The sequence below is a fragment of the Artemia sp. Qi Xiang Cuo genome, chromosome 4, assembly GCF_049724085.1.
Source record: "Artemia sp. Qi Xiang Cuo chromosome 4, ASM4972408v1, whole genome shotgun sequence".
NCBI classification, from domain to species: Eukaryota; Metazoa; Arthropoda; class Branchiopoda; order Anostraca; family Artemiidae; genus Artemia; species Artemia sp. Qi Xiang Cuo.
The window spans coordinates 54,779,828-54,924,006 of NC_142797.1; the positions used below are offsets into that span (position 1 = coordinate 54,779,828).

Consider the following 144,179-nt stretch of genomic DNA (forward strand, 5'->3'; position numbering starts at 1 on the left):
TGGTACCCACAGATTCCCACATCTTTATCTGACAGTTCAGGGAAGGTATGGTGGAAATCAGAAGCTCAGCAGCTCTGACAAAGAGTACCTTGGTGCATTCCTTGACAGCCTGTCAAAACTGCCCAGTCCCTACTGCAGGGTAAATACTTCAAAACTATATAGTGAACCCTGCTTTAACTCAAAATCAGAAGTTTATGCATTCTACAAGAAAAGTTGCATCACTGAAAAGCAGAAACCACTAAGTGCAAGGCTATTTGATGACACATTTTATCAAAAAAATATCTTGATATTTTCACCCAAGAAGGATTGTTATGATACTTGTGTTGCACACAACAAAGGAAACATTACCAACTAAGCATGGAAGGAACATATTGCATTGAAAAACAAAGCACATGATGCAAAGAATGTAGAGAAGACTACAGCTGGTGATGTTATTGGTGTCTATATGCAAGACCAGCAGACTTTGCTATAGCTTCCAAAGAGCAGTACAGGAATGATGTACAACTGGAGTAAACACAACATGCACAACTTTACATTCTATGATCTAGGGATACAAAGCAGCTATTGCTATATCTGGAATTAAAATCAAGGTGAAACAACTAGCTCTGATTTTAGAGTTACTATTATGGGTTTCATAGAAGAAGAGATTCAGATAGGAAAGTAGGTTCTTATCTTGTGTTTTGATGGTTGGTTACCAAAATTGGAACTGCACCCTCTCTACTATATTTGACAGTATAAATGACCCTGGCAATGCTTACTGTCAAATATTAAGTTATTATTATCCAAAAGTGTTTGATTGTGGAACACATGCAGATGGAATGCAACTTTATGCACACCTGTATAGAAAGGAAAATCTGGAAGGAGTTGTACCTCCTATACAAGGCTGTGAACCAAATCAAGAGAGTCCAGCAAAGCAGACTATATGACTGCAAGGTCTTTAATCATAAATTTTGTTTTAGACACAGAAGAAAAGCCAGCAATTCTGAGGTTTAAGACCTAAGGCATTTGTTATCATAGTGGAAACATCAAATACATATTAACTTTGACCAGGAATGGCATGCTCTTCCCTGGAGAGTCAGTTGAGTGGAGCTCTATGTTGTGGAACTTCACAACAGATGAGTGGAACTCCATGGTTCTATGCCTATACAATGACAAAATGCAGCTGAATCTACTTGAGAAGAAGCACACCCTTGAATTATGCCACATTCTGCCTCTTGTGCCATGGTTTTACTATGAGCACATAGATGGCAAAGAAGCCAAGTAAATGTGACAATTGTTTTTTCTTCTTTTTTAAAATAGGCCTATTCTTAAGGAATTTATAAGCAAAACAAACAATTTTTTACAATAATTCAAACAGTTCAAAACAACCTGTCTCCTTGTTTTCTAGATTCACAAGTATCTCACTTTTCAGACTGAATTTTTGCTTTTGATTGGCTCAGTATTAACAGTTTCATTCTGGATGGGCCAATCACTATAATAGTAGTAAGAACATTAAAATGCACATTGAGAGACATGTTCACCATAAAGCTAGCAAATTAGGCAAATAGGTCTATAAATAGGCTAGGCTATACCAAATTTACAAAGGAAATCATTATATTTGCAAAGAGCATAAAATATCCCTGGAGAATCAAATGGTATAGTTTTTCATCTGATGGTAAAGTTCTACCAAATCATATTATTGACTTATGCATAAAGTGAATATACCACTTGATGCCTTTTTTTTATGCTGATTACAAATATAGTAATCATTTCTATCGGAAATGAATTTCAGCCCCCCCCCCCCTGTATATGCCAATTCAGGGTATATATTTCTACAACCTAACCTAACCATGAATTGCCATATATAGGAGGGGGCTGAAATTCATTTCTGATAGAAGTGATTATTATATTCATAATCAGCATAAAAAAAAGGCATCAAATGGTGTATTCACTTTATTCCTAACTCAATAATATGATTTGGTAGAACTTTACCATAATCATTTCTATTGGAAATGAATTTCAGCCCCCCCCCCTATATAGGGTAAAAAACCAGTATCCAATTGAGCAAAATTATGTAAAACTAAAACCCTCACATCTTGTTACCACAGAGGAATTGAGAAGGATTGGGTATATTAATGAATAGCTAAAAGTCTAAGCTATGCACCAATATGGTTATTATTCAGATTATTTAAGATCAACCACTTGAAACTACTGGTTTATTTACTTACCTACAGGGACCTCTTTTTGGAAATACCAATTATCTTATTTTGATGTATATATCCTTCTAGTGTTTCACTTTTATTCATATAGGCCTATGAACAAAAAGCTGATTTCCTTTTGATTCTAGAAATATAACTTTTATTGCTTTATATTTATTCTATAAATCACAAATATTTAAATATAATTTTCTTTTCAATTGGTTTTCAAAACAGAGACCACATTTTCAATTTATGCTGACAAATCATTGGTGAAAATTTGACCAAGAAGACAGGGTTCTTGTTACTGCCCTCATATTGCTTCATGTTGTAGTAAAAAGGGGAGGTCCAAAAACCCATTGCTATTTTTCCGGAATGCCAAAGAAAAGTGGTCTTTCCCAAAAAGAGGTCTTTTACCCTATGCCAATTCAGGGTTAGGTTGTAGAAATATATACCCTGAATTGGCATATATAGGGGGGGGGGGCTGAAATTCATTTCCAATAGAAATGATTAGCCTACTATATTCGTAATCAGCATAAAAAGGCATCAAGTGGTATATTCACTTTATGTGTAAGTCAATAATATGATTTGGTAGAAATTTACCCATCTGATTTCTGTCTTAGTCTAAGCCAACAACATAAATTTACCATGGGATATCCATTTTTTTACCAACAATGGTCTAGTTAGCATCTAGAAGTCTAGGCCTACATTACAAATAGGCTATTATAATCATAGCAACATTTTTACCAGTCAGATTTTCCAATTTGGTCTTCATACAACGAGGAGACAGGACTGAGAATAGATATACATATGAGAGTAGAAACTGCAAAATAAAGCATTTTCTAAAAGTCTGCTACTTCTTTATTAAAATTGATGCAAGATTGCCGAAACTAACCATCAATTTTTAAGGTAACTTTTCATAAAACAGCTCATTAAATACGCCAAAAACAAACAAAAAAACTGATGACAAAATCAAAAACGCAAAAAATCATTGTAAACATTTTTGGAAGAATTTTTTTTAAGTTTCTTAATTGAATTTTACTGATCTACAGCATACAAATTTTTTTCAGTTTTAGGTTAATTTTGTTGAAGAATATTGTTTCTGGACGAATACTTTGACAATTATAGGCTGGGTATAAAAGTTCAAAGCTGTTCGGGTGCTGTGAGTTGGTTTGGGTTTCCCGCTTCGTCATAATTTCCCATTTTCGCCCTTATCCCCGATAAGGAAATCTTGCTTAAGTAGCGCCACAGTGGACCTTTTACAAGTTGTCCAAACGATAACTATGACTGTTAAAAGCTCTTCAGGTTGACCTTCAGGAGTGATGCCACTCTAGGAAATTGTAGCCGAGAAATCGACACTGCATTTGCACTGAATTCTAATGAATGGATAATTCTTCTGGGTTTGGTCTGTTTTGGCAGGCTTTTCTGAACTGGAAAAAACTTTTCCTAAAAAATTTGTCTACTATGGGTTACAGCCAATGGTAGCATAATATTTGTAGGCATGAATATGTGATGACTCTGAAGTGATTGGCTTCAGATTGTCTGTGTGGGATCTTAACTCTCCTTAATAGAAGAGCATCGCCAAGCGTGAAAAATTATGTTGTAACCAAGAGGGGCTCAGGATTGCACAAAGTCTCCATTCAACTGGAGGTCCTAGGGATTTCTTGCTATGTGGTTCTAAGCCGGCTTAAGCATTTCGTCTAGACTTGACAAAATGAGTTATATCCCAGCCTGTACTGTTTCTGAGACTATTGTTTTTCCTGAGGCTATAACATTTTCGGGGATTTAAAGAACACGAAATTGATACCTTCGAATGTTACAACGCTAAAAAACAATCATATTATCGACATTCTGACTCACAAATGCGGACGCTTCGTACTTGGTTTATGAGGATTTTCAGAAACTCATATCTCAGGGGTGGGAAACGTGAAATTAGGTGATACAGAACTTATTCACTCAGGCAGGAAGGATGGGGTACGGAGGCAAGGAGAAGGGCCCATGATGAATAAGTAAACTCCTAAGTCTTGTTTAGGGTTGGGAAGGTAGTAACTAGTCGCTCATTTTACGACTAAAAAGTGCAACATATCAGTGATAGGAGTATAGGTCTTTGTAGAACCAACTGATTGAGATACTAGTGACTGAGGTGAATTTTACTTACGGTTATATAAATAAATTGACAGGGTCCCAGGTCGAAATATGGTATTTTTATAAGGAGATTTTAGTGCCCAGGTCGGTAGAAATAGGAATAGATGGCATCCTAGCCTAAGTAAATTTAGTGTAGCAAAAGAAAACATTAATGGCTTCAGACTGCCGCATTTTTGTAGGTATAACTAATACAGTATTTGGTTATAAAATGGCCCAAAAGCTAGCACGGTATTCAAATGATGGTAAGACAGCTAACCTTATTGATAATGTCATTGCAAACCGAAGACTGGCAGCATCGATGCCAGATATTAGGGTATATAGGAGTGCTGCTATTGATGTTAAAAGTAAAGATCACCATCTACCAGTGTCTAGGGTTAATTTAAAGCTGAAATTTAGGATGGGAAACTATCTTCCAGGAAGCTATAATGTTGGTAGACTCCAGGATGAGAATTTGAGAGAAAATTTCCAAGGACATTTGAATACTAAACTGGAGAGTTAAAAATTTGACAACGTAGAGGATGGATGAAGTAATTTGGAGAAATAGTCTGTGAGGTCCCTGGTGGTTTCTCAGAAAAGAAAGTTGGAAACACAGCTATGAATATCAGTGAAAATGCTTTATTTTTAAAAGATAGGAGGTGGGGCTTGTACAAGAACTACTTGACTGATAGATCATATGACAATAAGAGGAAAGGAGGAGTGAAATGGAAGACATGAATAAAATTGCCGAAGACCTGGAAGATGCAGCAAGACGGCATAATAGTAAAATATCGTAGTGGCTTGTTAATTAATTGAGAAGAAATGGTCAATGCGGACTTATCCCAGGTTAAAGATAAGAACTTGACAACATTTAGTGGTAAGGAAAGATTTAAAGAGCTAAAAGTTCGGTGTTAAAGGGATATGGGAGAGCACGGAATAAAATGGGAAAGTAAAAATCTCCTTGACTTCAATTATGCTGATGATTTGAGCGTCCTAGCTGGAAATGCTAGCAAAATAAATGAATATTTGGAAGTTTTTTTAGTTCAGGGTGTAAGAATAGGTTTTAAAACTAATGTTAAGAAGACTAACTTTGGGCTCCCACATATACAATTATTCGTATGAAAATAGGATTATTCCGGCAGATATGCAATAATCGCAGCTGTGGTTGAATTTTCGGTAAAATCTATTTGATTTTCCAAAATATCGTACAAGTTCATGAATCTCAACTTGTCAGATAATCTGGACCAATAAATCGCATCAAATCAAAAGGTTGGACAATATCAAAATAGGCATTGAGAAACTGATTTGTTTGTTAGAAATTATACAAAACTATTCTCCAAAGCTGATAAAGACCGCAAGAATTATGTGTTTGCAATGAAAGCATGGGATAAAATCTCAAAAGAAGCAGGAATTGAAGGTTACGATTAGTAGGCCAATTTAGATGGTCAGGCCTAATTCGGGAAAATACAGGCCAGTTTGTTTCTTATCCTTACTGACCAGTTGGTCAATAAAGACTGGCCACCATTGGGCTTTCAAGGTACTAGCCTAGCAGTAAAATATTTAGACTAGCATGGGGTAGTCTAAATATCACAATCACATTCGATTGTATATTAAAATTTCAAGTTCAATTTTGAAGAATCTAAGGTAATCAGAGGATAATAAGCCTCTCCCTCTTAACTGCCCTTCTTCCTCCCCCCCCCCCGTAATTTCATACGATCAAAATTATAAAAAAAATTGTTTGTTCAAAATAGTCAAAGGACAAATAACCATGGCTTTAACCAACAGCAGCAGCAGGCACCAACAGGCAAATAGCCAACAGCAGCTCCTGGAACAAGGGCAGTAAGTTAAGCTAGTTACTCAATGTTAACACATAAGGTTTCTATGGAAAATATTTTTGTGTGAACTTTTTTTTTGGGGGGGGGAGAGGATGGTCATTCGATTGGAAGTCAAAAGTTTTAGTACACTGTTTAAGAGTTAAAAGTGATCGAAGGCCTTCCACCTCCATTCTCTTTTTTCCCCAAATATATCCGATTGATAATTTTGAGATGACCAAAGCTATTAAAAACAGTTCAAGGGAAAAATAACTATGCCTCCATGTTAGCCGATGGTACAAGGGCTGTAAGTTTTACAAGTTGCCTATTGTTAACATACAAGGTGTTTTTTTTTATCAAGAAAAGAGGGCATATTTGGTCCTGTAAATAAAAAAAAAGCACAGACCATTAAGGTCAACCCTTAAGGAAATGTCAAGAAGAATGCCAAATACAATCAAAAACATTTTTTTCCCTCATTGATTGTGAAAAGGAAAACCAGCGACATTTACAATGGCTGATGGTATCAGCCGTCACATCGTTCGGAAAATTTTTAGGAGCATCTTCAATTAAATCAAGAGGTACTATGTGCATCAAGTTTTACAAAACGACGTATCTGCAATGTGTCGAGAACAGCTGAGGGTGTAAACCTGAGGATATGAAGTTTAAATTTTCAGGGCATGTTGAAGGATGGTTGCACGGTGGTTCAGTTGCATGGTGGTTTTGGTTGCACGGTGGCTCAGTTGCATGAGGGTTCAGTTACACGGGGATTCAGTTAAATTGGTTTGAATTGCACGGAGGGTTTAGTTGCACGAGGGTTTAATTAAACGGGGATCAGTTGCTCGGTGGTTCAATTACAGGAGGTTTTAGTTGCACGGGGGTTCGGTTATACAGGGTTTCAGTTACAGTGATTCTGTTGCTTGTGGTTCAGTTACACGGTGGTTCAGTTACCGTTCACAATAGTCAAAAAACATACGACAATACCTCCAGGGTGGATACAACCCCCAAGAGTCCAGGGGCAATGGTTGTAAGTTATGTGCCTTTGGCATATATGGTTGTTATGAAACTGGTGGTCGTATAAACTTTGGACGGGGCTCATTTGATCGGAAGCTGGAAGTTCTTGTGCCCTTTCTAAGATTCAAAAGTGAATAGAGGGCAGCCAGCCCCTTTCCTATGCCAATCATTGCTGAAAGGTCCATCAATTATGTCTTCGGGGATGTCAACCTCCCCACAGTCCTCGGGGAAAGGGCTGAAAGTTAGACATTTCGGTCATTGTTTACATATAGTATATGTTATTGAGAAAGGTATGCATGTTTGAACTTCACTTTCATAAAAGTCGACGGAAATTCAGATGAGCCTTTCAGAGAACGTTGAGAGGGGTACTGAACTAAATCAAAACATGTTATATGCATACGGGTTGTCAAAAGGGCGTAACTCAGGAATGACGATGTATATTAATCTGGAACTTTCAGGAAATGATATGGGAAATGATCAATTGACCAAAAAGACAATATTTACACGGTACTACTACTATTACAACAACTACCACCACTACTAATGCTACCACTATAACTACTACTACCACACTACTACATTTACAATACTAAGAGGAAATTTGAACTAAACCAAATGACCGTAGACAATGTGCATGACAATGTGCATGCAAATTGTCAAAAGACCGTATCTCAAGAACAGATTTGGGTATTAAATTGGTACTTTCAGAGAATAATTGAAGGGGGAAGATCATTTGGCAAAATGGCAATATGCGCACGCTACTGCTAATACTACTACCACTGCTACATTTACTACTATTAATACTTCTTCAACTACAAAATTAAAAGTTCAAATAGGGATAAAATCCTTTTAATAGATAGTGACTTTCACAAACAGTGATAAAATTTCACAAAAATACTAGATATTTCGGTCACATATGCCGTGACCGTCATCAGTAGTAAAACTACTGATGTTTTAAGTTTTACTACTGATGACGGTCACTGCATATGTGACCGAAATATCCAGTATTTTTGTGAAATTTATCACTGTCTATTAAAAGGATTTTATCCCTATTTAAACTTTTGATTATCATCATGGAAAGGCAATGTGGTCTCCGAAATTATCTTTTTCAACTACTATTTCTATTACAACTACTTGTAAGGCCAAGAGCATAAAGATGGAAATTTCAATAAGTATATAAATATTTAGGTTATCAAAAGGACATATCAGCAATGTCATAGCAACGGCTAATTTTATTAAAATGAAACTTCCAGGACTTGATGATACGGATGTTCAACTGATCAAAAAGCAATGCGTTAGTACTGCTGCTATTACTATTAATACTACTACATACTAATACTACTACTGTGACTACTATTATAACTATGCCTAAGCGTCTGAAACTGAAATTTTCAGGGAATTTCAAGGGGGGAAATGAACTGAATCACAACGCTCCATCTGTATGCTGGTTGTCAAAAGGCGTATCAGCAACATTTTAGGAACAGTTTGGTGTATGAAGTTAAGAACTAACAGAGCTTGTTGTGTGGGATATTAAACTAATCAAAAGACAATATTTGCATCCTAATACTACTGCTTTTACTCATACTACTACCATTGCTACTATTATTACTAGTTCTACAATTACTACTGCCAATTAAGCTAATGCAACTACTGTCATTCATTCCTGCTTCTACTTCTACTACTCCTACAGCTATTACTGCTGGTATTACTACTACTGCTACTAAATCTAAAGGAATTAAGGCGAAAATTTTCGGAAATATTGAAATTACATTAAAGTAAATCGAAAGACACTATGTCCACACAGGTTCTCAAGAGGACGTATCAGAAATACTTTAGGAACGATTTGTAAGGTTCCCCCTACTAACAGGGCTAATAAATTTGGTAGCGTGATACAAACTGAGGCGTTGGGTAAGAAATTGGTACTCAGAATTCAGTGACAACTGATTTTTATTACAAAAGAAGATAAAAAGGAAAATATTCTATTGATTATGTTGAATATTTCTGAACCTCTTCTAGGTCTAAGGTCTAATGATCTACTTGTTCAATGCGCCAATGTTTACCGAAAAGAAAAAGATTAAGCTAATTCTAGGCTATCAAATGTTTCTACTTAAGAAGGTTACACTTGAACAGCTAGTCAAGGCTTGAGTTCTGGGTTATTAAAATCCTTTAGTTCAAATTATTGTTGAGCTAAGCTAAGAATAACCGTACTTGATTTTAATTCAATTTTCATTAACCTAAACCAAGAGATTCTCTTATTATTTCTTGAAAAGGGCTGTGTATTCCTTGGACCTTTATTAAGCTTTAACTTTAGCAGGGAAACTTAATTCAAAATATCTGGACATAAAGGTTTGGAAATTCTTAAGCTGACAATATTGTTCCCTTTTCCCCCCACCTACCTGTATATACATTAAGGTCACCTTTGTATAAACATGCAGCACGGGTTTAACGAAATGCGTTTACTCTCATCTATTTTTCTTGGATGGTGCTACTACTATATTTTTACCAATGTGCATTTGTCACCATTCGCGCAAAGTTTCAATTTTCCTGTGGTATTACTTGACCGAATGAGAAAGAGGTCATAAGGGAAAATATTATCCCTAAAGAGTGGGGTAACTAACGCTAACTTTAACTCTTCTCAAACAGAGTTCATAATTCTTTACTGCCTTTCAACCTGGCAGTACATATATACAAACACACCATATTGTCTTAATTTATTTAAGGTTTTGACAGCTCCCATCTTGGCCCGCCGAAAAAAAGAACTTGAATGCAGGAAACGGATGACTCCATTAACTAGTTTTTTTTTATAAAATGATCTTAAATTGACGTCTTTTTTTTCTTGTCAGAATCATCCAGTGTATACAATAAGCCATTCACGGGAACCAGATGGAGATTTCCTAACCTTCTCTTACAAAATGGGACTTCCTTTCTTTCCTAAATTCGAAATTTCCGGTTTTGAGCTCTGCTCAAAATGTCAAATCTTGAAAACTTTCTGTTATTTTGCTTACTTTAGAAGCCATTTCAGTACTGGGCTAGCTTTTTTTGTTTCAATTTTTAGCCTGGGAGACTCCAATCCAGATTCATGATCATAAATACTCTGGGAGTATATGCATATGTAGCCTTTGTACGTTGGGATACAACCCTTTTTCATATCCCTATGGATGCAAACCTTTTTTGTTTCCTTAAGAGGTAGACGCAACCCTTTCTTGCATCCTTAAGAGGTGGCAGCAACCTATTTTTGTATCCTTGAGAGGTGTCCTCTAAAACCCCCTTTGAAGTACATTACTCCCTGTCATGACATGTACGTGACTTCTAGTCACTCTAGGTCTACTCCTAACGGTTAACCTATATCTACAAAACTACGGAATCTGCGCCTGTGCCTTCCGATGGTTCCCTAACCATCGCTTGAAGGCCGCAGTGTTTTCGGCAAAAATTGCCCTAAAAATTTTCTTGGGGTTGGCTTATAGGTGCTGGGGCTAAACAATATCTTGCTTTGTGTCCTGTTTCACCACAGCGGATACAGGTTGGAGGTTTTTCACATTCTGAATGTCTATGTGGACCCCCGCAAGTCCAGCATTTTATGCGAGCATTTTTTCTTTTACTAAATTTATACCTGGAATAATTATCCCTAGTTGGTCCTGACATATCTTTCTTTCTACAGTTCAAACATTTCTTTGGGTTATTTTCATAATTTCCTATGTTTTGAAATTCTACTCTGGAGTTGTCTCTTTGTTCTCCAGGGGTGGCCTTGTCTCCTGAGTCAACCGCTGTTGCTCCCAAAGACATGTCTGAGGAGTCCCAATACATTAAATCAATCGATTCAAATCTCTTTGCCAGCGCTAATAATTCATCTTTGTCGTCTGTTGTTTTAGTTTGTTCATGAACTTTCCTACCAATTGAAGGGAGCATACCACTTTTGAAAATACTAATAGTTATGTCATCTGCCCTTATACATGTCAGTTTTTGCATACTCTAGAGCCTTTCTACTAATTCGGGAGTAAAATTGATGTACCAACTCAGATGGTCTTTGTTTCTCGGAAAGCAGTTCTTGTAGTTTTTTTGCGGCTGGTTTTTCATGTAAAAAGGCTTCTTTTAAAAGCTTTTCTAAATGGTCTAAATCTTTTATTTTAGGAATATCTAAGCTCGTTGCGAATCTTTGTATTTCTCCTCGAATATAACAAAGAGCTTGATTTATCATAGCAATATCATCTTTTCCTAAACTTCTTTGTATTTGTTTAAGGGTGGAAATCCATGAATGGATTTCATTTGGATATGTCAGTAACGAAATGGGAGGCGCTTGCTCCACAAGTAGGTTTTGAAGCCTACTTGTGACTGTGGCATCTCTATATTGCCCTTCTACAGCGTTTATTCTAGATAGTGCTTGTTGTAAGTAGAAAGCTATCTTATACTCCGAACAGCACACCAAAGAGGGGCATAGAATACTGACAGCACACCACATCAGGGCATAGAATACTGACAGTACACCATATAAGGGCATGGAATCATTAGGGAGAATGATTGTGTAATGGGGTCAATGACCTAAATTTCCAATGTGTCAACAACAACAACATCGACCTTGACATTCGCTGAGAGCGTGCACCTACAACATAAACAACATCAACCTTGGAACACCTGTGCTGTCGACCTCAATTCACCTATCGTGAATCAATAATTCCCCTTAGAAACAACAAATTAATTTCCCTTTCTTGACAGATCAATCAATCAATGACATCATCTGTCAGACTTTAAAAATTTTCGCCTAGAAACATTTCTCCGGGAATATATCCAAGTCATTAATGTCTTTGCCTCGGGAACAGTTCTACTGGTCGAAAAGGAGAAGAAAGAAAGAATCTTAGGAAGATAAAAGGCTGTCTGAACTTCCTTTAAGGTTAAAATTTTCTTTAATGAACACTTTCAAACTTTTCTGTCTTGGATAGGTTTGGAAAACTGAACACACACCTTCTTGTGAGGAACAGGACTAAATTTTACAAATTTAATTAACCTCCCCCACCTAAACGAAAGTTGTACCGAACTTGGGTACCGCTGCTCCCAGTTGTCCCGAACCTGAGTACCGCTGCGACTGGTGTCAGAAGTGGGATCTGAACCCACGCCCTCTTACGAGGACAAGAATTCAGTGACAACTGATTTTATTTATAAAATGAGATAAAAGGAAAATAATTCTAATTCTATCTATGTTGACTATTTCCAAACCTCTTCTAAGGTCAAATGATCTACTTGTTCAAATACACCAATGTATACCGAGAAGAAAAAGATTAAGTTCATCCTAAGCTAACGAATGTTTCAACTTAAAGGGGTTACACTTGAACAGCTAGTCAAGGCTTGAGTTCTGGGTTATAAAAATCCTTTAGTTCAAGCTATTTTTGAGCTAAGCTAAGAATAACCGTACTTGCTTTTAATTCAAATTTTAATTAACCAAAACCAAGAAATTTTTTAATTATTTCTTGAAAAGGGTTGTTTATTCCTTTGACCTTATTAAGCTTTAACTTTAGCAGGAAAACCTAATTGAAAATATCTGGACATAAAGGTTTGTGTGGAAATTCTTAAGCTGATAATATAGTTCCGCTTTTTCCCCTAACCTGCTTGTATAAACGTTAGAGGTCACCTTTGTATAAAAAAGTAGTCTTCGTATAAACGTCTGAAAGGTTGCACAAAGGGGGGGTGTACAATTTATGTTATTGTCCGATAATTCCAATTTTTGGATATAAGGTCTTTAAAAGTCAAGCTAAGCCTCAAGGGACTTTAGGCTGACAAGGGGAAGCACAAATGGCTCTCCTAGCTTTTCTTCTTGGTTAAGGTTTCCTTTCCCTTTAAATCCTCAGTTATTCAAAGCTTAAATTTCTCTTATATACGTATTAAAGTTAAGTGACAGAAACTTTAGATGTTTTCTTCTTATTTTAACTCCTTATCTTCAAACTTTTATCCCCAAGGAGAATTTCAGACAGACAGTGGTAACTTATCGTAATTTACAAAGTAAAACACTTACTCTTTGTTTCCGAGGCAAAACTACCCCGATTTGTCTCTCATCCATAAGTTATATTCTTTTTGCTACTTGATCCGTTTAGTGACCTTCCCTCCCTCCTAGCCAATCAACCACCTTTTGTCAAAAATAGTTTCTTTTCCAGTCTTTCAAGGACTTGCAAAACTGGTCTAAATTAGGTCTTAACATATCACAGGTTCAAAGTTCGTTTGATTCTTGGACAAAGAGTGTCACTAAAATATTTATGGCTAGTTACGCAAAGAGAAGTTATTTCAAATTCAAGCCAATTTGAAATTGTCGCTATATTTCTGATCTATGAAGCTAAAGGGAATTCCAAGCTTTAATAAAATTGAGTTACGAAATTTACACAAAAGTAAGGCCTCCTTACATTTGGATTGGTGTCTGCAAGTCCAAGTATTTGTCTTTGTTGGGTTGAATGTCTAAAATGTCTGTCTTCTCTCTGTTTGTGTGTCTGATTCTATTTGTTTGCATGTCTGGGTTGGTGTTTGCAAGTCCAAGCATGTGTCTTTGTTGGTTTGAATGTCTAAATTGTCTGTATTTCTCTGTTTGTGTATCTGATTCTATTTGTTTGCATGTCTGGGCTGGCGTTTGTAAGTCCGAGAATTTGTCTTTGTTTGTTTGAATGTCTAAAGTGTCTGTTTTTCTAGGTTTATGTGGCTGATTCTATTTGTTTACATGTCTTGCTTGGTGTTTGCAAGTCCAAGTATTTGTCTTTGTTGGTTTGAATGTTTAAAGTGTCTGTTTTTCTCTGTTTGTGTGTCTGATTCTATTTGTTTGCATGTCTGGGTTGATTTTTGCAAGTCCAAGAATTTGTCATTGTTGCTTTGAATGTCTAAAGTGTCTGTCTTTTTCTGTTTGTCTGTCTGATTATCTTTGTTTGCATGTCTGGGTTGGTGTTTGCAAGTCCAAGTATCTGTCATTGTTGTTTTGAATGTCTAAATTGTCTGTCTTTCTCTGTTTGTGTGTCTGATTATATTTGTTTGCATGTCTGAGTCGGTGTTTACAGATCAAGAATTTGTCTTTGTTGGTTTGAATGTCTAAAGTGTCTGTGCTTTCTCCGTTTATGTGGCTGATTCTATTTGTTTACAAGTCTGGGTTGGTGTTTGCAAGTCCAAGTATTTGTCTTTGTTGGTTTGAATGTTTAAAGTTTCTGTCTTTCTCTGTTTGTGTGTCTGATTCTATTTGTTTGCATGTCTGGGTTGGTGTTTGAAAGTCCAAGTATTTTTCTTTGTTGGTTTGAATGTCTAAAGTGTCTGTCTTTCTCTGTTTATGTGTCTGATTCTTTTTGTATGCATGTCTGGGTTGGTGTTTGCATGTCCAAGTATTTGTCTTTGTTGGTATGAATGTCTAAATTGTCTTTCTCTGTTTACATGTCTGATTCTATTTGTTTGCATGTCAGGGTCGGTGTTTGCAAGTCCAAGAATTTGTCTTTGTTGGTTTGAATCTAATAAATTTGGTAGCGTGATACAAACTGAGGCGTTAGGTAAGAAATTGGTACTCAGAATTCAGTGACAACTGATTTTATTTACAAAAGAAGATAAAAGGAAAAATATTCTAATTCTATTTATGTTGAATACTTCCAAACCTCTTCTAGGTCTAAGGTCTAATGATCTACTTGTTCAATCCACCAATGTTTACCGAAAAGAAAAGACCAAGTTAATCTTAGGCTAAGATTTGTTTCTACTTAAAAAGGTTACACTTGTACAGCTTGTCAAGGCTTGAGTTCTGGGTTATTAAAATCCTTTAGTTCAAGCTATTTTTGAGCTAAGCTAAGAATAACCGTACTTGCTTTTAATTCAAATTTTATTAACCCAAACCAAGAGATTCTCTTATTATTTCTTGAAAGGGCTGTGTATTGCTTGGACCCTTATTAAGATTTATCTTTAGCAGGGAAAGATTAATTGAAAATATATGGACATCCAGTGTTGGAAATTCTTACGCTGATAATATTGTTCCCTTCTTCCCTAACCTACCTTTTTAAACATTAAGGTCACCTTTGTATAAACATGCAGTACGGTGTTAACAACATGAAAGAATGATGAAAAAGGGACCTTTGTTCCTCGTCGTATAAAATTCTGAAGATTGCACCCGGGGGGGGGGTTAATTAAGGTGAGGGTCCAATAATTCTTATTGTGGGATATAAGGTCTCTATAAAGTCAAGCTAAGCTTCAGGAGACTCGAGGCTGACAAGGGGAAGCACAAATGGCTCTCCTAGCTTTCTCTTCTTGGTTAAGGTTTCCTTTCCTCTTTAAACCCTCAGTTATTCAAAGCTTAAATTTCTGGGACGATATTTAATTTGGATTATTCTAACCTTAAAATTCTGTTTTATCCAAATGGTTCAAGCCTTGTCTAGGTGGATATACTCCCGAAGCTATAATACCAAAATCATCAACTTAGATTTACGCACTAGTTGTTATTAATTTATTTTATATACGTAATAAATTTATTTCTAAATGACAGTCATCTTTTGAGTTTGTATTTTGATGTTAAACGTATCTAAAATCTTACAGTAACACTGTTAAATTCAGACAGTCGGTGGTATCTTATATTAAATACAAATTAAAAAACTTAATGTTTGTTTGATCCAAAAAAAGACTAACGTGTTTCCGAGGCGCAAATAACCCGATTTGTCTCTCATCCGTAAGTGATACTTTTTTTGCTACTTGATACGTTTAGAGAACGTCCCTCACTCCGGGCCAATCAACCACTTTTTGTTAAAAGTCGGGTCTTTTCCTGTCTTTCAATGCCTTTCAAAACTGGTCTAAATTAGGTCTTAACATATCACGGGTTCATATCAAGTTCGTTTGATTCTTGGACAAAGAGTGTCACTACAAGATTTATGACTAGTTATGCAAAGAGAAGTTATTTTCAAATTCAAGCTAATTTGAAATTGTCGCTATATTTCTGATCTATGAAGGGAAAGGGAATTCCAAGCTTTAATAAAATTGAGTTACGAAATTTACACAAAATAAGGCCTCCTTACAATCTTCCCCCACTTAAAATCTTAGTATAATTTTTGTTTTAAAAGGAATAAACAAAAGGAAACACAAATTTACTAATATCTAGTGTAACTCAATTTCTCCTAATACTCCTTCTAAATTGAACCCCTGAGACTTTTGGTCTCTATAACCTGTATATAAATTTCTTAATTTTATGAATATCAGTCCCACTGAAAGAAATCCTATTATATATATAAAGAGTATAAACACGTTATACGTTGATGTCCAATATGTTGTTACATCTTTCCTTTTCTTCTTGTAAGGAAACTCGCATTTGCCTCACTTCATCTAGGCCAATGGTTGAACTAAACCTATTCTAAAAGTAAATAAAGTTAAATATTCAGTTTCGTCTTCATACTGTAGTATAACTTATGCAAAGTTCTGAGCCATAATCATTATGAGATCATGCATATATTCTTAATCTACGGGTTTTTTTTTTTGTTTTTTCGGGTAATCAAAAATAAAAACGATGATCTTTTTTTTATACGAAAATAAAAATCGACTCTTTGTTTTTTTACTTTAAGTAAAAAAACTTTAAGTTTAAAATTGAGCAGAGCTTTAATAAAAAGAAGATATATTAATTGACCTCTATGAACAGCTGAGTGCTATATTCTTATTTGGGCCTTTTCAAACTTTATTCACAATTTTTTTTTCAAATTATAATTGAATACTCGAAAGAGTATTTAAAGGTGCCAAAATGTACAGTAACAATGGAAGAATTGAAAAATAAAAGGCAAATACATTATACGATGAAACGAAAAAAAAAATCTTTACCCGTTCTCTACTTAAAAAAAATACGGGCTATGAAATTTTCGTACCTTTCGAATTTTCTGAACTCATCTCCTTTGTTGAAGACATAAAAATTTAAAATATTATTAATAGTTTAAGTTATTATGTGGCTACATTACAAGTAGTCTCTTATATAAGTCCTATAATTCTTATAATTTATTTTACGTATATTTTAAATCATAACGGCTGTGCTTTTTATTTTAAATAATAATTTAATTATTAATGGCAATTAGTTTACTCTCATATATTTTTATTTTATTGTGCTACTACTATATTGTCATCTTCTAAAAAATATCTCGTTTGATCCCCATTCACGCTAAGTCGCAACTATTTTCTGTGATATCACTTGACCGAATGTTGAAATAGGTCATAATGCGAAAATATTATCCCTGAACACTGGGTAACTGAATCGCTGAACATTTGAACTCTATCTCAGAACAAAATCACAAATAACCAACTAGTGCAATTGTTGTGTCGCCATATTGCAGCTAATCGATTGATAAAGTTCCAGTAAGCCGTAACGCATATAATTAACCGATATTCTATAGCCTATTGGTAGTGAATTTTCACTTTCGAAAATTGTCCTAAGAATGTCTGCCAGATCTGTGACAATGAATGGGAAACTTGTATTTTCTGCTTGAAGAATAGAAAGGATTACTGTTTCTATTTTATACTAGCTTTTTTATTTGAATTGATCCTTTTGTCATTTGTTTGTTTATTTGTAATTTTAGGAAATTTATTTAATTAATTTCTTTTGATATATATTCGATAATTCTCTTGGGGGGTCCTTCTCCCATTTTTTTTTGTTAAATAATCTACTTGATGAAGAATTTTCTCTATATTTTATTAATTTGATAGTCCTGCGACCAACCCAATTTGGTCCCCCAAGAGGTAATATACTCCGGGTGTTTCGTGTTTTGTTATCCGTCATTAATGATTCTAGTATCTACATATGTAGCCTTTGCGCGTTGGGATACAACCTTTTTTAGAATCCCTATGGATGATAACCTTTTTTTTGCTTCATTAATAGGTAGACACAACCCTTTCGTGCAACCTTAATAGGTAGACGCAACCCTTTCCTGCATCCTTAAGAGGTGAACGCACCCCATGATTGTATCCTTGAGAGGTGTCCTCTCAACCTCCCTCTGAAGTACATTACTCAATGTCATGACATATCCGTGACTTCTAGTCACACTAATTCTAGTCCGAACGGTAAACCTACGACAAAACTACGGACTTTGGGCCTGTGCCGTCCCGTGGTTCCCTCACCATTGCTCAGAGGCCGCAGTACCTTCGGAAAAAGTGCCTTAAAATTTTTCTTGGGGTTGGTGTATAGGTGTTTGAGCTAAACAATATTTTTCTTTGTGACCTGTTTCACCACAGTGGAGACAAGTTGGAGTTTTTTCAAATTTCGATTGTCTATGTGGACCCCCACAAGTCCAGCATTTTATGCGAGAGTTTTTTCTTTCACTAAATCTATACCGGGAATAATTATGCCTAGTTGATCTTGACATATCTTTCATTTTAGGAATGTCTAAGCTCGTTGCGAATCTTTGTATTTCTCCGCCTGTATAACAAATAGTTTGATTAATCCTAGCACTGTCATTTTTTTCTAAACTCCTCTGTATTTGTTTAAGGGTGGTAATCCATGAATGGATTTCATTTGGATATGTCTGCAACGAGATGGGAGGCGCTTGCTCCACAAATTGGCTTTGAAGCCTACTTGTGACTGTGGCATCTCTATATTGCCCTTCTAGAGCATTTATTCTAGACTGCGCTTGTTGTAGTGCAATTTCTAACTCTTTAATTTTGTTTTCATTTGAACTCATGATTGTTCTATCCTTATAAAGGCTTAATGCGGGAAATGTTTTGAACCTTTAAATTGTTTTAAACTACTAATATGAGCTAGTTTATAAATTGCGTAAGAATTAGCTAAATATCTTGATTTAAATTAACCCTCAAGGATAATATTGTAATTACACTTTTGAAGATGATTAAACTATAAAACTAGCGTTAAAAAGGATTTAAGCAAGCTACAGATGATACGGACACTAGAACTTGTAGCAAAGAGAAAGAAAAGGATAAGACAGAAAGAATCTTATGAAGATAAAAGATAACAGTCTGTCTGAGCTTCCCTTTTAGGTTAAAATTTCCTTTAATGAGCATTTTTCCAAACTTTTCTGTCTTGGATAGCTTTGGAAAACTGAACACACACTTTCTTGTGAGGAACAGGACTAAAGTGTACTAAATTTTATAAATTTAATTAATCCTCCCCCACTTAAACGAAAGTTGCACCGAACTTGAGTACCGCTGCGACCAGTTGTCCAGAACTTGAGTACCGCTGCGACCAGTTGTAAGGTTGCCCCTACTTGCAGGGCTAATAAATTTGGTAGCGCGATACAAACTAAGTTGTTGGGCAAGAAATCGGTACTCAGATTTCAGTGAAAGCTGATTTTATTTATAAAAGTAGATAAAAGGAAAAATATTCTAATTCTGTTTATATTGAATATTTCCACACCTCTTCTAGGTCTAAGGTCTAATGATCGACTTTTTCAATTCACCAATGTTTATCGAAAAAAAAAAGATTAAGTTAATCCTAGGCTAATGAATGTTTCTACATCAAAGGGTTACTTTTGAAAAGCTAGTCAAGGATTGAATTCTGGGTTATTAAAATCCTTTAGTTCAAGCTATTGCTGAGCTAAGCTAAGAATAACCGTACTTGCTTCTAATTCAATTTTCATTAACCCAAACCAAGAGATTCTCTTATTATTTCTTGAAAAGGGTTGTGTATTCCTTTGACCTTTATTAAGCTTTAACTTTAGCAGGGAAACTTAATTGAAAATATCTGGACATAAAGGTTTAGAAATTCTTAAGCTGATAATATTGTTCCCCTTTTTCCCCTAACCTACTTGTATAAACATTGAGGTCATCTTTGTATAAACATGCAGTACGGGGTTAACGAAATGAAAGAATGATTAAAAGGGAACGGTGTTCCTCTTCGTATAAACGTCTGAAAATTGCACAAAGGGGGGGGGTGTTAATTTATTTTATGGTCCGATAATTCCAATTTTTTGATATAAGGTCTTTATAAAGTCAAGCTAAGCCTCAAGGGACTTTAGGCTGACAAGGGGAAGCAAAAATGGCTTTCCTAGCTTTCTCTTTTTGGTTAAAGTTTCTTTTCCCCTTTAAATCCTCAGTTATTCAAAACTAAAATTTATGGGAAAAAATTTAATTTAGCTTATTCTAACCTTAAAAATGCGGTTTTGTCCAAATGGTCCAAGCCTTGTCTAGGTGGAAATACTCAAAGCTTAAACTTCTCTTAGATTCGTTTTGAAATTAAGTGACAGAAAGCTTTAGATGTTTTCTTCTTATTCTAACCTTTATTTTCAAACTCTTATCCCCAAGACGAATTTCAGAGAGATAATAGTAACTTATCGTAATTTACCAAGTAAAACACATATTCTTTGTTTCCAAGGCAAAACCACCCCGATTTGTCTCTCACCCATAAGTTATATTCTTTTTGCTACTTGATCCGTTTAGCGACCTTCCCTCCCTCCTAGCCAATCAACCACTTTTTGTTAAAAGTAGTTTCTTTCCAGTCTTTCAAGGTCTTGCAAAAATGGTCTAAATTAGGTCTTAACACATCACGGGTTCAAAGTTCGTTTGATTCTTGGACAAAGAGTGTCACTACAAGATTTATGACTAGTTATGCAAAGAGAAGTTATATTCAAATTCAAGCTAATTTGAAATTGTCGCTATATTTCTGATCTATGAAGTGAGGGAATTCCTAGCTTTAATAAAATTGTGTTACGAAATTTACTCAAAATAAGGCCTCCTTACAATCTCCCCCACTTAAAATCTTAGTATAATTTTTGTTTTAAAAGGAATAAACAAAAGGAAACACAAATTTACTAATATCTAGTGTAACTCAATTTCTCCTTATACTAACAACAAAAGTACGAAGAACAAAAGGGAAATCTTTTTGTAAGACAGTGGAGATAATTTGAATGAATATTTCGGCCCTATGTCCAAGGGCCGTCCTCAGCAAGACAAAAATATATAAAAGAAAAAAGACTCACAACAACATGCGACCAATAAAACCAAAAAAGTGGAAATTCTTTCAAAACAATCCTAGCATCATTACTTCAGCGAAGTTCAACCAGGACTGATAAAAAGTAAGGTAAAACAAGACGATTCAATGAAATGAAAGAAAATAAATTAAAAACATGTTCTTATTGCTAATCCAGCCTTTTTGGCAGCTAACCTCAAAGGCCTTTTTGTAACTGGTTCTGTGTTAATGTCTATCGGTTTTTTAAAATATTTTGTAAGATCGTTTTTAATTAAATTTGTGTATAGAGCATTTAGTGTATATTCCCCCAAGTCCCTATTTAAGGAAATATTATTATTAATCTTAAGTCTGATTTCAATTGATTCTCGTACTACCTGCTTTATGCCTAGGTAATTGCTAATAAGGGCAGATTCATCAAAAAGTATATTGTGGTTAGGATTTTCAAAAATATGGCTGCCTAATGCAGAATCAGATGAAGCAGTGGAAATATTAGAATTTAAAGCTTTGACAATATCATCTTTATGCTGTTGTATGCGCTTTTCTAAATTATGGTGTGTTCTACCTATATAATATTTGCCACAATCGCATGGTATTTGATAGACCCCTCTTTGGCGAGTAACTGGGGTTTTATCTTTACCAGAATTTAGAAAATTTATGATTCTAAAATTATTTGTGAATACTACATGCAGATTATTTTTTGTGCAAACTTTTTTAAGATTTGTAGTGATTTTTGGGATATAGGGAGGTAAATTATATTTAAGGGCTTGTCAGACATCTCACTTGGTAAGCTATCATTAATTTTACGGGAATGTCTTTTCAGTCTACCGTTAATTACATTATTAATAAATATCATAGGATACCCATTTCCAAAAAGTATGTCCTTGATAAAGTTTAATTCTGCTGTGATGTGGGAATCAGAACAAATATTTAGGGCGCGGTCGACGAGGGATATTACGACTGCTCTTTTAACTTGAGGGGGTGGTTTGATGTAAAATGCAAATATCTATTATTTTGTGTTGGTTTTCTATAAATAGTAAAATTGAGTTTATCAAAGCTACGAATAACTAACACATCTAGGAATGGGATTTTATTTGCGATTTCAATTTCTAAGGTAAACTGTAAATTTCTATCGTATGTATTAAGGTGATCTAAAAAACCCTTAAGCTCATTTTCCCTATAGTTCCAGAGTGAAATTACGTCATCCATGTACCGTCCCCAAAAGATATGTTTCAAAAACTACGAATCTAATGCCCAATTTTCAATATGTTCCAAATAAATATTTGCCAGTAACCCGGAGAGGGGAGCGCCCATCGCTAAGCCCTTAATTTGCTGGTAAAAAGACATGCGGAATTGGAAATACATTGAGTATTTGTTACAGAGTTTAACCAAGGTCATTAAGACATCACACTCTATTCCTGCTGCTGAAGCTTCTATTAAGTGATAATTTTCTTTGATTTTATTTTCTAATAACTGTTCAGATACTGCGACATCAATATTTGTATACATTGAAACAATGTCAAAGCTACTTATAATTGTATTTTCTGAGATATTTACGTTTTTTAGTTTTTCAACTAAACATACCGAATTACATATATATGATTTTTGAGAGTAAAGCAAAGGTTTAAAGGCTGTACATAACCATTTCCCAATATTGGAGGTGGGGGCTTTCGTACAAACTACTATGGGCCTTAAAGGAATGCCTTGCTTATGTAATTTTGGTAGACCATAAAACTTTGGGCAAAACCTACCACGGGGGAAAAATTTATTGTATAGCTGTGGAGTAATTTTACCATTTTGTTTTAAACTTTTTAATTCATTTATAATTTTGTTTGCAAATTGATCAGTATGATCTTGGGTTGTAGTTATATATGTTGTCTCGTCATTCAAATGAGAATAAATTTGTGTATCGTAATCTGTCGTATCTATGACAACCAGAGAATTGCTTTGATCTGCTTTAGTTATAATACTTTATGAATCTTTACTGAGATTAGATAGTATTTTTAGGACATACACAGTTTTTTGTTTTTTATTTTCGTGAAAATTTATCTTTATTTTATTGTTGTAAAGGGTATCTATAATACTATCCCTAACTTCATCTGGGTTGGGTCTAGATGCATAAAATTTGTGTACAGAGTATTCTAGAGAGGAAATTAAATCTGCCACAGGGACATGTCTTGGAAGAAAAGAGAATTTTGGACCTTTTTCGAGAACTTGAATTTCCTTTGGTTCAAGCGTTCTAGAGGATAGATCAAAAAGACCTTTGAGGTTAGCTGCCAAAAAGGCTGGATTAGCAATAAGAACATGTTTTTAATTTATTTTCTTTCATTTCATTGAATCGTCTTGTTTTACCTTACTTTTTATCAGTCCTGGTTGAACTTCGCTGAAGTAATGATGCTAGTATTGTTTTGAAAGAATTTCCACTTTTTTGTTTTTATTGTTAGCATGTTGTTGTGAGTCTTTTTTCTTTTATATATTTTTGTCTTGCTGAGGACGGCCCTTGGACATAGGGCCGAAATATTCATTCAAATTATCTCCACTGTCTTACAAAAAGATTTCCCTTTTGTTCTTCGTACTTTTGTTGTTTGTGATGGAAAGGCAGTGTGGTCTTCGTCGCTATTTTCTCCTTATACTACTTCTAAATTGAATCCCTGAGACTTTTGGTCTCTATAACCTGTATATAAATTTCTTAATTTTCTGAATATCAGTCCTACTGAAAGAAATCCTATTATATATATAAAGAGTGTAAAAATGTTATACGTTATGTCCAATATGTCGTTACATCTTTCATTTTCTTCTTGTAAGGAAACTCGCATTTGCCTCACTTCATCTAGGCCAATGGTTGAACTAAACCTATTCTAAAAATAAATAAAAGTTAAATATTCAGTTTCGTCTTCAGAATGTAGTAGAACTTATGCAAAGTTCTCAGCCAGAATCCTTCTGAGCTCATGCAGATATTTTTAATCTACGGGTTGTTTTTGTTCGTTGTTTCGCGGCATCTAAAATAAAGCCCCTGCTCTTGTGTTGCTAAGCACAGATAAATCGACTATTTGATTACTTAGGTTTAAATTTGAGCACAGCTTTAATAAAAAGAAGATATATTAATTGACCTCTACGAATATCTGAATGTTATTTTCTTATTTGGGCCTTTTCAAACTTTATTCACAATTTTTTTTTCAAATTATAATTGAATACTCGAAAGGGTATTTAAAGGTGCCAAAAGGACTAGTAACAATGGAAAGCTTGGGAAATCAAAGGCAAATACATTCTATACTGAAAGGAAAAAAAATCTGTACCCGTTCTCTATTTTTTTAAAAATTACGAGTTATGAAAATTTCGAACCTTTCGAATATTCTGAATTCATCTCCTTTGTTGGAGACAGAAATCACAAATTATTACTATTTTAAGTTATTGTATGGCTGTATTATAAGAAGTCTTATATAATTTCTATAACTCTTATCCTTTATTTGACGGATTTTTTAAATTCTATCGGCAGTGCCTATAATATTCAGCAATATTCCGAATCCTATGGGCAATGCGATTTAGTTTTATAATTGTTCCTTAGATGGTCCTACTACTATATTTTTACCAATGTGCATTGGTCACCATTCGCGCTAAGTCGCAATTTTCCTGTGGTATCACTTGGCCGAATGTGAAAGACGTCATAAGGGAAAATATTATCCCTAAAGAGTGGGTTAACTAACGCTAACTTTAACTCTTCTCAAACAGAGTTCATAATTCTTTACTGCCTCTTCAACCTGGCAGTACATATATACAAAGACACCATATTGTCTTAATTTATTTAAGGTTTTGACAGCTCACATTTTGGCCCCCCGAAAAAAGGACTTGAATGTAGGAAACGGATGACTCCATTAACTATTTTTTTTTTATAAAATGATCTTAAATTGACGTCTTTTTTTCTTGTCAGAATCATCCAGTGTATACAATAAGCCATTCACGGAAACCAAACTGAGATTTCCTAACCTTTTCCTAAAAAATGGGATTTCCTTTCTTTCCTAAATTCGAAATTTTTGGTTCTGAGCTCTACCCAAAATGTCAAATCTCGGAAATTTTCCGGTATCCTGCTTACGTTAGAAGCCATTTCAGCACTTTGCTAGCTTTCTTTGTCTCAATTTTTAGCCTGGGAGACTCTAATCCAGGTTCATGGTCATGAATACTCTGTGAGTATATGCATATGGAACCTTTATGCGTTGGGATACAACCCTTTTTCATATCCCTATGGATGCAAACCTTTTTGCTTCCTTAAGAGGTAGACGCAACACTTTCTTGCATCCTTAAGAGGTAGACGCAACCCTTTCTTGCATCCTTAAGAGGTGGACGCAACCCATTTTTGTATCCTTGAGAGGTGTCCTCACAACCTCCCTCTGAAGTACATGACTCCCTGTCATGACATATCCGTGACTCCTAGTCACGCTAAGTCTTTTCCTAACGGTTAACCTACTACAAAACTACGGAATTTGGGCCTGTGCCTTCCGGTGGTTCCCTGACCATTGCTTGGAGGCCGCCATGTTTTTGGCAAAAATTGCCCTAAAAATTTCCTTGGAATTGGTTTATAGGTGCTGGGGCTAAACAATATCTTGCTTTGTGTCCTGTTTAACCACAGCGGATACAGGTTGGAGGTTTTTTACATTCTGATTGTCTATGTGGACCCCCGCAAGTCCAGCATTTTATGCGAGCAATTTTTCTTTTAGTAAATTTATTCCTGAAATAATTATCCCTACTTGGTCTTGACATATCTTTCTTTCCACAGTTCAAACATTTCTTTGGGTTATTTTTATAATTTTCTATGTTTTGAAATTCTACTCTGGAGTTATCTCTTTGTTCTCCAGGGAAGGGTTTGTCTCCTAAGTCAACCACTGTTGCTCCCAAAGACATGTCTGAGAAGTCCCTATACATTAAATCAATCGATTCAAATCTCTTTGCCAGCGCTAATAATTCATCTTTGTCGTCTGTTGGTGCAATTTCTAAATCTTTGATTTTGTTTTCATTTGAACTCATGATTGTTCTATCCTTATAAACTCTTAATGTGGGATACGTTTTGAACTTTTAAATTGTTTCAAACTACTAAAATGAGTTAGTTTATAATTTGCATAAGAATTAGCTCAATGTCTCGATTTAAATTAACCCTCAAGGCTAATAGTATGCTTACTCTTTTGAAGATGATTTAACTATGACACTAGTGTTAAAAAGGATTTAAGCAAGCTACAGATGATACGGACACTAGAACTTGTAGCAAAGAAAAAGAAAAGGAGAAGAAAGAAAGAATCTTAGGAAGATAAAAGATAAAAGTCTGTCTGAGCTTCCCTTTAAGGTTAAAATTTTCTTTAATGAACACTTTTTCAAACTTTTCTGTCTTGGATAGGTTTAGAAAACTGAACACACACCTTCTTTTGAGGAACAGGACTAAATTTTACCAAATTTTATAAATTTAATTAATCCTCCCCCACTTAAACGAAAGTTGCACCGAACTTGAGTACCGCTGGCACCAGTTGTACCGAACCTGAGTACCGCTGCGACCAGTTGTAAGGTTGCCCCTACTAACAGGGCTAATAAATTTGGTAGCGTGATACAAACTGAGGCGTTGGGTAAGGAATCGGTGATCAGAATTCAGTGACACATGATTTTATTTACAAAAGAAGATAAAAGGAAAAATATTCTAATTCTGTTTATGTTGACTATTTCCAAACCTCTTCTAGATCTAGGTCTAATGATCTACTTGTTCAAATCCACCAATGTTTACCGAAAAGAAAAAATTAAGTTAATCCTAAGCTAACGAAGGTTTCTACTTAAAAAGGGTTACACTTGAACAGCTAGTCAAGGCTTGAGTTCTGGGTTATTAAAATCCTTTAGTTCAACCTATTGTTGAGCTAAGCTAAGAATAACCGTACTTGCTTTTAATTCAAATTTTCATTAACCAAAACCAAGAGATTCTTTTATTATTTCTTGAAAAGGGTTGTGTTTTCCTTTGACCTTTATTAAGCTTTAACTTTAGCAGGGAAACTTAATTGAAAATATCTGGACATAAAGGTTTAGAAATTCTTAAGCTGATAATATTGTTCCCCTTTTTCCCCTAACCAACTTGTATAAACATTGAGGTCACCTTTGTATAAACATGCAGTACGGGTTAACGAAATGAAGGAAGGATTAAAAGGGAACGGTGTTCCTCTTCGTATAAACGTCTGAAAATGGCACAAAGGGGGGGGGGGGTTAATTTATGTGATTGTCCGATAATTTCAATTTTTGGATATAAGGTCTTTATAAAGTCAAGCTAAGCCTCAAGGGACTTTAGGCTGACAAGGGGAAGCACAAATGGCTCTCCTAGCTTTCTCTTCTTGGTTAAGGTTTCCTTTCCCCTTTAAATCCTCAGTTATTCAAAGCTAAAATTTATGAGAAAATATTTAATTTAGCTTATTCTAACCTTAAAAATGCGGTTTTGTCCAAATGGTTAAAGCCTTGTCTAGGTGGAAATACTCAAAGCTTAAACTTCTCTTATATACGTATTAAAGTTAAGTGACAGAAAGCTTTAGATGTTTTCTTCTTATTTTAACTTTTATTTTCAAACTTTTATCCCCAAGAAGAATTTCAGACAGACAGTGGTAACTTATCGTAATTTACCAAATAAAACACTTACTCTTCGTTTCCGAAGCAAAACCCCCACGATTTGTCTCTCCTCTATAAATTATATTGTTTTTGCTACTTGATCCGTTTAGCGACTTTCCCTCCCTCCTAGCCAATCAACCACCTTTTGTTAAAAGTAGTTTCTTTCCAGTCTTTCAAGGCCTTGCAAAACTGGTCTAAATTAGGTCTTAACACATCACGGGTTCGAAGTTCGTTTGATTCTTGGACAAAGAGTGTCACTACAAGATTTATGACTAGTTATGCAAAGAGAAGTTATATTCAAATTCAAGCTAATTTGAAATTGTCGCTATATTTCTGATCTATGAAGTGAGGGAATTCCTAGCTTTAATAAAATTGTGTTACGAAATTTACACAAAATAAGGCCTCCTTACAATCTCCCCCACTTAAAATCTTAGTATAATTTTTGTTTTAAAAGGAATAAACAAAAGGAAACACAAATTTACTAAGATCTAGTGTAACTCAATTTCTCCTTATACTACTTCTAAATTGAATCCCTGAGACTTTTGGTCTCTATAACCTGTATATAAATTTCTTAATTTTCTGAATATCAGTCCTACTAAAAGAAATCCTATTATATATATAAAGAGTGTAAAAATTTTATACGTTATGTCCAATATGTCGTTACATCTTTCATTTTCTTCTTGTAAGGAAACTCGCATTTGCCTCACTTCATCTAGGCCAATGGTTGAACTAAACCTATTCTAAAAGTAAATAAAAGTTAAATATTCAGTTTCGTCTTCCTAATGTAGTAGAACTTATGCAAAGTTCTCAGCCAGAATCCTTATGAGCTCATGCAGATATTTTTAATCTATGGGTTGTTTTTGTTTGCTGTTTCGCGGCATCCGAAATAAAACCCCTGCTCTTGTGTTGCTAAGCACAGATAAATCGACTATTTGATTACTTAGGTTTAAAATTGAGCACAGCTTTAATAAAAAGAAGATATATTAATTGACCTCTACGAATATCTGAATGTTATTTTCTTATTTGGACTTTTTCAAACTTTTTTCACAATTTTTTTTCAAATTATAATTGAATACTCGAAAGAGTATTTAAAGGTGCCAAAAGGACTAGTAACAATGGAAAGCTTGGGAAATCAAAGGCAAATACATTCTATACTGAAAGGAAAAAAAATCTGTACCCGTTCTCTACTTTTTTAAAAATTACGAGTTATGAAAATTTCGAACCTTTCGAATATTCTGAATTCATCTCCTTTGTTGGAGACAGAAATCACAAATTATTACTATTTTAAGTTATTGTATGGCTGTATTATAAGAAGTCTTATATAATTTCTATAACTCTTATCCTTTATTTGACGGATTTTTTAAATCCTATCGGCAGTGCCTTTTATATTCAGCAATATTCTGAATCCTATGGGCAATGCGATTTAGTTTTATCATTGTTCCTTAGATGGTCCTATTACTATATTTTTACCAATGCGCATTGGTCACTATTCGCGCTAAGTCGCAATTTTCCTGTGGTATCACTTGACCGAATGTGAAAGAGGTCATAAGGGAAAATATTATCCCTAAAGAGTGGGGTAACTAACGCTAACTTTAACTCTTCTCAAACAGAGTTCATAATTCTTTACTGCCTTTTCGACCTGGCAGTACATATATACAAAGACACCATATTGTGATAATTTATTTAAGGTTTTGACAGCTCCCATTTTGGCCCCCCGAAAAAAGGACTTGAATTTAGGAAACGGATGACTCCATTAACTATTTTTTTTTTGATAAAATGATCTTAAATTGACGTCTTTTTTTTCTTGTCAGAATCATCCAGTGTATACAATAAGTCATTCACGGGAATCAAACGGAGATTTCCTAACCTTTTCCTAAAAAATGGGATTTCCTTTCTGTTCTAAATTTGAAATTTTTGGTTCTGAGCTCTACCCAAAATGTCAAATCTTGGAAATTTTCCGGTATCCTGCTTACGTTAGAAGCCATTTCAGTACTGTGCTAGCTTTCTTTGTTTCAATTTTTAGCATGGGTGACTCTAATCCAGGTTTATGATCATGAATACTCTGTGAGTATATGCATATGGAGCCTTTGTACGTTGGGATACAACCCTTTTTCATATCCCTATGGATGCAAACATTTTTGCTTCCTTAAGATCTAGACACAACCATTTCGTGCAACATTAAGAGGTATACGCAACCCTATTCTGTATACTTAACAGGTGAATGCACCCCATTTTAGTGTCCTTGAGAGGTGTCCTCTCAACCTCTCTCTGAAGTACATGACTCCATGTCGTGACATATCCGTGACTACTAGTCACACTAAGTCTATTTCTAACGGTTAACCTACTACAAAACTACGGAATTTGGGCCTGTGCCTTCCGGTGGTTCCCTGACCATTGCTTGGAGGCCGCCATGTTTTTGGCAAAAATTGCCCTAAAAATTTCCTTGGAATTGGTTTATAGGTGCTGGGGCTAAAAAATATCTTGCTTTGTGTCCTGTTTCACCACAGCGTATACATGCTGGAGGTTTTTCACATTCTGAATGTCTATGTGGACCCCCGCAAGTCCAGCATTTTATGCGAGCATTTTTTCTTTTACTAAATTTATACCTGGAATAATTATCCGTAGTTGGTCCTGACATATCTTTCTTTCCACAGTTCAAACATTTCTTTGGGTTATTTTTATAATTTCCTATGTTTTGAAATTCTACTCTGGAGTTATCTCTTTGTTCTCCAGGGGAGGTCTTGTCTCCTAAGTCAACCACTGTTGCTCCCAACGACATGTCTGAGAAGTCCCTATACATTAAATCAATCGATTCAAATCTCTTTGCCAGCGCTGATAATTCATCTTTGTCGTCTGTTGGTGCAATTTCTAAATCTTTGATTTTGTTTTCATTTGAACTCATGATTGTTCTATCCTTATAAACTCTTAATGTGGGATACGTTTTGAACTTTTAAATTGTTTCAAACTACTAAAATGAGTTAGTTTATAATTTGCATAAGAATTAGCTCAATGTCTCGATTTAAATTAACCCTCAAGGCTAATAGTATGCTTACTCTTTTGAAGATGATTTAACTATGACACTAGTGTTAAAAAGGATTTAAGCAAGCTACAGATGATACGGACACTAGAACTTGTAGCAAAGAGAAAGAAAAAGAGAAGAAAGAAAGAATCTTAGGAAGATAAAAGATAAGAGTATGTCTGAGCTCCCCTTTAAGGTTAAAATTTTCTTTAATGAACACTTTTTCAAACTTTTCTGTCTTAGATAGGTTTAGAAAACTGAACACACACCTTCTTTTGAGGAACAGGACTAAATTTTACCAAATTTTGTCAATTTAATTAATCCTCCCCCACTTAATCAAAAGTTACACCAAACTTGAGTACCGCTGGCACCAGTTGTACTGAACTTGAGTACCGCTGCGACCAGTTGTAAGGTTGCCCCTACTAACAGGGCTAATAAATTTGGTAGCGTGATACAAACTGAGGCGTTGGGTAAGAAATCAGTACTCAGAATTCAGTGACAACTGATTTTATTTACAAAAGAAGATAAAAGGAAAAATATTCTAATTCTGTTTATGTTGACTATTTCCAAACCTCTTCTAGGTCTAGGTCTAATGATCTACTTGTTCAAATCCACCAATGTTTACCGAAAAGAAAAAGATTAAGTTAATCCTAAGCTAACGAGTGTTTCTACTTAAAAAAGGTTACACTTGAACAGCTAGTCAAGGCTTGAGTTCTGGGTTATTAAAATCCTTTAGTTCAACCTATTGTTGAGCTAAGCTAAGAATAACCGTACTTGCTTTTAATTCAAATTTTCAATAACCAAAACCAAGAGATTCTTTTATTATTTCTTGGAAATGGTTGTGTATTCCTGTGACCTTTATTAAGCGTTAACTTAAGGAGAGAAACTTAGTTGAAAATATCTTGAGATAGAGGTTTAGATATTCTTAAGCTGATAATATTGTTCCCCTTTTTCCCCTAACCTGCTTGTGTAAACATTGAGGTCACCTTTGTATAAACATGCAGTACGGGTTAACGAAATGAAAGAATGATTAAAAGGGAACGGCGTTCCTCTTCGTATAAACGTCGGAAGATTGCACAAAGGGGGGGGGGAGGTGTTAATTTATGTTAGGGTCCGATAATTACAATTTTTTTATATAAGGTCTTTATAAAGTCAATCTAAGCCTCAAGGGACTATAGGCTGACAAGGGGAAGCACCAATGGCTCTCCTAGCTGTCTCTTCTTGGTTAAGGTTTTTTTTCCCCTTCAAATCCTCAGTTATTCAAAACTAAACTTTCTGAGAAAAAATCTAATTTGGCTTATTCTAACCTTAAAAATGCGGTTTTGTCCAAATGGCTAAAGCCTTGTCTAAGTGGAAATACTCAAAGCTTAAATTTTTATCAGATTCGTATTAAAGTTAAGTGACAGAAAGCTTTAGATGTTTTCTTCTTATTTTAACTTTTATCTTCAAACTCTTATCCCCAAGGAGAATTTCAGACAGACAGTGGTAGCTTATCGTAATTTACAAAGTAAAACACTTATTCTTTGTTTCCGAGGCAAAACTACCTCGATTTGTCACTCATCCATAAGTTATATTCTTTTTGCTACTTGATCCGTTTAGCAACCTTCCCTCCCTCCTAGCCAATCAACCACTTTTTGTTAAAAGTAGTTTCTTTCCAGTCTTTCAAGGCCTTGCAAAACTGGTCTAAATTAGGTCTTAACACATCACGGGTTCAAAGTTCGTTTGATTCTTGGACAAAGAGTGTCACTACAAGATTTATGACTAGTTATGCAAAAAGAAGTTATATTCAAATTCAAGCTAATTTGAAATTGTCCCTATATTTCTGATCTATGAAGCGAAAGGGAATTCCAAGCTTTAATAAAATTGAGTTTCGAAATTTACACAAAATAAGGCCTCCTTACAAGTGTATTCAGGTGTAGTGGGGTCACACTGCCAATCACACCAACGTTAACAGTGCATGAAAGATATGTTTTATTTAGTTTCCAAGATTGTATCCCTTATGCCTGATATTTTTCGGATTAGTATGGGAGATAGCATTAATGAAGAATCCAACTCTAGTGTTTTACCCTCCTCAAATTATGCAATTCCTCCAAAGGAAAAACAGAAGAAACGTGAACCTGCACAAAGTTCTACCACTCAGATTCAGTACTCCCAAAAGTTTGTTGACTCATTGATGAGTGAACTGAAAATGAAGGGATGGTTAAAAAAGAAGAACTCATATCTTGGATATTGTGGAGTATGCAATACTGATCTCAAGCTCGGAAAAAGCAGAAAATCAGAGCTTATAAAGCACTCCAACACAAAGAAGCATATGTCAAACATTGAAGCAGAAGGATCCACTTCAAATACTCTTGATCACTCTTTGCATGGGGGATTCACTGACCAGACAAAGCTTCTTTAGGCCAGAATCTGCACTTTTCTAGTTGAAAATTTTGGCTATTTCTAAGGTTGAGCCTTTCATAGCCTTTTTAAAAAAATTGCCTTCAAAGCAAGTAGTGGAGAATGTGCAACTCAAGAAACAAAAAGCTACCAATGTTATACAAACAGGACTAAGTGGTTCTTATGAAGATCGTTTGATTGCAATCTTATGGAATCGCTGCTTCTCTGTTATTATTGATGAGTCCACTGATGTATCTTCTGAAAAGCTTCTAGCAGTTGGAGTAATATTTTGCAATGATGACCTCTCAGTTGAAGTTGATGCACTCAATGTAGTCAAATGTCCAGACTCTTCATCCAAGACGATATTCGAGGAGCTGAAGAAGTGCATAATAGAAACACACAAGCTTCCTCCTGCAAATTTCATAGGGTTTTACTCTGACACTACAAACTCTATGATGGTAGCTAACCAAAGCATTTCGTCCATAGTAAAACAAGCGTTCCCATGGGTAGTCATAGTGAAATGCTCCTGCCATATGGCTCATCTTGTTGCTTCAAAATTGCCAAAATCTATGGAAGACATCTGTCACTTCACACATAGTCACAAGAGGCAACATGCTTTCCTTCAATTTCAAAAGTTCTACCAAGTCAACAAGCATAAGATTCTGAAGGCTGTGCAGACTCGATGGTTCTTAGTCAAAGCTGCTGTGGACAGAATTTGGGAACAATGGGGTGCTCTTAGTACCTACTACAGACTTCTACTAGTTGATGATCCAGCAAATCTCAATCAGCTTGTATACATAAATCTGAACCCAGTCATGAAGTGCATGTTTGGATTTGTTGCCTTTGCATTGTGATTGCTTACTGAATCCAATGTAGCTTTTCAAGCTGATAAACCAATGTTTTATCACCTGAATCTCTTTTCAAGGAACTGTCTTTGAGCTTCACGAAGAAGGACTATGTGAAGTCAACAAATGTATTCCAACTTAATGAGAATGACCAAAGTGTTAACCTTCCCCTCGAAAATATTTATTTGGGTCAAAATGGGCAGGACTCTCTCTTGACACTAAAATCAGATCCTGGTGTGCCCCATGATGCAGTTGAAAAGATCCTCAGAGCTGCAAAATCTTTTTACATAGAAACTGTGCAGCAGATCCAAACTCGATTTCGTTTCAGTGATGACATTTAAAAATATGCAGAAATGGTTGACCCTGTATCAGCTCAGTCACTATGACCTGGTTCTCTCCAACCCTTTGTTTGAAAGTATGGAAAAGTATCATGGGATGGAAACAAAATCGAACAAGAGTCGAGGAAGCAAAATCTCATGGATGTTGAAAATATTGAAAATATGGATGCGGTTACCTACTGGCGTTTGGTTTTTTCGAAGAAAAACACCGCCGGAATCGAGTTTTATGCAAATCTAAAATTTGCAGTAATATTTGTGTTTACTCTTCCTTTCTCCAACTTTATCGTCGAAAGGTTTTTTAGTGCAGTAAAAATGATAAAGAGAGACAGAGAGAACTCGCTTAAAACGGAAACGTTACGTGGAATTCTGAAAACAAAATATGGTATGAGGCAGGCCCGAGAAAGTGCCACACGCATTCGCGGAGACGAGCAGCTACTGCTGCCCATGAAAAGAGTCAAGGCTTCAGCTACCATCGGAAAAAAGGATGAAGGTGTTGAACCTGATTTTGACTAAAAATAGATTTTTCTTTATTTTTTTTAATCAATATAACTGGATTCTGAGGCAACTAATGGATTGTTCACATTGGTGTGACAACCAGTGTGATCTTATAGCCCAAATTACCAAAAATATCTATATAAAATAAATATTGATTTGTTTTGACCACCATGTCCACGTGCTGACTCAACCAATTAAGCACTTTGATTGGTCATCCGTAACAGAAAATAGAATTGAAATCTATCTCTCTTACTCGTCTTACTATACCCTATACGCCTTACGACGCTTTATTGCACCTCACTACACGAACGTGAACAATTCCTAAGCATTTTTTTTATTTTTTACCTTTTCTGTATTGCTCAAAGTACATCTCAAGCAACTTTCTATCCTTAAAGTTCATATTTTCGTCATATTTTGACAGATCTGTTGACAGATATCTTTTTATTTTTTTTTCAAACATTTTTATTAATATAAACACAACTCAATATGAAAACAAGTCAAAGCAAAAAGTAATAAAGAAGAAAAAAATAATGGCAAAGAAAAATAAATAAATAAAATATCTTCATATGGTCCAGAATATGGAATCTGACACCGGAATCTATCAATTAAAACCGAACTTAACTAGTCGATATTTAAGAAGCATTGTTTTAAACGTCAAAAGAACATATTTTGGTACAAGTAAATGGTCCTAAGTTGCAAAATAAGTCGTCTTGAACAAATGCTATTAAAAATCCGCATAATGAGGCTTTAATAGTAATTTGGAAAGAAGTCAGAAAATGGGGGAACCTTTAGGGATTTTGGTATTGAAAATGGGGGATTTCTAGGGATTTTCCACCAGCCTCTTAGGAATTTAAAAAAATATGAAGTGAAAACACTGGCTGGAGGGGAAATTTTAGCATTCTTACATTTAGAGATGAACAGTGCAAGTCGATTTTCTAAAATGGATATGGTCCAAAGATACTAACAGATAAGTCTCTATGTGCAATAAGGATAACTCCTCCCTCTACCAAAAAAGGGAGTGAGTTATACTCAAATAAGAGCTAGTGTGTTTCTCTAAATGAAATTAACAAGTAAAGCCCTCCTCTCCCTCATAAAACAACCCCATGAATGATAAATTAATCTCCTTTTATTACGTCAAAATATATGCTTTTCACCCGCCTGCTATTTCAAAGCACATCACGGATTCTGACAGAGATTTAGTTAACAACCGTCAGATATTTGCGTAACCCTTAATTACACCCCCCTTCAGTTAAAGGGTTAGTTTCTAGCAAGCATCCGTTTAAAAAATTATTTTAAATGTTTTCACTTTTATAACTTTAAAAAAACAAAAATTAATCAAGATCTTAGGGAGTAAATATCAGCATGTGTATGTTAAACTGACAATGAATATTCATTGGAATTTTTTCAGTGAAGAGCAAGTTATATTTATACTTTTAGAAAGCATAGGAGCTTTGAATCCTACTCACTATAATTTCTGCTGTATTTGAGTTTGACTTTGTTATTTGTTGTGATTTTGGTTCGTCTTGGGTTTCATTTACTTATCGATGTTGATTTGGGGAAGTTGTATGCTTGGTAGATTATGTGATTCTAATTTTGTTAATTTTTGGTTTAATGGAGTTCTTTACTTTTTTTTGAAAAAAATATTTTGTGGAAAAAGTTTTTTCATTAATTTTTGTTCGTTTTTGACAGTCTTTTTCAGGGAAAAAGAAATAATAGTTTGAATTTTTCTGGTTTTCCTTTAAGAGTTTGTAGTTTGGTCTGCTATTTATATGCTGGAGAAACTTTTTCAGCAATTTGGAACAACATGAACTATTTTGAAAATCATGACACAAATAGTAGTTTTTAATTTAGTCATATACATCCTCTAGTTGACCTGATAAATAAAAGTTAATACCATTCCCAAAAAATTATATCTATGCTCTTTTACAGCCTGGATACAATTACACTCTTTTGATTTAGTGAAACTTTAAGAACAAAAACAGTAATAGAAGTAGCCCCGAAAATTTGAGCTTAATACCCTCAGTCGTTCTTGGTATATTGTTTAGATATCTTATTGGCGACCAGCATTCAAACAGTGTGTTTTGATTTAATTTTAAAGCAACATTTAGTTTTTAAGCATAATGGGCAAATTACATAACTGTGGGGGGTTGATCTACACAATAAACCTAGAGATATAGTTACTAGAAAATTCAGCTATGCTGAACAAAATGCCTGTGTTAAAACTTTGATTGGAAGTGTCAGGAAAATCATGAGCTAAAGAGGAAGGCTGATTGCCCTCTAATCGCTTCTGACTCTTAAGAGGGCACTAGAACTTTTAATTTTCAATCAAATTAGCTCCTGTAAAATATCACTGATATTACTAGCTATGACAAGGCATCGCTGCCTATGTCCTTATGTGCCCTATAGTGCTTTTATGTCCTTTTAATACGTACATGTATATAGGTTTTTCGTTTTACTGAAACTCCACCTAAACGTTCCCTAAAAGTTTCAACTGAATGCTATTAGTGTCGTTAGTTAACGTAACCGTAGAAGCAGAGTTAAATGAATACACGCAGTGTCTTCTGGCTACCTCAAAATCCACAACCTGTGAAGGTATGAAGGTGAAATTGTCAGAGAATATTTTTGTTGTGAAGATGACAACCTGCCACCCGTATGCAGGTTGTCAAAAGAGCATATCAGCAATATTTTAGGTACTGTTTCGTGTGTGAAATTAAAACTTACAACGCTTGTTGTGGGGGATGTTGAACTAACCAAAAGAAAATATTTGCATCATAATATTAATGCTTCTACTCCTACAACTACTGCATCTTACACTGTTACTTCTTTTAACTGTACTCCTACTGCTACTACTATATTTACTAGTGATAGTACTACAACTAATAAATCTAAGGGTATTAAGGCGAAAATTTTGGGCAATATTGTAACTGTATTGAAATAAACTGAAAAACACTCAGCAAGGACGTATCAGCAATGCTTCATGACCGGTTGATGGTATTAAGTTAAAAATTTCATAGTTTTGAAGGGGATGTTGGAAAAGGTGCTATTTGCATACTGCTACTACTGCTACTACTGCTACTACAATTATTGCTACGCATAATTACTGGACGTTTTGATAATGCTGAAAAAATTGATTGAAAAACCTTATCTGCCCCAGGGCAAATTTAAAGTCCTTGTCCTAGGGCTCTGGGGGGGGGCAACCCTAGAAGCATTGTTATATGTTCTTTGAAATATTTTAAACAAAATTGCTATCGCACAATTGCAATCAGATGCATTTGGTGAAAAGAGGGGAAGTTGGGTGGGGGGGGGGCTGCTAATTAACTGCCATCACTATTGACTCTTAAAAGGGAACCAGAACTTCCAGTTTCAACCAAATGAGCCACCTCTAAAGATTATACAACCATCTCTTCCATAAGAAACTTAAATACCCCAGGGGCAAAACTTACAACCCTCGCCCTCAGGCTCTGGTGGTTCTTATCAACCTCAAAAGCCTTTTTATGTGATATTTGGGATATTTTGAATAAAAGGAGTGTCTTAAAATAACTATTGCATTCATCTCAGGAAAACACGACGTGTTTGTGTGTGTGTGTGTGGGGGGGGGGTAGCTGCACTTTGATTGCTTTGACTCTTAAAAAGGGCACTAGAACTAATAATTACCAACCCAATGAGTCCCCTCCAAAGCATATGCGGCCACCCTTTTTATAAGAATCTTGTATGCCCCAAAAGTATAAATTACAACGTTTTTACTGAGAGCTGTTGGAGATCTGATGAATGAAATTTTTATCTCCAAATTTTGATTGGAGGTGTTAAGGTAAATGCTGAGCGTGGAGGGGGGGGGGGGGGGGGTTGATCTCAAATCACTTTGACTCTTAAATAGGGCACTATAACTTCCAATTTCAAATCAAGTAAGCCCCATCTGATATTTATACGACCGCCCATTCAATGAAAACCTTATATGCTCTCATAAAACAACTTACAACCCTATCCTCAGGGCCCTGGGGGTTGTGTCATCCCTAGAGACATTATTTTATGTTCGTTGGACTATTTTGAAAAAAATAACTCATATTTCCAATCAGATACGTTTGGTGAAAGGAGGGGTTGTAGGAGAGGAGGGGGGGGGCTAAATGCTGTCCATCACTTTTGACGCTTAAAAATAAACTAGAAGTTTCAATTTTCAGACAAATGAGCCTCTTCTAAAGTTAAACAACCATCACTTCCATAAAAACCTTAAGTACCCCCTGGGCGTAACTTACAACCCTAACCCCCAATCTCTGTGGTTTGTTTCAACCCCAAAATCCTTGTTATATGATGTTTAGACTATTTTGAATAGAATTACTATCTCAAAATTTCTTTATGATGCATTTCGGGACAATACATTTTGGGACCGGCATCTTTTTAGCATAATTGAGAAACCTGATTACGTCACAAGTAAGGTAGCGGAGACTCCTGCTTTGGTGAAAGAGTATTGTGACGGAGTACAGAGCGAGGTTTTGAGCTGTATAAATAAAGAAAAACTTAATGATAAATCTTGGTCTCCGCTGAATAGCAAGTCAGAAACAGTGGGTCTTGTAGTAGATTCACCGCCGCAAGATTGTGACGATCCCTTAAAGCGTGAAGCTTTTCTGAAATCGTTGGAAGGAACTGATGGTATAGTGCAGATTTCAATTTCTAAGGAATGAGAATCCCAACAACCAAAATGGGTCATTCATACGGAGAGACAAAATGCCGAAAACTTGAAAGCCTGTTTGAATGAAAAGGTCGGTAAAACTGAGGTTAACAAATCGAGAATTGTCGGTTTATTATCAAGAGTGGACTTCCCGATCGATCCAGAGAGTGTGTGTGCTTCTAACCAAAGTATCGAAGAGATATAGCGCATCGGTGTTTCGAAATCATATCGTGTATACTTCCGTTCGGCGACGGCCAAGTCTCATTATTTGCGTCATGGGATTCACACTGGCTACGAACATTTCCGGCTTACTGATTATAAGTTTTTACCGCGAATGTGCTACAAATACGGGTCGCTAGAGCATATATCGTCGGGCTGCGCTAGCGTGCAACGTTGTCTCAAGTGTCTTGGTAGTGGACACTCTCATTCTAGGAACAACCCTTGCCAGAATGAACCTCGTTGCTTCCATTGTGAATCTCATGAGCATACTGGATTTAGCTTTCGCTGCAAACGGTTAACCGAAAAAGTTGCAAAGAATAAAAAATGATTAGTGCAAAGATTATATCTCTGAATCTGAATGGATTTGGTGATAAACAACATGTATTGCAGTCTGTGCTGCGCGATCTGGATATTTTGTGTCTGCAAGAGCATCACCTTCTGGACCACTCTACTTTTCTTCTTTCGAGCCTGTCGCAGCAGTTTAAGTGTTTTATATCTCCAGCTACACCTACAGGCGGACGCCCATCTGGAGGTGTTTGCATTTTTATTCGAGAGAATATTCCAGTTTCAATAATTGCCGTTAATCGTTATTTTGTTGCTGTTAGAATCCCAGGGATTATCGTTTTCTCGTGCTATTTAACAACAAATTATCATACTATTTATTCGGATTTTGATTTCAATTTTGCATGTTTAGAATTATCGCGATTTGTGGCGAAAGTTCCATCAGATCTCCAGTGGCTTATTTGCGGGGATTTTAACTGCAACATTGCTATCTCTGATGTCTGCTCCTCCCCTCTTTTATCTTTGTTTTCGGTTTTTAATATAGTTTCAAAAGATGTGGATTTTACGTATGTCCATAATTCTGGTTCTTGCTCTAATCTAGATCATGTGCTTGTTTCAAATGTAGCTTTATTGCCACAGCTTGTTCATGTTGGATTGGATATGCCTATTAGTGACCATTTTCACATTTCTTTTCATTTAAATATTCAAATTCCATCTTTTAAAATTATCCATCGTTCTAGTCAAATTGTAAATAAAATGATCTGGGATCGAGAAAAAATGTGCAAATATCATGAAGAATCAGATGCTCTTTTAGCTAAAATAATTGTAAATTATTCTAAGGATGTTGATCTATTTTACCTTGAAATTGTTCATAGTTTAAAAGTCGGGGCTAATAAAGCATTTACGACTGATTCTTTCCGTCGTGGATCTCGTGTTTTAGGTTGGAACCTTATCCTGATTTTAAAACAGAGTCAAAAAATGCATCTCAAGCTTGTTACCTTTGGAATTGCGCGGGAAAACCGCGATCTGGACCATTTTATGATGGTATGAAATTAACTAAACACGTTTTTCGGGCTGAGTTGCGTTTGCGTAATGAAATTATAAAAGATGAAATTGGTTCAAGGATTATTAGTGATAAGAATGAGCTTTGGAGTTTGGTTAATTCTAGACGTCGTAATAATAATTGTTCACCAGATTCTAATAGTTCTCTGAAACTAGATGATTGGATAACTCATTATAATCATGTTTTTTCATCCGGTGATGCGGCAGTTGAATCACGGCTTGACTCTTTATTATCGGAAGAAATTTCAAAGCCCAGCCCAAATAGTAAAATATCTGTTTCTGTTGAAGATTTAATGGTAGCAATTAAAGCTCTAAAAAGTAAGGATTCTTTTGATCGTGATGGTATACATTGATGGTACCCCCCAAAGCAATCCTTCTCCATGATAATCTTTTTACTACTATTTTTTCTTCTGGAGTGCTTCCAAATAGCTTTTCTCGTGCTACCACTTCACCCCTTTCAAAAAAAAGGAGGGAATACGAATCAATGTTCTGATTACAGGCCGATTACTCTTTCGTACCAGATTAGTAAAGTTTTTGAGTTAGTTTTATTAAAGTATCTGGAGTCTTGTAACCAAGGACTGAATCAAATTGGGTTCCACAAGGGTCTAAGCATGGATGTTCCTCATACCCTTCTTTCAAGAATAATATCCTTTTGTAAGTAATGGGATAGAGTTTATACACTTGCGTTAGATTTTGCGGCGGCGTATGATTCAATTATCCATTCTTGGGCTATGACTACGCTTCTGAAGAATAATATCCCACTACCAGTAGTTTTGGTTTTAAAAAAGTGGTGTGGCTCCTCTCGTATTCGTATTAAGTGGAAGAATCAGTTTAGTGATTATAATGTTAAGTTATGTAGGGGGCTGAGGCAAGGAAGCATTATTTCTCCTTCGATTTTCAATATTACTGTTTCGGGGCTATTTGATCAAATTCAGTTGACTTTTATTTATGGTAAAGGTTATATTCTGTCGTGGATTGCTTACGCAGATGATTTAATCCTTTTGAGTCGATCACTTCAGTCACTTTAACAAAATGTAGATTTTTTAGCAAAGGTGTTTAGTGAGCATGGACTTCGTTTTCGCCCTGAAAAATGTTAGTTTTTAATTCTCGGTCTTAAGGCTAATGATCTCGTTAATTCAGAAATTTCTGTTCGTATTTATGATAGTATTTTAAAACCTTTGGAGTCTTTTTTATATCTTGGTGTCTTATGGACCAACTTTAGTTCTATGCCATGCTTCTATTTCTAAAGCAGTTAAAAGTAGAATAGCGTCTAGTGTCGGGGCAGTAATTTGTCTTCGCGATCTTCTTTACCGGAAATCACTGGCTCGTGTATATAATACAGTCGCTTTGACTCAGATTTTAGTTTTTTCATCGCTTCTTCCGTTTTTTAGAATTAGCAACATTACGCATGTAAAAACCACATTTTTTAATTTTGCTAAGTTCCTTTGCCGCTTCTCTAAATCTGAATAAAATACTTTTTTAATGAATACATATAAAATAAAAAACCCTGTTGATGTTTTGGAGAAAAAGCAAAAGAAATTTTTATACAAATTTCCTCTTTTTTCTCATAATTTAAATAATGCTGCGCACGAAGCTTAATTAATTTAATTTTTTTTTTTTTATTAATTATTGAATGAAGTGTTAATTTGTGAAGTGTTAACTTTAAGTGTTAATTTATTATTTATTGAATGAAGGGTTAATTTGTGTGGAAAGTTTGATTGAAGGCCTTTACGTACTTATTGTTATATAGTTTAAAAGAATTTTATGGCCTGTTGATTAGCGGTTATTTTTTTTTTTTTTAATTTTTACTCTTCGTATTCAGAGGAAATAAAAAGTTTGCATTGAATTGAATTGAATACGACGTGTGTGTGTGTGTGTCTGGGGGGGGGTTAGCTGCCCTCCCATCACTTTGACTATTAAAAAGAGCACTAGAGCGTCTGATTACCAATCTACTAAGCCCCCTTCGAAGTTTGTGTGACCACGCTTTCTATAAAAAACGTTATATGTTCCCAGGGCATAACTTACAACCCGTGCCCTGAGGGCTGGGGGGATTTATTATCCTCAAGAAATAATTACCCGACCTTTTGAATACATTGAACAAAATGGCCTTCTCAAAATTTTGATTGTAAGTGTTTGGGGAAATGATGGGCTTGGGGGGGGGTCATTTGCCCTCTGATCACTTTCAACTAATAAAAAGGCACTAGTCCTCTCAATTTCCAATCGAATGAGCTCTTTTTGAAGCTTCTATGACAAAACTTTCTATAAAAACCTTATATGCCCCAAACGACTAACTTACAACCCTTGCCCTGAGGGCTGTAGGGGAGTGTCATCCTCAAAGACACAATTTCCAGAGCTTTCAACTACGTTGAACAAAATATCTATCTCAAAATTTGGATTGGATGTCTTTGGGGAAATGGTGGGAATGAAAGGGGGGTTAGTTGCACTTCAATCACTTTCGACTGTTAAAAATCGCACTATGCTCTTCAGTTTCCAATCGAATGAGCCTTTTTTGAATTATCTACGACAACGCTTTCTAGAAAAACCTTATATGCCCCCAGGGCATAGCTTACAACCCTTGCCCCGAGGGCTCTGGGGGGAGTGTCATCCTCAAAGACATAATTGTCGGATCTTTTAACTATTTTAAACAAAATGGCTGTCTCAACATTTTGATTGAATGTGTTTTGGGAAATGGTGGGCGTGGAAGGGGTGTTAGTTGCCAACCAATCGCGTTCGACTATTAAAAAGAGCACTAGGCCTTTTAATTTATAATAAAATGAACCCTTTTTGAAGTTTTTACGACAACTCCTTCGATACGAAGTGCCCTGGTCTAAAAGAAGAAAAAAAAGGAGAAAAAAAAATGATATATTGTACCCACATCGATCTTTACTTAGGCTGCGCTAATGCGCCGCCTATGATAAATCCTTGATTTTTGAGAGAGGTGGTCTGTTTTTATATCCAAATACGACTAATTACATTTTAAGTGGTCGACATACGCAGCAATTACATGCTAGTTATTTGCCAAAAAGGGTCGCTTTTATAACACCTACATTCTATGGTGAATTCTCTGCCTAAGCAAATTGTTTCTTCGCGTTTAAAGGTTACATAAATGTAACTTATTTACGCATTAAATGAGGGGCGCGGAGAAGATTTTTTTTATAGTAAATAAAAATTTGTAAACAAGGGAAATTTTCTAGTATAACAAGTAAATAAAAACCTATATTTATGGTTACACTCGGCTTATTAAACTCTAATTTAAAGAGAGACCCTATGATGAAACTATTTTTTTTCTTAATTTCAGAATGTTCGATCATGTGCTGGGGACATGTTAAAATTAGCCTCAAGTTTTTTGAAAAAACCAAAACATTTTATTTTTACAATAATTTTGATGATACGCTTGGGGACATGGGTGGCTATGTGTGGGCCACTAGAATCGAATTTAACTGGGGACATGTTAAAATCAGGCTCAAGTTGTTTGGAAAAAATAAAACATTTTATTTTTTATTGCAAAGAGTTTGATGATGCGATTAGCGCATGAGCTACTAGAAGCCAATTTAACTGGGGACATGTAAAAAATTAGGCTCAAGTTATTATGAAAACTAAAATATTTCATTTTTTATTACAAGAATTTTGATGATACGCTTGGGGACATGGGTTGCTATGCGTGGGCTACTAGAAGAGAATTTAACTGGGAACATGTTAAAATTAGGCTCAAGTTATTTGAAAAACTAAGACATTAACTCTTTATTATAAGAATTTTGATGATACACTAGGGGACATGGGTGGTAGGCGTGGGCTACTAGGCAAGTTTAACTGGGGACATAATAAAATTAGACTCAAGTTATTTTGAAAAACTTAAACATTTACTCTTTAATATAAGAATTTTGATGATACACTTGGGGATATGGGTGGCTATGCGTGGGCTATTAAGCAAATGTAACTGGGGACATGTTGAATTTAGGCTCAAGTTATTTGGAAAAACTAAAACATTTGATTTTTTTATTACAAGAGTTTTGATGATACTCTTGGGGACAAGGATGACTCTGCGTGGATTACTAGAAGAGAATTTAACTGGGGACATGTTAAAATTTGGCTCAAGTTGTTTCGAAAAACTAAAACATTTGATTTTTTTATTACAAGAGATTTGATGATACTCTTGGAGACTAGGATGACTCTGCGTGTATTACTAGAAGAGAATTTAACTTGGGACATGTTCAAATTAGGCTCAAGTTATTTGGAAAAACTAAAACATTTTATTTTTTATTGCAAGGATTTTGATGATACGCTTCGGGACATGGGTGGCTATGCTTGGGTCACTAGAAGAGAATTTAACCGGGGACATGTTAAAATTAGGCTCAAGTTATTTGAAAAACTAAGACATTTACTCTTTATTATAAGAATTTTGATGATACACTAGGGGACATGGGTGATATGCGTGGGCTACTAAGCAAGTTTAACTGGGGACATGCTAAAAATAGGCTCAAGTTATTTTGAAAAACTAAAACATTTTATTTTTCATTATAAAAATTTTGATGATACACTTGGAGACTTGGGTGGCTATGCGTGGGCCACTAGAAGAGAATTTAACCGGGGACATATCGAAATTAGCCTCAAGTTATTTGGAAAAACTAAAACATCTGATTTTTTTATTACAAGAGTTTTGATGATACTCTTGGGGACAAGGATGAATCTGCGTGGATTACTAGAAGAGAATTTAACTGGGGACGTGTTGAAATTAGGCTCAAGTTATTTGGAAAAACTAAAACATTTGATTTTTTTATTACAAGAGTTTTGATGATACTCTTGGAGACTAGGATGACTCTGCCTCTATTACTAGAAGAGAATTTAACTTGGGACATGTTCAATTTAGGCTCAAGTTATTTGGAAAAACTAAAACATGTTATTTTTTATTGCAAGGATTTTGATGATACGCTTGGGGACATGGGTGGCTATAAAGGTCACTAGAAGAGAATTTAACCGGGGACATGTTAAAATTAGGCTCAAGTTATTTGAAAAACTAAGACATTTACTCTTTATTATAAGAATTTTGATGATACACTAGGGGACATGGGTGGTATGCGTGGGCTTCTAAGCAAGTTTAACTGGGGACATGTTAAAATTAGGCTCAAGTTATTTTGAAAAACTGAAACATTTACTCTTTAATATAAGAATTTTGATGATACACTTGGGGACATGGGTGGCTATGCGTTGGCTACTAAGCAAATGTAACTGGGGACATATTGAAATTAGGCTCAAGTTATTTGGAAAAACTAAAACATTTGATTTTTGTATTACAAGAGTTTTGATGATACTCTTGGGGACAAGGATGACTCTGCATGGATTACTAGAAGAGAATTTAACTGGGGACATGTTAAAATTTGGCTCAAGTTGTTTCGAAAAACTAAAACATTTGATTTTTTTATTACAAGAGTTTTGATGATACTCTTGGAGACTAGGATGACTCTGCATGTATTACTGGAAGAGAATTTAACTTGGGACATGTTCAAATTAGGCTCAAATTATTTGGAAAAACTAAAACATTTTATTTTTTACTGCAAGGATTTTGATGATACGCTTGGGGACATGGGTGGCTATGCGTGGGTCACTAGAAGAGAATTTAACCGGGGACATGTTAAAATTAGGCTCAAGTTATTTGAAAAACTAAGACATTTACTCTTTATTATAAGAATTTTGATGATACACTTGGGGATATGGGTGGTATGCGTGGGCTACTAAGCAAGTTTAACTGGGGACATGTTAAAATTAGGCTCAAGTTATTTGAAAAACTGAAACATTTACTCTTTAATATAAGAATTTTGATGATACACTTGGGGACATGGGTGGCTATGCGTGGGCCACTAGAAGAGAATTTAACCGGGGACATCTTAAAATTAGGCTCAAGTTATATGAAAAACTAAGACATTTACTCTTTATTATAAGAATTTTGATGATACACTTGAGGGTATGGGTGGCTATTCATGGGCTAATAAGCAAATTTAACTGGGGACATGTTAAAATTAGGCTCGAGTTATCTGGACAAACTAAAACATTTTATCTTTTATAACAAAAATTTTAATGATACGCTTGGGGACATGGGCGGCTATGCTTGGGCCGCTAGAATCGAATTTAACTGGGGACATGTTAAAATTAGGCTCAAGTTGTTTAGAAAAACTAAAATATTTCAGTTTTTATTACAAGAATTTTGATGATACGCTTGGGGACATGTGTGGCTATGCGTGGGGCACTAGAAGAGAATTTAACCGGGGACATGTTAAAATTAGGCTCAAGTTATTTGAAAAACTAAGACATTTACTCTTTATTATAAGAATTTTGATGATACACTTAAGGACATGGGTGGTTATTCATGGGCTACTAAGCAAATTTAACCGGGGACATGTTAAAATTAGGCTCAAGTTATTTGAAAAACTAAGACATTTACTCTTTATTATAAGAATTTTGATGATAAACTCGGGGACATGGGTGGCTATGCGTGGGCTACTAAGCAAATGTAACTGGGGACATGTTGAAATTAGGCTCAAGTGATTTGGAAAAACTAAAACATTTGATTTTTTTTATTACAAGAGTTTTGATGATACTCTTGGAGACTAGGATGACTCTGCGTGGATTACTAGAAGAGAATTTAACTTGGGACATGTTCAAATTAGGCTCAAGTTATTTGGAAAAACTAAAACATTTTATGTTTTATTGCAAGGATTTTGATGATACACTTGGGGACATGGGTGGCTATGCGTGGGTCACTAGAAGAGAATTTAACCGGGGACATGTTAAAATTAGGCTCAAGCTATTTGAAAAACTAAGACATTTACTCTTTATTATAAGAATTTTGATGATACACTAGGGGACATGGGTGGTATGCGTGGGCTACTAAGCAAGTTTAACTGGGGACATGTTAAAATTAGGCTCAAGTTATTTGAAAAACTGAAACATTTACTCTTTAATATAAGAATTTTGATGATACACTTGGGGATATGGGGGGCTATGCGTGGGCTACTAAGCAAATGTAACTGGGGACATGTTGAAATTAGGCCCAAGTTATTTGAAAAACTAAGACGTTTGCTCTTTATTATCAGAATTTTGATGATACGCTTGGGGACATGGGTGGCTATGCGTCGGCTACTAGAAGAGAATTTAACTGGGGACGTGTTTTAATTAGCCTTAAGTTATTTAGAAAAAATAAAACATTTTATTTTTATTACAAGAATTTTTATGATATGCTTTGGGATATGGGGGGCTGTGCGTGGGCCACTAGAATCGAATTTAACTGGGAACATGTTAAAATTAGGCTTAAGTTATTTGGAAAAACAAAAATATTTGTTTTTTTTATTACAACAATTTTGATGATACGCTTGGGGACATGGGTGGCTGTGTGTGGGCCATAAGAAGAGAATTTAACTGGGGACATGTTAAAATTAGGCTCAAATTATTTGAAAAACTAAGACACTTACTTTTTATTATAAGAATTTTGATGATACACTTGAGGACATGGGTGGCTATTCATGGGCTACTAAGCAAATTTAACTGGGGACATGACAAAATTAGGCTCAAGTTATTTGGAAAAACTAAAACATTTTAGTTTTTTATTACAAGAATTTTGATGATACTCTTGGGGACATGGATGGCTATGCGTGGGCTACTAGAAGCGAATTTAACTGGGGACAGGTCTAAATTATCCTCAAGTTATATGGAAAACTAAAAATATTACTTTTCATTACAAGAATTTTAATGATACGCTTGGGGACATGGGTGGCTGTGCTTAGGCTACTAGAAATGAAATTAACCGGGGACATGTTGAAGTTAGGGTCAAATTATTCGGAAAGCTAAAAAAATATTTTTTATTGCAACTAGTTTGATGATGCGCTTGGTGCATGGGCTACTAAAAGCGAATTTAACTTAGCCCTTTTGAAATTAAAAAAAAAAACAAATTTTTTTAACTGAAAGTAAGGAACGACGTTAAAACTTAAAACGAACAGAAATTATTCCGTATATGAAAGGAGCTGCCCCCTCCTCAACGCCTTGCTCTTTACGCTTAAGTTTGACTTTCTCACAACTTTATTTTTTTTTAACAATAAAAAACTTTAGCGTAAAGAGCGAGGCGTTGAGGAGGGGACAGCCCCTTTCATATACGGAATAATTTCTGTTCGTTTTAAGTTTTAACGTGGTTCCTTACTTTCAGTTAAAAAAACTTTTTTATTTTATTTTTGAACGTTTTTGAATTAATGCAGGTTTCGATTTTGGCTCACCGTACATGAATAATTACAACAAAATGTTCATATTAATTTTACTTTTATTTGGTTAAATGGCTTTCTCGAAACTTGTTTAATTTTATTTATGAACGTTTTTATTAGTAATAAATATACGTAACTTACGAATTAACTTACGTAACGAACTTCTAAATTGATATATTTTTATTCTTATATTAGGGGTTCGCCCCCTAGTCAATACCTTTCTCTTTAACCTAAAGTTCAAATCTTGTTCCAATTCTTTAAAAATAACCCCTTAATTACAAAGGCCGTTAATTACAATAAATAGCTCTTATGAAAGTACTAAAAATTTTCGGCTTAAAGAGCGAGGTATTGACTATTGGGTGAACCCAATCATATACGTAATATTTTCTTTTCGTTTTAAGTTTTGAAGTTGCTCCTTACTTTCAGTTGAAAAAACTTGTTTTTTTTTCAATTTAATTTCTGATCGATTTTTAAAATAATGTTGTGAAATCCGGCGCACCCTTCCTTGCAATGTCCCTTCTCCCATGAAAACTTCCTCCATGGAAAGATCCTTTCACATAGACCCGGACCCACCCGCTCCCCCCACTACCAGAAAAAAATCCCCCTGAAAACGTCTGTATACTTCCCAATAACCAATACAATATGTAAACATTGGGTAAAGTTCATAGCTTTCAACCCTCCACCCGGGGACTTTGGGGGATTAAGTTATCCTAAAACACATAGTTAGTACAGGACTAAGTACCATTTTGCTTGCCGTATGTTCCTTCCTGTGGTATTTGCTTGCCTTATGTTCCTTGGTACCTTTCCAGAGCATGTACTTATGGATTTGCTTGCCTTATGTTCCTTCCTGTGCAATTTGCTTGCCTTACGTTCCTTGGCACCTTTCCAGAGCATTTAATTATGGATTTCCTCGGTTTATGTTCCTTCCTATGCTATTCTAAGGGCTTATGTTCCTTCCTATGCTATTCTAAGGGTTTATGTTCCTTCCTATGCTATTCTAAGGGTTTATGTTCCTTCCTGTGCTATTTGCTTGGCTTACGTTCCTTCCCATGCTATTTACTTGGCTTATGTTCCTTCCTGTGCTATTCTAAGGGTTTAAAAGCAAGCAGTACGAGTGGGGATTCCCCAATGGTTCCTGCACATTGCAAAAAGCGAGATATTTATTATAAATTTGGAACAATATCAATCTATTGAAATGGTTAACGATAACAAACACATTTTAAACAGGTTAGGTTTTTGAAACACATTCAGCATGGCGTTTTTTATTTTTTTTATTTTTTTTTTGGCAATTGGCATTTTTTTCTGATAACAAGTACCATTCATTGCGATCATAGCTCTAAAAAAATGGTTTAGCATTTGCGAATTGGATCGTACGAAGGTGGAGAAAAAGAAAAAGGGTTTAGCATTTGCGAATTGGACTATACGAACGATATTAATTTATGATTTTTCCGACAATTGCCTTAACTCGAGTGTAGTTTATTATTAAAAAATTGGATGCTACAATCAGAATTGTTTGATTGATATTTGCAAAAAGGGATAAGGGATTCGCGAATTGGACTGTACGAACGATCTTATTTGAATAATAGGGAAAAAAACAGAATTAGCAGTTAAGGTAACCCTGAAGAGCATGTTAATTCATACCTTATTTATTATAAATTTGGAACAACATCAATCTATGGAAATGGTTAACGATGATAAAATGGTCTTATGACTTGACCTAGCTTTACTTCTTCGATGTGTTCCGTATAATACACAAGTGGCGTTTCAACAGTGTTGTCAATTTAAAATAGTCTAACGTTATAGTATACTAAAAAGTTTATACTAAGAGAGATGTAGCTGGCAAAAAAAGAATTTTAATAATGGATAGCTTTACTTCTTTGATGTGTTCTGTATAATACACAAGTGGCGTTTGACCAGTTTTGTCATTTCAAAATAGAGTCTAGCGTTATAGTATACTGAAAAGTTGATACTAAGAGAGATGTAGATGGCAAGAAAAGAATTCTAATAATGAAATTCAGAAAAAACCTTAGAAATCCTTGCGAATCAAGTAGTAAGGTGTATGTGAGTAAGAACCATCAAGGATCAAAACACTACTGAAATATTCCAACTCTTGCATTTCAAGGAAAGAAATACAAAATGAACTTTTAAAAATCAAGAAAATGTAACTGTGAAAAGGTAAACCACGATAAAATACTACTGAAATATTCCAACTCTTGCATTTCACGAAAGAAATTCAAAATGAACTTTGAAAAATCAAGAGAATGTAACTGTGCCATGGTAAACCACGACAAAACACTACTGAAATATTCCAACTCTTGCATTTCACGAAAGAAATTCGAAATGAACTATGAAAATCAACAGAATGTAACAGTGACTCGGTAAATCAAAACAATACACTACTGAAATATTTCAACTCTTGAATTTTAACGAAAGAAATCCAAAATGAACTTTGAAAAATCAAGAGAATGTAACAGTGACAAGGTAAAGCACAACGAAACACTACTGAAATATTCCAACTCTTGCATTTCAATGAAATAAATTAAATATGAACTTTGAAATATCAAGAGAATTTACATTAACATTGAAAAATTATGAAAGTTTAGTTGCTACATTGTGAACCTAGAAAAAACAGGCAATAAATAAGCCAACTATTTAATTTATAGTAAATACATAAAAAATGAAACTTTGAAAAATCAGAAACATTTGGATATGATAAGTTAAACAATAACAAAATAATAAAGAAATATTACAACTTTCGCATTTCAAGGAAAGAAATCCAAAATGAACTTTGAAAAATCAAACGAATGTAACTGTGACAAGGTAAAGCATGATAAAACACTATTGAAATATTCCGACTCTTGCATTTCACAAAAGAAATTCAAAATGAACTTTGAAATATCAAGCGAATGTAACTGTGACATGGTAAACCACGACAAAACACTACTGAAATATTCAAACTCCAACTCTTTCATTTCACGAAAGAAATTCAAAATGAGCTTTGAAAAATCAAGAGAATGTAAAAATCCAAAATGAACTTTGAAAAATCAAGAGAATGTAACTGTGACAAGGTAAACCACGACAAAACACTACTGAAATATTCCAACTCTTGTATTTCAAGGAAAGAAATACAAAATGAACTTTGAAAAATCAAGAGAATGTAACTGTGAAAATGTAAACCATAACATAACACTACTGAAATATTCCAACTCTTGCATTTCAAGGAAAGAAATCCAAAATGAACTTTCAAAAATCAAGTGAATGTAACTGTGACATGGTAAAGCACGACAAAATACTACTGAAATATTCCAACTATATAACTTCAATGACAGAAATCCGAAATGAGCTTTAAAAAATATAGAGAATGTAACTGAGACAAGGAAAATAACGACAAAAAACTACTGAAATATTCCAACTCTTGCATTTCACGAAAGAAATTTAAAATGAACTTTGAAAAAATCAAGTGAATGCAACCTTGAAATGGTAAACCACGACAAAACACTACTGAAATATTCCAACTCTTGCATTTCAAGGAAAGAAATCCAAAATGAACTTTGAAAGATCAAGAGCCTGTAACTCTGACATGGTAAACCATGACAAAACTCTACTGAAATACTCCAACTCTTGCATTTCAATGAAAGAAATCCAAAATGAACTTTGAAAAATTAAGAGAATGTAATTGTGACAAGGTAAACCACAATAAAACACTACTGAAGCCACTTTTACATTTTATTGATTTTTCAAAGTTCAGTGCGGATTTCTTTCATTGAAATGCAAGAGTTGGAATATTTCAGTAGTGTTTTGATTAAGTTAGGTTAGGTTAGCATATGTACGCGCGCGTTACATTCTCTTGATTTTTCAAAATTCATTTTGGATTTCTTTCCTTGAAATGGAAGAGTTGGAATATTTCATTAGTGTTTTGTAGTGGTTTACCATGTCACAGTTACATTCTCGTGATTTTTCAAGTTCATTTTGGATTTTTATATATTCTTAATTTTTCAAAGTTCATTTTGCGTTTCTTTCGTTGAAATGCAAGAATTGTAATGTTTCGGTAGTTTTTTCTTGTGATTTACATTGTCACAGTTACATTCTCTTGATTTTTCGAAGTTCATTTTGGATTTCTTTCGTTGAAATGCAAGAGTTGGGCTATTTCAGTAGTGTTTTGTTGTGCTATATATTATCACAAAGACTTTCTCCTTATTTTTAAAAGTTCATTTTGGATTTCTTTCGTGAAACTCACGAGTTGGAACATTTAAATAGTGTTTTCTCATGGTTTACCATGTCACAGTTACATTCTCTTGATTTTTCAAAGTTTATCTTGGATTTGTTTCGTGAAATGCAAGAGTTGGAATATTTCAGTAGTGTTCTATCGTAGTTTACCTTGTTACAGTTACATTCTCTTGATTTTTCAAAGTTCATTTTGGATTTCTTTCGTTGATATGAAAGAGTTGGAATATTTCAGTAGTGTTTTCATCCTTGATGGTTCGTATTCACATACACCTTAATACATGATTTCCAAGGCTTTCTAAGGTTTGTTCTGAATTTTATTATTAAAATTCTTTTATTGCTATATAAATCTCTCTCAGTATCAACTTTTTAATATAACATAACGTTAGACTCTATTTTAAACTGACAACACTGTTCAAACGTCACTTGTGTATTATACAGAACACATCGAAGAAGTAAAGCTATGTAAGGCTTTAGCAGCCCAATGGGCATACTCCAAGATATTGCCTTTGAGGTCTGTTCCCTTGACATGACAGTTAACCCTTCTAAATCCGCAATAGTCTCAGTAAATTTCCTTAAATCCCCTCCCCTTTTTCTTGCTCCTATTCCTCCTGAAACCTCTTTCACATCTCTTAAACTCCTTAGTGTTACAATTTCTTCCAATTTGAAATGGGATGCCCATATAAGTAATATCCTACGACAAGCAAACTCCTCGCTTTCCCTCCTTAAACTTTTAAATAAATTCAGTTGCCCCCAATCACATTTACTACAAGTATACATTTCTTTTGTGCGTCCCATATTAGAGTATGCTTGTCCTCTGGGGCACCCTGACCACTCAAATGAAGCAACACAAAAAATTGAAAATGTCCAAAAGAGAGCTCTAAGAATTATTTTTAAAGAGGGCAAGATACCGTATTTGCATTTGTTAAATATTTCAAACCTAGAGACCCTCGAGAGACGAAGAAATAATTTTTGCCTCCGTTTTGGTAAGTTGGCACTTTTGAACCCCCGTACTGCGAACCTTTTCCCTGAATACCATGTACCTGATAGAAATCGTCCTCCACGAACTGTGTCCCAGCCTATCCCCACCTTATTTCCCATTCTTTGTACTACCTTGCGGTATAATACATCTTTTATCCCTTTTTTTACTGATTTAATAAATAGTGGTTAATTTGTACATAAATTTTGTCTTTTCTCTTATATAATAAAAGAAACAGCTCGGTTTTCTTTATACTCTTTTTTTTGTTACCTATCCCCTTTTTATGTTGCTTTTTAAACATTTGTTAATGTGTATATTATTTATTTTTTCAGTTTTATCAGTTTTTATCTTATTAACTAGTTGCCATTTTGCAGTTTTTAATATAAGTGACAAAGGAATCATACAGCATTCCGATATTTGATTATTTATTTATTTTTATTTTTTTGCATTGGTTGCCAATCTTTAAGTTGTTGTGCTTTTGTTATGATTTTTTTTCTTGTTTGTTTTTTTATGGACTTCGAAATTCGAATTCGGCCCTTCAGGGCTTGTGATGATAATTTCTTGAAATAAATATCTTATCTGTCTTATCTTATCTATGCATTATTAAAATTCTTTTCTTGCCATCTACATCTCTCTTAGTATCAAATTTTTAGTATACTATAACGTTAGACTTTATTTTAAATTGACAACACTGTTCAAACGCCATTTGTGTATTATACGGAACACATCGAAGAAGTAAAGCTAGGTCAAGTCATAAGACCTTTTTATCATCGTTAACCATTTCCATAGATTGATAGTGTTCCAAATTTATGATAAATAAGCTATGAGTTAACATGCTCTTCAGGGTTACCTTAACTGGTAATGAGTTTAACCCTTTTTTTTCTCCATCCTCATACGATCCAATTCGCAAATGTTATCTAGCTCTGTTTTTTCCTATTATTCAAATAAGATCGTTCGTACAGTCCAATTTGCGAATCCCTTATCCCTTTTTGCAAATGTCAATCAAACAATTCTGATTGTAGCATCCAATTTTTTAATAACAAACTACTCTCGAGTTAAGGCAATTGTCCAAAAAATTAGAAATTAATATCGGTCGTATAGTCCAATTCACAAATGCTAAACCCCTTTTTCTCCGCCTTCATACGATCCAATTCGTAAATGCTAAACCCTTTTTTAGAGCTATGATCGCAATGAATGGTACTTTCCATCAGAAAAAAATGCCAATTGCCAAAAAAAAAAATAAAACACGCCATGCTGAATGTGCTTCAAAAACCCATCTGGTTGAAAACATGTGCGTTATCGTTAACTATTTCAATAGATTGATATTGTTCCAAATATATAATAAATATCTCGCTTTTTGCAATGTGCAGGAACCATTGGGGAATCCCCGCTCGTACTGCTCGCTTTTAAACCCTTAGAATAGCAAAGGAAGGAACATAAGCCAAGCAAATAGCATGGGAAGGAACGTAAGCCAAGCAAATAGCACAGGAAGGAACATAAACCCTTAGAATAGCATAGGAAGGAACATAAACCCTTAGAATAGCATAGGAAGGAACCCTAAACCCTTAGAATAGCATAAACCGAGCAAATCCATAAGTATATGCTCTGGAAAGGTGCCAAGGAACGTAAGGCAAGTAAATAGCACAGGAAGGAACATAAGGCAAGCAAATCCATAAGTACATGCTCTGGAAAGGTACCAAGGAACATAAGGCCATTTTCAACCATGCTGAACAAAATGGATATCTCAAAATTTTGATCGCGTGACTTTGGGAAAAAATGTGCGTGGGAGGGGGCCTAGTTGCCCTCCATTTTTTTTCACTTAAAAAGGGCACTAGAAATTTTAATTTCCGTTCCAATGAGCCCTCCCACGAAATTCTAGGACCACTGGGTCGATACGATCACCCCTAGGAAAAAAAAAACAAAAACAAAAAAAAACAAATAAACACGCTTCCGTGATCTTTCTTCTGGCAAAAAATGCAAAATTCCATATTTTTGTAGATAGGTGCTTGAAACCTCTACAGTAGGGTTCTCTTATACGCTGAATATGATGATGTGATTTTCATTAAAGTTCTATAGCTTTTAGGGGGTCTTTCCCCCTTTTTTCTAAAATCAGCCAAATTTTCTTGATGGGTAATACTAAACAAATATTGATGAAATTTATACATTTGAATTCAGCATTAAAATCTGATTCTTTTGATGTATCTATTGGTATCAAAATTCCGTTTTTTAGAGTTTAGGTTACCATTGAGCCGGGTCGCTCCTTACTTACAGTTCGTTACCACGAACTGTTTGATTAGGCTTAAGTTATCTGGGAAAACTAATGCATTTACTTTTTATTGCAAAAAGTTGGATGACGCGCTTGGTAAATGGGCTACTAGGAGAAAAATTAATCGGGGACATGTTAAAATTAGGCCCAGGTTAATTGGAAAAACTAAAACATTTTATTTTTTATTACAAGAATTTTGATGATACACTTTGGGACATGGGCGGCTATGCGTGGGCTACTAATGCGAATTTAACGGGAAACTATGATTTTTGAGGGCAATTATTTGAGAAACTAACATTTAATTTCTATCTCAGGAAAACTCTCACCCAGACCCTCCTCTGGCAAAGAAGCCGAGGGTTGTACCTAGCACCGAAGATGCGGTTACTTCATCAACCATGCAAAGCATGAAGTCGAGGGGACTTCACAGGCAAACATGCAAAGAGACGAGAATGCGGTCCCTTTAGCATCCATCCCTAGTGGCGAAGTTGCGGGGACTTAAAGATTTGTGTCACCTGCGCAAGGCGATATCGATATTGCGAGCCTTCACGTAAGTGTAAATTCTTTGACAAATCATGGGTATTTCTCGAAAAGCATAATTATTAGTGGTAAAAACGTATAGCTTTTTCAGCTCAATGAATTAGTTCTTTTAGATGTTAAGAAAGGGAAAATGAGTTGCGCCGCGAATCTAGGAATAAAGAAAAAGCAATCAACGTTATTTATTGTTGTTCAGTAAATTCGTAAAGCTAGTTCTAAGAGTCAAAATAATCTAAGAATCTCGGTGCCATAAGCAATAGTGTCCCATGGTGTTTGAAGCAGTTAGCACAGGAGCAAGTGCGGTTTTTTACCTCTGATAAAATTTGAACCAATTGATTCAACTATAGATTTCATAATCTGCGTTTAACATATTTCAACGTCTACATATTTCACGCGTTTCGACGTCCATATATTTCGACGTCCGCATGTTTCAACGCGTTTTCTTTAATATCTGTAATCTATTTAAGTGAAAAATCAATGCATAAGCTAAATTTTGTCTTGAATTTTCTATTTCTGCTGGGTAATACTTTCAGCAGCCCTATAGTTTTTATCTCCTATTTAACCTATATTAAATCACTGAGGATTATTTTGTATCAGTTTCCGGTACGCTTTGGCTGTCCTTTTAGACGGCCAACAATTCCTCCAAAATGCTAAAACTATGGAGCAGTATAGCTCCGAACATGGAATTAGAAGATGAAAAGTTCTAGGGCCCCTTTTAAGTGACCAAAAAGATTGGAGGACAGCTAGCCCCCATCCCACGCCCCTTTCCCTCCAAATTTGTCAAGTCAAATTTTTTAGATAGTCATTTTGTTCAGCATAGTCGAAAGATGTAACAACTATGTCTTTAGTGGTAACATGACCCCCCACAGTCCGTGGGGAGAGACTTTTAAGTTGTGAAATTCGCCCATTGTTTACGTATAGTATTTGTTATTGGGGACGTATACAGACACTGTTCAAAGGAGGGCGAGATTTGTGCTTGGGGTTGGTTTCCATAGGGAGGATTTTTCAACTAAGGGAAATTTAGGGGGGGGGTGAACTTTCCAGAGGAACTTTTACAATGGGGGGATTTGATAGAATTCCTATACGAATTTTTTTCTATTTACCAACTCAAGTTTGCATGTGGAGGTGTCCTGGAGAAATTATCCAGGGTTATTTTCAGCTTGTTTGGATCGTCGGGAAAAAATTTCTACGGAAGGGGGGATTTCGAGAGTGATTGAGAAAACAATTAGAAATTAAAGTCTTTTTCAAATGTAAGTATACTAAGGAGAATTTTTAAGGCTGAATCGTCAGCAAGAAATTTTACGGGTTGATTTTTGGTGAGGATGGAAACTGTCCGGAGGAAGTTTTACGGGGGGAGCGTGTATAAAGTACAAATTATTGTCTGGCTTTTAGAAAGAATTTGTGATAGTTGTATGTTTGGTAGATAATTTGATTCTATTTTTGTACATTTTTGGTTAATGGAGTTCTTTACTTTTTTTTGAAAAACTTACTTCGTGGAAAAAGGTTTTTTAATTAATCTTTTAACAGAACTTCTGTTTGAACAGAAAACTTAAGTAAAAATTATAATCTTCATTTTAGAGAAACAAAATGAGATTTTCCTTTTCTTTACTTTCCTTTTTTTTACCAAAGCTTTAACTTTTTTCCAAATTATTCGGTTCTGTTACCATGTATAAGATATCAAAAGGAAGCAACTACACCATTTGAGAAAAGTGGCTAGAAAGCTTTCACTTCTCATATTTATCTTTCTGTTTTTCTATTTTAAAGAAATTATTTCTCCTGTCCAGTTAATCAGCATAAAACATATCTACATCTTCATTTTAACTATAATTGCAATTTCCATTGCAATTCATACTGAAATAAAATACAAATCCCTTACTAAACTCTATAATAACCTTAATCTACTTATCTCTATAACAATAACTTTTAATACTCTCGAGCTTTTGTACTCATTCTATGAAATATAAAGATACGGCTCCCCAGTGAGGAAGTGATTATGACCATATTTTATTGCCGAATCTACTAAGACACTTGACAACATTAATTTAGCTATTCTATGGATCACTTTGTCCTTACCAACGCCTCCTAGCGGATAACAATAAAGAACACCTTCCTTTAAAAACATGCCGTCAAAAATATTTAATTGCCAAGACGCACAATTATTATCTATTATTTTCCCGGGTACGGAACTCTTTTCCGCCCTGTCATCTCGTAATTTTCCAGGTACGGAACTCTTTTCCGCCCTGTCGGCTGTTAATTTCCTAAGTACGGAACTCTTTTCCACCCTGTCAGCCACTTAGTTTCCCAAATACGGAACTCTTTTCCGCCCTGTTGGCTGTTAATTTCTCAGATATGGAACGCTTTTCCGCCCTGTTAGCCATCTTCCAGATGTTTCCGGAATTATCTGGAAGATACACCTGGTCCCTCGGTCGACCACAGTCCACCCCTTCACCAGCCTCATCTCTCTCGACACAACGCCTTTCTACGTCAGTGCCTAATAAATTATCAGTCATCTGGTCCCTCGGTCAGCCGTAGTTCGCCCCTTCACCAGCCAAATCTCCCTCGACACTGCACCTCTCTACGTCAGTGCCTTATAATAGACTACCTATCTCTCCTGACACTATACCTCTACAGCTTAGTGCCTCAGAATAAATTTTTAATTTCTCATCATAATTGTTTTTGCTAAAATTTATGCCTAAATTCCTAATCTGAGCCCTACATCCTGCATTAAAAAAATCTACCTCTCCCCTGGTCACGTTTTACGTCAGGCGAGTTCCGACGGAGTCCTTCATTCTGTCCCCTCCAACAAAGCTCAGCATCTACGGTTGCTGATGAAACTCATGCTTTTCTTCACCAATTGCGTTTTCAATAGCTTCAAAACTCTGCGCTATGCTATACGCTTCATAAACAGAATCATCATCATCCTGGTGTTCTAATAAATATATCTTAATATTTAGCCTCGAGCCTTCAGTAAAACAATCAAGGCCTATACTATAGGAAAAACCTACTAACCCAAACTGTCATAACCCAATCGATACGATTTTGTGGCAATCTTAAAACAAATTAATTAAGTCAGGCTGTAAAAATAAGGAAAAATCGTTACTAAACAGTTCTAACAGATTTCCTAGTCGCGTGCGAACTTAAAATGCATGACTTACTTACGTAAACTGTCCTTTGACGCTCATCACTTTATTTTCTTCTAAAACTGGAATCTGGAGCGGAAACCTGGAACTGAAGCTGGAACCTGAAACTGGTATTGAAGCTGGAACCTGGAACTGGAACCTGGAATCTTTGACGATGCAAACAGCAACAATTCTCAACTTCCAAAGTCAAACGATGAAAAGGTTCTTTGCACAAACCAATAACACAATTGTGCACGAGCCGAAACAGCCTTCAGCGGATAGTCTCTATGCCGCAATTACAGCTGACAAAGGTGAATTTTAACAAATTGGAAGGTACAGAAATTTACGACGGCAATGTAGGTGATGGGCCCCAAAAGAAAATGTTAACTTGATGTGTAACAACTGCAGATTGAAATCTAGAGGACGGTAAGAACTCTAATCTTCTCGAGCGAAAACCGCTGCTCCACTCTGTCAAGTTGGCCACTACTCTGTGTAAATTGTGTACTTCTCTGTAAAGTTGTTACTTTCTCTCTCTGCTCTATTCTTTGGAGTCTTATGGTAGCGTTGGCCTACAATCTGGGTTCGACCGGTGGAGGATGTTTAGCCTCTCTAACTTTCATAAAGTTTATGTGTAGAGTATAAAATGTTTAAATATACATATAATACAGTAAATGTACATGTGACGAGGACAAATACAGAATTAAAATTCACTCAGCTAATCTTAATTGGTAGCTTATATTCAGTACAACATGCAGATACACATAAGGACATTTGACAACTGCCCTATTTTAGTCTGCAAACTTATAGTAATTATAGCAAATACTCAGAATTAATATAATGATCTAGGAAATGTAATTGACAGAACTCGAGAATTTGATAATTCATCTAACCCATAAAAACTACTTTCACTGAAGTTTACACTATCATCCCCTCCATAAGTCCAATTTTTTAAGACTTAAAATTTTAATGGGGGAACTTTGTAATATTTGAAGCGTAAAGGGGGCAACTACTTCACATTTATGTGGTAATTTCTTAACCTTTAGTTGGTTGTATGCGGTCTCTGGTCCCAAACCGGGCACTTTGCCTCTATTTATGTAACTATTTCTGGGCCTTACACCTTTAGTAAGCATGTTCGAACGGTCACTGTGCCCCCTCAACAAATTTTCAGGCTAATAATATATTCTTTTTCAGCCTAATATAAATTCTATTTCAGGATGACTTCAAAATTTTTTTAAAGGGGTAATAAGCTGTTATTATTTTTTAGGGTCATAAATCAACACCAATATCATTTCAAGGGGCTTACAACCTCTATGAGGATATTGAAAATTTAATGGAGATGGAACAGGCCCCAGAAAAAAATCAACGAGAAGGGGATTTAAGTATGGGGTTGAACCCAATTAATATATCTCCCCTCAACTTTTATTTAGACACTATTACTTGTTACTATTGGAAAAAGTTTGTAAGCATTAAAAAAAAAACCTTTATTATTAAGAAAAAACTTTTACTATTATCGAAAAACTTTATAATCTTAAAAAAAAGTTTGCAACTACTAAGAAAAAAATTTTACTGTTAAGAAAAAATTTGTTACTATTCAGAAAAAATTGTTACTTTTAAGAGAAACTTGTTACTATTTAGGAAACACTTCTTATCTTTAATAAGAAAACTTCTAAGTATTTCAAAAACAGTGTTGCTATCAAGAAAAAAATATGTTATTATAAAGAAAAAACTTCTTAGTATTAACAAAAAAACTTGTTACTGTTAAGAAAAGAATTTTTGCTCTTAATGAAAAACTAGTTATAGTTAAGAAAACACTTGTTAGTATTAATAAAACCCGTTACTATTAAGAACACTTTTGTTAATATTAAAAATTGATAGTATTAAGAAAAAACTTGTTACTACTAAGAAAAGACTTGTCAGTATCAAGAAAGAATCTCGTTTCTATTAAGGAAAAACACATTACTATTAAGAGAAAACAACTTCGTATTAGGAAAATACTCTTACTAGTAATAAAAAACTTCTTAATATTAAAAAAAAACTAATTAGTGTTAAGAAGAAACTTTTTCCTATTAAGAAAAAACATTTTGCTATTAAGAAAAAGCTTCAAAACAATTATTAGTATTAACAAAAAAAATATTATTGAGAAAAGAATTATTACTGGCAATAGAAAAATTAAGGGCTAGTGGAAATAATATCAAACTGCTCATTCCGCATACAATCACAAATCAACGACATGTTGCTCCGAGTTAACGCACCTACATCAATTCGTCACTTACCGATGGTGAAATTCCTTTAAAACTTGCCTTGGCTTTTTTAAAAAGTGCTAGTGCAATTGGATCATGGACCAATTCTCCACAAAAATTTGAAATATTTGAATTTTCCTCTCTTGTATATAAAGTAAATGGAATTCCACAAAACAATTCGCTCTTTGATAAATCCTACAGGACCCTATATGAATTGACAATGCAACCCCTAGATCGAGATTCACAACTGTTTGAAAATGGTATAACTGATGCAATGTTTGCAAAAACTCCCACTGTTGATTATAGACTAACAAGGGATGAATGTTCTTTCTACGTTCTCGTTACCTTCTAATATTTAGCGTTACCGGTTACCCGATCAAGCTGGTCACCTATTGGCACCTTAGAGATAGGAGTGGTAACCAACTATAATATTTAACGAGAAAAACATTTTTCGAAAGATTTTTTTCCACATAGTGACTTGTGGTTCAATGAATGTGTCTGTGGGTGAACTATCATTGGCGCTAGGAACGTTTGCAGGGGGTTTGTTTTTTATCGACTTTCATCAATCTTTAACTTTCTCGCTGATAATGTCTGCTAGTGCCCTTTTCATTTTACCAGTGATTTCACCACATTATTTTTACATAGATTGCAGTTTCGATACCTAGACAAGATATATTGCATGATAATGTTGCGGGGGTACACCTGTCTTCTTTTTACCTTTCGTGAATGTTAATACTTGGAGGATGGTGATAAGATTTATCAAGTAGTAACGTGTAATAACAGCGTAAGCAATAAGTTGGCCTTCTTCATCAACTAAAAGTGTTATGTTTGCGTTCTCTTTCAACACTAACTTCTCTGGTGATGTTACTCTCTTTATACACCACTAATAACACTTGAATTTTCTCAGTACTCCAAATAAATTTAACTCCTTGTTGTTATGACCATTCACGCTTACATATCCAATAATGATACCATTTGCACTTGTTTCATAATTCAAGCATTTCTCCTTGTCAGCATTCAATTCTTCTACAACGTTATCATGCACACAAACCTTCTTGAAATATTTCATCTTTACTTTTTAAAAATAAGATGTAGGTGTTTATTCTTTTAATAGACAAATAATACTGAGGCAAGTGAATCATAGGATCTAACAAGTCACGTGTCGTTGACCTTTAAAACTTGTTTTTACTGTATTATAAAGGTCCCCCTGAACCAAAACAAGTCACGCGAGATTATGTCATCTTGACTTGAAGATATTGCACTGTGATCAATTTGGACTATGTCCCTACTTGGGAAGGAGGACTGAAGGTTTTTACTTACATCCTTAGGGTTTTTAAACAAGCAAAGAAAAGAACTATGATGTACTATCTACGTTTGCATCTTAATTGGCGGGCCCTGGGTTTTTTTTCTTGCCCCTCGTAGACTTTTTAAGTAATTAACATAACAAACATCTGGATGTTTAAGATAGTACTCCCTATTACACAATAAACACCTGTATCTTGAAGAAAATTAATAAAACTGGCGTCTTTAGGGAATGGCCGTTCAACATCTTCGTTATCCTAGACCATTAAGGAAGAAAAGAGTAGCGGCTATGGGCCATTTTAAATAGATTGACCCCTCACTACTTCCGTCATCTGCAAAGCACAGATAAATAAATAACAAGATTTATAATAAGATTTGTGGCTAATATAGTTAAAAATTAAAACCTGGACTGTTGAACTTCCTTGAAGTAATGATTCTAAGATTGTTTTAATTTTTAATTTCAATTTTGATAATCAAGTATTTTAACGTAAGTCTTATTTCATATTTACATGTGCTTTGATGATGACGCCTCTTAGATAAATATTCGGAATCATTCATTTGAACATTATTCGCTGTCTTAGAATAATTCTTTATTGTATTGATTTTGATGTTTGCATCCTGGAAAGGCAGTGCAGTCTTCGTTGTTATAAACCTCACAAATCAATGGATTAAAACTTTGAGCTATTCATTTTGATTGCAATAATCAAAAGGTCTAATAAGTATAAGTCCAGGGTTGGTATTTCCCCATAGCCCCAAGGGCAATAACTCTAAAGTATCTGAATTTCCCATTATTCACAAATGAACCTAAAGGAGCAAATGTAAAGCTATACTATAAGATAAACCTAAACACACTGAAATGACTATGAATGAAAAAATGAAACCTAAAAAGAAAACTAAAACGAATAAACACATTAAGCTTATAAATAAGGGATATTACTATGAATGAGAAGACTAAACATAAAACAAACAGTCATTAAGATGCAAGTCATATTGGCTTCCTAAGTGACTTGTACTTTATAAAATAATTAACGCTTAATTTACTATGATTAATTTATTAGATACAATATAGTTATTTTATTATAAACAATAATTATAAACTTTATGTATTTGTAATTATAAAATTCTAATTATACATAAATAATTATAATTACATAAATTATAGACCTACAAATTATAATTAATTATAAACCTAATTTATTATAAACGATGTAAATAGACTTTGGAGCCCAATTTATTCGCTAGTTATGTTGTCATGTCTTTATTCACTTTTTTAGTAGTTTTACCAAAAGGTAACCAAGATTAAATAATACAACTTTCATAAATTTGTATCTCAAACCTTTGGAAGTGTACATCCCACATATACATTTGTTTGGATTCGGTTTCTTTTAATACTAATTTTCTCTATTCAGCCAACTGACTATATTCATAGTGCCCTTCATAAAAACTCAAACCCAGCATAATTATCCCCGGCTACCCCAGAGATTGGTTCAAGGACCTCACTGAAATATTGAGTAACAGTTGCCTTTTTTTCTCTTTTTTGTGAATTCTGCTTTACTGTCAAATTACGGAGCCTTATTTTTCTGATCAAATGAAAAAAAATGTAACGTTTTTTCCTGCTTGGCATTTTCTATGAAAATAAAGCCTTACTAAGCCCAGAATATCAGGTTTTCAATAGACAGAAATATATCAATGAATCTGACAGACAGGAATACACCTAAATCCCCTCTGGTTGATTTTTAGGGTTTGCCAAGTGATCCAATTTTGAATAAATCTATCTTAAAATTTAGGTTCCTAATTCTTCTAAGTTCATAATTTCAAAATTAAAGAATCACCACCGGTACAGTTGATTTCAATGATGAAAAAACTTTTGGATTATCATGCTAGTATAATTTATTTTCAATTAAAATTAAAAGAGTTCAAAACTTTATGCATCAATTGCTATGCCAGTATTTTCAGAAATCCAGTCGAGATAAAAGGTGTTTCTTGTATAACCATGTGGAAGACCAGATTCGCATCCAGCAGAAGCAACGAATGAGGTAACTCCAAGAGTTTCAACACAGCCATCGTCACGCTCATGGTTGAGTGGGCCACCAGAGTCACCCTAAAATCAATACAGACTTTCAAAATGTTACTTATCAACTACTAAGAGCTCAACGCTCCCATAATATAATTCGAGTCTGAAGCAGAATCGCAAAATTGCATCTTTCTCCTCGTTATGTTTGCCTTGCCATGTTCGTCTCTTCGACTGAAAAAGTTTTGTAAGTAAACTATTTTATTCTTAAATTTGTGTATGTACGTATTTTATTACAGTAAATGGCCTTATGTTTCAGCCAGTCACTTGATTTACAATCAAGTCCTTGTCTCTTTGATATAATTTACAGTCTGAGCTTATCCACTTCTATTCTTCTACCTTCATCGGATTAGGAAACTGAAATGTCGAATATTTTTCCTTAAACATTATATTCTCTTAATTGTCTTGTCTTTTTCAGTTTGCTGTCTTTCAAAGCCTTTTAAGCTTAAAATTTGTTCCTCCATTAAATTTAGATATATATATTGATAAGAACTATTAATGGAACTGAAAACTTTAATGATTTGTAGAACTATTAATAAATTCGAACAGCGTTTGCCACGCTTATTTTTGTAACGTTTCTCGCCACTTCCAAATGTCTTTTGCCATTCCTGAACTTCAATCCTCAAAAATGTTGTTTTTTCTAACTTGGCTAGAACTGAATATAATACAACTTCCAATGCGAAACCAATAAGGAACTGTGTAAACTAGTTAATAGGGTTTAAAAAATATTCAAGGCTTTTACAATAATGGATTTCCTATGCTGATTACCCATCAATAATAAAACGTTTTAACTTTTTCTAAAGACGACACGCAGCAAATATTGGGTTTGGCTACTACGAGAAACTAAACTCGAATTTCCACAAAATCAATTTTTCATTTTATGAAATAGACATTTAGCTGTAAAACAGCGTGTTTAAGCATTAAGAAAACTGTGCGGGCTTGGGTATTAATGTTAAGAACACTAAGTGAAAAAGTTCCTTCAACACTTTCGAAGAAATAGTTAGGGAGAAATATGAACTTACAAAGCAAGCACCCATGCCTCCTGTGGTGTCAAGACAGATGTGTCCATCAGTAATGATTCCATAAACATTATCACAAGGCTGGTTGCCCAAAACTGGTACGGTTACTTTTCTTAGGACAGGTGAAATACCATTTGAGTCTAGAAAGGAAGGCTTTGGATCAAGATCATAGAAAATTGTTTATAGTAGGTCCTGAAATATCAAAGTAGCAGTTTTTTAAGATTGAATTAAATTCGAACGAGCCTAAAAATACAAGATATTATTTTCAAACTTAGCATTAGTCTCATTAAACACGTCGTGTTTTCCGTACATCTGTCCTGTACTGTTATTTGGGACTGTTGCTTTTCCCGAGGCCAGATTAATTTCAATGATGTAAATAAAATGAAAATTGCAACTTGGAATGTTACAACTTTAAAAAAAAACAACTATTGTATTGGCATCTCGACTGACGAATTAAAACCCTTTGAACAGGACCTATTAGGAGTTACAGAAATTCATCTCTTAGGGGTAGGAAACATGAATTTAAGTGATATAGAATTTATTTGCTCTGGTAGGAAGGATGAGATGAATAGGCAGGGAGTAGGGCTCATGATGAATTAGAAAGCTCTTTTTTAGATTGGGAAGGTATTAATAATAGAATAGTAGTTGTTCATTTTATGACTAAAAAGTGCAGGGTATGAGTCACATTAGTATATGCTCTATAGAAGAAACAGATGGAAATAGTATTGACTCAAATGAATTTTACTTGCAGCTACAAGAACAAATAGACAGGATCCCAGGGAAGAATAGGAAATTTTTATTAGGGAATTTTAATGCCAGTTTTGGTAGAAATAGGGATAGGTGGCATCCTAACCTAGATAAATTTGGTATAAGAAAAAGAAATATTAACGGTTTAGACTGCTGCTATTTTATAGCTGTAACAATCTAGTTATAGCCAATAGCCTACAGTATTTGGACATAAAATGCCCCATAAGTTATCATAATATTGTCATGATGGTAGGGCAGCTAACTTTGTTGATCATGTTATTGTAAACCGAAGAATGGTAGGATCAATACAAGATACTAGGGTTCACGGGAGTGAAAGGCTACGAAAGGTATACAAAGATATGGGACAGTGCAGCTTTAGGCCGCTTTTATTTTGGAAGATTGGTGGGGGGCAAGGATTATCTATAATCAATGAGGACGCCCCTTCCTTTGTTAGAGAGAGAAAAAATGGTTTTATTTAAAAAAAAAAAAAAACACATTAACAACAAAACCCGAAGTTTATTAAACTTGTATGGGCAGACATCACCCTTTACAAAACCCTACATACACAATTACTACCAGCCATCCTTAGCCCTCCCCCCCTCCCAAAAAAAAGGCAAAAAAATAAATAATAAAAAAATAAATAAATAAAAATAAACGAAATAAATTAATTTTTAAGAATTTCATGACCTAATTGGATACCGAAGACACAAAATTAAAATCATTATTCTATTCTACCTCCTCGTCGCCCTCCCGAATTAAAACTGTCACAATCACTTGAGAGAAAATTCGCTCAGCAAGGATTAAAACTCATATGAAGACAAACCCTGTCCTTTTAGTTAACTGCGAAATTCATTTAGCTCATCAATTGTTGAAATTGCCTGAGATAATGGTTCCCACACCCGAGGGCCAACATGTCTTATGGAAAAAACGGATCGCTTTGTAATAACCTGAGGTCGTCGAACTATTGTTGATGCTCTAGTTGAGTAGTTATGAAAATTAACACCACTTGTAAACATTTCCCTAAATTACTCAGGAAATAACGCGTGTGTATATTTAAACATAAAAAGAGCATTATAAAAACGGAATAATCCAGCAGTCGGTAATATATTTAGAAGATGAAGTTGTAATGGTCAATTTGTATTCTCTTTTCTTGACGAAAGTAAACACATAAAAATGATATTATTGATTGTTCATTGATTAAAACTGATGTTAAAAGTAACGATCACCACCTAGTAGTGTCTAGGGTTAATTTAAAGGTGAAATCTAAAAAGGATGACTAACTGCTGGGAAGTTATGATAGTGGTAGCCTCCAGGGTAAGAATTTGAAGAAACCTTCCAGGAACAGTTGAATACTAAACTAGCCAGACTAAAATTGTGAAGTCACAAGTGGTATCTTAGGGAAAAAAGTTAGAAGCACAGTTAGGAATGCTAGTGAAAATACAAGTTTAGCATAGAAGAGGAGGAGCTTGTACGAGAAATGTTTGGGTGATAGGTCATATAAACATAAGAGGAATGTAATGAAATTAGAGTAAGTATTAAATTATGAACTAATGAGGTGTGAAATAAGGGCTATTCATAAGATTGCTGAAGATTTGGAAGATGCGGCCAAAGGGCATAATAGTAAATACTGTGCTGACATGTTTAAAAATTGAGAGGGACCAGTCAATCTGGACTTTCTCAGTTAAAGATGGAAACAGAGCCAAAATTAATGATGAGGAAAGAGTTAAAGAGAGGTGGGCATAACATTTTAAAAATGGGCGGAAAGGTGATAGAGTTACTACAGGAAAAGAGTGAAAAAGTTTCACAGCAGTTCTGCAAGGACATAAGGATTCTAAAACAGTTCTAAAAGGATTAAAAATTTCCTAGCCAAACCCCAAATCTTGTAGAACTGCTTCTACAAGCAGTTCTACACGGATAAAAGTACTCTAAAACAGTTTTAGAAAGATTAAAATATAATGAGGCTACAGGTGACGATAATGTAGTAGATGAGTTTTTTAAATATGGTCGTTGTGAAGTCAGAGATACACTATGGATGATTGTAAATACAGTTTGTGAAATGAGGGAAGTGCATAGTTATTTTTAAATAACTTTAGTTACATAAGAAAGGTGATAAGAGTGACTGTGGTAATTATGGAGTCATTAGCTTGGTATCTGTCAGAAACAAATTACTTAGTATAACGATACTTTTTAGACTTACAGATGTTGTAGATACATGTTTAAGAGAAGAACAGTGTTGTCTTAGGAAGGGGAGAGAATGCGTTGACCAAATTTGTACACTCAGAGTAATAGTTGACAAGTGCCTTAGTCGTCAGACCCCCTTAGTCCTTAGTCTTATACGAGAATAATATTGCTGTGGTTGAGGTAGGAAATAAAGACAGTAGCTATTTTTGTATTGAATCAGGAGTCTAGCAGAGTTAAGTTTTACCCCCATTTCTGTAGATCATTTTTATGGACTTTGCCTTAAAGAGCGAAGCAAAAGCTATGGGAGCGCATGGAATCAAATGGGGGATTGAAACTCTAGTAGACTCAAATTATGCTGATGATCTGAGCATAATAAATGTAAAATGTTAGCAAAATAAATTATTTTTTGAGGTTTTGAGAGTTTAGGGTGAAAAGACAGGTTCAAAATTAATGTAATTAAAAATTAGTTTGTCCCAATCCTGCTTTCTAGTGCTTTCAGAAATCCCGCTTTCTAATGAGAGAAAGGTTAATATGGCTAGGACACGTCCTGCGGATGAAGGATGACAGATTGCCAAAGATCTTCCTGTTCAGCTAACCATCAAGGACTAAACAAAAGCAGGTCGCTCCAAATGGGGTGAAAGAGGTTCGTAAGGAAGAGTTAAAGGGAAATTGAAACATTCTGTGAGGAGTTAAAAGAGGGAGACATTGAAAAGATTGAGATGGAGGAGGAACATATTATCATATTAATATTAACATATTACATATTTAACACACTTAAACATTCATCTTAGATTCCGCTTTAATGTTTACTGCAATTAAAAAATAATAGCTTTGGAGAGCCTTTTTCTTCTTCACATATTTAAGCTACGTAGCCTATAGATGCCTGTGGTAGCATCTTTATTTAAAAGCTTTTCGTAATCGATAATCTAAATAGATATTCACCCTAAACTGTATCTTGGGCCAAAATTAGCGCTTCAATGAAGAATCAAGCCCAGACATTTTCTAAAACGATAAAAACAATTGCTGATGATTCAGAGCTGACGGCCAACAAAACAATTAAAAAGAAAACACGTTGATGATGAATATTGTAGGAATCAATGGGAAGGTAAAGGCGGACTTGTGCTCACACACTCTAGACTTTGAGTCTAGAAAGGTGTTTTTAAGCTCAAATCTGCACCCTTCCCATATTTTTAAGGACTGAAAGATTCAAGATAAGATAAGATAAAATTTATTCATAATCAATCAATCATACAAGAAAACACATTGTGCTAATCCCCCAAAAGCTCCAACCACAATAACCTGTGTTATTACTCCAAATCTGTTTTGATTTCAAGTTTGGTTAAGGAGTCTTCTGTTCATGAAATGCTGACTCCAGCAAGGGGGCTACTAAGGCTCAAGACAGATTCTAAGCCAAGCCTGATTATCACTTTCTTTGTTTTTCTATTTCTTATGAATGCTACAGCACATATACTGTAATCCAAATTGCACTACTTGTGAAGAAATCAAGAAAGTTCGAAAACATCTTGTTTGACCCCAAAACAGCAAGAAGTTATGGACATTTGTTATAAGCAAGGCAATATGGAAAACTAACCTTCACTTCTTGGGCTGATATGAGGAATCAAAACCTAGACAAAATTAAAGGGAGAAATTAGTAAAAATGCTAAACAGTAGTCAATCTGATTAAATTAAGCCTAAGTACCAATTAATAGTAACAAAGAAATATTCAGACGATAATAATAGCTAGTATAGACGACTAAATAGTAATTCTTACTGTCTGAATCTTGTCCCCATCCAGATGCTGTTACCATAACACCTTCAAAAGTAGTATCTACGTCACTATAACGTGGGAGACAGACGGGACTATATGTGTCTGAAAATAAAATTATTTATAGATATTCATGTAAAAATCAAGTTAAATGGCGTATGAAAGTTAATTTACCTTATATTAAAGAAAATCTCAATGTTAACTTGTTGGCCACAGCATAAACATAGTTCCACCTGCAGATAATAAGCGAATATTTATGAATGATAGATACTCTTTTTTTATTTTGATATTACAGATGTACTCACGAAGCAGAAAATTGAAAAAGCAAGACATAGATCTGGAGGCCAAAATATGTCCCCGAATAATGTGTTCTAATACGATGTTTCTGTGTGTTTAATCTGGCTCATAAAACAGAAAGGAAAACTACTGCTTCGAGCTTCAATTATTTATAATTTCCACAGATGACTTTATTAACAGTTGTATCAAACGAGAAACTCATAAAAGGGGAAACAAGTTTTTCTATAAGTAAGACTTATTTAACACCAGCAAAATCATAAGGTTGATTGCAAAATCTGACCGAAACTAATAGTTTTTATCTTGTTTTTTTTTGCTTTGCTTTTCATTCAGCGGAAGGTAAAATAACTGAATTGAGGAAAAAGAAAAAAGAAAGGTTTATTTGTGCATTTTATTTCAAAACAAGCCTGTATTCAGCAGGCCAACACAGCTCCATCTATTTTTAATAACAAGAAAAAATTTAAAATCCAAATAATGTGCTCACTTTTAAAGAATTTTCTTGTTAAATCCAAAGAAAGCTACACAATATAATTAAAAGCCGAATAAAAAACGAACATTGTTTTTAGTTATTCTAGTCTTGTTGATAACTACCCTATCAGTGTTATTAATGGTTTTATTTCTTATTGAATCCATGCTGATACGCATAAGTTCCGTGTCTTATCAGTCTCCTGCACTCTTAAGGACTCATTAAAAGAGAATATCACAAGGTTTGATTTCAAACACTTTTGACAAGAGGAAATAGACTATGTCTGATATTACGCTAAAAAATTTCGAAAAAAGTTAATAGTGTAATTTTTGTGAGAGGCGCAACAAAGTAGAGGTAATAGATGTAAGGAGGCCTTATTTTGTGTAAATTTCGTAATTCAATTTTATTAAAGCTTGGAATTCCCTTTCGCTTCATCGATCAGAAAAATAGCGACAATTTCAAATTAGCTTGAATTTGAAAATAACTTCTCTTTGCGTAACTAGTCATAAATCCTGTAGTGACACTCCTTTGTCCAAGAATCAAACGAACTTTGAACCCGTGATAAATATTTTTAAGACCTAATTTAGACCAGTTTTGCAAGGCCTTGAAAGACTGGAGAAGAAACTACTTTTAACAAAAAGTGGTTGATTGGCTAGGAGAGAGGGAAGGTTGCTATACAGATCAAGTAGCAAACAGATAATAACTTACGGATGAGAGACAAATCGGGGTAGTTTTGCCTCGGAAACAAGGTAGTCTTTTTTGGATCAAACAAGGATTAAGTGTTTTACTTTGTAATTAAAGTAGACTACCACTGTCTGTCTGAATTCCCCTTGGAGATAAAAGTTTGAAGATAAAATTAAAATAAGAAGAAAACCTCTAAAGATTTCTGTCATTTGGAGATAACTTTAATACGTATATAGAAGAAAATAATAACAACTAGTGCCGAAATCTAACATTTACTATAGGTTGGTGATTTTGGGTTTATAGTTCGGTAGTATTTCCACTTAGACAAGGCTTAAGGTCCAAGGAATACACAGCCCTTTTTAAGAAATAATAAGAAGATCTCTTGGTTTGGGTTAATGAAAATTGAATTAAAATCAAGTACGGTTATTATTATCTTAGCTCAACAATAATTTGAACTGAGGGATTTTAATAACCCAGAACTCAAGCCTTGACTAGCTGTTCAAGTGTAACCTTTTTAAGTAGAAACAGTTGATAGCCTAGAATTAACTTAATCTTTTTCTTTTCGGTAAACATTGGTGGATTGAACAAGTAGATCATTAGACCTTAGACCTAGAAGAGGTTCAGAAATATTCAACATAATCAGATTTAGAATATTTTTCTTTTTATCTTCTTTTGTAATAAAAATCAGTTGTCACTGAATCCTGAGTACCGATTTCTTACCCAAGCCTCAGTTTGTAACACGCTACCAAATTTATTAGCCCTGATAGTAGGGGCAATCTTACATAGTCATGTTTCCTCGGAACCTATTCCATAGCATTTTAAATGTTCAAAATGTCACTGTGCCTTGTCTGGGCAAGGTGTGCTGCTTTCGTTTTTTTGTCACAATATGTAATAGTCGAATCTATCCTTTAATCTCTCGTATTAGCACATTAAAGTCCTTAGTCTAAAAAAAAATATTTCTTTAAAGTATACTAACAGCAATGATCACAAGGATTATTCTTTTGGCTTCAGTTGTTACCCCTGCGGTTCAAATGCTTAAGATATCCACTAAGCATTGTCTGGACAAGAGTAACTGCTTTTCTTTTTTGTCACAGTTTTTATTTTCTAGTCATTCTATCATCTCTCTTATTAGCAAATTAAAGTACCCAAGTTTCAATGAAAGGTTTCTGTGAAATATATCGACGACAATAATTACAGGGATCATTAACTTCGCCCCTGTTGTTGGTCGTGCAAAAAGTGAACTGATATTTAAAGCCGCTTCAAGTATTAGTTTGTTTTACAGGATAGATAACAGGGCAAATTATTATTTGTCATGTAATATTATCCATTTATTATTTTATTTAGGTTTCAAAAATAAATTTAAGTAGCAAATTGCCAGAATGCCTTAGCGATATAGGTTTTATTTTGCTCCAACCTTGAATACTAGTACAGTCTCTAATATGATAATTTTGTTCAAGAAGAGTTTTCAATCAACTTTTAATTTGATGCTTGCAGGTAGGTTTGAAGTCAGTATAAGTTTTCTGAAGGTTCAGCCATAGCAATATCTCAACTTCTAGCAACTTCTCGCTGGTTTATCTTTTGATTGCAGTTGAAAAGTTTGTTCTAAGGATTTGAACTACAAAAATATGGAAAAATCCATCAAGATCCATTATGATACCCTGATTTAACCTTTCTTCTGATGTGGTATTATCTGTGGGTTTTTCAGTTTAACTAAGTTGGAAATTATGGTGTAAACAGGTATTCAGCATAATGAGCAGGCTCTAAGGTGGCCTATGTCGTGGATGTATAAGCGAGCTCCTGGGAAAAGAAAGATACGAAAGTACAGCATTCACACTCCGGGAGACATCTCAGAGCTAGGTGAAATCCAGTCATTAGAGGTCATCCCAATAGCTCTTGTGGCTCGCGGATGTTGGAGACATACCAACTCAAAATTTTACAAGATACTCAATTCACCTCGGAGCTCTGCCAAGTTTAACATCATCCAAGTAATTAAAGATAGTTTAGGTATGCCAAGACTATATAGTGGTCTTCAGAGTCAAAGCTGAAGAAACGGCAACTATAACTATCCACTAGCCGTCACCAGTAAAAGATTGAATTGTTGTATTAATAGAAGAAATTAATTTTATGAATGGCCGTCTTTGGCGGAAAGTGCTATGTTGAATATGACCTATTCAGCAGCGGCTCCTCGGCACTCCAGTTGAAGGACTAGCCAGGAGAGGTCGGGTGCACCATGTCCTTACACGAGGATAGGCTTTGGGTTAAACTGCAACCCCAGGTGATTTTGGTTCGCAAAAATTCCTGGAGGTTGGACGAACTTGTTCCTATCTTAGTTCTTTTCCAATTTAAACGTTAATATGTCACGGTTCACTCCCCTTATTGGATTGGCGCAATCTGAATCGTCTAGAACCACCATTCGTCATGGGTAGTAACCCATAACGAATTTGTTGGTTTGCCTTGAATCCTTCATAAGGCGGATGCAGTGTCTGTGCCAGCGTTGAACGCTATGCGTTAGTATGAAACTTTTGAACGAAGCACTAGTAATGGTTGATGGGTGTTGGGCGAGGGTACTCATTCATATGGCTGTAGCCTAGGTGTAGACTTAGGTTGCGACCAGGAGACAAATGTTGTATATTTTTGTAAGCAAAAATAGCCAAATGCCTCGTCATCGAATTAGTAACGTGCAAGAATAAATTAACGAGATGCCCACTGTCCCTATCTACTGTCCAGCAAGCCCAGTACCAGGGGAACGGGCCTGGTCCTGTATGCAGGAAAAGAAGGCCCTGTTGAGCTTGACTTTAGTTCGGTATTGTGGAGTAATGTAAGTACACTAATACTCTGGACTCTTGTCTTTACGATAAGTGAATGTTTTTAGCTCAATAGCAAAGAGTCCAAAACCGATAAATGTCAGTTACTGAGCAACTTAATATGGGAAGATAAAAAGCACAACAGCAACACTTTTACTGCAGTGTCTGTTAAAAGTGTCCATTAAACAATTAAAATTTCCTGAGAATGGGATAATAACTAAGTATTTTAACGGGATTATTGCTGAAATTAATCTGGTATAAATAATCAGAATTTTTTTTTCAATAATTTTTTGAATAAAAATATAGTCTCACAAATTAGGCCTGGATTCACTTAGAGGCTAAGAGCACTAGGTAACTTTAAGCTGGTACTGGTTGTAGAATTTGGGGTTCTTAGACTCACCTAAGTTTCAAATGTCTAGAAACACAAGTCCGTAAAAATTTAGATTAAATAGCTAATGAAAATACTTTAGTTGTTTAGGACCTATAATTTGGTTTCGGGCATAGTTACAAATCAGGGACTTTGTGTTATCTTGGAATAAACCCCAGGCAGGAAATGGAACTTTGAGGAGTAGATCCAGAGTCAGATTACGCTCTGGAAAATTTTTTTACAGCTCAAAGGAAATAGAAAATTCGTAGAAAACCCCTAAATCTAAATGATGTTTGGTATCCTTCCCCACATCTGCGCCAATCTTCCCTCTAAATTTTCCCTACACTTTTCTCATTTATTCTTGCTGATGCCTCCCACTATTTTCAGATTTAAGTTAATTTTTTGAATAATTCAGAAATACTACGAACTCCAATTGAGGGGAGGATCTTCTGTAATTTATGACCAAATAACATGTTACCATTCACAACACCTAATAGCCTACGAATTTAGCAAAGATTAGGTTCCTGTCTATTTGATGGCATTCTTTAAAGTACAGTATTTTAGTCCGTCTGTCATCTAAGCTTTACGCTCCCTCTGCAATTATTATTATTTTTAATAATGATTTATGACAATATCTATTGAATATCTATTATTGGTATAATATAATAAATAAAATATAGTTATTTTTATATTATAATATTTTTTATATTATATTAGTAAATATATAATATAACATTTTTCTGCAGTCCTACCTTTTTAATGTTTCAACATTAATCATTCAGCACGATAATTTTGCTATCGTTTTATAGCTGGGATTTAGCTTTATCCACTTACAAAACCACATTTTTGGAATGTGCTTTACATTTTCTAAATTGAAATATGCGCTGAAAATACGCCACATAAAAGTGTAAAACAACATACTCATATTTTATAAGCAAGATTAAATTATTCTCGGAGAAGTAGTCAATGCAATACCACAATGCTGGTTCGGGGATTTGATGGTTCTGAATCTAATGGAGTATTTTGCGCTTTTAGTGTAAGTTTCAGCTCCTGGATTGTTGTAAAATCACATGTTTCAGAGGGAACAGACACTTAAGTTCTATCTATTCCTTCTCTCAAGTAAATAAAGAAGACTGTTTATATCCAACATCTAGAGCTCATTTAGAATCTGAGTTCAAAGGATAAACTTGTTCTGTGAGTTTCGCAATCTGGATATAAGCCATCTTTAGATTTATGGATCAGTAAATTATGCATGTGATGAAACTTTGATAAAATAAACATTCTTATCTCGTAAATTTAGAAAATTATTCATCTTTCGCAACTGAAATAGACATTAGTTAAAAAAAAAAGCAAGAAAAGAGAAGGAAGGAAAAAAAAGGGAAAAATGAAAAAAACAGCTAATAGTTGTTTCTTTTCTATCTCGACGAGCAAGTGATTAATTTATGCGTATGTACTAAGGAATTAATTTTGAATTCCATTAGGTATAGTTAATTTTGGAGACTTTACGTTTTAAATTGAATATTTTGATTCCGATAATATCATATTTCCGATAACATGTCTTTCTGAGTAGGAGATTTGGCGCTGGCGAAGTTTTCTCGATATCCGCTATGGCCTGTTCGTATTATTAGTATCAGCAAATCAACTGGAAGAAATAAGTTGGATCAGTTTAGAGTATTTTGTTACGGAACACACGATCTACAGATAGTTTAACAGTCTAATCTTTTGGACTATGATCAGCATGCGGTTACGGCGAAACGGTCGAAAGAAAAGAAGGTTCCGGCAGCATTCGATGAATTCGAATGCTTTCCCGATATTTATTTAGAACACATCCCAAAATCACAGAGTAGTGCAATTCAAGGGGTTAACACTGTTACAAATTTATTTGAAAAGCTAGCTGCTACTGAAGATGGGCTACTGTGGACAAAAAATAGTATGTTAACAGAGATTCAGAATAAAGTAAATGAAAAAAGTGGACAGAATAGTAAGCAGTCTCTTAGTGCAGAAATGATTGTAAGTGAAGTGTATGATGCTATTAGCCTTGAATACAATCCCAAATTTGCAAAAATTGAAAAGCTGTTAAAAGGTCTAAAAGTCAGATGGAGTCTATTGAATCACGTATTTCAAGTGTTGAAGGCGATTTTGATGACTTAAAGCAGGATTCACTGCTAGAAAATCTGGTTTTCCTGGGTGTAAAACAAAAACCTGGTGTTGATCTGAACTCTTCTATACTAAGTATTGTAAACAAACAAATGGGTTTGGTTGAATTTTATGTGAACAAGATCAGGAGTGTCAATCAGTTCAAGCTTGCTAACCTTTCTAGTTCAAGCACCCCAGTTGTAGCGCCAGTGATTGTGCAGTTCGCAAGCAGAGAAACTGCATATCAGATTTATAAACTTAAGTCGAGGCTTGCCGGCTCAGGAGTTTTTGATAGTGAATTTCTTACAAAGCGAAAAAAGTCAATATTGGAAGCTGCGAGAGATAAATTCGGTGTTAAGAATGTGTGGACAGATAAGGGCCGAATTTTTGCTCGCTTGCCTACTGAGAGTGCTACGCGAAAAATCCGTTTTTTGTCAGATACATCCTGATAGATATTCGGTTGTTTGTGTGTATTGCATTTCGGCTTTCCCTATTTCCGTGACTCCACATATTTCGGGAATAATGCATATTTCTCCTTTGCTATTTATTTATTATAATCTTTTGAGTTGTTCGGTATTGTTTGTTCCCTGGTTGCGCTGTTTCTTCATTAATTTTTTTTTTTGTATTATTTTTCTCAAAAATATTGTTTGTTTCTATTTATTTTTTGGTGCACTTTTCGGTATTTTTTCCCTTTCTATTACTTCGGTTGTGTCGTTTTTCGATGTTAGTATTTTTATTAATTTGTAAATGCCTTCTTCAGGTCATTAATTTTCATTTTTTTTACTTTATTTTTATTTGTTTTTTTTCATTTTTGTTTCTCTTTCTGTGCTAATGGTTCCTTACAATAATAAATGCTTTATTTATTTATTAGTTCATTTCTTTGAATTTGAATTTGTTTGACTCTAGTTTGGGTGATATCTCCTCCTTGGGTGAGCAACTGATCCATTTTGAAAATAACCCAATAGATTTTCTTAGCTTGATTAATAATTCCGTAGGTCAGTCTAATAAATCACAATCAAATCCCCATTTTTCAGTTAGTAGTAAGTATGTATCGGATTTTGATCGAATATCCAAACGAGTTGGTAGTTTCTCTGTGCTTCAGCTTAATGTACAGGGCCTTTGTTCTTCATTTGATAAGTTGAAAAAAATAGTGCGTAGTGGCCACCCTGATTTTATTGGTCTTTGTGAGACTTTCCTTGATTCGAAAAATGAATCTCTATTGCATCTCTCTGGGTAAAAGATGGAATATTTAAATCGAAGTAGGATGGCAAGAGGTGGCCTTGCTGTTTATGTTTCGGAATGTCTTCCGTACTCTGTTAGACGTGACCTGTCAAGAAATGAAGAAGGAATTTTTGAATCCATATTTATTGAGATTAAAACCCAAGCTAAAACTTTGATTGTTGGTAATATATACTGGTCTCCTAGTGGTTCTGTTCCCTCTTTCCTTCAGATTCTTGATGAGGTTTTGGAAACAATCCGACTTCATTCGTGTGAGCTTGTCGTTATGGATGACTTCAACCTTAATTTGTGTGACCAGGGGTCATCCACGTCCTTGGATTTTCTTTCAACAATGCTCGCTTGTGGAACATTACCTTCTGCATGCATTCCAACTCGCATTACTAACACTGCTACCTCTTTGCTTGATAATATTTTTTCATCGTTGACCTTGGTGCAAAATTTTGTATTGACAAGTGATATCTCAGACCGTTTTCCTGTTTTTTCCACGTATAATTTTTCCGATGCGTTGCCAAGGAGGAACCAAGGAGCAGGTCTTTCCTCTTTGAAATTTAATCATCAGGTTTTGCATCTTCTTAGGTCACGGTTGGCCGGTTGTTTGTGGAGTATTTCTGAAAATGAATCTGATATAGATTCTTTGTTTATTTATTTTTATGATTCTTTGAAAGAAGTTACCTTGAATACATGTGCAGCGCCCCAGTCTAATCCGGCATCGAAAGAAACACCTCTTTTGAATCCTTGGATGACCCCGGGACTCCTTAAAAGTTGTATAAAAAAAAAAAAAATATTTGGAAGGCTTACAGGTCCACTAAGCCATCTTCTCGTGATTCTCGATTTCAACTTTTCAAAGCTTATAGAAGAGTTTATAATTCGCTTTGCCGAAAGGCCAAATCGTTATTTTATTACAGAAAATTCTCTGCGTGTGGTAAAGACATTAGGAGGGCATGGCAAGTAATCAATTTTGTTGTCAGGCCATCTCCTCTGCCTCTTACTGTCCCTTCAAGTATTGTGATAGAAGGCGAAAATGTAGAGGGTGAGCTAAAAGCTCAAGATGCGTTTACTTCCTATTTTGCTAATATCGGCAAGGCTACAGCCTCTTCTGTAAGTCCTTCTTCTTCTTTACCTGACTTTAGGTCTTACCTTTGACCGCCTTGTCCTAAATCAATGGCATTGGAACCTGCCTCTGAAGCTGAAATAGCCAGAATTGTCAATGGTTTGAGGGGGTATTCATCTTCTGGGCCAGACTGTATTCCGACTAAGGTTGTAAAGTTCATCCTTCTTATCATAATTTCTGCCCTCACGAGACTTGGCAATATTCCCTTTGAAAATAGTGTCTTCACAAGAACTTTAAAGCGTGCTCGCGTTATCATTCTTTTTAAAGGTGGACCAAGGAATGATCCTGCAAATTGTCGTCCCATATCTCTTTTATCCGTTATTATTAAAAGTTTTGCAAAAACTATGCCTTCTCGATTTCTGGATCCTCTTAAGTCTAAACACTTTTTTCATGATGTCCAGTTTGGATTTAAGGTGAAGCACTCAGCTCAACATGCATGCGCAACGCTGCTGAATTATCTACATTCAGTCCTCGACTTTGATCTGATACCTTATGCTCTTTTTCTCGGTGTACGAAAAGCATTCGACTCATTAACACACAAGATTTTTCTTTGGAAACTGTCCCATATTGGTATAAGAGGGAATGCTTATTCTTGGTTTCTATAATATTTATCTGGTCGAGTCATCTCGGTTGATCCGCACTTTTCTAACCCTTCGGGAATAGAGTTTGGCAATCCACAAGGATCTGTTATTGGGCCGATACTCTTTTTAATCTACGTCAATGGCCATATTAATGTGGTTCAAAATTTAAAACCTACCATTTGCTGTCGTCTTTTTCAACCAGCATCCGTCACTAATTGTGACAGGAGTTCGTCCTTACCGGATACACTTATTACTTTTGCTGATGACAGTACTCTTGGTACAGATGGTAGAACTGAGTCTCATCTTTCAAAGATAAATGGCCTTTTTGAAAGAGTTATCCAATGGTTTGATGTAAATTATCTTGCCTTAAATGTCGGGAAGTCATTTTTTCTCCAGAGTTTCAAAGGCTTACCATGACGTAAATGAAATACACGTGTCAAGAAGTTCTCTAAGTAGACCTAAGGATCGTTAAGTTCGATTCCTAGGCATCTTGCTTGATGAAAATCTTTCCTTCAAGCATCATATTGACCTGATTAAAATGAAAGTCTCCAGGAGTCTTTGAATCCTTAGAAAAATCAAACACATATTTCCAGGGTCGATTCTTAGAATCTTGTTCTACAGCCTAGTTCAGTCTTATGTTTCATATTGTTCTGTTATTTGTATGTCAACTTTTCCTTCGTCTCTGATGCCACTTTCAACACTTTATGATAAAGCAAGGACTCTAATTAAGGAAACTAACCGATATTCACTTAAACCCTTGCTTGATTTGAAATCTCTCTATTTTCTTTCTTGTTCGTCTTTCATCTTTTTACTGTTGCACGGCCATCTTCCTGCTGCTCTATGTAATAATATATCTTTTGTTTCTGATCAATCGTCTTATCATTAAGGAAACTAACCGATATTCACTTAAACCCTTGCTTGATTTGAAATCTCTCTATTTTATTTCTTGTTCGTCTTTCATCTTTTTACAGTTGCACGGCCATCTTCCTGCTGCTCTATGTAATAATATATCTTTTGTTTCTGATCAATCGACTTATCATCTCCACACTTCCAGCAATTTACAGATTCTTCATACTCCATCAGTGAGGTCTGACTTCAACCCTCTGACAACTTGCAACAGGATTTGGAACACGCTCCCTGTGTCTGCACGAGGCTGCTACTCGTTTGGTATGTTCAAAAATCATTTTAGGTATTTTCTAGCTAGTAGTTAAGTGTTTTTTTTTTTTTTTTTTTTTTTTTTTTTTTTTTTTTTTTTGAGTCTCTTAAGGTGCGAATGTATGATGTTGAAAATGTTTTTTTTTTTTATGTATTTGTTTCAGTTTTGCTTCTCCCCTCTTTTTTTCCTGGTCATAGAGCCTTACGGGGGAGTTTATACTGAAGTGCATTTTGTTGAGTTTATTGATTAAATAAAATTGATTGATAGATTGAAAAAAAAAAATTAAGAAAAAGAAAAAAAAATGTTATGTTTAACGCTATTTTCACGCAAAATGTGCAATAACAAAATATTACCTGTAAATGTGACAGACTCAGGAAGCTTAATCAAAGAAATGTCATCACGAAGGGTGAAACTATTCCATCCTGGGTGGAGAATATAATCAGTGGAAGTGATTTCCATTCGACCTTCTTCTGTTTCATCACGGATCATATGACCTCCCAGAACAACATCCACGAAAGTTATGCTGCAAAAGGAAGAGATGATGTTTACTTATGAAAGTGGTGTTTACTTATTAGTTATGCAAATCAATTAGTGGTAAAAAGGGATCAGTCCAAAACATTTTATTCATGTTTCTCAATGTTTGAGTTTATTATACCGGTATGCAGAACTTACATTATTCTGATGTACAGAAACGGAAACTATTCCGTATATTGGGAGCTGCTCCTTCCTCGTCCCTCGTTCTTCTGTATATGGGGAGCTGATCCTTCCTGATCCCTCGTTCTTCCGTATGTGGGGAGCTGCTCCTTCCTCATCCCTCGTTCTTCCGTATATGGGGAGCTGCTCCTTCTTCATCCCTCGTTCTTCGCGCCAAAGTTTGACTTTTGTCATAATTCTTTTGGAAAGACTGCTCCAAAGCCAGGGCTGTTGATTTTGAATGAGAAGTATTTTTAAAGAACTTTCAGACTTTAGCATAAAAAACGGGGGTTGATAAGGGGCATCCCCTCACATATATGGAATAGTTTCTGCATGGTTTAAATTTAACTTTATAATTAATTTCAATTGAAAAAAGATTTTAAACAATTATTAGGTATCCTTGGAAACTATTTGACAACTTTTTCTGTTGTTAGTCACCTTTTGCTAACCATCGCTAGAAAACAATATGCCAGTCAATTAATGCACAAATTCGTTCAAAATTGCTTAAAGGTTAGAAGAAAGAAAGAGGAATAATTATGAGCTAAGTTATAATTATGAGGTATATTATCTAATAATGGATATTTAAGCTAGTCATTGTAAACCAGTGGTAGATGGAATGTAATCATTAGGCTAACCTCTTAAAATCTTGTTTGGAAAAAAAATGTTTGATTGGTTAAAGTAATTTCTACGGAGAGAACAAAAATGTTATTCTTGGAAATCCTATTATGGCAATCACTTTAGTTCAAATAAATCCCCTATTTATGCTGTTGCAGGGAAACACAGTTATTGGCCGTTATAATTAGTGAAATGGTCCTGCTTTAAACGAAAACACAAAAGAAAACGGGAATGACAAAGTTACATAAAACGATAATGATTTATCAAGACTCTCAAAGGACTTACTCTTCAGTACAATGAGCAGCAGTCAATACCCATTGATCTGAAATCAGAGAGCCACCACAGAAACTTCTACCATCAAGGAAAAGACCCACTTGCCATGGGAATTCATGGGGAGTTGCTTCTTCACCACCAACTATTTTAGATTCAGCAATTTTCTTTTGTCCGCATATAGCTAAAAGAATAAACTGCATATATATATACTTTGCAAGGTACTTTGCAAATGCTTCCTGTTCAGGATCGATCCGCATATTTTTCTTACAGGAAACCTGTTTGAAATTCTTCCAAAGATGAATTTTTTATTGATAAATCCAATGTTTCACTGCGGTTGCTTCGGTGTTGAACAGGTAAACACTGTCGGGAATCACCTCCAGCAACTAAAATTTTCCCACCAGATGGCAAGTTTGGGTTTGCAATGGACCGCAACAACTGATCCATATTTTTTAAGCCATACTTGGGAATCATGGGTGCTGCGTCAAGTAGAAAAATATCTACTTGAGCTAAATCTAAACGTCTGCTTGAACCAGGTCTTATACAGGAAGCAAAATCTGAGGAAAGTGGAACTTTCAAGCCAAAGGTCTTGTGTGTTGATACGTCTTGTGTGTTCAAATGGCAATAAAGTTGCTGCTATTCCATATAGTGTACTATATATGCTATTCCATATATAAGCCATATATTGTACTTTTTAATTATCAAACAGTTCGTGGCAACGAACTGTAAGTAAGGAGCGACCCGGCTCAATAGTAACCAAACTCTAAAAACCGGAATTTTGATACTCATAGATGCATCAATAGAATCAAATTTTTATGCTGATTTCAAATATATAAATTTTATCAAGTTTAGTTTTACCCATCAAACGAAACGTGCCTGAGAAAATTTGCCTTATCTTAGAAAAAAGGGAAAACACCCCCAAAAACTCATAGAACTTTAATGAAAATCACATCATCGGATTCAGCGTATCAGAAAATCCTACTGCGGAAGTTTCAAGCTCCTATCTGCAAAAATGTGGAATTTTCAATTTTTATCAGAAGAAAAATCACGGATGCGTGTTTATTTTTTTTTTTTTTTTTTTTTTCCCCGGGGTGATCGTATCGATCCAGTAGTCCTAGAATATCGTAAGAGGGCTCATTTGAACGGAAATTAAGAGTTCTAGTGCCCTTTTTAAGGGATCAAAAAATTGGAGGCTAACTTGGCCCCCTCCCACGCTCATCTTTTTCCAAAAGTCACCCAATCAAAGTTTTTGAGATAGCCATTTTGTTCAGAATAGTCGAAAATCTAATAAATATGTCTTTGAGGATGACTTAATCCCCAACAGTTCCCGGGGGAAGGGCTGGAAGTTATGAATTTTGCCCATTGTTTACATATAGTATTGGTCAATGGGAAGTATAAAAACGTTTCAGGAGGGTATTTTTTCTGATGGGGGGGGGGTCGCGGAGAAGGGGGTTACGGAGGAGAATCCTTCCATGGAGGATGTTTACTTGGGGGAAGGGACATTTCTATGAAGGGGGCACCGGATTTCCCAGCATTATTTAAAAGACAATCAGAAATTAAATAAAAAAAACAAGTTTTTTCAACTGAAAGTAAGGAGCAACATTGAAACTTAAAACAAACAGAAATGATTACGTATATGAGGGGGTTCGCCCCCTAGTCAATACCTCGCCCTTTTCGCTAAAGTTTTTTTTAGTACTTTCAAAAGAGCTATCTATTCTAATTAACCGGCCATTCGAACAAAATTCGAACTTTAGCGTAAAGAGCAAGGTATCGACTAGGGGGCTAACTCCCTAATATACATAATAAAACATACGAATATAGAAGTTCGTTACGTAAGTTAATTCGTAAGTTACGTCAGAAAAGAATTTCGAGAAAGCCATTTAGCCAAAAAAAGTAAAATGTATATACATATTTCGTTTTAATTGTTCTTGTGTGGGGAGTCAAACTCAAACCTGCATTAATTAGAAAGTCTTCAGAAATTAAATAAAAAAAAAACAAATCATACGAACTGAAAGTAAGGAGCGTCGTCAAAGCGTAGAAAGAACAGAAATTATTTCGTATATGAAAGGGGCTGTCCCCTCCTCAATACCTCGCTCTTTACACTAAAGTTTGAATCTGTCACAAGACTTTATTTTTTAAAATAATAAAAAACTTAGCGTAAAGAGAGAGGTATTGAGGAGGGGACAGCCCCTTCTATATACGGAATAATTTTTGTTCGTTTTAAGTTTTAATGTCGCTCCTTATTTTCAGTTAAAAAAAACTTGTTTTTTTTTATTTACTTTCCATACAGAATGGCGTACAAGGTCTTAGAAATTTCGAGAAAGCCACTTAGCCAAAAAAGTAAAATTAATATGCAAATTTCGTTTTAATTATTCATGTACGGTAGTAGTACCCTATCATGAGCTCGTGTCACCCACCCCTGCTGCCATCTGAAATTAAGTTTAATGCTGACGGGACATAATTTATTCAAGGATTATCGATAGAGTCTAATGTGGGTGTGTCAAGGTCAATCGATCTGTTGTTGTTTGGCCACGAGCGAATGACATGAGGGATGATTTACATCCTCGATTGGAGAATTATTGATTCACGATGGGGAATTAAGAAACAAACAAGGTTTCATTGTTGTTTGGTTAGCTTAACCTGAGAAATCGATTTACATAATCGTCGGGGAAATTATTGATTCACGAAAAGGGAATTAAGAAACATTAAGTATTCTCTAATCTTTTATTTACATACTCTCTAGTGTAAATTATTGATTCACTATGAGTGTATTAAGAAACATACATGGCTTCAGTGTTGTTTGGTTAGCTTAACCTGAGAAATTGATTTACATAATCGGCGGGGAAATTTTTGATTCACGAAGAGGGACTTAAGAAACATTAAGGCTTCTTTAATCTTTAGGCCTGAGGGATTTATTTAATATTGTTGTTTTTGGACAAGTGCATGCCATAAACCACATGGTGCTGTCACGAGTCAGAACACCTGTGCTGTCGACCTCAATTCACCTATCGTGAATCAATAATTCCCCTTAGAAACAACAAATTAATTTCCCTTTCTTGACAGATCAATCAATCAATGACATCATCTGTCAGACTTTAAAAATTTTCGCCTAGAAACATTTCTCCAGGAATAGATCCAGGTCATTAATGTCTTTGCCTCAGGAACAGTTCTACTGGTCGAACTCCAAAGGATATTAATAACCAAAGGCCATGGAAACAATTAGGCAAGAAATATCTTAGCGATGAATTGTTTTAGCGTGCGAGAAGGTTTCATATTAATTTGAAATGCGTTAGCACAGAGATGCCAATAACAAAGGAACACGCTGACTTTGCGTTTAGGGATTATTTGGGCGAAACCATTTTAGACAGGTAATGGAACTATTTCGGCGAAACAGATAGAGACATTTTAAAAGAATATTTTAGAAGAGATTTTAGAAGAGAATTTAATGGTGAAACTCTGTGGTCGTTATAATACACAAGTTTCATTTGAACAGTGTTGTGAGGTCCTCTAACCCAACCCCAAAGGGTTCCAATCCTCATACCCCAACCCCGAAGGAAGCCCCCGGTCCTCAACGGTCCACCGGGCTCCCAACGGCCCGCCACCGGTCCCCAAATGTCCCCCAGGCCCCCAACTGCCCCCCCGGACACTCAAAGGTCCCCCAAGCTCCCAAAGGGCCACCGGCGCCCCCAAAGGCCCACCCCAGACCCTCACCGGCCATCCCCAGGCCCCCCAAAGGCCCATCGAGCTCCCAAAGGACCAACGGGGTCCCAAAGTCCATCCACCGGTCCCCAAATGTCACCCAGACTCCCAAAGGCCCTCCCTGTGCCCCAAAGGCCCTCCCTGTGCCCCAAAGGCCCTCCCCCGGCCCCCTCCTCCTCCTCCCACCTCCTCTTCCTCCTCCTCCTCCTCCTCCTCCCTCCTCCTCCTCCTCCTCCTCCTCCCTCCTCCTCCTCCTCCTACCTCCTTCCTCCTCCTCCTCCCTCCTCCTTATACCTCCTCCTCCCACCTCCTCCTTCCTCCTCCTCCTCCCCTCCCCTCCCCCCCATTCCCTCATCATTTTTTATACTTTTTTGTGCATTGAGACACAGAACGACCCCCTGCCCCCGGCCCCTCCCCCCACCAAAGGTCTGATTTTTTCAAAGTTCATTTCGAATTTATTCCATTGAACTTCAAGAGTTTTATTGTTTCATTAGCTTTTGTTTGTGTTTTACATTGTCAAAGTTACTATATATTGTTTTTTCAAATTTTTAATTTAATGTCTGTAAGAGAAAAGAAATAGTTTTAATTTTTCAGTCGTTTGATTTTGTTTTTTAACATGTCACAGATACAGTCCCTTTAATTTTAAAACTTCATTTTGAAATTATTTAGTTGTCATTAATTTTATGGACTATTTAAATATTGTGATGTTGTAGTTTACCATGTCACAGTTACATTAACTTAATTTTTGATAGTCCATTTTGAATTTCTTTCGCTGAAATGCAAGAGTTGGAATATTTCAGTAGTGTTATGTTGCGGTTTACAATGTTAAAGTTACATTTAATTGATTTTTACATGTTCATTTGAATTTCTTTCGTTGATATGAAAGAGTTTGAATATTTCACTAGTGTGATGTTGTAGTTTACAATGTCACAGTTACATTCCCTTAATTTTTGATAGTCCATTTTGAATTTCTTTCGTTGAATTGCAAGTGTTGGAATATTTCACTAGTGTTTGGTTCTGGTTTACCATGTCACAGTTACATTTTCTTGATTGTTCAAAGTTCATTTTGAATTTCTGTCATTGAAATGCAAGAGTTGGAATATTTCAGTAGTGTTTGGTCGTGGTTTACCTTGTCACAGTTACATTCTCTTTATTTTTCAAAGTCCATTTTGAATTTCTTTCGTTGAAATGCAAGAGTTGGAATATTTCACTAGTGTTTGTTTGTGGTTTACCTTGTCACAGTTACAGTAACTTAATTTTTAAAAGTACAATTTTTTTTTCTTTAGATGAAATTCAAGAGTTGGAATATTTCAGTTGTGGTTGTGTGTGGTTTACAATGTCAAAGTTACAGTCACTTAATTTTTCAAATTTCATTTTTAATTTCTTTCGTTGAAATTAAAGAGTTTGAATATTTCACTAGTGTTTGTTTGAGGTTAACATTGTCCCAGTTAGATTAAATTGATTTTTAAATTTTATTTTTGAATTTAGTTAATTGAATTTCTAGAGTTGTAATATTTGACAAGTGATTGCTAGTGTTTTAAATTTTCACAGTTACATTAACTAAATTTTACAATTTTCATTTTGAATTTATTTAGTTGAATTGGAAGAGTTGGAATATTTAAGTTGTGTTTGATTGCGGTTTAACTTGTCACAGTTACATTCACTTAATTTTTCAAAGTTCATTTTGAATTTCTTTCGATTGAAATTCAAGAGTTGGAATATTTCACTAGTGTTTGGTTGTGGTTTACCATGTCACAGTTACAGTCCCTTAATTTTTCAAAGTTCATTGTGAATTTCTTTCGTTGAAATGCAAGAGTTGGAATATTTCACTAGTGTTTGGTTGCGGTTTACCTTGTCACAGTTACATTTTCATGATTTTTCAAAGTTAATTTTGAATTTATTTTTTTGAAATGCAAGAGTTGGAATATTTCACTAGTGTTTGGTCGGAGTTTACCTTGTCACAGTTACATTCTCTTGATTTTTGATAGTACATTTTGGATTTCTTTCGTGGAAATGCACGTGTTGGAATATTTCAGTAGTGTTTGGTTGCGTTTTTCCTTGTCACAGTTAAATTCCAGTAATTTTTAATAGTTCATTTTGAATTTCTTTCTATGAAATGCAAGAGTTTGAATATTTCAGAAGCGTTTGGTTGCGGTTAACCTTGTCACAGTTACATTGACTTTATTTTTAAAATTTAATTTTGAATTTCTTTAATTTAAATGCAAGAGTTGGAATATTTCACTATTGTTTGGTCGGGGTTTACAATGTCACATTTCCATTACCATAATTTTTAAAAGTTCATTTGAATTTCTTAAATTTAAATTAAATATTTTGTATAATTAAGTATTGTTTTGTTGAGGTTGACCATGTCACAGATACATTAACTTGATTTTTAAAATTTCATATTGAATTTATTTCGCTGAAATGTAAGAGTCTGAATATATTTAACTAGTGTTTGCTTGTGGTTTAACATGTCACAGTTACATTTTCATTATTTTTCAAAGTTAATTTTGAATTTCTTTCATTGAAATGCAAGATTTGGAATATTTCACTAGTGTTTTGGTGTTGTTTACAATTTCACAGTTACATTTTCATTATTTTTATAAGTTAATTTTGAATTTATTTCTTTGAAATGCAAGAGTTGGAATATTTCAGTAGTGTTTGGATGTGGTTTAACTTGTCACAATTACATTTTCTTGATTATTCAAAGTTTATTTTGAAGTTCGTACCTGTACCTGCACTCTTTGTACGTGTTGTGTAGTGTTTGGTTGTGGTTTATTTAGTAGCTGTAACCTCTACTCGATTTTTCGTTCTTTATTTTTATTTTCATACATAGTAATGCACTTGTAGTAAGATTTAAGTAGTGTGTTGTTATGGGGTACCTTTGAAACAGTCAACTTTAATATATTTATATATTCGCAGGTTTTAATTCATTCAGTGTAATGGAAGAGTTGTAAAATTTCAGTAGTGTTTGATTGTGGTTTACCTTGTCACACTTACATTTTCTTGATTCTTCATAGTTCATTTTGAATTTCTTTCGCTGAAATGCAAGAGTTTGAATATTTCATTAGTGTTTGATTGTGGTTTACCTTGTCAAGGATGCATTTTCTTAATTTTTCATAGTTCATTTTGAACTTATTTCGTTGCAATGCAAGAGTTGGAATATTTCGGTAGTGTTTGATTGTGGTTTACCTTGTCACAGTTACATTTTCTTGATTTTTCAAAGTTCATTTTGAATTTCTATCATTGAAATGCAAGAGTTGGAGTATTTCAGTAGTGTTTGGTTGTGGTTTACCTTGACACAGTTACATTTTCTTGATTTTTCAAAGTTCATTTTGAATTTCTTTCGCTGAAATGCAAGAGTTGTAATATTTCACTTGTGTTTCTTTGTGGTTCAACCTGTCTGAGTTACATCCTAGTGATTTTTCAAAGTTAATATTGTAATTATTTATATTAAATTAAATTGTTTTAATTTTACAGTTGTGTTTGTTTGTGGTTTACATTGTCCCACTTACAAATTCTTGATTGTTCAAAGTTCAATTTGAGTTTATTTAGACCAAAATCAAGTGTTGGACTTTTTATGGTTAGGTTGGAGTTGTTGTACCTTGTAAAATATAAATTCACATTTTTTTAAAATTTTAATTTGTATTTATTTAATTGAAATGCAAGAGTTTGAATATTTCATTAGTGTTTGTTTGTGGGGTAACTTGTCACATTGACATTTTATTGATTTTTCAAAGTTCATTTTGAATTTTTTTCGTTGAAATTACAGAGTTTGAATATTTCAGAAGTGTTTGGGTGGGGTTTACATTGTCACAGTTACATTTTATTGATTTTTCAAAGTTCATTTTGAATTTCTTTCGTTGAAATGCAAGAGTTGGACTATTTCAGTAGTGTGTTATTGTAGTTTACCCTGTCACAGTTACATTTTCTTGATTTTTCAAAGTTCAATTGAATTTCTTTAATTGAGATGAAATAGTTGGATTAATTCACAAGTGTTTTGTCGTGGTTTAGCTTGTCACAAATACAATTTATTGATTTTTATAAGTTAATTTAGATTGTCTTTATTTGATATGCACGAGTTGGACTATTTCAGTAGTGTTTTTTCATTTTTTACAGTTTCACAGTTACAGTTACTTGATTTTTAAAAGATCATGTCTAATTTATTACATTTAAATGAACGAGTTTGACTATTTAAGTATTGTGTGTTCGGTGTTTACAAGGTAACATCTACAGCTTCTTTATTTTAAAAAGTTAATTTTTATTTCTGTATTTTTAATTCAATTGTTTGACTTTTTAATTTTTTTTTTGGTTTTGTTTAACTTGTCACATTTACATTTTCTTGATTTTAAAAATTTAATTTTGTATTTCTTTAGTTTAAATGCAAGAGTTTGAATATTTCAGTAGTGTTTGTTTTTTGTATACCTTGTCAAATTTACATTTTCTTTAGTTTTAAATGTTAATTTTGAATTTCTTTCATTGAAATGAAAGAGTTGGAATATTTCAGTAGTGGTTGTTTGTGGTTTACCTTGTCACGGTTACATTTTCTTGATTTTTCAAAGTTCATTTTGAATTTCTTTCGTTGAAATGCAAGAGTTGGAATATTTCAGTAGTGTATGGTTATGGTATAACTTGTCACAGTTATATTTTCTTGATTTATCAATTTTAATTTTGTATTTATTTCTTTGACATGCAAGAGTTGAAATATTTCAATATTGTTTTGTTGTGGTCTACCTTGTCACAGGTACATTTTATTGATTTTTAAATGTTTATTTTTAAGTTATTACATTGACATGAACGAGTTTGTCTATTTATCTTGTGTATGTACGTGGTTTAAACTGTCACTGATACATTTTCTTGATTTCTAAAAGTTAATATTTATTTTCATTAATTGAAATGCAATAGATTGACTATTTAAGAAATGTTTGGTTGTGGTTGAACTTATCACAGATAAGTTTTATTTATTTTTCAGAGTTAATTTTGAATTTATTTCGTTGAAATGAAAGAGTTGGAATATTTCAGTTTAGTTTGGTTATGCTATAAAGTGTAAAAGTTACATATTAACTAATTTACATATTTCATTTTGTCTTTATTTCATTTTAATGAATTAGTTTTAATATTTAAGCTGTGTTTGGTAGTGGTTTAAATTGTCAAAGATGTATGATCTTGATAAATAAATTTTCATTTTTTATTTCTTTAGTTTAAATTAAAGAGTATGAATATTTCAGTAGCGGGTATGGTTGTTTTTAATTTTCACAGTTAATTTTTCTTGATTTTTAAAAGTTCATTTGAATTTATTTATTTTAAATTCAAGATTTTGATCATTTCATTAGTGATTTGTTGTGGGATAAATTTTCAAAGTTACTTATTAATTATATTTAAAATGTAATTTTTAATTTCTTTAGTTTTATTTCAAGAGTTGGAATATTTCCGTAGATGTTTTTGTTGGTTTAAATTGTCAAACTTAAATTATCATGATTTCTAAAAGTTCATTTGAATTTCTTTAGTTTAAAAGAAATACTTTTAATATTTAAGGAGTGTTTTAAATGTGGTTTAAATTTTAACAGTTTCATTTTATTGATTTTTTAAAATTTCTTTTTAATTTATTAAAATTTAATTACAGAGTTTGAATATTTAAGAAGATTATTGTTATTGTTTAAATTGACACAGTTACAATTTATTTTTTTTTAAAATTTACATTTTGAACTTATGTATTTTAAATGAATGTTTTTTTGTATTTAATAATTTTCTGATTTTTGTTTACAATGTAAAACTTAAATTCTCTTGTTTTTTAAATTTTAATTTTTAATTTATTTAGTTGAAATGAAAGATTTGGATTATTTAATAAGTGTTTGGTCTTGATTGACCTTTTAAAAGTTGCATTTTCTTGTTTTTTAAATGATCATTTTGAATTTATTTCCGTGAATGAAATATTTGAAATAATTAAGTAGTGTGTTAACGTGGATTAAATTTTAACAGCTACATTTTCTTTATTTTTAAAATCTCATTTTTAATTTATGTTGATTAATTTATAGAGTTTTACTATTTCAGTAGTGTTTGGGTATGTGTTACCTTGTAAAAGTTAAAGTTTAGTGATTTTAAAAATAAATATTTTATTTCTTTCTTTTAAATTCATGAGTTTTTATATTTAATTAGTTTCTTGGTATTGTTTAAATTGTAACAGTTATACGTTAATGATTTTTAATATGTAATTTTTAATTTCTTTTTTTGAAGTGAAATAGTTGTAATATTTCAGAAGTGTTTGGGTCTGTTTTTCATTTTCACGGTTAAATTTAATAGATTTTTAAATTTAATTTTTATTTTATATAGTATTAATTAAAGTGTTGGACTATTTAATTTTAGTGTTGGGTTCGTCTAACGTGTCACGTGTACATTTTTTTTTTTTTTAAATCTTTATTTTTAATTTCTTTATTTGTTCTTCTCGTGTTTGTATATTTCAGTAGCGTGTTGTTTTGGTTCACATTGTCACAGTTAAATTTTAGTGATTTTTCATATTTCATTTTGAATTTCTTTCGTTGAAATGCACGAGTTGGACTATATAACTAGGAACTGGTTGGGGTTTAACATGTAAGATGTACACTCATGTATACACATGTACACACTTGTGCTTATCATGAGCGCTCATGATAAGTTAAAATAACCCTTTCAGGTGAGTGTGGTTAGGTTAGACTAGATTCAGTTAGGTTAGATTAGACTAGGTTAGGTTAGCCTACATACGCGGCTCAGAGGGGAGCTGAGTTGAGGTGAGAGACATGAGAACAGTGAGGTGGATTATGAGGTTAGGGTAGGGTAGGTTAGGCGAGGTTATGGTAAGTGAGGTTAGGCTAGGTGAGCCTAATTCAGCGAGCGGACCTAGGCGAACCTAGCCTAACCTAACTTAACCTAGCCTAATCTAACCTAACCTAACCTAATCATACACCTAACTTTTCGCATGTCTCTCACCTAACCTAAGCTAACCTAAGTGAAGCGTACGTAGGCTAACCTAACCTAGTCTAATCTAACCTAACTGACTCTAGTCTAACCTAACCAGAATCACCGGAAAGGGTTAGGTTAACTTATAATGAGCGCTCATGATAAGCACATGTGTTTACATGTGTATACTTTAGTTTACCTTTTCCAAGTTAAAACACAACAGTATAATACTTATCTATTCCACATCGTTCATTTAAACGAAAGAAATTCAAAATTACCTTTTAAAAATAAATAAAATGTAAATGTGAAACTGTAAACAACAACCAAACGCTACATGAACACTCAAAATCGTTCATTTCAAAGAAAGAAAATAAAAATGAAGTATTAAGAATAGAAAATCTTGAACTTTGACATTTTAAAATACACCAAACATAGCCTGAAATATTAAACCTCTGTCTATAAAACTAAATAAATTAAAAATTTAATATAAAAGTATAGAAAATTTATCCGTGACAATTTACAACATAAACAAAAACTACTTACATATTAAAACTATTTCACTACAAAATTATAAATACAAAATTTAATATTAAAAATAATTAAAATGTACATGTGGAAATGTAAACCATAATCAAACACTACATAAATAATAAAACTCCTGCTTTTAAAATAAATAAATTCAAAGTTTCATTTAAAAATAAATAAAATTTAAATTTGACAAGTTAAACAATCATCAGACAATTATGAAATATTAAAACTATTACTCTTCAATGTATTTTATTCAAATAAACTTTGAAAAATCAAGAATATGTAACTTTGACAATGTAAAACACAGCCAAACACAACTGAAATGGACCATCGCTTGTATTTCCACGAAAATAAATCACAATGAACATGACAAATACCGGTCAATTTCACTGTGACAAGGTAAACCACAACCAAACACTACTGAAATATTCCAACTCTTGCATTTCAACGAAAGAAATTCAAAAAGAACTTTGAAAAATCAAGAAAATGTAACTGTGACAAGGTAAACCACAACCAAACACTAATGAAATATTCCAACTCTTGAATTTAAACTAAAGAAAATCAAAATTAACTTTTAAAAATCAAGAAAATGTAACTGTGACAATGTAAACCACAAGCAAACACTACTTAAATATTCCAACTCTTGCATTTCAACGAAAGAAATTCAAAATTAACTTTTAAAAATCAAGAAAATGTAACTGTGACAAGGTAAACAACAACCATACACTACTTAAATAGTCCAACTCTTGCATTTCAATTAAATAAATTCAAATTAACTTTAAAAAATCATTAAAATGTAACTGTTACAAGGTAAACCACAACCAAACACTACTGAAATATTCCAACTCTTGCTTTTCAATGATAGAAATTCAGAATGAATATTTTAAAATAAAGAAAATGTAACTTTGACAGGGTAAACCACAACCAAACACTACTGAAATATTCCAACTCTTGAATTTCAACGAAATAAATTCAAATTGAACATTTAAAAATACAGAAAATTTAATTGGGACATGTTAAACTATAACAATCCACCAGTGAAATATTACGGCTCATGCATTTCAATGAAGGAAGTTCAAGATGAGCTTTGAAAAATCAAGAAAATGTAACTTTGACATTGTAAACCACAATCAACACACTACTGAAATATTCCAACTCTTGTATTTCAACTAAAGAAATTCAAAATGAACATTAAAAAATCACGAAAATGTAACTGTGACAATGGAACCATCAACCAAACACTTCTGAAATATTCAAACTCTTGTATTTAAATGAAAGAAATTCAAATGAACTTTGAAAAATCAATAAAATTTAACTATGACAAGGTAACCCACAGTAAACCAATTATTAAATATTTCAGCTCTTGCATTTCAACTAATTAGATAAAAAATCAAATTTAAAAAAAAATAAACTTTAACATTGTCAAGTGAAAAAACCAGAAAGATAATAAGACATAGAACAGAAAGTTAATTACATATCAATAAAATAAAATTGACAAAATAAAAATAAATAAAATTTAACATTGACAATTTAAAACACAAACACACTCTAATGAAATATTCCAACTCTAGATTTTCAATTAAAGAAATTCAAAATGAACTTTGAAAAATCAAGAAAATGTAAATTTGAGACGGTAAACCACAACCAAACACTTCTGAAATATTACATCACTTGAAATTCTAAGAAATAATTTAAAAATGAACTTTTAAAAATAAATAAATTTTAACTTTTATAATGTAAAAAACAATAAAACACTACTTAAAGATTCAATCTCGTGCTTTTCAACGGAATAAATTCAAAATGAACTTAGAAGAATCACTAAAATGTATCTTTGAAAAGGTAAACCACAATCAAACGCTACTGAAATATTCCAACTCTTGCATTTCAACGAATGAACTTCAAAATGAACTTTGAAGAATCAAGAAAATGTAACTATGACAATGTCAACCACCATCTAACTCTACTGAAATTGTACAACTCTTGCATTTCAACGAATGAAATTCAAAATTAACATTTAAAAATCAAGAAAATGTATCTGTGACAAGTTAAACAACAACATCACACTACTTAAATATTCCAACTCTTGCATTTCAATGAAATAAAATCAAAATGAACTTAGAAAAATCAAGAAAATTTAACTGTGACAAGGTAAACCAAATCCAAACCCTACTGAAATATTCCAACTCTTGCATTACAATGAAAGAAAGTCAAAATCAACATTGAAAAATCATGACAATGTAACTTTGACATGGTAAACCACAACCAAACACTAGTGAAATATTCAAACTCTTGAATTTCAAGGAAAGAAATTCAAAATAAACTTTGAAAAATAAGGAAAATGTAACTTTGACATGGTAAACCACAAACAAACACAAGTGAAATATTAAAACACTTTCATTTCAAATAAATAAATTAAATATGAACTTTGACAAATTAATTTAATGTACCTGTGACACTGTAGCCCTCAACCAAACAATAGTTAAATATTCAAACAATTGCATTTCAACTAAATAAATTCAAATTAAATTTTAAAAATTACGTGAATTAAACTATTACAGTGTAAACCTCGACCAAACACAAGTGAAATATTCCAACTATTGCATTTCAATGAAATAAATTAAAAATGAACTTTTAAAAATAAAGAAAATTTAACTGTGAAAAGGTTACCCTAAACCAAACAATAGTGAAATATTACAACTCTTTCATTTAAAAGAAATAAATTCAAAATTAAATTTGAGAAATAATGGTGATGTAACTGTGACAAGGTTATCATCAACCAAACACTACTGAAATATTCAAACTCTTTAATTACAACTAAATAAATACAAATGAACTTTGAAAAATAACTTGAATTTAACATTGACAGGGTAAACAGCGATCAAAAACTACTTAAATATTCCAACTCTTGCATTTCAAATAAAGAAATTCAAAATTAACTTTGAAAAATAAAGAATATGTAACTGTGACATGGTGAACCGCTACCAAACAATAGTGAAATATTCCAACTCTTGAATTTCAACGTAATAAATTCAAAATTAAATTTGAACAATTAAGTGAATGTAACTGTGATATGGTAAACCATAACCACACACTACTGAAATATTCCAACTCTTTAATTTCAAAGAAAGAAATTCAAAATGAACTTTGAAAAATAAATTGCATGTAACTGTGACAAGGTAAACCTCAATCAAACACTACTGAAATATTCCAACTCTTGCATTTCAACGAAAGAAATTCAAAATGAACTTTGAAAAATAAAGAAAATGTAAATGTGACAAGGTAAACCACTACCAAACACTACTGAAATAATCAAACTCTTGAATTTCAAAGAAAGAAATTCAAAATGAACTTTGAAAAATAAAGAAAATGTAACTGTGACAAGGTAAACCTCAACCACACACTACTGAAATATTCCTACTCTTGCATTTCAATGAAAGAAATTCAAAATGGACTAACAAAAATAAAGTGAAAGTAACTTTGACAGGGTAAACTACAACCTCACACTAGTTAAATAGTCCAACTCTTTCATTTCAACGAAAGAAATTCAAAATGAACTATGAAAAATTAAGTGAATGTAACTGTGACAAGTTAAACGAAAGCATCACACTACTTAAATATTACAACTCTTACATTTCAAATAAAGAAATTCAAAATAAACTTATAAAAATCTAGACAATGTAACTGTGACATGGTAAACAACAACAAAACACTACTGAAATATTCCAACTCTTGCATTTCAACGAAAGAAATTCAAAATTGACTATCAAAAATTAAGGGAATGTAACTGTGACATGGTAAACTACAACATCACACTAGTGAAATATTCCAAATCTTGCATTTCAACGAAATAAATTCAAAATGAACTTTGAAAAATTAAGGGAATGTAACTGTGACATGGTAAACTACAACATCACACTACTGAAATATTCCAACTCTTGCATTTCAACGAAATAAATTCAAAATTAAATTTTAAAAATAAATAAAATTTAACTGTTACAAGTTAAACCACAACCAAACACTAATTAAATATTCAAAATCTTGCATTTAAATGAAATAAATTAAAAATTAACTTTTAAAAAATCCGACCTTTGGAGGGGGGAGGGGCCGGGGGGAGGGGGTCGTTCTGTGTCTCAATGCACAAAAAAGTATAAAAAATGATGAGGGAATGGGGGGGGGAGGGGAGGGGAGGAGGAGGAGGAAGGAGGAGGTGGGAGGAGGAGGTAGAAGGAGGAGGGAGGAGGAGGAGGAAGGAGGTGAGGAGGAGGAGGAGGAGGAGGAGGGAGGAGGAGGAGGAGGAGGAGGAGGAGGAGGTGGGAGGAGGAGGAGGGGGGCCGGGGGAGGGCCTTTGGGGCACAGGGAGGGCCTTTGGGGCACAGGGAGGGCCTGTGGGTGTCTGGGTGACAGTTGGGGCCCGGTGGAGGGCCTGTGGGACCCCGTTGGGCCTTTGGGCGCTCGAGGGGCCGTTGGGGGGCCCGGGGAGGGCCGTTGAGGGTCTGGGGGGGGCCTTTGGGGGTGCCGGTGGCCCTTTGGGAGCTTGGGGGACCTTTGAGTGTCCGGGGGGGCAGTTGGGGGCGGGGGGGACTTGTGGGGACCGGTGGAGGGCCTTTGGGAGCCCGGGGGACCTTGGAGGACCGGGGGGCTTCCTTCGGGGTTGGGGTATGAGGATTGGAACCCTTTGGGGTTGGGTTAGAGGACCTCACAACACTGTTCAAATGAAACTTGTGTATTATAACGACAACAGAGTTTCACCATTAAATTCTCTTCTAAAATCTCTTCAAAAATATTTTTTGAAAAGGTCTATCTCTGTTTCGCTGAAATAGTTCCAGTACCTGTTTAAATCCGTTTAGACCAAATAATCCATAAACTCAAATTCAACTTGTTAATTTGTTCTTGGCCTCTCTGTTATAACGCGTATCAAATTAATAGGAAACCTTCTCGCACGCTAAAACACTTCATCGCTAAGATGTTTCTTGCCTAATTGTTTCCATGGCCTTTGGTTATTAATATCCTTTGGAGTTCGACCAGTAGAACTGTTCCCGAGGCAAAGACATTAATGACCTGGATCTATTCCTGGAGAATTGTTTCTAGGCGAAAATTTTTAAAGTCTGACAGATGATGTCATTGATTGATTGATCTGTCAAGAAAGGGAAATTAATTTGTTGTTTCTAAGAGGAATTATTGATTCATGATAGGTGAATTGAGGTCGACAGCACAGGTGTTCTGACTCGTGACAGCACCTCGTGGTTTCTGGCATGCACTTGTCCAAAAACAACAATAATAAATAAATCCCTCAGGCCTAAAGATTAAAGAAGCCTTAATGTTTCTTAATTCCCTCTTCGTGAATCAAAAATTTCCCCGCCGATTATGTAAATCAATTTCTCAGGTTAAGCTAACCAAACAACAATGAAACCCGGTTTGTTTCTTAAGTACCTCCTCGTGAATAAATAATTTCACCAATCGATTATGTAAATCAAAGATTAAAGAAGCCTTAATGTTTCTTAATTCCCTCTTCGTGAATCAACAATTTCCCCGACGATTATGTAAATCGATTTCTCAGGTTAAGCTAACCAAACAACAATGAAGCCTTGTTTGTTTCTTAATTCCCCCATGCTCGTGAATCAATAATTCCACCATCGATTATGTAAATCATCCCTCATGTCATTCGCACGTGGCCAAACAACAACAGATCGATTGACCTTGACACACCCACATTAGACTCGATCGATAATCCTTGAATAAATTATGTCCCGTCAGCATTAAACTAAATTGTAGATGGCAGCAGGGGTGCGTGACACGAGCTCATGATAGGGTTCTACTTACGGTGAGCCAAAATCAAAGCTGCATTAATTCAAAAACGTTCAGAAATTAAATAAAAAAAACAAGTATTTTTAACTGAAAATAAGGAGCGATAAGGAGTGATGAAAATATTAAAACTTAAAACGAACAAAAATTATTCCGTATATGAAAGGGGCTGTCCCCTTCTCAATACCTAGCTCTTTGCGCTAAAGTTTGCTTATACTTATAAGAAATAAAATTCAGTAACAATGTTTTTCTAACAACGATTTTTACTAAGCTTCAATTTTTTAGTTTTCTTTTTTAATGTTTTAGAATTGTTGAAATCCCTTGTCAAATATCGAATCATCATTTGTAATAACAGCAAATTTTCGTTTTTTGGGCCTTCCTACTGACATTATGTAACTGGTTGCGTTCAAAACTGTAAGCTTAATCACGTAGCGAGTGGATTTTATCTAGCAAAAAAAAACAAACTAATTTTAAAATTTTCTGGCATTTTTCTAGTTTGAATTAAAACATTGAAATTATTGTACAGGCTCCGTAAATATTTTTGCAGTTTATATAATAACTTCAGCAATTCGGAACTGAACTTAAAAATTCTTCAACTTTTTTTCATGTCTTAACAAGACATTGCTTATACTTATAAGTAAAAAAATTCATGCTACTGTCTTTTCAAAGATATTTGATTATTGAAGCTAGTCCAATTTCTAACAACTATATGTAATAAGCCTGAAACTTTTGGTTTTCATTTTCAAGGTCTTTGAATTGTTGTAATCCCTTGTCAAAATAGAGAATCATCATTTATAATAATTACAAATTTTCGGTTTTTTGGTCTTCCTACTGACGTTATATAACTGATTATGTTCAAACCTGTAAGCTTAATCACGTAGCGAGTGGATTTTATCAAACAAAAAATAAACTAATTTTAAATTTTTCGGCATTTTTCTGGTTAGAATCAAAACATTAAGATTAATGCTAAGGCACCGTAAATATTTATGTAGCTTACTTAATAACTTTCTTGATTCTGGACTGAACTAAAAAAAAGATTCTGAACTGAACACTAGCAATTAAATTTCTTTGCAATGAATGTCGAAAAAAAATTCCCGACATGCAGTTATGCTGTTTTTGCTAGTAGTGGGTACCAATTAAAAAAAGAGCTTGTTGAAAAACTGGTTAAAACATAAGATAAGAACCTATGCCACCAAACAGCTTAAGAAGGTGAAGCTCTCTTGTGAAGGTGTATTAACAATAGATTGTTAATATTTGAATTTTTATCGAAAAGCAATGTTGTTAAGTTAAATAAATTAGTTTTTCTTATTTATTTTCACGGCTTAACGTTGCAACACCGACGAAAATGTAATGCTGCCCTTAAAAATTCTTAATTTTGAAAAAAAAATCGTAGAAAAAATTGGGTTTTCGGGTAAGAATATACCTAAAACAGGCTCAGGGAGGAAAAATGTTTTTATTTTCATGTTTTGGTACTTCGACAGTGATTTGTATTTATATATTGTAAAGAATAAATAGGAATAAATATTCATGTACCCTGTACCCATTTCCCACTCTGAATAAAGACTTAACTCTGAATGTTTATACTTTACTTATGTTACAACGCAGATCATTTACAAAATTTATAATGTGAATTATGTTTTACTGGAGTTATAACTTATGTTATAAGTCAATTTTTTGTTGGGCTAGCCAGCGCTAGAATATTGTATTTTTTGCTTAGTGCAAGCTGTCACTACCCAAAATCTCTCTATAAAACTTAGAAGGTTGTACACGAATCCGCCAGTTTCAGTTTATTTGTGATGTAAAACAAGCATATTTTTGTTGTTCCTTCAATTCCCTGTCCCAGGTGCGTATGATCCCTTATGTTATCGAAACAACCTGTTTCCTTTCGTGTTTGTGTTATTACCTTGATAACGGGCGATAACAGTAGATGGGGCTCCTCAATAGAGGTTTCTCACGATATATTTTTTTTAGTGTTTGAAGGGATATATTCTTCCCTATAGAGGTACTTGTCGGTTATTCGAAACACATTTAAGAATTATGCTTAGGTTACATCTGAGAAAACCGATTTCATCGCTACAAAAACAAGTGACTGATGATACAATGCACTGGACTTAGACATAATGAATTGGACTTGTATAATTTGGGTTATATATTTGCACATTAGGGGGGTGGGGATTAGGTTATGTATCAATTAGGTTCCCAAAATCTTGTCTCTAAAGTATTATTTTATCATCATGTTTTTTTATATTTAATTAGGATCAACCTAACTTCACTTCTAGGGTGTGTTTCGACTAACCGACAAGTACCCCTTTGGAGTTTCAGTTTTTGCTGCTTTGCATATATTTTTATGCGATAACTATTATTGCTAATGTTTTATTACTGCTGTTTTGATAAATGTAAACAGAAAATTATTAACCAAACTTGCTGGAAAAGTATCTATATTATATAAACCTTCAAGATAAGCATATAATTTCAAGTTTAATAAAAAGAATCTTCAGAAAACAGGACTCACATTTGAAACTCTTCTTGGCAATTTGCTCCTTGACTTCAAAAGCTACTGGTTCCTGTTTGTTTAGAAGTTTAATTGTGTGTGCAGGAACCTTTGGGGTTCTAAGCTTAATATTTGACATGTCCCTTGGGCGGTACTTTCTCCATTGTGGCTTGGCTACAGTCTAAAATATGAAACACAGATTATGATTCTCATTAATACGCATTTATAGTTTTTAGTGACAAAATTAAATATGAGTTTTACATGAGAAGATCCAACTCTTTTTTTTTAAATTTGTTTCATTTAATTAATTTTGTTCAATTTCTAAGTAATTTTAACCTGTGAGAAAACTCAAAGAGACAAAGAAAGCGGTAGAAAAGGTACAACTGGATCAAGAATAAAGAGAAAGTACGACAAATAAAAATAATAAAGCAAAGAAGGGATTTCGAAATACTCTGCCTTTTTCCAAAATGTAGGCAGGATGTATAATATGATATAATATAATATGATAGGAGAGAGTATAAAAAAGTAGTAAGGAATTGTAAGAAAATGAAAGAAGAAGCAGATATTAAGGAGATAGAGCCGGCATTAAAGGATAAGGATAGGGAAATTTTTTGGAAGAAGGTTTCAAGTTCTACCATTCTACCAGAAGGGAGACAAGCCAAGATATTCCCCCCCCCGCGTACACCTGGTCGAGTGAATTAGAGAGGCAGGAGACAACGGAAAATGAGTGTGTATTTGAAGATAATTGGAAGAAGAGTATCAAAGAACAAGTTTATGGCCCTATGAAGAAAGAAGATGATGCTCTAATCGAGCCAGTAAGGGTAGAAGAAGCATGGAAAAGTTCAAAAGAGATGAAGGGCTGTTCAGCACCTGGTCCTGATGGTATTCCAGCAGCTCTATGGAAGTATAGTAGAAGAGTAACATTGTATATTATTTCTTTGATAATTATAGCAGTTCTTCGATCTGGAATTTAGCCTAGTGAGTGGAACCTGGAAGTAGGAGTGCCAATTTTTAAGAAAGGGGATAGGAAACTACATGAAAATTATGGATGTATACATTTAGGTAACACACTAGGAAAGCTAATTACGAAGGTATTAGATAACAGACTTAGAAGTTGGCTCCAGAAAACTGAAAGGCTACCCTCGGAGCAGTCAGGATTCAGGGAGGGTCATAGAACGATTGATCAAATTTTTATATTAAAGTGTTTAGGTGATAAATTTATAAATAAGAAGGGATGTAAATTGTGTGTTGCTTTTTTTGGATTTAAAAGGGGCATTTGATAATGTAAAGAGAGAACTGTTAATGAAGGATTGTATAAATATTGGCCTGCCATACCCACTTGTACGGATTTTAATAAGTATGTATGAAGCTGCAAAGTTTTTTATTGGGGTGGCAGGAAAAAAAATCCTGAGTATACCCAGAGTAAGAATAACAAAAGCAGCATATTTAGAAGCTCTGAGAATCCCAAAGTGTGATACGTGGCCATCTCAAATAAAGAATATATTGGATGATTGTGGAATTTCAGAGCTATGGAATGGTGGGTTAGAGATTGTATTAAAGGAAGGAGAAAGTAGAGGACTAAGTACCATTTTGCTTGCCTCCATAGGAATTACCATGCTATTTGCTTGCCTTATGTTCCCTTGGTGCCTTTCCAAGCAACGTGATTAAATACGTTTTGAAACTACATGCTATTTGCTTGCCTTATGTTCCCTTGGTACCTTTCCAAACAAAGTGATAAAAAACACGTCTAGTAACTTCGTTCATTGTTATAGTGTATAAGGTTTGAAACCTACGCCTGAGGCACTTCAGTTTCACGTGCACATTGCAGAAAGTGTGCAGACCTATAAAGTGGTCAAACACGTTTTAAGAGTATAGTCGAGATTGTATAACACAACCAGACTGGTTTTTTAGACAACACCCATTTTTAGGGCCAATCAGAGACAGCAGAGGTTACTCCATATACGATAACTTGATTGGTAATTGGATTCAAATAAAAGGAGTGATTTTCATTCGTCCTTGAGATTTTGTATATAATGGTCATGTGTTGCAATTAAATTTTCATAATGTTCTAACATACCATGGATAGCACATTTGATATTATTGACTTTTATGCTATGGATACATCGATTTATAATGTGAGTTCAGTTTACTAAATTGTTTTACACTTTTCCTACCAATAATTGCAGGACTTGTAAACAGTTTTATCTAGAAAATGGCTAAACCCTATAAATTGACTCCAATAGAACTCGCTCTCTCACCCCTGGAACACTTTGAGGACAATCTGAGTAACTTCATTGACAACGAGAATATTGAGGATGATAAACAACTACTTTTACTTCAAGATGCATTTCGCTGAGTGGACAAACATAAGCCCTATCGTACGAAGGCCAGTAGTATTGATCACAAACAAGAATCATCTCCTCAGGATTCTGCTGCTGCTGGAACACAATTAAAGAAGGAGGAATTGGATTCAATTGTATCGAAAATTGTAAATCTGATGCTAAAATAATGTCTTGAACAAAGTACACGACTCATAGGTTATTCCTCGGAAAGCGGTCAAGATAATATTCAAGTTGATAACAGTGTGAAAGATATTATAAATGAAGGCAATAGCTATAATCTACTTGATTTCATCTATGACATTGTTACAAATCGTAAAGGTATATTATCATTTGACTAGCATCTATACAGCTTTCTAGATATATTAAACTTTCCCAAAAGCCTTATTAGAAATAGGCAAATTTAAAAAAAAATTAAATGAACATGCAGCCTCAACACCACTAAAATATAACATGAAGAAGAAGAAGAAGATCTTAAATCAATTTTGGAAAATACTAGCACACTTAGTGGAAACTTGACAATAAGGAGGAGCAGTACACCACTGATAGCTAGATAAAAGCGAAGACGTATCAAGTCAACGTCACCACCACCTCCAACCACCAGTATACAAAAGGGTGGTGGACGTTACACTACACGTTTACATTCAAAATGGTTGAAGTTCTGAAACTTGTTTTTGAAAATATTGGTGAAGTAGGGAGTTTAAGTTCCCCCACTACTCTTTCCAAAGTCATTGGTGCTCACACTAAAAGTTTACAAGACTATCTACAAAATGAATCAAGTTACACTCTGCATAGAAATAATAGACTTCGTGCTAATCATTATCGAAAAACTAAAGCCTTTTCCCCATTGCATATAATGCAAGCAGATCTACTAACTCTAGTTGAGATTCAACGACGTCACAATACAACGTACAAGTACATACTACTTGCAATCAGTGTTTTTAGCCATAATTTATATTCAATTTCGGTGCAGTCAAAAGAAGGCGTTCAAATTGTTCTAGTTATTGAAAGTGTCGTAGAAGAGAGTTCGTATAAAAAAATTCAAGAGGACCGCGGAAATGAAATTGTTAATCACATTATTTCAAAAATAGAAGCAAAACATTATGAACTGCTATATGATAGTCATAGCCCTATAAAGGCTGCATTGGCCCAACGATTGATAAGAACTATTCGAATTTCAATTTCAAGATATTGTACATTGAAAAATACATCTGCTTGTATTCACGATTTAGATACAATCATGACGATTTATAATGAGTGATCTAATCGATCATTGTCCAACTAAACCCCAACGGAAGTTTATCATTCTGATCATGATACAATTGACATCTTTCTTAAACAATTTTCTAATGAAACGATTGTCAAGAAGAAAAAATTCAATGTTGGTGATACTGTTCGAATTAATAGGACAATTAATGTTTCTGAAAAGGGTACGAATTTGTGTTCCACAGAACTTTTTAAAGTTGCAAAAATCCTTGACACTAAACCAATGACTTATCGTTTGCGAAATACCAAAGATGAAGAGATTCTCGGCGGCTTTTATGACTTTGAACTACTAAAAGTTAAAAATAATAGTGAAATCTATCAAATTGAAAGATATTAAAGACTTGTACTAGCAGGGGTAAGAAACAGTTACTTGTTCGGTGGCTAGAATACAAGTCTGATTTTGATTCTTGGATCAGTTTTCAATATATTGACAATGCCCAATGATTTCTATGCAAAATTTACGTCCAATGTTTCCGATCCTCTCTACAACGACTTGAAAAAAACAATTGATTTTTGACGAAACTCTTCCCCGTCATCAAATTCGAAGACGGAAAGCATGAAGTGGCTCTTGTCGACTGTATTTTCAAAAATACCTATGACATCCTGAGAAAGGATCGTGTGTATGACATAAAAATTACCATTCGATTGGTCACTCTTTGTCGACTATGAATGGGTTGAAGCACTTAAATCTAGTGAATATCCACATGTCAAATTGAAATATATTGAATATGATAATATGACAGATTTGTGTCGTACAATCAATAGAAAAATCTCATATCGTAGGAATGGTACATTCGATTTTAATTATTCAATGGAACACGATAGGATTTACATTACCTAACCTGTTGACAATGAAATAATTATTCTCTAAGATAATCTGAGAGACGTTCTTGGCTCTAAATAGAATATGATCAATGGGAAAGACGCTGGCACTGTCTACAGGATGAATCAAGTTATTTTTGCTGACTATCCACCTGGTTTCGCCTCGGACTCTTGCATATTTCTCTATGCATCTTTTGTGGAAACATCGAGAATTGGTTATTCAAATGTCCCCCTCCTACGTGCTTTTGAACGAAAAACAACCCATGAACTTGTTCATCACTATAATATGTAGAATCTTCAGTATGTTCCTGTTAACACTTTGTATTTGGAGCTCTGTCAGTTAAACCTAAAAAGTGAATTGGGTGATCCTCTAGCAATAACAAAAGGTTTAGCCGTGATTGCTTGTCAATTTCGATCCATTGTTAGTGACACCACCGCCAAAAATGAATAAAAGAATATTTCAATTTGCCTGTCCCTATATCAAATATTAAGCTGGTGCTCTGAGTCCAAGTCAAAAAGGCAGTGGATTGGAATACCATAAGCTGCATACCACAATGTCTAGTTATGCTCTTGGTAGTACATTCGCTACGCTATTTCGTTCTGCATTACCCCTTACCAGAAATTATCTTGTATCCGCTGCATCAAATTTTTCTGCATCCATACTACATGACTGGGGGTCGGGTAAGAATTTCAAGGAGAGTGTTAAAGAAAATATTAGATCTTCAGCAAGAGCCGTTGGTGAGCAATTAAAATCTCTGAAAAATGGGAAGGGATTGAAAAGGATGCTTGCGCGTCATTCACTCATCAGTCTCTACCCAGGCGGGAAGCGAAGGACATCAATAAGGACTTCGAGCAATAAAACAACGAAGACCAACAAGAAGAAGAAAAAGAAAAAAGACTGTTAGATCAAAGAAGGATTTCTTCTCTTAAGATGACTTATCTCCCCCATAAGGAATCACATCCATCAATCAGTTCCTCATTGAATTTGTTCAATGCTGAAAATGTTGATGTCAGTGTCAAGTATGGCTACTACGAGCAATTTCATCCCCAGCAACCCCTCTCGGAAAATATACGCTTTCAAATATTTTCCAATGAAGACTATTTCATTGATTTGTCATCAACATTTATTGATTTAAATGTTGCAGTGAAGAAAAAGTCAGATAATACAATTCCAACTGCTGCCGATAGTCTCTCCTACGAAAACTGTATTCTACACAATCTGTTCAAACAAATTAATGTATTTATTAATAGAACATTGGTGAGCACTAGCAATAATTTATCCAACTATGCAAGCTACATACAATTTATGATGATGACACCAAAGGCATACAAGGAGTTGAGAGGACAATCATTGGGTTATGAATATCGGTCAGGTGCTGATACTGACGGTGAGTTGACTACTGCAGTGACCCAGGAGTATCATTTAAATTGGAAAATTAAATCATGAGATATTCAATACATCCCAATGGTTACCCCCCAATGTCAAGAATGACATAAAGTTGCAACTAGCCCCGTTGAATTTCATTTTGAGAAAAACACTTCCTGCAGCACCCGATGCAAAGTTCATTATCACATTGGCAATACTCCACGTCCGAAAACAACGGGTTATGAGCTCTGTTGCATTGGCAGGGGAAAAGCTAAGAGCCAATGGCTGCAACATTAAACTTCTTGTCCCCCATACAATCACCGATTAACGTCACATTGCCACCGGTTCTCGTAGCTGTACCGATTCATCATTTATCAATTGGGAAATCCCATCAAAATTGGCTTTGGCCTTTGTGAAGAGTGGCAGTGCTGTTAGATCCTGGACTGAATTCCCCCATGATTTTAATTTTTTCGGTCTATCTAGCCTTGTGTGCAAAGTGAATGGTATTCCACTGTACACTCTATCATTTGTCAAAAAATCCTATAGAACGCTGTACGAGTTGACCATGCAATCCCTAGATCATTACTCCCAACTATATGAAAATGGAATAACAGATTCAATGTTTTCAAAATATAATGGTGTGATTGTTTTGGACCTGTCGGGGACCCAGGATATGAGCATAATACGAACAGGAAATGTACGTTTAGAGTGCACATTTGCCGATGCTTTGACTGAGAGTATCACACTAATATCATTGAGTCAATTTCAAACCTATTGGGAAATCACACCCGACGGCAGTGTTCTACTAGACCTAACGCCAAGAACGCAAACCAAATAATCAACGTATTTAGTATGGATCCATACATGTCCCAGTACATGTCCTATTGCACACCATCGGACTTCATTGAAAAAATCCCAAGTGTTAACAATACCCTAATAAATGTTAATAGCAGTCCATCGACTTTGAAGACAGGCCATTGGCTATGCATCTTTCAAACAGCGAAGAATATTGAACTTTTTGATCCTCTTGGCCTATCGCATAAATTCTACACATATATCAGAAACTTTATTGAAACCGGTGGGAAAATTATTATTCAAAATCAACAAAGAGTACAGGATTTAACGACTAAGACATGTGGCTTTCATGCACTACTTTGTTTCATGTTCAAATGTCGTGGCTATACCTACAAGCAGTTTCTCGACATCTACGTTGACTTACCTCGATTGAACGACTTTCTAGTTGAAAAATATACTTACAAGCGTGTTTAATACTGATTTTAGTGCCCTACGAATAAAATGTTCTAAAAATGTATGTGAAATTGTTCATTAATAAAAAAATGTATGTACATGATAAAAACGACTTTTCTACTCTTTAGATTTCATCTTCTACTAGGTATAGGTATTTGTCGATAACATCTAATGTAGGTAGATTATCTGAATTCTGAGTATACTGATCCTGATGTACTGAAATGTCAGGGTCACATTCTTTACAATGAATGACAACTTTCGTGATGTCATCCCGGATCTTATTGTGAGTGATGATATTCTCGTCAATTCCGCTTCATTCACATGTTTACATGCGCTTACCTTCAATGGGGTCGTGCGTAGCGCCCCCGAGTAGTACCACACGTTTCGCTAAAATCAAATAAAATTTCCTAGTTAATGATAACGGTGTCTATTAGCTTTCAAACAACGACATGAGAACCATAGTCTTTTGTTGCTTCAAAGGCTGAATCGATATCGTGACTCCTCCTCCCATGACAATCTAAAACCACGACGATACCAATCTCGTAGCGATAAAGTAAAATCACATTTAAGATTCTTTCCAATCCTACCAGGATATGTATTCTCCCACTGATTACATTTATCATAGTGGCAATTGGAGCATAGATGTCGTCTAGGATGAGTGTCAAACACCTCTTCAAGACAGGAATTACAACCTTTAATTTGTACAGCATATCCTCTATGCAATTTACACGGGTTGCATAATCTGCACTTTTCATCATACTCACCAATCATTGTACAATTCTCACATGATGACCAGCTGTCCAGTGTGTACATGCATAGCGGACATGTATGGAAAATTTTTTTCATGTGTTGACACTCTCACTGCGACAATGAAACTGAGCTACCAACAACAACAACAAATTGACTGGGATAGAGAGAGAGAGAGGAGTAAATCATCCTTGAACACCATATTTCTCATGAGAAAAAAAAGTCCTAAATTTCTAAACTAGTGTTTAAAAGCATATCCACAATATTATTTTGCCGTGTTGTGATTAATATATCAATAAATTGTGTAAATGCATTTGGATCACAATGTAAAAGCTTCATGCAATAGTCTAATGAAGGAGAATCAGTTTTCATTATATCGACAAGCATTCCCTGAGAAAATATCTTCCTTTGAATAGACAGCTCTGGAAAATCATCATCTAGAATCAAACGTTTTTCCATAAGCACTAGATTCCCCATGATTCGCTCTTTTCTAAAAAATCTATCCATTTTTTAGAGTCCTAACACTCTCATAACCAACTTCAGACTAACCAGAATATTTTTTTCTACTCTAAAAGATAAACGCTAGTCTACTTTAGAAAGAAAAATACCTTTGGTTTAGAAACAATTTTATTGAGCATAATTACAACAATAATAATCACTGATGCCTTTTGTTCTCATCAATATATTTCACTAGCACATCTAATGCTGCCTGAAGTCTATTTATATGCACAATATTCAGTTTCGCAGCCAAACATAGTTGCTCCTCCATTTTAAATTTGCTTAATGATATTACGTATCTAGCATACATATCGTCCCATTCAAGGCATAGTCTACAACCTCCGGTTATTTCCACAGTTACATTTGGTACTCGTATATCGTTGCTACTGCCGGCTCCATCATTAACCTCCAATAATGTAAATGTTCCACTCATTTTCTCTACTAATATCCTCTCAAATAAACTATTCTCTCTGAATTCATTTCTCTAACTAATATGAATTGCAATGAAAATCAGTCCTTTTATTCGAATCCAATTACCAATCAAGTTATCGTATATGGAGTAACCTCCGCTCTCTCTGATTTACCCTAAAAAATCGGTGTTGCCTCAAAAACCAGTCTGGTTGTGTCATACAATCTCAACTATACTTTCAAAACGTGTTTGACCACTTTATTGGTTTGCTCGCTTTTTGTACACGTTGCTTGGAAAGGTACCAAGGGAACATAAGGCAAGCAAATAGCATGTAGTTTCAAAACGTGTTTAATCACGTTGCTTGGAAAGGTACCAAGGGAACATAAGGCAAGCAAATAGCATGGTTATTCTTATGGAGGCAAGCAAAATGGTACTTAGTCCTCTACTGGAGAAGTTGCAAGTAGGATCAGGGAGAGGCTAAGGGACCATGAGATCCAGGTGTGGCATGCGCGAGTGAATGAAACCTGATCACTGGAGTTATATGCAAAGGCCAAGGAGCAGTGGGGTGAAGAATTGTATTTTAAGGCAGGGCTTCAAAAGAGGCAGCTAAAATTTGTTATTTGTGCTAGGTCAGATGGGTTACCATTAGGTGAGAAAAGGAAATATCTGGGAGGGGTTAGGCAATTTTCTTGTTCTTACTTTTGTCCCATATGCGGGAAAATGGAAGATTTGGTTCATTTTGTGGGGAAATGTAGTGAATTAATAGATTTAACAAAAGAATTGTTTGAGGTTGAGGTTTGGGAGAGAAATGAGATAATAAATTTATTATCAAGGAAAGATATGGGAGGTAAGAAGAGATTCGAAAGGTTCCTGACGATGGGCATAGAACAGAGAGAAAGGTGTTTTGAAGATTAGGGGTGAGGGTGACAGTTCATTAGCATAGATTATACTTTTGTGCCAATTTATGTCTGTATGAAAGTGTCTTTGTTTTTGTGACCACGGCCCTTTGGGCTTTTGTGTCAATAAATTCTATTCTATGTAATACCCTGTAGTATTTAGTTTCTATTTGTATCTTATTTGTTTTAATGATTTTTTTTCTGTTTTGAAGGGTTCAGTTATCAAAGCAGTGTAAGATAAAGGTTAAAGAAAATAATGAAACACTTCGTGGTAACAAACTGAAAGCAAGGAGCGACTTTGCTCTACAGTAACCGAAACTCTAAAAAACGGAATTTTATTATCAACAGATACATCAAAAGAATCAGTTTATTATGCTGATTCCCAATACATAAGATTTATCAAGTTTAGTATTACTCATCAAATGTCACGAGCTTCAGAAAATTTGCCTGTTTTTTTAAATAGGGGGGAAGGACCCCATAAAATTAAAGGAATCTTAATGAAAATTACACCATCTGATTTAGCGTGCCAGAGAACCCCACTGTAGAAGTTTCAAGCTCTTATCTGCAAAAAACATTTTTAAGTGACCAAAAGGATTGGAGGGCAATGCCATTTTGTTCAGTATCAAATAATCAAAAGATCAAACAATTATGTCTTTAGGTGTAAAATTACCCCTCTCCCACATTCCAGGGGGAGAGGCCTATGATTGGAGAGGCCTATGATTGGAGAGGCCTATGATTGGAGAGGCCTATATTGGGAAGTATACAGAATTTTTTTTTGGGTGGGAGGGTTATTGGGATGAATTTCTATAGGGAGAATCTTCCTTGGGCACTGATATTTCTACTGCTACTACCACTACTAACAACTATTAATAACTCACCACAGCATCAAGCCACCTGAGGCCAAAACAGCTACAAACACTCCTCCTCCATCTCAATCTATTCAAATCCTCCCTCTTTACACCCTCCCAGAAAGTTCGCATTACCTTTTAATCTTTCTTTATGACATCCTTCCACCCCAGACAAGGACAGCCTGCTTTCCGTTTAGCCCTAAACGGTTGGCCGAAAAGGACAATCCTCGGCAATCTGTGAGAACATGCTCTAACCATTTCAACCTTTCTTTCATTGTAGCCCTAGAAAGCGGGATCAAACCATATCGTTCGTACAGCCTATTGTTTGAAATACGGTCAGTCAGCCTGGTACCCAGAACAATCCGTAGGCAATGTCATCGCTGTAGAGTGTAGCTTCCAGTATTCTGATCTTGGTTTGCAGACTTATCTTCCTATTTTTCCGAACTTTTTTTAAACTGTGAATAAACACCCTGAGCCTTGCCTATTCTACTTTTAATATCTTCACTGCTCCCATCGTCTTTACTAATAATACTACCAAGATAAGTGAAGCTGCCACTTGATCAATCTTTTCTCAGGAGGATTCTCAGCGTGGATTGAATTTTCTGGAGAGAATTTGATGGGGGTGCACTTTACGCTGGATAGAATTTCCAAGGAATTTTCCCTGAGGGGGAGGGATATATTTCATAGAGGGTGAGCCAGAATTACCTGCATTATTTGAAAAACGAACAGAAATTGTTCCATATATGAATGGTTGTCCCCTCATCAATACCTTGCTCTTTACGCTAAAGTTTGACTGTTCCTAATTTTTCAAAAGTGTCTAAGTAGAATAGGAAGCTTTCATCAAAGTGCTAACAGCTTTAGTATAAAAAGCTAGGTAGTGAGGAGGGGCAACCCTTCATGTACGGAATAAAACTGCCAAAATTAATATACAATTTTTTTTTATTTCTCATGTACGGTGAGTCAAATTCGAACCTGCATTAGTTGAAAAACGTTCAGAAATAAATAAAAAGAAACTAGTTTTTTTAACTGAAAGTAAGGAGCGATATTAAAACTTAAAACGAACAGAAATCATTCCGTATATGAAAGAGGGTGTCCCCTCTTCAGTGCCTTGCTCTTTACGCTAAAGTTTTTATTGTTTTAAAAAGTAGAGTTGTGACAAAGAGTGAAACTTTAGCGTAATTTCATAATAAAAAAAGAAATTAGTTGTAACTATAGAAAAGCTGCTTTATGATAGAATGACACAAGAGATAACAGGCACTGACTAAGAAGTACCAGTAATTACTTCCCGTAGATTTGATCTGGTACTAACGAGAGATGTTACTAGCCAAACTATTGGAGGGAAGGGGATGTATTCCACCGACTGGCTGATCATTTTTACCCACTGATCTGGCTTACATTGCTGTAAAATTACTTCATTTTTTGTTTTTGTTGACTGAGGTTGATCTTCTTTCATTGATTTTATGTAGAATTCCATCCGACCATTTTATCTAAAAAAATGATTGAGTGACCACCAACTCAAATTTTTTAACCCGACTGGCTAAAAACATAGGAGAGAAGTAAATTTCCTTCCCCCATACATGACGCACCTGCTTGCAATTATATTACATGATACCAGTTCACCCTTGAGATCGAGAGCGCTCCCAATAGGCGTACATAACTAAGTTTTTCCGTCTGAAGTACCTTTAAAGGGTATTTTCTCTAACTTACCTGAAAAAGCAAGAAGTCAGACTCTAAGTCAAATCAAAGCAATTTTAAAATTGACCATGTTCCTTATTCAAAATAAGCAAGCAATAGTTTAAGCAAATAAAGTTTCAAAATTTGATAAAGCCGCGTTCACAAATAATATTGTGCCTCGGCCATAAGGCGTACATCAGAAGATTTTCCAGTCTGAAGTACCTTTACTTGCATGGATTAGACGTACGTGACTTTTTAGAAACGAGTGTGCAACCGTATGGCATTATCTCCTCCTAACTGGGAAGCTCAATATATATAGTTTTTTATACTTGTAAATTGATAGGCTATCTCAGAATGTTTAATTGATATCAACTTGGGGCTCTATGGGGCAGAATCGTAGTTTGGTGCTATAAAATAGCAGAAAATGCTATTTTTTTGTGGCAAAATCTTTTTCGTCACTTTAAATGAGCTCTGGGAATTTGAATTTCTGGTGGAATGAGCCTTCTCCTAGTCTCCTAATAATATTAGATCGATACGATTACCCCAGGGAAACAAGAAAAAAAAACAACAAAAAAAAACGCATCCGTTTTTTTTATTGATGAAAAATTTTCCTAATTCCACATTTTTCCTGAATGGAGTAAGGTTTTCTTACTCAGGAGTATGTAAACGCTCTCTTATAGGAGTGCGTAAAATCTTAACAGAAAGTTTGCTCTGATACGCTGAATCTGATGGTGCAATTTTCAATTAGATCACTTTATTTTTGGGGATGTTCCCTATTTTTTCTGAAATCAGGAAATTTTTTTCCGGCAAGTAGCATTTGATATGCAACATTAAACTTAACGAACTTCATTTATTTGGAATGGTCATAAAAAGCCAATTGTTTTGATGCGTTAACTGTTATCAAAATTCCTTTTTAAAGAGTTTTGATTACTACTGGCTCGAGCTGCTTCTCGCTTACTCTTCATTACAACAAATTGTTTCAACATATATTCTGAAATATAGGTAAATCAAACAGTTCGTGGTAACGAACTGTAAGTAAGGAGCGACCCCGACCCGGCTCAATGGTAACCGAAACTCTAAAAAACGGAATTTTGGAACCAATAGATACATCAAAAGAATCAGATTTTAATTCTAATTTCAAAAATATAAGTTTCATCAAGTTTAATTTTACCCATCAAAAGTTACGTGCCTGAGAAAATGTGGCTGATTTTCGAGAAAAGGGGGAAAGACCCCCTAAAAGCTATAGAAGCTTAATGAAATTCCCACCATCATATTCAGCGTATCAGAGAACCCTACTGTAGAGGTTTCAAGCTTCCATCTACAAAAATGTGGAATTTTGCATTTTTTGCCAGAAGAAAGATCACTGGTGCGTGTTTATTTGTTTGTTTTTTTTTTGTTTTTTTTTTCAGGGGTAATCGTATTGACCCAGTGGTCCTAGAATATCGTAAGAGGGCTCATTGGAACAGAAATTAAAAGTTCTAGTGCCCTTTTTAAGTGACCAAAAAAATGGAGGGCAACTAGGCCCCCTCCCACGCTCATTTTTTTCTCAAAGTCACCCAATCAAAATTTTGAGATAGCGATTTTTTTCAGCATAGTCTAAAATCTAATAAATATGTCTTTTAGGATGACTTAATCCCCCACAGTTCCCAGGGGAAGGGCTGCAAGTTATGAACTTTGCCCATTGCTTACATATTGTATTGGTTATTGAGAAGTATACAGACATTTTCAGGAACAATTTTTTTTCTGGTGGGGGGGGCTGGAGGAGGGGGTTACTCGGTAGAATCTTTCCGTGGAGGATGTTTCGTTGGGGTAAGGGACATTTCTATGAAGGGGGCGCCGGATTTCCAAGCATTATTTAAAAAACGATCAGAAATTAAATAAAAAAAAACAAGTTTTTTCAACTGAAAGTAAGAAGCAACATTAGAACTTAAAATGAACACAAATTAATACGTATATGAGGGGGTTCTCCCCCAAGTCAATACCTCGCTCTTTACGCTACAGTTTTTTTTTAGTGTAATAACATATACGTAATAACATATACGTAATAAAAAAAAGAACAATAAAAAAAAAAACAAGCGATACGGCTCAATAGTAATCGAAACTTTTAAAAACGGAACTTTGATGTCAATAAATGTATCAAAAGAATGGACTTATAATGCTGATTCTAAATGTGAATTTTATTAAGTTTAGTATTACTCATCAAAGGCAACGAGCCTGAGAAAATTTACCTGATTTTTTAAAGAGGGGGCAAACATCCCCTAAAAGTGAAAAATTTTAATGAAAATCACACCGTCAGATTCAGCGTATCAGAAAACCCTATAACATAGGTTTCAAGCTCATATCTGCAAAAATCTGCAACTTTGTATTTTTTGCCAGAAGAAAAATATACGAATATAGAAGTTCGTTACGTAAGATAATTTGTAAATTACGTCAGAGCCAAATTTAGAGACAGCCATTTAGCAAAGGAAAAGTAAAATTTTTATGCCAATTTTGTTTACTTTTTCAATGACGGCGAGCCAAAATAAAAGCTGTATTAACTAAAAAACGATCAGAAATTAAATAAAAAAAAACAAGTTTTTTAAACTGAAAGTAAGGAGCGACATTAAAACTTAAAACGAACAGTAATTATTCCTTATATGAAAGGGGCTGTTCCCTCCTCAACGCCTCGCTCTTTACGCTAAAGTTTGACTCTGTCTCACAACTTTATTTTTTTAAACAATAAAAATCGTTAGCGTAAAGAGCGAGGCGTTGGGGAGGGGACAGCCCCTTTCATATACGGAATAATTTCTGTTCGTTTTAAGTTTTAATGTCGCTCCTTACTTTCAGTTTAAAAACTTGTTTTTTTTATTTAATCATTCAAGAATCGTTCTTTTCTTCATCCTTTTTATTTGTCTAAATTTCCCTTTGGCTGCTCAATTTTACATGCGGGTATAATTTTCCATGGGAAATATTCTAATGGGGCAAATTTTCCATGGGGAACTTCCCGCGGGGACTCTTCTACGCACAAAATGTCAAAAATACAGCTAAATCTCCTTTCTAGGATCAAAATGAAAGAAAGACAAAGATGGCTTGGTCAATCTTGTGGACGAAGGATGATGGATTGCCAAAAATTGTGCTTTTAGCCAGTCATCTGAGGCCACAAAAAAGAAAATCGAGCCTGACTGGGGCAGGAAGAGATCGAGAGGTAGAAATTAAAGGAAATTGAGATTCCATGGGAGGGTTAAAAAGTAAAGCTTTGATTATCTTTGAGTAGGATAGGAGCATGCGGAGTTGTGTTGACCCTAGGCCACAAGATGATGCAATGAATTGTTGGTAGTAGTAGCAGCAATAGTATGCTTATTGGCGTTTTTACAATTAACTTGAGAAGCAAGATTGAATATTAGATGTGGAGATACAAAACCTTACCGATGCTACAAGGGCCGTTAATAAGAGTGCAAAGAAGAACTTCATGATGAAGACTAGTTGATACTAAAATAAACACGAATTTATATGCTTCCTTTTTTATCAGGTTCTAAGCAAATATTCATGTATATTTATATAAAACTTGAAGAGAATAATCTTTTAAAAAACAAAAACAATGCCAATACATAAAGCTGAAAGTGCACGATGCTATAAATAAAAGCAAAATAACTGTAAACAATTTAACTTTGTGGGTGTACTTGTCATTTTGTAGTTATGTCTTTGAAGCTTTTATGCAACCTAAACACAATAATACAAGAAGTTAATTTTCAGTAGTTATAATTGTGTCGTTAATCATTCATAATGGTACATAAATTAGATGTGCTGATTGTATGACGGATTCATTATCTTCTTGAGTTCTTGGGACCGATTTAGATGTGCAAAATTTTAGAAAAAGTGGAAAACTCCAAACTACAAAAGGCGAAATTCTACATTTTTCTTTTGTCTCTCAGGTACAGGCTTCTTGTTTTCACCTTTATATACTTTTCACCATTACTTTTTTACTTTATTTACTTTATTTTCACCAGAAGGCATAGTGTCGAACCAGAGATTTGGTCGAGTAATAATTTGAATCGGCGAAGATAATTGATTCACCAATTGTATTTTAACACATTTGGAAGGAATGTCTTTAACAATAAGAAAGTATTGGTGAAAAACTAATGCATGTGAGGCGAAAGAAACTAGAATAATGGTTTTAGGTATAATACTGACGATATAAACTCCAGGACATCTGAGCCTTTTTGAGTTATTAAATATATTAAAAGCTTGTTTAGATATATTTTGTTTCTAGTAAAGTGCAAATGACCCTCTGGTTTTCATAGTCTTTAATAAAGCAGTGGTGCTAATTTTAAAAAGTTGGGAAAGAAAAAAAAATATATAATTTTTTAAGATCTGGAGAAGACGTTTATGCTAGTTTTGTCGATTAGTTGCAATAAAAACACGAAAAAGATGGTTTTAAATATTTTGAGGGGAGGGGGAAGTAAAAATAATCCGGGAAGGGGGGGGGGTAAATTTTTCCCAATTGGTGCTACTGTATGGCAGTGGTATTTCATCTTTTATGTGGCTATTATTATTATTATTATTATTATTATTATTATTATTATTATTATTATCATTACTATTATTATTATTATTATTGTTATTATTATTATAATTATTGTTATTACTATTATGGACAGACTCACCAAACTGAGTCAAGGATGCAGCCATAAAAGCTGGTGTAGTGGTAATTACGGTTCGTTTTAAGTTTGAATTAAATTTAAAAAAAAACAAGTTTTTATAACTGAAACTAAGGAGCGAAATTAAACTTTAAAACGAACAGAAAATATTCCCTATATGAAAGGGTTTTTCCCCTCCTCAACACCCCACTCTTTACGTTAAAGATTGCCTCTTTATCATAACTCTAGTTTCTAAAGTAAAAAAGCTTTAGAGTAAAGAACGGCGCGTTGAGGAGGGGACAACTCCTTTCATATACATAATAACTTCTGTTCGTTTTAAGTTTTAATATCGCTCCTTACTTTCAGTGTAAAAAACTTGTTTATTTTTATTTATTTTCTGAACGTTTTTCATCTATTGCAGTTACGAATTTTGTTCACCGTACATAACAATTAAAACAGAATTTGCGTATTAATTTTGGCAAAGGTTATCCCCGTATAGAATTTCTTATGGAAAGTTCATCTCCAGAAACTATCCTCTTAATGTGAAAATCTTACCGAGTAAAACAAAATTATTTATTATATGTATGAGGGGGCTCTCTCCCCATACAATGCCAGGAAACCTGGCTCCTCTCTTCATGGAAAATTCCTTCCCCTAACGGAAAATATCTCCATGTAAAGTTCTTCCCATATAAAATACCCCCCATCAGGAAAATTCCCCCATACAATTCCATTATGGCTGAAAATTATCGCTGGAAAATTTCTTGTGGATGACTCCGGCTGAAAATTTTTTCTTAGCCCACTTTTATTTGAAAAAGACTTCAATTTCTGATCGTTTTTCAAATAATGCCGTGAAGTTCACCTCCCCATTTATACAAAATCCCCCCCCCCCTATACAATTTCTACATGAAAAGTTCTTCCCACATAAGTTTTCTTCCCTCTCCTTACAATTCCAGCCTTGCTGAAAATAACCTCGGGAAAACTTCCAACGGACAATTCCTCTAGTACAATTCCCCTTAGCCTACTTTACTTTGAAAAAAGATGTATTTTTTTTATTTAATATCTGACTGTTTTAATTTCATACCGGAAATATCCGGTGTATATTTTTCGAAAAGTTAAGCAAGAAAAATGGGTTTTAATTTTAATAAAGCAGTGAATTTCCCCCTAAAATACCCCCAGCCCAATGGAAAGTTTTTCCCGCCGAAGAAAGTCTTCATCATCCTCATAATAAAATATTTCATATGATTCCGACTCCGCTGAAAATTCCTCCCGGGCAGTCCCTCGGGACATCTGCACGTGCAAAATTGAGTTGCCAAGAAAAATAATTGAATGTGGTATAGTCATTCTGGCTAATCACCCCCGCCCGAATTTCGGTATACTTCTTCCTAAAAAAAATAGTATATGCAAACGATGGGCACATTTCATGGCATACAACCCTTTTCCCGGTGGCTCTGGGGGTAATTTCATCTCCAGAGGCATAGCTAGTGAACCTTTCAACTATGCTAAGCGAAATGGCTATCTGAAGATTTTGATCGGATGACTTTGGGGAAAAAGAGAGTGGGAGGGGATATCTGCCCTTCAATCTTTTTGGTCACTTAAAAGGGACACTAGAACATTGAATTTTCGTTCTAATGAGCCCTCTCTTGTCTTTCTAGGACCATTGGTTCGATATTAACACCCTTGGGAGAAAAACAAACGATAACGCATCTCTGATCTTCCTTCTGGCAAAAAGCAAAAAATTCCAGATTTTTACAGAAGGGAGCTTGAAATATGTATAGTAGGGCTCTCAGATAGACTGAATCTTGCGTTGTGATTTCCTTTTAGATTCCTCCATGCCTCGAACGACATCCTATGGTTAAAAATTTTATCTCAAATAACTTGCGGACTATGAACGTTTCAGACTCATTTGCTTAAAATTTATCTGATTTTATCACTATTGTTAGAATGTTTTAAGAAACTTAGGTTTCAGTTTTGTGAAAGTGCATTCATACCCAAAACGGTATCATATACTTAAAAAATATATCTCAATTAACCTGTGGACTATGAGCATTTCAAATGCACTTGCTTTAATTACATCCAATTTTGTTACTATTCTTGGAACGTTTTAGGAAACTTGAGTTTCTGTTTTTAGAAACAATGTACCTTCATGTCTCAAACAGCATCCTATCCTAAGTACCTTTTGGACTATGAACATTCCAGACGCATCTGATTAAATATATACGATAATATTGCTATTGTTAGAACGTTCTAACGAACCTTGGTTTCAGTTTTGAGAAATAGTGTACCTTCATGCCGCAATCGGGTTCCTATATAATTTTATTAGTATTGTTAGACCGTTCTAAGGAACTTTGGTTGAAAGAAATATAAATGTTTTTACTTTTATAACTTTAATAAATCAAATAATATTAACATTTTGATTACTAAATATAAATGTATGTATATCATACTAAAAATGCACATTCATTTGTATTTTTTTCAGTAAATGGCAAATAATTTTCTGACCTCGGGAAGACATATGGGTTTAGAGCCCTATTCATGTTAATTTCTACATGTTTTAAGTTTGACTCTGTTATTTATTGTAATTTCTGTTCGATTTGGGTTTCATTTATTTATCGATGCTGATTTGTGGTAGTTTCACGCTTGGTAGATTATTTGATTTTATTTTGGCTCATTTTTTGTTTAATAGGATTCTTTACTTTTCTTTGAAAAACTTATTTCGTGAAAATATTTTTTTTAATTAATTTCTGTTTGTTTTATATCGACATAGTATTTTCAGTGAAAAAGAAAATAATAATTTAAATCTTTTCGTTTTTTTTATGACTTTATAGTTTGGCCTGCTATTTGTATGCTGGAGAAAAATTTTCAGCAATTTTTAACAACATACACCCTTTTAAAAATCAACATACACCCTTTTAGTTTTTAAACATAAAGGCAAATGGAAGGGTGGACGTGGGAAGGGGATTAGTTTCCCTCCAATCAATTTCTACTATTAAAAAGGGCATCAGCCCTTTCCATTTTCAATCGAATGAGCCTTTTTCGAAGTTCCTACGACAACTCCTTCGATTCAAAGTGCCCTGGTCAAAACAACAACAACAACAAAAAATAATACATTATACCCACATCGATCTTCACTATAAAAATGTCAAGCCTTCCAATCGCTTTCGATTATTAAAAAGGGCACTAGGCCTCTCGATTTCCAATCGAATGAGCCCTTATTGAGTTTCTACAACAACACTTTCTATAAACACCTTATATGCCCCCAGGGCATAAATTACAACCCTTACCCAAAGGGCTGTGAGGGTGGCTGACATCCTCTAAGACCTAATTTCCAGAACTTTTAAATATGTTAGACAAAATGGCTATCTCAAAATTTTGACTTGATGTGTCTAGGATAATGGTGGGCGTGAGAGGGGCGTTCGTCACTCTCCAATCACTTTAGACTATTAAAAAAGGCCCTAGCCCTTTCAATTTCAAATCAAATGAGCCATTTTGAAGTTTCAACGACAACGCTTTCAATAAAAACCTTATATGCTCTCGTGCCCTGAGGGATAGGGGGGGGGGTTGTAAGTCTCAAATACCTAATTTCCAGAACTTTCTGTAACGTTTTAAAAAATGGCTATCTGAAAATTTTGATTAAATGAGTTTGGGGGAATGGTGGGCGTGAGAGGGGGTTAGTTACCCTCCAATTACTTTCAACTATTAAAAAGGGCACTATCCCTCTCAATATACAATTGAATGAGCCCCTTTTGAAGTTTTTACGACAAATCTATCTATAAGAACCTTATATACCCCAGGGTATATATAACTTACAGCCTTTGCCCTGGGGGCTCTTAGGGGTTTGTCATCCTTAAATATACAATTTCCAGAACTTTCAACTACATTGAACAAAATGGCTATCTCTAAACTTTGATTGGATGTGTTTGGGGAAATGGTGGGCGTGATAGGGGGTTAATTACTCTCCACTCACTTTCGACTATTAAAAAGGGCAATTTTAATTTCCAGTCAAATGAGCCCCATTTGAATTTTCTAAAACAACTTTCTATATAAACCTTATATGCCCCAGGGCATAACTTACAACCCTTGCAATGAGGGCTCTGATGGGGTTTTTGTCCTAAAAGACCTAATTTTCAGAACTTTCGACTATGTTGAACAAAATGGATATCTCAAAATTTTGATTGGATGGGAAATGTTAAGCGGGAGAGGGGATTATTTGCCCTTCAATCACTTTTCGACTATTAAACAGCACTCGCCCTTTCAATTTCCAGCCGAATGAGCCCTTTTTGAAGTTTCTACAACATCGCTTTCTATAAAAAACATTATTTGTCCCCAGGGAATAACTTACTACCCCTGCCCTGAGGGTTGTAGGGTCGGAAGGATTGTCATCCTTAAAGACCTAATCTCCGAAACTATCAACTACGTTGAATAAATTGGCTATCTAAATATTTTGATTTCTTGTGTTTGGGGAAAAGCGTGAGAGGGGGGGCTAGTTGCCCTCAAAGAACTTTTGAGACTATAAAAAGGGCACTAGCCCTTTGAATTTCCAATCGAATGAGCCCTATTCCAAGTTTCTAGGACAAAAATTTCAATAAAAACGTCTATGCCCCCGGGGAATAACTTATAATCCTTGCCCTGAAGACGGTGGGGGGAGTGTTCTAATCAAAGGTATCATTTCCTGAACTTTCAACTGCGTGGAATAACATGGCTATCTCAAAATATTGATTGGATGTTTTTGGGGAAATGGTTGGCTTGGAAGGGGTATCAGTTGCCTTTCAATCACTTTCGACATTTAAAAAGGGCACTAGCAATTTCAATTTCAAATCGAATGAGCTATTTTTTAAGTTTCTACGACAACACGTTCTATAAAAACCTTATATGCCCGAAGGGCATAAATTACAACCCTTGTCCTGAGGGCTGTGGGGGTGGAGGGGGGGGTGTCATCCTCAAAGACCTTATTTCGAGAAATTTCAACTACGTTGAACAAAATGACTATCGTAAACTTCTGATTAGATGTGTTTGGGGAAAAGGTGGGCGTGAGAACAGGGTTAGTTGCCCTCCAATCACTTTCGACTATCAAAAAGGGCACTAGACCTTTGTAATTCCCAATCGAAAGAGCACTTTTTCAAGTTTCTACGACAAAGATTTCAATAAAAACTTATAGTCCCCAAGGGCATAACTTGTAGCCGTTGTCCTGAAGACTGTGGGGGGAGTGCCCTGCTTAAAGGTATAAAATCCTGAACTTTAAACTGCGCGGAACAAAAAGGCTATCTCAAAATTTTGATTGGATGAGTTTGGGGAAATAGTGGGCGTGGAACGGGTGTTAGTAGCCTTTCAATCACTTTCGACTATTAAAAAGCGCACTAGCCATTTAAATTTCCAATCGAATGAGCCCTTTTTGAGGTTTTTACGACAAAGCGCTCTATAAAAACCTTACATACCCCCAGGGCATAACTTACAACCCTTGTCCTGAGGGCTGTGGGGAGGTTGTCATCCTCAAAGACCTAATTCCCAGAACTTTCAACCACTTTGAATAAAATGGCTATCTTAAAATTTTGATTGGATGTGTTTGGGGAAAAGGTGGGCGTGAGAGGAAGGTTAGTTGCCCTCAAATCGCTTTTCACTATTAAAAAGGGCACTAGCCCTTTGAATTTCCAATCGAATGAACCTATTTTGAAGTTTTTACGACAACACTTTCTATAAAAACCGTATATACCCCCAGTGCATAACTTACAACCCTTGCGCTGAGGGCTATGGGGGAGTCTCTCCTCAAAAACATAATTTATATCTGGAAATCAACTACGCTGAACAAAATAGCTATCTCAAAATTTGGATTGGATTTGTTTCGGCAAAAGGTGGATGTGGAAGGGGTGTTAGTTGCTTCCATTCATTTTCGGCTATAAAAAGGGCACAAGCCACTCCCATTTCCAATTGAATGAGTCCTTTTCGAAGTTTCTGCGACAACTTCTTTGATACGAAGTGCCCTAGTCTAAAGGTAAAACAATAATAAATCGGCAATTAAAAAGGGCACAAGCCACTCCGATTTCCAATTGAATGAGCCCTTTTCGAAGTTTCTACGACAACTCCTTCGATACGAACTGCCCTGGTCTCAAACCAAGAAAAAAAAAATAAACAATACATTGTGCCAACATCGTCCATTACTTAGGCAGCGCTATTGCACTGTTTACGATATTGTACCTCCATGCCTCAAACCTTTATACTTAAAACTTTTGTTTCTAACTATACTTAAAAGTTAAAAGTTTCAAACTATACTTAAAATGTTTATCTCAAGTGACTTGTGGACTTTAAATGTTTTCATCCGATTTTTTTTCGCTATTGTAAGAATTCTTTAAGATACTTAGGTTTCAGTTTTGAGAAATAATTTGCCTTCTTGCCCAAAATGTTATCATATACTTCAAAAATATATCTCAAGTAACATGTGGACTTCGGACATTTATGACGCCCTTGTGTTAAATTTGTCTAATTTTATTACTATTGCTAGAATGTTTTAAGAAACTTAGGTTCCAGTTTCAAGAAATCACTTGCGTTCTTGCCTTAAACAACAACCTACACTTAAACAAAATATTTCAAGGAATTTGTAGGCCATGAACATTTTAAGCAAATTTATTTAAAATATACCCATTTTTACTACTATTGCTAGAACGTTTTAGGAAATATTGTACCTCCATGCCTCGACCGACATCCTATGGTTAAAGATTTTATCTCAAACAGCTTGTGGACTATGAATGTTTCAGACTCATTCGCTTAAAATTTATCCGATCTTATCAATCTTTTTAGAACGTTTTAAGAAACTAGGCTTCAGTTTTGAGAAATAATGTACCTTCATGCGCAAAATAGTATCATATACTTAAAAAATATATCTCAAGTTACATATGGACTATGAAAATTTCAAACGCACTTGCTTTAAATATATTCAATTTTGTTAATATTCTTGGAACGTTTTAAGAAACCTAGGTTTCTATTTTTAGAGATTAATTTTAAAAAAACTTTCCAAAAAATAAGTTTTTCAAAGAAAAGTAAATGATATTTTAAACTTAAGCTCAGCAGATACAAATAAATGTTAAAATAAAAAATCAAAATAACCAGAAATTACTATTAAACAATAAATGAAACCCAAAACGAACAGAAATTAAATAAACAATCATAGCAAAAACATACAACAAGTAATAATATAAATGAATAAATAGATCTTAAAGCGAGTAATGCTTAGATTGAATATGAAAATCAAGCTTAAGACGAAAAGAATTTTTCCCATTGAAGTGCAAATGAAACTTAAAAGGAACAGAAATTAAATAAACAATCAATGCAAACAAACATACAAAAGATATTAATGTAAATTAATAAATAAATATAAAAACCAATGAAACTTAAATTGAATATGCAAATCAATCTTGAAACGAACAAAAATCACCACAAACAAGAGATTGGGGGTGACCTCCTTCTCTCACTGTAAAAGTCTAGAACCTACTGCGTCATTGGCGCTTTACTGAAAACCAATTCTATGACACCTATTTTCTTTTGTACTTAATATTGAAAATAAATATTAAAACTATAGTAACATTTGGAAGTGATGAGCCTTCAGCACTTAATATCACTATACATTAAACATTCAGTTTAATTTATTAGCTCTTTTTAAAGTTGTTAAAGACGAATATAGTTTCACTACAAACAAGTGTTTGGATACTGCCTTCTTTCCTAACTGTAAATAAAAGCCAAAAGCCTACTGCGTCATTGGCACTTAACTGAAAACGAATTATATTACAAATATTTTCATTTCCAGTTCTTACAGCATTGAAAATAAAATTACAATTACAGTGAAATAAATTCTTGAACTGATGGATATTTCAACAATTAATATCATTATAAATATAAATATTCAATTCGATGTTGTTTATGCTTTCCAAGACTGTTCAAGACGCATATAGTTTTCAGTAAATCCTTAATTACGCAGTAGGTTCTAGACTTTCACAGTGAGAGAAGGAGGTCATACCTAAACTCTTGTTTGTGGTGATTTTTATTCGTTTCAAGCTTGATTTATATATTCAATTTAAGTTTCACTCGCTTTAAGATTTATTTATTAATTTATATTGATATCTATTGTGTGATTGTTTGCATTGATTGTTTATTTAATTTCTGTTCGTTTCAAGTTTCATTTGTGCTTCAATAGAAAATTATTTTTTTCGTCTTAAGCTTGATTTTCATATTCAATCTAAGCATTACTCGCTTTAAGATTTATTTATTCATTTATATTATTACTTGTTGTATGTTTTTGCTATGATTGTTTATTTAATTTCTGTTCGTTTATTGGTTTTGGTTTCATTTATTCTTTAACACTAATTTTTGGTCGTTTTGAGTTTGAATTTTAAAAGGTATTTGTATTTGCTGAGCTTAAGTTTAAAATGACCTTTACTTTTTTTTGAAAAACTTGTTTTTCGAAATTTTTTTTTTAATTTAATTTTTGTTCGTTTTTTATTGAAAAACATTTAAGTTTTTAAAAATTCCTCATTTCAAAATCAAATAAAAAAAAAAATCAAATATTCATCAAAGTATCAACACTGATATCAAAGTAACAATATCAAAGTGAAAAAATGGGTTTGTGTCAACCTCGGACTTTTTATTATCTGATGTTTGAACTATTTCTTAACAAAATTGCTATCTCAAAATTTTTATCGGATGGGTTTGGGGAAAAAGGGCGTGGGGGGACTAGATTAAGCTTCGGTCTCTTTTGACTCTTTAAAAGTGAACTAGAACTTTCTATTTTCAATCAAATGAGCCCTCTCTGAAGTTATACGAGCATCCCTTCTATAAGAACCATATATATCCCCAGAGCATAACTTACAACGCCTGTCCCTGGGCCCTGGGGGGTTCTGTCGACACTGGAGTTTTAATATCTGATGGTTGAACCATTTTTAACAAAATGGTCACCTCAAATTTTTATCGGATGGGTTTATCCATCCGATACACCCAAAGACGTGGAGGGCGGGAGAGGCTAGTTGCCTTCAAATCTTTTTGCACTCTAATAAAATAAACTACAACCGGTAATTTCTATTCAAATGAACCCTCTCTGAAGTTTATACAAGCATACCTTCCATATATGAGTATACCTTCCATTATATGTCATATATGCCATATAAGAACCATATATGCCCCCAGAGCAATACTTACAACGCCTACCCCGGCCCTGGGGGGGTTACGTAGACATATGAGTTTTTTTTATCTGACCTTTGAACTATTTTTAACAAAATGGCCATGCGTAAAGGATTTTTTTTATATGATCTTTGAACTATTTTTAACAAAATGGCTACCTCAAATTTTTTATCAGATTTATTTGGGGAAAAAAGGCTTGGGAGCCAGTTGCCCTCTTATCACTTTTGACTCTTAAAATGGACACTAGAACTCTCGATTTCCAATCAAATGTGCCCCCTTTGAAGTTTATATGACGACCCCTTCTATATGAAGTGCCTCTGGGAAACAATAAATGGAGTGTGGGGGGAGGTTAGCTGCCCTCCAATCACTTTTGACTCTGAAAAAGTGAATTACAACTTTTAATTTCCAATCAAATGAGCCCTCTGGGAAGTTTATACGAGCAGTCCTTCCATAACAACCATATATGCCCCCAGGGCATAACTTACAGCGCCTACCCCCGAGCCCTGGCGGGCTGTGTCGACACCAGAGTTTTTGTTATCAGAACTTTGAACTATTTTTAACAAAATGTCTATCTCAAAATTTGTATCTGATGCATTTAGAGTGTGGGGTGTGGTGGGAGGCTAGCTGCCCTCCAATCACTTTTGACTCTTAAAAAGTGAATTACAACTTTCAATATCCAATCAAATCAGCCCTTTCCTAAGCTTTTACGAGCATCCCTTCCATAAGAACTATATATGCCCCTAGAGCATTACTCCTAACGCCTGCCTCCGGGCCCTGGCGGGTTCCGTCGACACAGGAATTTTTCTTATCTGACCTTCTAACTATTTTTAATGAGATGGGTATTATAAAAATTTTATCAGATGGGCTTGGGGAAAAAAGGGTGTGTGGGGGGGGGCTAATTGCCCTAAAAATCACTTACGACTATTAAAAAGGGCACTAGCCCTTTGAATTTACAATCGAATGAGCCTTTTTTGAAGTTTTTACGACAACACCTTCTATAAAAACCTTATGTGCCCCTGGGCATAACTTAAAATCCTTGCCATGAGGGTTTTGGGGGAGTGTCCTCCTCAAAAACATATTTTCTAACTGGAAATCAACTACGCTGAACAAAATGGCTATCTCAAAATTTTGATTGGATGTCTTTGGGAGAACGATGGGCGTGGGATGGAGACTAGTTGCCCTCCAATCACTTTCGACTATTAAAAAGGGCACTAGCCCTTTGAATTTCCAATCGAATGAGCCTTTTTTGAAGTTTCTACGACAACGCCTTCTATAAAAACCTTATATGTCCCCAGGACATATCTTAAAACCCTTGCCCTGACGGTTGTGGGGGAGTACTCTCCTCAAAAATATTATTTCTATCCGGAAATCAACTACGTTGAACAAAATGGCTATCTCAAAATTTTGATTGGATGTGTTTGGAGGAATTATGGGCGTTGGGGGGTGGCTAGTTGCCCTCCAATCGCTTTCGACTATTAAAAAGGGCACTAGCCCTTTGAATTTATAATCGAATGAGCCTTTTTTGAAGTTTCTACGACAACGCCTTCTATAAAAACCTTATATGCCCCCAGGCATAACTTAAAACCCTAGCCCTGAGGGTTTTGGGGGAGCTTCCTCCTCAAAAACATATTTTCTATCTGGAAATCAACTACGCTGAACAAAATGGATATCTCAAAATTTTTATTGGATGTGTTTGGGGGAATGATGGGTGTGGGGGGAGGGGGCTAGTAGCCCTCCAATCGCTTTTGACTATTAAAAAGGGCACTAATCCTTTGAATTTCCAATCGAATAAGCCTTTTTTGAAGTTTCTACGACAACGCCTTCTATAAGAACCTTATATACCCCCAGGCCATAACTTAAAACCCTTGTCCTGAGGGTTATGGGGGAGTGTTCTCCTCAAAAATATATTTTCTATATGTAAATGAACTACGCTGAACAAAATGGATATCTCAAAATTTTGATTGGGTGTGTTTGGGGGAATGATGGGCGTGGGGGGCTAGTTGTCCTCCAATCACTTTTGACTATTAAAAAGGGCTCTAGAACTCTCGATTTCCAATTGAATGAGCCCCCTTTGAAGTTTTTACGACGACCCCTTCAATATGAAGTGCCTCTGGGAAAATAATAATAATAAAACATTGGAGCCATATGGCCTTTACTGTAGGCAACGCTATAGCGTTGCCTCTGACAATGTAGCTTCCTCCCTCAAACAGCATCCTATCTCAAGTACCTTTTGCACTATGAACATTCTAGACGCTTCTAATTAAAACATACGAGATTTTATTACTATTGTTAGAATGTTCTAAGGAACTTACGTTTCAGTTTTGAGAAATAGTGTACCTTCATGCCTCAGTCAGCCACCTATACCAAAGAAGTTTATTTAAAGAAACTAGTGGAGAATGAAAATTTCAGACACATTCCTTAAAACATATCTCTGTTATTATATTATTACTATTGTTAGAACGTTTTAGGAAACTTGAGTTTCAGTTTTGAAAAATAATATTATACCTTTATACTTCAAACGGTATCCTATATTTAAAAGTATATCTCAAGTAATTTTTGTAACATTAACATTTCAGACGCATTTGCTTAAAATATGTCTGATTTCATTACTATTGTTAGAACGTTTTAAGAAACATAGGTTTTAATTTTGAAAAATTATGTGCCTTCACGCCGCAAACGGTATCCTGTACTTTAAGGTGTATCTCAAGTATCTAATGGAGTACGGATATTTCAGACGTATTTGCTCAATAGTTATGCGATTTTATTAGTAAACATTTGAAGAAGCCTAGGTTTTAGCTTGGAGAAAAAATGTGCCTTCATACCTTAACCGACACCCTATACTTAAAACTATGTTTCATGTAAGTTGGGGACCGTGATCATTTCAGACGTACTTTCTTAAAATATATCCCATGTTATTAGTATTGTTAAAGTGTTTTAAGAAACTCAGATTTCAATTACGAGAAAATAATGTACCTTCATGCCTTAAACGGCATCCTACACTTAAAAAGTATATCTCAAGCAACTTGTGGATCCTGCACATTTCAGACGCTTTTGCCTACAATGTATCTGATTTTAATTACTATTGCTGCAAAGTTTTAAGATACTTAGGTTTCGGTTTTGAGAAATAATCAACCGTTATACCCTAAATGACATCCTATACTTAGAAGTTATATCTCAAGTAACATGTGTATAGTTCAATTTTTGAGAGTTAAAAGAGATTGGAGGGCAACTAGTCCCCCAACGCCCCCTTTCCCCAAATGCATCCGATAGAAATTTCGAGATGGCCATTAAGTTAAAAATTGTTCAAAAATCAGATAACAAAAATAAGGTGTTGACACAACCCCCCAGGACCCTGGGCCAGGCGTTGTAAGTTATGCCCTGAGGCATATATGGTTCTTATTAAAGAGATGCACATATAAACTTCAGCGAGGGCTGATTTGATTGGAATTTGAAAGTTCGAGTTCAGTTTTAATAGTAGAAAGAGATCCGAGGTCAACTAACCCTCCCACGCCTTCTTTTTCCAAACCCAAATGTTGAAAATTTTGAGACAGACATTTTGTTAAAAATATTTCAAAGGTCAGATAAGAAAAACTCCTGTAGTTTGTCAATACAACCCCCCAGGGCCCGGGGGAAGGCTTTCTAAGTTATACCCTAAAGGCATGTATGGTTCTTATAAAAGGGATGCTCGTATAAACTTCATAAAGGGCTCATTTGATTGGAGATTGAGAGTTTTAGTTCACTTTTTAAGATCCAAGAGATTTAAGTGTAACTAGTACCCTCCCTACGCCCTTATTTTCCCCAAACGCATCCGCTACAAATTTTGAGATAGCCAGTTTTTTAAAAATTGTTCAAAAATTAGATAACAAAAACTCCAGTGTCAACACAACCCCCAGGGCCCGAGAGGTCGACTTTGTAAGTGTTGTCCTGGGGGCGTATAGGGTTCTTAAGAAAGGGAAGCTCGTATAAAATTTAAAGAAGGATCATTTGATTGGAAATTGAAAGTTCTAGTTCACTTCTTAAGAGTCAAAAGATATCCACGGGCAACTAGCCCCCCTTCCGAAAACACCCTTTTTCCTCCAAAGCCCATCCGATAAAAATTTTAAGATAACCATTTCATTAAAAATAGTTCAAAGGTCAGATAAGAACAACTCCTGTGTTGATGCAATCCCCCAGGGCACGGAGGCAGGCGTTTTAAGTAATGCTCTGGGTGCATATATAACTCTTATGAAAGGGATGATCGCATAAACTTCGGAGAGGGCTCATTTGGTTCAAGTAGGGCTCAAGTAGGTGCTTCGGAGAGAGCACCTACTCTCCGACTGGGAAATCTGAATATGTCAATGCTACTATTTGCAGACGACATTATATTACTGACAAAGACAAATAATGATTTACAAACTCTCTTGAATCTCCTTGAAAAATATTTGCAAGAGAAGAAACTAGAGGTGAATGTCACGAAATCCCAAGTCATGATTTTTAGCAAAAAACCCTTGGAATCAGCACCACAATTTTTATTGAATGGAAAAATGCTGAAGCGGTGGAAAAGGCCAAATACTTAGGTTTCATTCTTTGTCAAAATGGAAAATGGACGAGTCATATTACAACAATGGCACAGAAAGGAAGAAATGCATTATTTGTTATATACAGAAGCACACTAACAGCAGAAATAAGTGAACTAAGCCTCCACAAACATATATTTAAGACTAAAATTATGCCTATCCTACATTACGGATCAGAAATATGGGGGTATCAGCCGTCAAAGCAACTAGATACCCTTCAACTTCAATATTATAAACGAGTTTTTGGCCTACACAATACAACACATACGTTAGTTTTAAAAGGTGATCTTGGTATATTTAACCTGAAATTGAAAAGATGTACCCAAATCATCAAATTTTGGTTAAGACTTCTAGAACTTCCCCAGACTAGACTTGCCCGAGCAGCATATGAAGATCTTCTCCTTCTGTGTAACAAAACATCATGGACAGCACAAATCAAAAGGATATTAGATGAGAATGGATTTTCAAGTTCGTGGGAGAAGGGAAAAGGGCCAGAAGATCATGAAAAGTTCTTCATGGAATTTAGTGCAAGACTTGAAGACCAAGAAGTGCAACTATGGCAAGCAGCTGTGGACAAATCTCCGAGTCTTACTTTGTATAGAGAAGTAAAAGAGAGTTTGGGTCAGGAGTTTTATTTCAAGCTGGGATTGTCCATTAAATATCTGAGGATTTGGATTCAGATTCGAGCAAATTGTCTTCCAATTTATACTAAGGTTGCAAGGAAAAAGAGGGAAGGTCCGGAGGCCGGGTGTAGTTGCTTGAGATGTGGGGAAAATGGTTATGGGTTGGGTCATTTCCTCCTCCGGTGTAAGCAAATCTCATTTAAGGGGATTAATTATCCAGGAGGGGGAAGATAGGCTGCTCTGTGAGTTAATGAGGTCTAGGACTCCCCGTTATATTGTAGCAGTAGTAAATTTTGTATTGATGGGAAGGATGTCAAATGAAGTGTAATTTTTCTTTAGTATTTGTCTTTTTGTATATGGCTTTAATTGGCTTTTAAATACAGATTATTATTATTATTATTTGGTTTGAAATTCAAAGTTCTTGTTTAATTTTTAAGAGTCAAAATAGATGGGTGGGCAACTAGCCCCCCCCCCCCTTTACGCCCTAAATGCATCAGATAAAATTTTGAAATAGATATTTTGTTAAAAATAAATATAATTTCAGATGATAAAAACTCTGATGTCGACACAGCCCCCAGGAGCCTGGATAGGCGTTGTAGGTTATGCCCTGGGGGCATATATGGTTGTTATGGCAGGGATGCTTGTATAAACTTCATAGAGGGCTTGTTTTATTTGAACTTGAAATTTATAATGCACTTATTAAGAGTCAAAAGTTATCGGAAGGCAGCTAGCCTCCCCCCCCCCACACTCCATTTTTTCCCAGAGGCACTTCATATACAAGAGATCGTCGAATAAACTTCCAAGGGGCTCATTCGATTGGAAATTGAGAGTTCTAATACCCTTTATAAGATCAAAAAGTAATCGGAGGGCAATTAGCCCCCCAAGCTCTTTTTCCCCAAACACATCTGATAAAGAAATTTGAGGTAGCCATTCTGTTAAAAAAATTTCAAAGATAATATAACAAAAACTCCTTTGCGTATGGCCCTTTCATTAAAAATAGTTCAAAGCTCAGATACGAAAAATTCCTGTGTCGACGCAACCCCTTAGGGCCAGGTGCAGGCCTTGTAAGTATTGCTCTGAGGGCTTATATGGTTCTTATGGAAGTTATGCTCGTATAACCTTCAGAGAGGGCTCATTTGATTGGAAATTGAAAGTTCTAGTTCACTTTTAAAGAGTCAAAAGATATCGGAGGGCAAAAAGCCCCCCCCCTTCATGCCCTTTTTTCCTCATCCGATAAGAACTTTGAGAACACATCCGATAAGAACTTTGAGACAACAATTTTTTTTTAAATAGTTCAATGATAATATAATCAAAACTAGTAGTATGTACATATTGAAATCTGATGCCCCTATAGCAAGGAACTCTAACAGTCATAAGGAATTCTGATGCTCCTCTACACCTTTTCAAAGAGAGTGACTATCCCCATGCATAGAGGTAATACTTCTACAGGGCATATACACCTTTTCAAAGAAAGTGAGCATAACTTTATTGGTGATTAGGATTTGCATAAAATGAATAGTTTTCTTTACAATTCATATTAGTATGAGAATTGAATTCAAAGAGAATAGTTTATTTGAGAAGATATTAGTAGAGAAAAATGAGTGGTGCATTTACATTATTTGAGATTAATGATGGAGCCGACAACAGCAGCAACGATATACGAGTACCCAATGTGGCTGCGGAAATAAACACTGGTTGTAGACTATGCCTTGAATGAGACACTATCTATGCCCGATACGTGATATCATTAAGCAAATTTAAACAGAAGGAGCAGCTATGTTTTTCTGGAAAAGTGAATATTCTCCATATAAATAAACTTCGGTCAGCATTAGATGTCCTATCGAAATATATTGATGAGAACAAAATACATCAGTGGACATTATTATTATTGTAATTATAATCAATAAAATTGTTTCTAAATAATGGTATTTTTTTCTTTCTATAGTAGACTAGCGTATATTTTTTAGAGTAGAAAAAATTCTGGTTCGTCTGAAGTTGGTTGTGAGAGAGTTAGGACTCTAAAAAATGGATGGATTTAAGAAAAAGTGAATCATGGGGAATCTAGTTCTTATGGAAAAACGTTTGATTCTAGATGACAATTTTCTAGAGCTATCTATTCAAAGGAAGATATTTTCTCGGGGAATGCTTGTCGATATAATGGAAACTGATTCTCCATCATTAGACTATTGTATGAAGCTTCTACGTCGTGGTCCAAATGCATTTACACAATTTATTGATATATTGATCACGACACGGCAAAATGATATTGTGGATATGCTTTTAAACATTAGTTTAGAAATTTAGGACTTTTTCATGAGAAAGATAGCGCTCAAGGATAATTTACTCCTCTCTCTCTCTCTATCCCAGACAATTTTTGTTGTTGTTAGCTCAGTTCCATTGTGGCAGTGAGAGTGTCAACACATGACAAAATGTTCCATACATGTCCGTTATGTATGTACACACAAGGCAGCTGATCATCATGTGAGAATTGCACAATGATTAATGAGTATTATGAAAAGTGTAGATTATGCAACCTCTTTAAATTGTATAGAGGATATGCTGTACAAATTAAATGTTGTAATTCTTGTCTAGAAGAGGTGTGTGACTCTCATCCTAGAGGTCACCTATGCTCCAATTGTCATTATGATAAATGTAAGCAGTGTGAGAATACATATCCCGGTATGATTGGAAAGAATCCTAACCATAATTTTAATTTATTGCTACGAGATTGGTATCTTCGTGATTTTAGATTGTTCTGGGAGGAGGAACCGGGTCAACGATTCAACTGTTGGAACAACAAAAGAATATGATTTCTACTTCATTGTTGTGAAGACAATGGGCGTTATGATTATAAACCCACTGATTTTTATTTGGCTGTGACAGAATGTGATTCAACTTTTGAGGACACAGTTTATGAAGTTGCTTCAAATAAGCAAATTGAAACATGTGAATTCCATAGAATGATTGAGAATAGTATATTTGACTATACAAAGAGATATGTCAAGAGGGAAGTCACGCTTTACTGTAGAAAATATGACCTTGAAATTGTAATACCTCGAGATCAGTACATTGTGAATTCAGATAATCTACCTTCACTAGTTGTTGTCGACCAATATCTAGCAGAGGATGCAATCTAAAGGGTAGAAAAGTCATTTTATCATGTATCTATATTTTTTTTTATTAATAAAAAATTTCACATACATTTTTAGAAAATTTTATTCTTAGGGCACTAAAACTAATATTAAACACACTTGTAAGTATATTCTCCCTTAGAAAGTCGTTAAATCGAGGTAAGTCAAAGTAGATGTTAAGAAACTGCTTGTAGGTGTAGCCACGGCATCTGAAAATGAAAAAGAGTAGCGCATGAAAGCCACATGTCTTAGTCGTTAAATCCTGTACTCTTTGTTGATTTTGAATAATGTTTTTCCCACTGCTTTCAATAAAGTTGCTAGTGTATGGAGCGTAGAATTTATATGATAGTCCAATAGATTAGAAAAATTAAATATTTCTCAATGTTTGAAAGATGCTTAGCCAATGAACAGTCTTCAAAGTTGAAGAACTGCTATTAACAATGATAAGGGTATTGTTAACACTTGGAATTTTTTCAATGAAGTCCGAAGGTACGCAATAGGACATGTACTGGGACATGTATGGATCCAGACTAAATACATTGATTATTTGGTTAGTGTTCATGGTGCTAGGTCTAGTAGAACACTGCCGTCGGGTGTGTTTTCCTAATAGGTTTCAAATTGACTCATTGGTATTAGCATGATACTCTCCGCCAGAGCATCGACAAATGTACAATCTAAACCAACATTTCTTGTTCGTTCTGTGCTCATATCCTGTGTATCTAACAAGTTAAAAACAATAACACCGTGATTTTGTGAAAATATTGAATTGGTTATTCCATTTTCAAATTATTGAGGGTAATCATCTAAGGAGTACAAAGTGAACTTGTACAGAGTTCTATATGATTATTTTTCAAATCATAGAGCGTACAGCGGAATACCATTCACTTTGCCCACAAGACTAGATAATCCGAAAAAATTAAAATCATGGGGGGATTCAGTCCATGATTCAACGTTACTGCCACTGTTTACAGAGGCTAAAGCCAATTTTGAAAGCATTCTTCCATTGATAAATGATTAATCGCTATAGCTAAGACAGCCAGTGGCAATGAGAACTTGAGTGGTGATCGTATGGGGAAAAAGAAGTTTAATACTGTTGCCGTTGGCTCTTAGATTTTCCACTGCCAATGCAACAGAGCTCATAACCTAGTGTTTTTGAACGTGGAGAAGTGCCGATGTTATGATGACATTTGCATCGGGTGCTGCAGGAAGTGTTTTCCTCAAAATGAAATTCGATGGCGCCATCTGTAACTTTATGTCAATCTTGACATTGGGGGGTAGCCATTGGGATATATTGAATATCTCATAACTTAATTTTCCAACCAGATGATACTCTTGGGTCACTGCAGTAGTCAAGTCACCGTAAGTATCAACCTCTGATTAATATTAATAGCCCAATGATTGTCCTCTCCACTCCCTGTAATCCTTTGGTGTCATCATCATAAATTGTATGTAGCTTGCATAGTTGGATAAATTATTGCTAGTGCTCACCAAAGTACCAATAATAAATAAATTGATTTGTTTGAATAGATTCTGTAGAATACAGTTTTCATAGGAGAGACCATAGCCGGCATTTGGAGTTATACTATCTTACTTTTTCTTCACTATAATATTTACATCAATAAATGTTCATGAAGAATCAATGAAATAGTCTTTATTGGAAAATATTTGAAAGTGTATATTTTCCGATAGGGTTTGTTGGGAGTGAACTTATTCATAGTAGCTATACTTGACACTGACATCAACATTTTCATCATTGAATTGAATCAATGAAGAACTCACTAATGGATATGACTTCCTGTGGGGGAGATAAGTCATCTTAGAAGAAGAAATCCTTCTTTGATCCAACAATCTTTTTCTTTTTATTCTTCTGCTTATTGGTCTTCCTTGTTTTATTCCTCAAATTCCTTGTTGATGTCCTTCGTTTCCCGCCTGGGTGGAGACTGATGAGCGAATGACGCGCACGCATCCTTTTCAATCCCTCAATCTTATGTCGAGATTTTAGTTGCTCACCAACGGCTCTTGCTGAAGATCTAATATTTTCCTTAACACTCTCTTTGAAATTCTTTCCCGACCCCCAGTCCTGTAGTGTGGAGGCAACAAAATTCGATGCAGCAGGTACAAGATATTTTCTGGCAAGGGGTAGTGCAGAACGAAATAGCCTAGCAAACCAGCTACCAAGACCATAGCCAGACATTGTAGTACGCCTATTGTAGTAGTCCAATCCATTGGCTATTTGACGTGGACTCAAAGCACCGAGATAACAGTCAATATCAGAGTAGACAAATGAAATTCTTGTATTGTTCATTTTAGGTGATTGTGCTGTCGTTGACAACGGGTCGAAAATGACATGTAATCACTGCTAAGCCTTTTGTTACTGCTTGAGGATCGCCCAATTAACTTACTAGTGTTAATTAGCAGAGTTCCGAATATGAATTGTTTACAGGAACATATTGAAGATGCTTTATATTATAGTGATGAAGAAGTTCGTGAGTTTTTTTTCGTTAAATAGAACATAGGATAGGGGAATTTGAATTACCGATTCTCGATGTTTACACAAAGGATTCAAATATAAAAATTCAAGAGTACGAGGCAAAACCAGGTGTATAATCAGCAAAAATATCTTGATCCATCCCGTAAACAATGCAACTAATTTTCCCATGTATCATATTCTGTTTAAAGCCAAAAACGTTTCTCAGATTATCATTGATAATAATTGTTTCAGTGTCAACAGGTGAGCTAATGTAAATCCTATCATGTTCCATTGTGTAATTAAAACGAAATGTACCATTCCTACGAAATGAGATTTTTCTATTGATTGGAGGACAAAAATCTCCCATATTATCATGTTCAATATATTTCAATTTGACATGTGGATAGTCACTAGATTTAAGTGCTTCAACCCATTCTTAGTCGACATAGCCCAACCCATTCATAGTCCAATCAAATGGTATAACTTTTATATCATACACACGATCCTTTCTCAGGATGTCATAGGTATATTTTAGAATACAGTCGACAAGAGCCACTTCATATGCACTGTCAAATTTGATGGCGGGGGAGAGTTTTGTCCAAAAATCATTTGTCCTATTCAAGTCATTGTAGAAAGGACCGGAAACATTTGACATGAATTTTACATATAACTCATGTGGCAGAGTGAATATCTTTAAAACCAGTACAAAAATCAAACTCTGGGTAGGACACTAGCCACTGAAAAAGTAGCTGTTTTTTGACTATGATATTACGTCACTTTAATATCTTTTCAATTTGGTATATTTCACTATAATTTTTAACTTTTTGCAGTTCATAGTCATAAAAGCCGCCGATAATCTCTTCATCTTTGTTATGACGCAGGCGATATGTTATGGGTTTAGTTTCTAAAATTTTTTCCACATTAAAAATCTCGATGGACCTCAAATTATTCCCCTTTTCAAAAACATTAGTTATTCTAATGTTTCGAACAGTATCACTATCATTGAATTTATTGTTCTTTTTGGGAATCGATTCTTTTGAATCTTCTTTAAGAAAGGCGTCAATTATAACATGATCAGACTGAAAATCTTCTGTCGACTTAGAATTGGACGACTATCGATGAAGGTGTTGATTATAAATCAGCATGATTTTAGCTATATCATCAATAAAATCAGGGGTATTTTTCAATTTACAATATCTTGAAATTAAAAGTCGAATAGTTCTTATCAATCTTTCGGCCAATGCAGCCTTTATAGGACTGTGACTATGGTAGAGCAGTGTACTATATTTCTCTAGTACTTTTGCAACATGGTGATTAACAAACTCACTACCGCGATCCGTTCGAATTTTTTTATATGAATCCTGTTCGAGAATACTTTCAATGGCCTGAGCAACTTCAACACCTCTCCTTGATCGCAATGGAATTGTTTATGCATAGCGACTATAAACACTGATGTCAATTATAATATACTTGTAGGGTGTTTTGTGACGTCGTTGAATGTCATCTAGAGTCAGGAGATCTGCTTGCATTATATACAATGGGTAAAAGGCTTTAGTTTTTCAATATTGATTGGCACGAAGTATATGATTTCTATGCAGAGTGTAACTTGATTAATTTTGTAGATAGTCTTGTACACTTTTAGTGTGAACATCCGTGACTTTGGAAAGAGTGGTGGGGGAGATTATACTCCCTGCCTCACCAATATTTTCATAAACACCTTTCAGAACTTCAACCATTTTGAACTTAAACACGTTGTGTAACGTCCATTACCCTTTCGTATACTGGCTGTTGGTGTTGGTGGTGGTGATGGTGGTGGCGACATTGACATAAAGCGCATTCGCTTTTTTAGAGCTATCAGCGGTGTGCTAGTATTCTCTAAAAGATATTTAAAATCTTTTTCTTCGCCATGTTAATTTTTCGTTGGTGTCAATGTTTCTGATGATGATGATGATGATGCCCGTGCATTTAATTTTTTAGAATTTGTCTATTGCCAATAAGACTTTTGGGGAAGTATAATGTATTTAGAAAGTTGTATAGATGAGCGTCAAATGATAATAGTCCTTTACGATTTGTAACCATGTTATAGATTAAATAAAGTATATTATGGCTCTTTCCCTGAATTATAATCTCTTTCCCGTTGCTCTCTACTTAAATTTGATATTGACCACTTTCCATGAGATAGGTTAGGAGTCGTGTTATTTTTTCACCAAATTGATTGGGGCATATATTTACAAATTTAAATACAATTGAATCCAATTCCTCCTTCTTTAATTGTGTTCCAGCAGCAGCAGCAGCAGACTCTTGAGAAGATGATTCTTTTTTGCGATCAATATCAACAGTGGGCTTCGACCGATAGAACCTGTGTTTGTCCACTCGGTGAAGTGCATCTTGAAGTAAAAGCAGTTTTTTATCATCCTCAATATTTTCATTGTCAAGGAATTTACTCAGATTGTTCTCGAAGTATTCCACGGGTGAGAGAGCGAGTTCTTATGGAGTCAATTTATAGAGTTTTGCCATTCTCTCAGAAAAATGTTTACAAGTCCTGCAATTATTGGCAGTAAAAGTGTGAAAAAGCTACCGCCCGCCTGAAGAAGTCGTTTTGTTTTAAAATTCTTTCCTTTCTTTTTAAAGGACCATATCCGTACAATGGAACAATGTTTCTGTGTCTGTTGCTCAACTACTCCTGGCAGTTGAATATTATCTTCGGTCAAATTTAAAAAAAGACCAGGAATTAGATTAATAAAGTCAATGTTACGATAATGTTCCAACATTATTATCTAAATCAAAAACTCATAAGCGCTTAAAACTGAAACAAAATGTGTATTTTAATTCTGTTTTTTCAGTGTCAAAATACCTACTAACTCGCTTTTGTGTTCGATAGGAGGTATACTGTAATTTCATTGTCGAAAATATCTGTGACTACACGCATATCCTCGGGTGTATTTTGATTAAGATCCAATAGCATATAACCGTGGGGTTTATTAGTTGCCTTATTGTATGCCGAAAGCTTAAATTTAGGGATACCAGCATAGATTTGTCTATTGAAGGTTATTACCAAGCGACAATTACGAACAATTCTGTAGATGATAATGTGGGTGCAGTTCACTACAAATGTGTGTAAAAATTTGCTATGCTGAAAGCGATTGTGTAGAACCAGAGAAACGGAAATCTGTTCATGATGCGATTGAACTGTGAACAGTTGTAGCATTTCCTGAGACCATTGTTCAATATATTCTGCAAGATCGTAATTGACCAACCACGAGTTCGGTTGAATAAGACTGAAAACATGAAGTACCTACATGATTTGTATCTGTACCAAACTCAGGGTAGCAGTAAGTGCTTCTATTTTATCATAAGACTCTAGCCGAATATTATAAGAATAGTAGACTTTTTTTGGCTTTACCGAAAACATTTTTCTACAATTCTTAATTATTTTAGTTAAGAGTTTTGTTTTTCCTGATGTTGGGGGCTACCACTGAAATAATCTGAATGATGTTTTAAATTGATGAATGTTCCCCTCAAGAATTCACCTGGACAACTAATTGTAAACTATAGTTGACTAATGACTAAATAATTTCCCTACTACTACTACTACTACTCCCTTCAAGAACAATATTAAAAAGAAGAAGACGATGAAAGAATCATATTTTCTTTTATTATATGCATAAAAAAAGTAACAATACATTGAAAAAAAGTACATTAAACATGAAAAAAATACACTTTTTTTAAAATTTATTTATAATAAAAAAAAATACAACATTTACATAGGCACACAGAGAAAAAACACTTAAATAAATTCACTTTTTTTATTTATAGATAAAAAATACAACATTAGATTAAAGCACTTGAAAAAAATGTCACTTTTTTTTGAATGAAACATTTACAAAAAAAATCTGCTCTAAGTAAAAAAAAGATAACTTTGATAGTGGCGGTGCGCCCCCGCTGGCGGCCCTCCCCGAGCCGCGAGCCCCCCCCCCAAAGGCCGCGAGGCCCCCCCCCCAAATGTTTTTGGAAATAATTTACAGGACTTTATTCAAACCGA

At 34.7% G+C, this 144,179-nt stretch overlaps 2 protein-coding genes and 1 long non-coding RNA gene across 3 annotated transcripts; 2 read left to right on the forward strand and 1 right to left on the reverse strand.

The window, feature by feature from the left end:
• The first annotated feature begins 56,769 nt into the window (after window positions 1-56,769).
• On the forward strand, window positions 56,770-65,911 carry LOC148953248 (uncharacterized). Its single transcript, XR_016141704.1, has 3 exons — window positions 56,770-57,169; window positions 60,372-60,701; window positions 65,774-65,911. It is a non-coding gene; the product is annotated as an uncharacterized LOC148953248 (long non-coding RNA).
• Window positions 65,690-119,036, reverse strand: LOC148953249 (brachyurin-like). Its single transcript, XM_089088421.1, has 7 exons — window positions 118,988-119,036; window positions 103,491-103,650; window positions 84,032-84,200; window positions 82,792-82,961; window positions 71,607-71,705; window positions 66,911-67,047; window positions 65,690-65,918 (listed from the first exon to the last, which is right to left on the reverse strand). Exons 1-7 carry the CDS (start codon window positions 119,030-119,032, stop codon window positions 65,742-65,744), a joined length of 957 nt encoding a protein of 318 aa, XP_088944547.1. The 5' UTR covers window positions 119,033-119,036; the 3' UTR covers window positions 65,690-65,741.
• On the forward strand, window positions 65,925-80,733 carry LOC148953250 (uncharacterized). Its single transcript, XM_089087314.1, has 3 exons — window positions 65,925-66,075; window positions 77,786-80,172; window positions 80,496-80,733. Exons 2-3 carry the CDS (start codon window positions 79,592-79,594, stop codon window positions 80,731-80,733), a joined length of 819 nt encoding a protein of 272 aa, XP_088943440.1. The 5' UTR covers window positions 65,925-66,075; window positions 77,786-79,591.
• Window positions 119,037-144,179: the final 25,143 nt, after the last annotated feature.

Excerpts from the sequence above, each read along its gene's own strand:
- LOC148953249 (XM_089088421.1), bottom strand. The coding sequence starts at position 119,032 with ATGAAGTTCTTCTTTGCACTCTTATTAACGGCCCTTGTAGCATCG. Across the intron at positions 84,201-103,490 it reads TGCCAAGAAGAGTTTCAAAT|CTATATGCGGACAAAAGAAA; the intron begins GTGAGTCCTGTT and ends TTATTCTTTTAG. Across the intron at positions 82,962-84,031 it reads GCTGCTCATTGTACTGAAGA|CATAACTTTCGTGGATGTTG; the intron begins GTAAGTCCTTTG and ends TTCCTTTTGCAG.
- LOC148953250 (XM_089087314.1), top strand. The coding sequence starts at position 79,592 with ATGGAATATTTAAATCGAAGTAGGATGGCAAGAGGTGGCCTTGCTGTT. Across the intron at positions 80,173-80,495 it reads TTGCATCTTCTTAGGTCACG|AAAATTCTCTGCGTGTGGTA; the intron begins GTTGGCCGGTTG and ends ATTTTATTACAG.